The 144,179-nt window shown below is 46.7% G+C and overlaps 1 pseudogene; it reads left to right on the plus strand.

Annotated features, from left to right (window-relative positions):
- Nucleotides 1–17,380: 17,380 nt before the first annotated feature.
- On the plus strand, nucleotides 17,381–92,447 carry LOC142581935 (uncharacterized; annotated as a pseudogene).
- Nucleotides 92,448–144,179: the final 51,732 nt, after the last annotated feature.

A 144,179-nucleotide genomic window follows, 5' to 3' on the forward strand; every position in this document is an offset into this window, starting at 1 on the left:
TACTGTTTCTTTATTTCATTTATTAAGCACAAGTAATTTCCTCTATGTTGTCCTTGGCGTCAGTGGTTCTTGGTTTCTTATTACATTGCAAGGTGGGGCATTTATAATGCACTGTTCTGCTGCAAATTCTAAATTTGCGAAATCACAAATCCGTTTTGAAGCCATGAGAATGAAGTTTAGGCCAAGTCCGTGTTCTAAACTCTAGTACCTAATACATAAACTATAGTATTTCCCTCTAGTACTTTTTGTAGGAATAGCTACGGTCATATGAAGGCAAATACGCCATGTTTTTCCTCAATCAAGCTTATTATCAACGTATTAGGCAGAGGGTCGTAAACATCGCATATTGTGACATGGTTCGGTCAAACTATGAGCGACCTAAGTATTGAAGGAAAAGAGCGGTTACTGTAAGAGTTTTGCCCTGCTTTGTTGAACCTCCGTGTTTGAAAAACGTGTGCTGTCTTTTCTCTTGAGTCACAGAAATTGCAATCAGATGCAAACCACCCCTATCTAATAAATTGGCGGAACAGAGAAGAAATATAGCAAGCACCCTTTCCTTTTATTACGATAGCAAATATATGGACACTTCCGGCGCTTTTCTGCCGCCGACGTCGGCATCGCCGTGATGTTCCGTGAAAAGCCCAATGGCGATAACATCGTTGCTGCGCGCCGTATGCTATATGTGCGAGTGAAAGCGGGCGAGGGTAGTGCACCCTCTCCTGTCGCGCGCAAGGCACGGAGGTGTGGCGAGGGAAGGGAGAGGACGTACTTCTCTTGTGGCTGCTGCTTACGATGCGACCGTGTGGGCACCGTTACTTAAAAGCGATCTCCGACGTGAACAAGCGCGCACCCGCGCGGGCCTCATCCTCAAAGCGATCTCCAATGTTTGCATTGTGGCGTAGTGCCGGTAGCTCCGCATGCGCTGTGCTTGCGTCCTTTCCTTGGCGTTGAAGCGAGAGATGCACAAAGGTCAATTCGATCGCTGCTGCTGCCACGATTCCTCACTCCAGCATCTTGACGGCAAGTTCCCGCGCTCATCGAGCGAGGTGTGTTCATGCTTACCTGTGCGCGCGGGACACCCTGCTTGTTAATTTAGTTAAAACACGTTGGCGGGCTAGTCGGTTTGAATCCATAATGTAATGTGCAAGCGCGACTGAAAGAGGACGTAGAAAGAAACGGAGACGCAGAGACAGCGCTGTCTCTGCGTCTCTGTTTCTTTCTACGTCCTCGTTCAGTCGCTCTTACACATTATATCATTGGTAATTTAGTCAGTAAGCGAATGTTTACAAGTTTATACGGTCGATAAGGCTACTATCCTTACTTGGTATAGCTATCTACTCATTTGGTATCGCAATCGATGCTTCGCCTTCCAAGTTCTTCCCGCTTCTTTTTTTCTTTTTTTCTCGTTTAGTACCTCCTTATTCGGTCTCCGCTTATTCTGTTTTATCGTGTCGTGCACTGTTCTTCTTGGGCGAACAAATAGGCAGTCCCAGCTTCCCGGGACGATTTCCCGCCAATTCCGTTGTCAGGCGGTCGCCATGCTCAAAGCAACACTAATCTTTTTCCTGGCCTATCCACTTCTGGTCTCTCTAGTACGATGTTACAATATCTCCGTTCAGCTGCGGCTGCGGGGCTTGGCCTTCTTTCTTTTTTCATTTTCATTTATTAGTTTTTCTATTTTCCGTATTTCTTTCTAGAATGACATCATCTATCACATAGGCGAGCTCGAGGTTGCGCAGAACTGACCCAGTTCGCATCGCCACGACTATGGGCGGCCGTGAGCAACGGGTGGTGATTTGCTCTGCCATATAATCGACGGAGATGGAGACAGCGTTGATTAGAAGAACGACTGTCGTCCTTGCGAGGCGGTCGTGCATTTGTCAACCTGTCAACAAAAAAGGGAGCCGGGAACGACAGGAAATCCACACGTACGCGCCTGTGTGTGGCCTTCGGAAGGGCTCTGCCGCCTGGCTCTGCCGCGAGGACGAGAAACGGAAACGCACCTCGCAGGGCCAACAGCTTGAATTTAGTGTCTGGGCTGAACGGGAACTGTATCGGTGAGAGACCGTTGCGTGTGCTGTATCGATTCTGTCCGCTACTGGAGCGCTTGAACGCCGTAACAATTTTACGGCTGAGAGGGAGTCGTACAAAAGTACAATTCGTTGGGCGTGGTTGTGTGTGCGCATCCAGATGCGCAAGTTGCAGGGTCGTGCTCCCAAAAGCTCCGAAAGCCGGCACTTTATTACCAACTATGAGTATGGACCGTACTGCCCATTTTCATCGTCACTTCTCATAGCCTTCCTTTCCTCCTATTGTGCTTTCTCTTGAGAAGAGTAGCAGGGCAAACAAACTTTTTCCTCAAGTGGACCTCTTTGCGTTTCTGATGTCTTTCTCTTTCATTATTATACTCAGATGTGCCTTTTTATATGTTGCAGTTTGTTCTAAGCAGGCATGAAGCGCTTCCTTGCCTCACGTAACATTAGGAATTAATTAGTTGATTGATTGGTTGATATATTTGTTCTGTAATATAAGTGTTGACAGCAAATAAATTATGTCGCCGTCTTTTTCGCTAGCACTACGTCATCTATTTGTGCGTTTTTGAAAGAACACACATTCCAGCGAAAGCAATACAGAACCCCTTTTATAAGTCAGTGAGAATACGAGGAGAAGTTTCACAATAAAGTCAACAAAAATGTGACGCAATACGTCCGCCCACTCTACGGCCAAGTGAGAGAATCTTGCTTTCAGGCAACAGTGGGAATAGGACACAGTGCAGGGTTAGTTTTAAATCCAGAAAGATATTCACTTCGACGTAAGCACAGTAATCTCTTCAAAAAGTCTTGCTTTGAAAAGTTTCGAGGCTCGACCATTCGCAAGCCCAATGCGAATTCATTACACGCTTTAAACTCACATTGACTGTAACAAACATAAGGCATCGTTATATAGTAGCCTCAATTGCCTCAGCGGTGAAACATCTGCTACTCGAGTGCATAAACGTTCTCCATCGTCCTATTTCTGCCACAGCTGAAGTGGCCCCAGGTGACGAGTACTTCTTTTCATGGAAAGTGGTAATTATTATTTGCCGAATCACCTTTTCTGTCTCTGTTACGTTCTTGGCAGTCTATAGAATATGTCATCGTTTATTGTTTAAGAACGAGTACAAAAAATAACTAGTTTGATGGCTCGTGAAGAAAGGAGACGGAGAGTGCGCGTGTGTGCGTGTGTGTGCGTGTATGCGTGTGTGTGTGTGTACGTGCGTGCGTGCGTGCGTGTGTTTGTACGTGTGTGTGTGTGCGTGCGTGTGTGTGCGTGTGTGCGTGCGCGGGCGTGTGTGTGTGTGTGCGTGTGTGCGTGCGTGTGTGCGTGTGTGTGTGTGCGTGTGTGTGCGTGTGTGTGTGCGCGTGTGTGTGTGTGCGTGTGTGTGTGTGTGTGTGTGTGTGTGCGTGCGTGCGTGCGTGCGTGCGTGCGTGTGTGTGTGTGTGTGTGTGTGTGTGTGTGTGTGTGTGTGTGTGTGTGTGTGTGTGTGTGTGTGTGTGTGTGTGTGTGTGTGTGTGTGTGTGTGTGTGTGTGTGTGTTTGCTCGCACGCCTGCGTGTGTGCGCCAGCGTGTGCGCGTGCGTGTGCCTGTGTGTGTGAACATCTGGCTATGTCGCTTCCGCTCCCGATCACAGCGCTGCATGTTGGTGTTGAGGGAGTTGGGGAAGAACCACTTCACACGGAACTGACGCGCCATGACGCGGCCGAAAGAACCGGCGATGCGTCGTGAATATTTCAGCGCGCTTTTCACCGATCCCTCAAAGGCGACAACTGGGCAAAAGAAAAAAAGTTTTGCGCAGAAACAATGTGCTTCAACGACTGTGTCACAAAAATAAAGAATAGATGGGACCATCAGCTTTGCTTGCAGACCAAAGGGACGCGCTCGTGGAAGAGAACGAGAAGGAAAAAGGAAAGGATGAGAAACGATCGAAAAGGAAGAAAAAAAAGGAAAAGTACACACTTGTGATAAAAGCCAGTGCCATCCTTGGAGCGGCTGCCATCGATCGTGAGGTTTCTCTCGAGCTACAGCTTTTGTTTCCTGCGCTTCGTCTGCCGGTTGTGCGTTTTATGTGCCATCAGACTCTCCTCTCTGGGATTTCTTGCATTCGTTGCATTGTTCTCTTCCACGTCCTTGTTGTAGCGGTTGCTCCGCGATTACATATGTATTGTTATTGTTTGCTTTTCGTTTTTCCCGAGAAGACTCGAGCAGGCAGGCGGAGTCTTCGGGCAACCGTTCCTTCCAGTTACGGCTACTGGCTGTTCACGTTCGGTGGACCGCACATCGGGTGAGGAGGAAAGAATAACTGAGACGGGACGTATAAGCAGCAAGAGTCGGGCAGGGCCGAGTGTCTGTTTATACGGCCCGGCCTCGTTAGTTCCACTCTTGTTAGCACTCGGCTCTCTTCGTTTACTCCCTCTGCGAGGATTTCCTTTGATCAGTTACTTTGCTTTGTTCTCTCGCTGCGCTGCGCAATCGTATCCTCGCTTCTTCAGTGATACAGAAGCCGTCTGAGAGATGCCAGCAAGTCAGGGTGCAACTTTATATCGAAAGTTCAGGCCGATGGCAGCCTCTACGTACAACATAGTCGCACAGGCTTATCGTTCGCTGACTTATTTATGGCGCATTCTTTAACAAGAACTGTTCACGCTTGAGAGTCTTTGCATTTGGTCTTACCAAGTCCGGCAGTTTGTTGAAGTATAGTAAGGTAAGTAAATTGCTGGAACGCAGAAAAAATTTGAACTTTGTTAGAAGCGAGGGAGCAGCGAGTTACCACGACTTCTTCGGTACTAAGGGCCAAACAATGAAATCTTCCTTACCTCAGTAAGGAAGCCTTCATTGCGATGAGGCTACCTTATGTCACTGTGAAAGCTTCCTTACTGAGGGGCCCTCGGTGAAGGCTTCCTTAGTGCTTCCTCAGCATAAGGTAGCTGCTAAGCTACCTTCATGCGTCCTTACGCTGCTCCTGGCCCTGAACGAGCGCTTCACCTCACTGCTTAACCACGTGACCTTTGTTTGCGCATGCGCGCAGTCGCCCACCAGCGGAGAAGCGCGAGCACGGTACGTCTTGACAGGCATGTTCGTTTCAGTCACGCGTGCGGCATGAAAGCGTTGCTAGGCGTTGCTAGGCGTTGCACGACGCCGGCGTGCCGGCGTTGATGGCACACATAAAGTTTTGTACTGTTATGCGCTACCTATTTAAAGTTTAGTAAACAAAACTAGAAGAAAGCGTCCACGCTTCTCTATATTAGGTCTTCAATTTAAAGATCGTGCGACGATACAACATTTTTTATTGAATAATCGTGTTCGTGTAAAGCTTTTAAGAGATAATCTCGAACCCAGGCATGCGGCAACCGCTCCTTGCGTGAGGACGGGTGAAGGGAGCTTTCAGAGTACGCTTGCTTCCTCCATCGGTCTTTCGCTGTAAGGAGTCCTCACGTAAGGTTAGGAAGCGCTCGAAGGAAAGCAACGTTTCATTGTTTGGGCCTAAGTTTATTCTACATTAGTACCAAGAAAACAAAAGGTTGGCTGGCCGACTTATAAGAAAAGCTAGCGCGTCAGAGTTATTTTGAATTCATCTGAGCGAAAACCATTTGCACAGATCTGTTGCTTTGGCAGTGTGCTTTCTGAGCGTGGAATTAGAAATTCACACCAGACGCCTGAATGTTCGTTAGCGCATACTACCTTTGAAGACTGCATATTGGCAAAAAGTATATAAATCTTAAGTTATCGCACGGAAGCCCAGTAACCCTTCACTTCACGTCAAAATAAACTGTTGCATTTAGAGAGCGTACAGGTTTTATTTTGGAACAAGGGCGAATGGTCAACTTTAGAAAGACCCCAGGATGCGATCCTGTCAGCTCGTGCATCTACGATGCGGAAAGCCGCCAAAGCACAGCTGTGTTTCTTCAGATGCAACAGCCTACATGACTTCTTGTTACCAACTAAACGATGATTTTCGTCAGTTTGCACATGTTAACCGATGTGTAGTCAACGTTATCTGCGAACGAAAATTATCCCTCCGAGCAGACTATCCAGCTACGATTCAATTACTTCCTCAAGGAACAGTGAAAGTAGCCAGGTCGTCGTCTTTATTGGCCGTGAGCTTACTTACTTCGAGCAGCCTGTGCACCCTCATGATGACAATCAGCATTTCTGCCTAACCGTTAAAAATAAAACCTCATCTTTATACTCGTAGTTCCATTCATATCTCCTCTTACATCAAAAGACTAGAATACGTAATAAAAGCATATCCTGGTCCATGGATTATCGCTGGGTACTTCAATGCCCAGAATACGTAATAAAAGCATATCCTGGTCCATGGATTATCACTGGGTACTTCAGTGCCCGCCGCACCATTTGGGGAAACTGAAGAGTCAACGTAGTGGGACGACCACTCACTTCATTTATCTACTATCATGATCTCTTGCTGCTGAATGATGCTAGTCCTACATTTCTACGGAGAACATCGTACAGCAGCTGCCTGGACTTGATCTTTGTCCCACGCCGCTGTGCCATGCGCGTCAAGTGGCTTTTTCGCCATTGTTACACATGAGAGCGATCGCATCCCCACTTACTTTAAGATCAATGGGATGCTTAACACTCATCCGGCTAACACACTACGAAGAACAGACTGGAAGAAGTTTAAAAAACTACTGGAGGACGCTTGTCCGAAAAGGCTCTGCTTTTGACTGCAAGAATCTACTGACGAAGCGCATGTGCCCGCTCGCGTGCTCATCGAAGTACTCACAATTCGACCTGGAGTTGGAGCGACTTCGCGCGATCCGTAGTCGCGCCGAACTAAGATACCGACGCACGAAGTCCATTCACGACCAAAAGACAGCCCGGCGCACTCGAAAGAAGATACAACGTCGCATAGATAAACTGGTATCCAAGCAATAGGCAAAAGATTGTGGGGCCCTTGATCTCTATAAACCACCATCTCAAACATGGGGAACTGCGACATGGCTACGTTCTATTCCTCAACAGCTCTTTCCATTCAAGGCCCTACCAACACCGACAGGGCCTCAACGTAGCGGAAGATTTCTGTGCTATGTCTGCAGGACAGTCAAGAGGCACAAGTTCACTTACATTTAACTACATTCAGGACACACGGGATTCACGCATGGATCTGCCATTCCCCACTCAAGAGCTTCACGCGGCACTTGCCTTATGTGATCAGCCGTCATCACCTGGCAGAGATTGTATATCTTACCATATATTGTACCACCTCGATGAACAGGTCCGAAGTGCACTGCTGTACACTTTCAACGAGTCCTGGCAGGATGGAAACATTCCTCAAGATTGGAAGACCGGCCGCGTGGTACCGCTCCTCAAACCTGGCAAGTGTCCTGCAGAGATTATTTCATGCGGTCCAATCACGCTGGCTAGTTGCATTGTGAAGGTGATAGAACAAATGATCCTCGCCAGACTTGATGGAACGTCGAACGAGCGAAGTTAACCCAAACGCCATGGCTGGCTTTCAACGTCGCCGATGCTCCATTGATGACGTCATCAATCTGGTTACATACGTTCAACATCAAAAGGCGCGTAAGCGATTATCTGTCGCCATGTTCCAGGATATAGAAGAAGCATATGAAAATGTTCATTAGGCTGTATTTGAGGCTCTGGAAATGATTGACCTCCACGGTCGACTCTATCATTGGAGACGCAGTCATTTACACAGCGGTTTCTCTTTGTGAATAGCGAAGACTGCCCAAGTTCTCAATGCTACACACACCCTGGAATTCCCCTGCGTGGTGCCTTGAGCACCACACTCTTCAAATTTGTGCCCATTATTCTCGTAGAACGTCCTACCAAATACTGTGAAGTTGTCAATCTATGGGGGTAACATCTGCGTCTGAGAATCTGGCATGACACGTTCTCAGGTGCGTACTAGCTTCCAAAAATCTGCGGCTTTATCATCAACGTACCGTGGTGAACAAGGCCTTAAGATTTCCCCAGAAAAATCTATAATTCGCCATGTTTAGCTGGAAGCCAATGACTTCGTACTCCATCTATCCTTCCACTGACGAACAAAATATATCTAATGTCAGGATGTACAGGTTCTTAGAGGTAATTATCGATCATGACTTCTGTTGGTGTCCCCATGTGGCGTACCTAAAGAAGCGTCTGCCTGCCCTCTCTCACATATTCAAGTTTCTTGGACGAAAAACCTTGGGCACCGGAGTACACGTGATGATGCAACTGTGCTGGACGCTGTTTCTCGGGTACCTGAGGTTCAGCTTGGTAGTGCTGACCAATACCTGCAGAACTGACATCTGTATACTCGAAAGTGCTCCCACGCAGGCGTTTAGGGTTCGCCTAGGGCTGCCACGACTTACATCATGTCTGAAACCTTTGCAATTGGGCATGACTACCCAGCCAAGAGTGATATTGTTATGGAAGCACTCAGAGCACATGTCAGGCACCTTGCTCGCACCCCTTTCCATTATCTCGCCTCACTGCCAGAAGACCGACCGCGCGCCTCTTTTCGTTAGACGATATTGCCTTATCGCGTATAGCGTCCATCAAATTGTACATATGCAGCGAGAGTTTTGTTTCCCCCTTGGTTCTTGGCTAAGCCAGAAGTTCGACTGAATATACTCGTACAGGAATTTGAACGAAGGCGCAATTCTCATCACCAGCTCTCAATAAACTTTCACTTGTCCGTACGGAAAATACAACGATCATACCCGTCTGTACACTGATTGTTCAACCACCGTTGACGGGTCTGTAGGATGAGTTGTTTTTCTGCGAAAGTCACCACTGTGAGTTTCAAGACATCTATCCAGACGACATCGACAGCCGCGGAGCTTGCTGCTTTTCGTAGCGCAATTCGCATTATTTGTGAGGAATCACCTCAAAAAATGAAGTGTTTTCAGTGACTCTAAGGCAGTTCTACATGGCTTGCTTTCCGTTCTACACCGTGGACCCTACGAACAACTAGTTCTAGAAATCCGAGAGCTCCTTTATCCCCTCGTTGAACGAGGACACGACGTCATATTTCAGTTGCTCCCTAGCCACTGTTGAGTAATGGGCAACGCGCTCTCTACTGAAGCTGCTCTATCTGTTCGTGAAGACTGTGCACAAGAACCAATCCCGCTATCGAGGGCAGATGCAGCAGCGAAACTCCGAGAGCTTGCGAATGATGCCTGACAATCGTTGTGGAGCACACCTAGTCTCCAGAACACCCGTCTGTATCGACTGGACTCCTGTCTTCTACTTCGTCGTTGACTAGGACTGTCCTGACCCGAGACAACAGTATTTTTCATACTTGACTGAAGAGGACACAAAAAGCAAGACCAGAGAGAGTACTTTGCCGACTGTGGCTTGGTGTCGTTCTTGCAAAGTCCTTTGCTTTCCACATCAAAAGGGAAGATAGGGATTCCTGTGACCACTGCGGCAGCGAGGAAACCATTGAACACGTTATGTCCCCGGTACAACGCACACAGGCAGCCACTCGCGATCGTGCTGGCCCGTCCTGACGAGTGGTCGATTTTGGAGCACATATTCCTGTAACGCCGGCACAGCACAAATCGGTCAAGACACTCTTGAAGTTTTTGCTTTCAAGTGGCCTATTAGAGAGACTATAATTCTCACGGATTTTCCCCACCTCCTCCATTTATTTTTTTTTTGTGTGCCTTTGCTTTATCTCTCCGCAAGCGCTTCCGCCTTTCACTTCCTCTTATTCTTTCCCCAGGGCAGGAGAGCAAACTAGAATCTCTTCCGGTTAACTCCGTTTGTTTCTAAATGATGATCAGTTGATTTCGAGTGCGGGTCCGTGCAAAGTGTGAACTTCTCTTCTTCATCACATCTTATATTCCCCCTTCCCCAGTGCAGGCTAGCCAACAGGGCTCAATCCGGTTAACCTCCCTGCCTCTCACTTCTATGTTTATCTTTCGCTCTTAAGTAGCCATGTGGGTGGACAAACGCGTCTAAAGCGTCTAAAGTGACATTACGTTTAATTCGTTTTTACGGCGTATTTTTCGTTTGGAGGTAGGAGACTGAAATACTGGCACGTGCATTTCTTTATCTTTTTTCCCGGTGACCACTTCTCCCGGCTAACAAATACAAACGTTATCGCTTGGCGCAAGACGCGTCTGCGTGTATTAGAACGCTCTCGATTCTTGTTCTAGCCGATTCTAGCCGGTTCTAGCTCGCCTGTTCTTGAGTAATCAGAATGTATGCGCGACGTGAATAGTGCAGTACTTTCTGGAAGGCACTTTCAACGAGTCATGTATAAATAGCCGACGCGTCTCCCCTGAGAATCAGATTTTCTGCAATCGACGCGCGAGCTCGCCAGTATAATTCTAACCGAGTGCAACTTGCTTTAGTGAACACAGGCTCGCCCTATAAAGAGCTATTTTAGGGACTCGCCGTTGTCACACAGTTTAGTTCTTCGCCGTCACAACAACGTGACATTACACGCATTGTAAGCCCTCGAGCACTGTGAAAGAGAACATCGAAATGCCTTTCAAAAGCTTGTAGTGGCTAAACACGCCTCCCCCCACATTAGTGTTTAGTGAGAGTGAATGTTCAAGGGATTTTTTTTAAATGTGAACACATCGGATATAATCGGCACATCATGAGTAATGCTTAAGTTAGGGCGATTCGGATGTTTCCTTTTTTTTCCCTCAGGAGGGTTGCAATGTGGGCTTGTTGGCTGTTCATATTCAAGGGGTGTAGGGTAGCGCCAATAAAAGACGGGACAAAAGAAGACACACAGAGAAACACAGCGCTAACTTCCAACAATGTTTATTATCGAAAACCAGGTCGTACTTATATACTCAGCCAACATGCGTCACAGCCACGTGAATAGATAAACAATAAGAGCGAAACGTTTTTGTAAGCGATTAGTTAAGCCATGCGCAAAAATTTCAGTTAAATGTTTCGCTCGGATCGTTTATCTGTTCACGTGGCTGTGACTCATGTTGGCTGAGTGTATAAGTCTGTGACCTGGTTTTCAATAATAAACATTCTTAGAAGTTAGCGCTGTGTGTGTCCCTTTGTGTCTTTTTTTGTCCCGTCTTTTAATCGCGCTACCGTGCACCCCTTGATGTTGTTGCTCGGAACTATAGAATGCGCACAACCATTCTTTCAGCTTCTCACTCGTCCCATGGCCTCACCTTTGGGGCTACTGGGTGACACCAGGTCTCAATCCGCTTTTATTATTAGTATTATTTAGGGAAACATACAAGCACACAACGGAAACAGGCAGGGAGTTAGCTGACAACTGCAACCGAGACGGGCGCAACACTTGCCTACACTGTCGAGCGCACACAACGAAAAGAGAAGAGGAGAAGATAGGAAACAAAGAACTAGGAAAGAAAATACGAAATAAACAAATGACAGAGACGCGGAGAAAGGAAAATAGGATCACGGAAGAAATGTCTGTAAACTGGATGCTGAATCAGTTTTCTGCATGAAAGTTAGCAAGGCTCTATGGGCCTACACGTTGAATAGCACTCCCTCTCGGAAACAGGGAATCGTCCAGGGTCACACACTTGAGTCCAATCAGTCGATGTTCCATAATTAGCAGTGCGCCTTGCCTGACGAATGCGGAACACTCCAATATAGGGTGTTCAAGTGTTTCACAGGGCGTACACGACGGTCTGTCCACGTGTATTTTTCCGGCAAGCGAAATAAAAACATTTTGCTTCAAATGCTGCCGAACTCCTTGGGATGCTCCTTAGCTGCACAACGTTATTCCTGTGGATACTGGTTTAATGACAGCCGCCAAGTCAACAGCGACCAACAGAAGCAAGATAGTTTATGAAATATTGCACTTGGGCACCATAGCCAGCCAAGTAGTTCTGATGAGACATCAGCGTGCTGAACACCGCTGGCCTCTTTTAATTATAAAAAAATAAGGAACCCTTACGCTTGAACAGTTCGCAGAACCAGACGCCAACCAAATCTAATGAGAGTCAAACTATTAGCAAATGTGTCTGGCCAATGAAAAAGGTCATCAACGAAAATATTTGTGAATCCGGCCCCTAAGCTTTTTTTTTTCAGTATACCTTTGTAATCGCTTCGCGACTGTATTGGTTCTACCCATTGTTTGCCTCATCTCCCCCTCCTGTGTACCATGCTAGCTAGCTTTCCTATGGACTTGCACGCTGGTAGAACGGTAAGCGCTGCAATTCCTGCAATGCTTTTGCGGGGGCTCACGGATAATTACAGTTGTCAAGAGCTGATGCGGCGACGCCCAGGAAGGTCCACAGGACATTGTGTGCGTTCGACGCAGTGAAAAAAGTCTAGTCGAGTTTCTCCCGTCGCATACACACGCTCTGAAACACCCCCCGTCGTGGTGTGTCAGACAGCAGCAGCAGTGGGAAAGTCCAAAGGAGAGGGAAAGAAAGTTTATCTTTAAAAAAAAAATATTCAGCGGTTACAGCTATTTCACAGGGAGGAAACGCAAAGAATGCGCGAACTGTAAGAGGATAAATATTGGGCCCTCACGTTTCGCGCTTTCATAGTGGGAGCCCGTCAGCTTGGCGTAAGCGTTAAATACCGAACGAATTATCCCTATTTTAAGGTCTATTAGCATACAGTGTTCCTCCTCTAAAGCCTTCTTCTCACTTTCTTCTATACGCATAAAAGCCTTCATTCTCATGGCACTTCATTTAATTGCGTTCCCCCCCCCCCCCTGCCTTCAGCTGGCACTAAGCGTAAATCCTAACTAAATTTTCCACTTCTGCTGAAAGAAACACGACGAAAGCTAATGTACCACGCACCAAATAACCATTACTGACAGAATCGGTTTGCGCTTGTGAACGGTTGGTAACTAACTGCTATTCAGAAAGGATTCAACTTGCAATTTGCCTCTGAAACGCCAGCGACGACTTCGTTAGTGCGATTGGCGCCTCGGTTTGGGCGACGGTCCGCCGGCACGAGTCGTGGCTTTAATAAGGCGGAACAGTTTTCGACAATCACAACATCCAGGTGCAGCGCTATCAGTACCCGGAAGACGCAAGAGAAATGCATGTGAATGAATAGAATTTATTGATAGGAAAGACAGAGAGGTCGACCTGAGCTAGTGCGCTCTAGTCTGCTACTCTGCACTGGGGAAGAGGGAAGGGGAGTGAAAGTATTGGAATGGATGATGATGATAAGAGAAGTGGTGAGTGCTTATGTACATGAGATAGTTGCCTCGCTAGAGCCGCTCGTCGAGCTTGGTGTCCTGCAGGAACTTCAACAATACTTTTGTTGCACGCATTGAAATTGCAGTGTCAGGCCATGGGCCGAGGATAGCTTCCTCCGACAGTAGTTGCCTGCCAACGCTGGCTAAGAAACTGTCTAACGTCCTTCGCTCCAGCATATATGCATGTGAAGTAGGCAGCGGCGTATGGGGAAGCTACGGGCGATATAAGCATTCGTCAAATGGCAGTTTCGAGGACGTCGAGAAGCGAGATGAAGGTGGCGTGACATTGTGATTGTTCTTTGATTCTGCTGAGAGGGAGTACGTGGCCAAGTACCTCGGCTTTTGGAAGGAAGATGCGCAGCATTATGGGGGCGTTGTTCTCGAAGAGAAAACCTTATAAGGGAACGAGTGATAATGAATACATTGTTGCGCCAAAAGGAAAATAGAGACTTAGGAGGGCAAATAAGAAACAACAGGTCGAGCGCTGTAGTCGTTAGATCAAATCTATCACTATGTATTCATTAGATCTCAACCAACTCGCCCAGCAACAAGTTCTACTCAACTACATTGCTAGTACAGTGGGCCCCTTCTTTACCATCAACCATCATACATCAACCATTTTTGTCATCTTGTGCAGTCAGTGTGTCAGTAAAGGTGCATCAGTTTCTGCATGTATTCATTAGACCTCAACCAACTCGCCCAGCAACAAGTTCTACTCTAGAACGAGAGAGTTACACGCACTGAAGGAGGTATCCGAAAAACCAAAAAGGACTACTGAAGCCAGGTAATCCGGAAACACGGAAATAGAGAAAATATTCGTTGAATACCTCTTGCGAAGAAAGTGGCCACAGTACAGATGTGAAACGTGCGTACTGAGAAGTTGTGAACCTTTCGTTGCTCCTTCACAAATTTCGCACTAATGCACAATCACCGTATCTTCCGGGCTACAACCCACTGACGATACAGGTCTTAACGTGTATCGAACCACGTGTATTATTGCGATAGCAATTATATGGACGCTCCATGTGCATTTCTGCCGTTGGCATGGGCGTCGCCGTGAGGTTCCATATAAAGTCCATGGGCGATAAAATCGTCGTCGCGTGTCGCATGCTGTATGTGCGAGTGAAAGCGTGCGAGAGTGATCCGGCCATCGCGGCTCGATCACGTGCACGCAACGAAGCGCGCCGCCTTTCGCCGCGCGCAAGGCTTCGGGTGGAGGGTAGGGAGGGGCGGCGCGTTCTACTTTGGGTGGCCCGGGCGGCCGCGCGCGCCCAGCCGGGCCGCTGTATCTTGTGTAAGGGCTGGGGTCGGGCATGAATTAGGTGGTAGCTGGCCCATGCCGTCGTCCAGCTCATCCACGCTGAGGACGTTGTTGAAGTGAAGGACTGGTTCTCATCGAGAACGAGGAATATGACATTTATTTGTAGTATCTACATGAGAACGTTACAGTTCATCAGTCTAGCATGACTCAAAGAGACTGCACCCTGAAGAGCCGACAACAGCTGCTTATATACACTCTGTCCTCCCTAGATTGTCCTCCCTAGGGTTTTCACACTCACTTCCGCACAGGTTTCGCTGACCACACCGAGGTGAGAGGGTTTTTCACAGATACGGGACTTGCCCTGAGCAGGCGCCTCTTGATCCCACAGTTGACCCCGCACAGTGGCCGCCGCGACTGTCCATTGACTGACGACTTCTAAGGCCCGTGAGACGGCGCCGCAATATATCTTGTTCCAGGAGTTCCCCCGCTCCAAACAAGCCGTGACGGTGACGGCGAATCCACTAACAATACTTGGTTCGCCGAACGCATCTAGACATCCCGGCGCCGACGGGCTGTGGACGCGGCGCATCGACGTCTTTCCAAAGCGAGTCACCGCAGCGGGCTGAGAGAGTTCGGAGGTCGCTTCACCGTAGATCGCCAGCCCCCGCAGGGCGTTCGTAACACTTGTAAGCCATCTGTGACAGGTACAGTTTCCGCGCTGCGGTGTGTTTTCGCGGCGCACTTCTCATTGATGCGTGCGGCTGTACCATGGAGGTAATAAAAAGAAATGCTGGAGCGGCAGCAATCGCTGATTCCTACCAGCAGAGGTTAAGCCAGTGCTTGCCCCTACTTCACCTCTGAAAGCTTGTTGACTACGCGGAGAACAGCCGCTGTTAATATAAATTCTAGACTAATTGGAATATAGTAGAATGTTGTTTCAGGCTAAAACACTGCCATAGGCTGAGTATTGACACCCTGATCTCCCGTACAAGTTGCCAAGACTTTGAAGCTTGATCTTAAAACCAGCGACACAGACAGGCACATCGCGACGCATATGTACGGCGAAATTGGCCTTGGTTAAAGTCATTCGAAGTGAGAACAAAACGCTTCCTGTCCTCAGCCAAAGGCCAACTTTAATGGATTCCCCTGGTAAGATGGAAGTGGCCGGCTTCACCATTAGGACATCATTTCCACTCCGCAAGTTTGTTTGTTCGTTTGTTCGTTCGCTTGTTTGTTTGTTTTTTACAACGAAGCCATTTACGGCTAGGTTCTGGCAGATTTCCTCTCCGTGGACAAAGACCAACAATTCTTCATACGTGGGTCAATCCCGAAGATAGTGCAATACCGACCCATGGCGGTGGTGAATCAGGCGTTAAGCAGGCGTTAAGCACTTCCCATACGGGGACCGATTCCCAAGGTAGTGCAATACCGGGATCGACCAGCGGCGGAAGTACAGTTCGCCATTAAGTGGCGCACATTCACTGCTTCGCTGGTCACCCTTCTTCACAGAGTGGAATGGCACTGATTTTTTTAAAACTTCCTTTAGCGGCACGAAGGACAATTCGCTTGTGGCTGCTGCCGCGTTTCCTCACTGCAGCGTTTTGACAGCGAGTTTCCGCGGTCATGGAGTGAGATGTGTTCATGGTGACTTGTGTGCGCGTGACACCATGTTCTTCTTTTTAAAGTTAATTAGTATGCCTATGTTTACAAGTTTATACGGCCGATAAATTTACGACCCTTGCTGTATATGCCTGCCTACTAATAAAAAGCCTACTGCGACTTTTCGTTAACCAGATTAAATTTTTTTCCATTCGGACTGTACACAGGTGGGCGCAATGCATAAAACTTTTTTCCAAGAGTCATGCATTGCTTCCACCTGTATATAGACTTCTTGCCTTCTTGAAACTGAAATATGACGTCGTGTCCTCGTTCAACGAGGGGATAAAGGAGCTCTCGGATTTCTAGAACTAGTTGTTCGTAGGGTCCACGGTGTAGAACGGAAAGCAAGCCATGTAGAACTGCCTTAGAGTCACTGAAAACACTTCATTTTTTGAGGTGATTCCTCACAAATAATGCGAATCCCGCATAACAAACAAGGAAATTACTGAGCTATGCGTTACAGGCCATACTACGAAGTTATGGACAATACCAGCAGCAACTAGAGCGGGGGCAATAATTCTGCAGTACGATTTGGCCCCGCAAATAGAACACAGAGCAATAGATGACCAGCGCAAAATGCCACCAGCTCAAACAAACTCATTTCGTCCTTACGTCTGCAACACTCGCGTAGACATCCATTACAATAATGGTTCCACTATCGGCGGTCCAGCACAGAGCACTTCCCGTAGGAGTTCACAGCTTGAGGGAGAGTACGATCCACACAACGAGTCGCTGCAGATGCGGAAGGCAGCAAGCGGCGCCCAGAAGTTCAGCTAGACAAGTCGTAAAAACTAGGCCTCCATTGCCACTTGTACTTTAGGTGCGAGCCTGAAGAAAAACAAAGAGAACACCGATCTACAGAAAAACGAGCGATCGAGCTTTACTTGTCTCTACTCGGGGCACGGGGCGAACGTCGCGTCGTGTGTTGCTCGAGAGCAAGCTAGGCCACGGGAGGAAACGCGCGGGCATCCTGCAGGCCTGTTTCTCGGCCGTGCGTGAACAGCTAGCTTTGTTGTCCGAACGAAATCTAAAAAAAAAAGAAAGAACGGGAACAGGCTGCGAGTCGCAAACGAAACGACCCGAAATAAGAAAAATAGGGACAGAGCTCCCTACGGACCAGGCAGCAAAGAGCGCTCGGGGCGCAGCACCGTAGGCGCCTCGACACGCCTAAAAGCCGTGCGCCTCACTTTCTCCCGCGCTCGCGTCAGGAAGAGAGGGCGCCCGGAGCAACCCCGACTGGGCGTCTGCGCGCCGCCAGCGCCGCCCCGACGATGGCGATATGCTCACCCGGTGCCCGGACGCCTGTGCGGCGCGTGTGCGCGCGTTGTGCGTGAACGACCGCGGATCGAAGCCGCGGTCCCACGGCGTTTTGCCTGGGAGTGGGACCTCGACCCAGTTTCGCTGTGCTGTGATCTGGGAGGAAGTAGTTGACGGCCAGTGCTAGGAGTTCCTACACACTGTGAACCCGGCTGCCAGCCGCGCCCATGGAGGCAACGTGCCGGCCATGGAGTTATGCGTCGCGAGCCCCGCCTGTGCCACTTGCATCGGCAGCAACCAGCGTGGTGTTCGACGACGTCGCTGGGCCGCCCTGTTCCTGCTCCTGGTCGCTGCCGTGTCAGGTGAGGGGGGCAGGCCGCGAACGCCTACCGCGACGCGATGTTGCGGCATGCGTTCACGCGCACATCGCTTTGCCGCATGGCTCACGCGTTGGCGGGCGAAGTTACAGAGCATGTGCGTGTCTGCTTATGCGCGTGTGTGCGCGTGTGAGAATGCGCGCTCGTGAATGCCTTCGTTGTGCAATCGCGCATCTCCAGCTTTGCGAGAAGACGCCGACAAAGCTCCACTCTCTCCAACTGGAGTCGAATCATAAAGGTGCATCGCTAGTATACCGCTAAGGTCATCCTATGGCATACATACACGCATATACAATGTCGTTAGGCAGCTTCTTTACACCTCTTGCTTAGCTACAGAAAGTTACTTGCCCACGTTGGTACTGCATGCAGTACGAACCACTGCTTGGTAGGCTATGTTCGAGGAATGTGTCGGACTGGTGTTGGTAGCGGCATATATGTCGGCATGTTATATGTACGATTACTTTCCTGTACATTATTTAGGGGGACTCGACGTAGTTGCCAAGAACGGGGAGGGTCCCGTGTCACGCGCATTCTGTCGCTCAGGATACGGACAAATGAATTATTCCACGGTGTAGCAGCAGCCATTAAAATTCGGCAGTCCTAGTCATTCTTCTTGGGAAGGAATAACCGAATTCAGTGCTTCCCCTGATAGCTGGTTTAACGAATACCGATATATTCAGCATAAAGGGGCACTAGGGCGAACTCTTGTGACGTTTTCTGCTTCGCGACTCAATGGTCGACGAATAAATGTCTACGCTAAACGAAGCTGCAGCGCGATCGCCACACAGCGATATTTCTTTTATTAGTCTTGTGTGAGGGGCGTAATTCTCCGGCCGTAGACTGCTCATTGCTTACTTGAGAGTCTGGACTAGAGAGTAGTTAGACAACAAATGATGTATTGCTCGAAAATAAGAAAGTGCCAAATGGAGGATAATGTAGGAGGCGGATTAAGCGTGTACATGTTTGGGCGTCTTGTCCTATTGATTATCATTTTGTTATACGATACCCGCACTTTAGCGCTTTCCTAGCCATCGGGAGCGTTTCAGGAAGATACTACAGTCGGTGTGAACTAACCAAATAAAATTTATGAAGAGCCAACTGCGGCTCTTATCCAAAAATGCCTTTGGCATGCTTTGGTAAGTGGTTAGTTGTGGCACTATGTTGCAGTATTGTTCTTGCTCAATTCACCACCGTGCCTTACCCTTATGCTGGAGGAAACCGGTATTTCGAGTGCCAATTCCTCAAGGACCTCCCGTACAACGTCTGCAACCAGGCGTGCTGCAGCGCCTTGATGAGAGCGTCTCTAAACGCTACCTGCCACGGAGAGAAAATGCGAGAACGCTCCCTTTACCACAGGAACCACCGCGGTTTTCAGCGCGGTTTTCATAGCTGTGTTTTTACCGCGGTTTTTTACCGTGCGGTTTTACCTTGTTAGACTTACCTAACTTCGGTATCGGTGCCCCACGAAAACGATCAGACAGGAAAATACCGCGTTTAGTTCCTGAAGAAAGCTGAACGCTTTAATGATTACGAGTGCATTTGCTTCCTTATAATGTGGAATAAATTTCGAGGACTCGAAGAGACAGCTCTTCCTTCTCCTTCTCTTGTAACAGAAAAATGTGGCCGCTTTGAAACTGCAGCCGTTCATTGCTCCATAAGCTATGTCTTTTTATTGTTGTTTGGTATCGATTTCGCAGTTTGTGAAGTGCAATGTTTCACCTAACCGACCTACTTATGCCATACTACATTTCCTTGAGCGCCTCTGCCCCTTGTGCATGCGTGCAAGAGGTGAAGAGAGAAAACGTGTGCGTGTTTGCGTGTGTGCGTCTGTGTGGGGGAAGGGGGAGAGAGAGATAGCGAAAAATATATTAGGTATACTTGAGACGGTATCTATTTGTCGTGTCCAATATCAGCAAAATATTTTGAGCGCATATTTCACCTTCGCCTTTTTTTTCTTTTACCCAATACACGTAAGCCAATGTACTGGGCAATTTTGCTAGCTCTCTGTGTTTTCACAAATTCTGCCTGTATTTTTTTTTTACAGGTTACGCGTTTGGTCAGAGCGAGAATTCAGGATTCGTATGAGGAGGTTTGCGCTGAACGATCGCTGTAAGCGTAGTTGCAACAGGAGCAGTGCATGAACAAGTAAAGAAGGTTTAAAGAAAATTATAAACACGCGTGAGATTGCGCACAGTACACTTTTTAAGTGCATAAGGTGGCACGGTGATCAGACAGTTTGTCCTCACGCTCGACGGCAAAGAGCTCGTAAACTTTTTTTTTCGCCTAGCTAGTATTCACCGTCACGCTCTTTGTGTTGCGTCAGAGGCGTGCCGCCAACCATAACACGCCGGTTTGCCGGCAACGCGGAGGATCCGGTTGATAGCAAGCAAATATCTATCCTAACAGCTCGACACAGATTGCGTCTAACACAAGTGGCATACGAGTTTTACGGCGATAGCAGTTATATGGAAACTTCGAGCGAATTTTTGCCGTCGTCGTCGCCGTGAGGTCTCGTATATATTTAGGTATATGTGCTACATGTTATTCCATGCTATACGGCATGCGGTATATGCGGGTTGTTTCCTCAGCATTCCATCACTAAAGTTGCAAATATTCCTCCGAATTTTGAGAATGGCAGCCCACAAACAAATGTCATGAAACAAAAGACCCATAATGCATACCTTTCATCTTAAATCTTCTCCGACTTAAATAATAAAATTGCGAAACAATACCAGAGCTCCAACCTGAAAATGACTTAATGTTATCGGCGCGGCATTGCGCTACCTCCGAGATCGCGCCAAAACAGAGGTTTGAAGCATACCCGATACAGAAAAGTGGTGGTAAAGTCGCTGAGAAAGGCGTTGTTGGCTTTAATTATTAATATAAATAAAGTTGTCCGATGGCAATACTCAGAGGATCCGTAGTACAATAGCTCGTTCTTACTTAGTAAGCTTAGGCTTACTTTAATTCATACTGCCATTACAGCTACGAGTCTTACACTTCATGTAATATTTTAACATGTTGCTATCGCATTCATTGATTTGCCCTTATGGCGAAGCTGTGACATATACGAATAACACTTTTGGCATTGTATGGCCAGTCTTCCTTTTTCGGCTATTTAGCTGTGTAGCAATCACACCAAAAATTTGAGCCGGTCCCGAAGATTGTGCAGTCATTTACGTGGGAATGTGCCGCTGGGCATGTGCCGCTACGTATGTTCCACTCCTCAATGAACCTCTTTGAAGCTAATTTGGGTCACTGTGAGTGCGTCACTAGGGTTGTGCGGACTTCACGGCGGCGCCGCCAGATGGCGCAACGTGTCAGAGGAAAGCACGAAAGAGGAGTCCGGCTGCAGTACACGCCTCATACATGACGCGTTTCGGCTATTCGCATACTTGGATAGTCCTCACAGGTCAGTTCTGCCCGAATGTATATTTAAGTTAAGAACGATAGAAAAGCTTTTCTGGCTTTGAACTACTAATTCTCCTGTGTTTCTTTTTCTAAATAACTTTTATGTGGTGGTGCCCTGTGAAACACAGCGTCAGGAACAGTAGAAGATGTTTTATATTTGCACATTTTACACGCCTTCATTGGTGATTTGCATAAGTGATACCGACGTAACTGAGGGAGAAACAACAGTACATGAGTAGCCACAACACTTAGGTTCTCGCATTGTGCGTTGGTTGAAGAAACTGCCGTTTAACACTGGGATAGCAGGATAGAGACCGAACAATGCATTGTTTTTACCCTAATTATGTAGCCGTGCGCGGCGCAATACCGAAACGATAATTCAGGTGTCGTTGGCATGCGTGATCTTTCGTAGTGTGGAAATAAAACGAAGTTGCAGTTCACGAGGTTTTCTCTACTTACGTGTCGCATTGTTCGAACAAACTAAATTTAGTGAGTCTGGCGAGCACTTCGACAGTTGCATCGAGTAAGTTCTTTGGGTTATTTACGAAAGCCTCAAAACACTCAACAGTCGCACTTAATCTGTAGTGTGTGCCTGCTGCAATGGTTGCACACACGTTGATTCCCCGTGCATGTTTCCTCTTGCTTCGTCTAATTAACGAGGTCCCGGTGCTCTGCCAGAGAGGAGTTAGGCGAGGGCTGCTTGATTGTAGAAAAAAGCAAATATGGCATCTTCTCTTTTGTACCAATGTAGTACCGCGCGGACTTAAACCACGCTTACAAGCGCATCAACCTTCTGTAGGCCGTCTTAATCATTCATGGATTCGCTTTCACTCTCTCTCTATCTATCTCTCTTCCTTAATTCTGTGCATCTAACACAATCCTTCGGTCCTGTATTTCCTGTTTTTTTTTTCATTTTCATAGAGGATATCTATTCGTCGTTTCATTTCCCAATAGAAGTCCGATACTACCGACGACATGTGGCCGTTAAAATGGCCGTCAGAACCACAAGGTATATGTATGTCTCATGAACACAACCAGGCTGACGTCTTTTTCTTTCCTGTGTTCTTCTTTTCTTTTTTTGCCGATGCCGCCCAATAGTGGACTGTCCGACGCGTATCTTCTAAAAACGGCAACGAAAGAGCGGCAACCAGCGCTTGTTGACGACACGGAGACTGTCCATTTCTCTCAATTTTTGCTTGTTCCACAGCGTCACCGGCGCACTTTATTTTGACGGACGTTGCGTGGCCATGGCAACGGCAACTGATCCCTCTGCGAAACGCGAGAGCGGAGAGAATGTGTTAACAACCGCTTCTCACACATCAGCAGCCGCCAGCGACAGGCTGCAATAAGCTTTCGTTCGGGTCGAAACAACATGCGCTGGTCTGTCAGGTCTCCCCTTACGCTTCCAAAAAAAAAAACATGGAAAAAACGTTATGTTCTTTCTTTTACCTTCTTCATGTGACGGAGAGCGGTAAAGCGTTAAGCCTTTGAACAAGCAAGCATTTAAAACATCCATCGCCCGTCCTGAACTTGGCCTGCGCCAGCTTTATTGCAAGCGTGCTTTACCGCAGCCTTGCTGTGCTTGCAAAGAAGGATACGTTAGGGTGACGTCAAATGGGACTCTCGTAAATCACAAGAATGTAAAAGCAAGTGTTGTTGGCCATAAGTGGCGCCGGATACATCCTTTGCAGTGTTGCGTTGTGTTCCGCAGTGCTCCGCCACTCAGTGATTTATTATAAAGAAATGTTACTTAAAACGCACAGCACTCTTTCTTTTTAAGTGAGTCAGAAGAAGAAATCAGAAGAGTCTCACCTGTGTCGGCTGCAAACAATGACATTTAAAATTCCAGCTAAACTCCACGCCATTTGGCCCAAAGTCTTTTCGGCACTGATCACATTTTATGGCCAGAAGACAGACTTATACCACGGCCGCTGGATGAAAAAAAAGCGCTGCCTGCCGCGTCAGCCAGATTCAGCCGTGGTTCCATTTTAGGCCGCTGGCCTGGGCCGAGCGGCACAAGCCGTCAGGCATGGAACGCATCCGTTTTACCGTGCGACGGTGCTCCATGCGCGTTCTTGACGCATTTTCTATGTTGACCCCAGACAACTTGTGGGGCAGCGGTAGATTACAACGTTTTCTATGCACGCGGATGGCCGCGCCTTTCTTTTTCAAACGAAGCTTGTATTGCCTCACTCGTGTGGGCGTCGGTGTTGGTGTTGCCGTACGAAAAAGCCCAAGGCGCGCGAAAATAAAAATTTTTTGCCGGGCTGCGGATTCGAACCACCGAGCTCCGGCTTGCGAGACTACCCCGCTAGCCGTGTCAGAGACTGAGCTTTTTTTTCTGTCGGACAGCCGCTGCAGACAATGCATTGGACTTTGTCGGGACAGCAACGATAGGGCAGAATTAAGGAAACTATTGAACTCATGGCGCTTGACAAGGTGCGGGCACGAACGTATGACCACGCGAAGGTGAGGAACGCCACAGAACAAACCTGCGAAAGCCTGTGTTTACCTGTGAATACTCATAGTATCATGGCGCATCGACCTGTGAATCACGTCACAGTGTCACGACATATCGAGGACCGCCTTTTCAGGCAGGAATAGTTCGAAACTATTGATATATAGAGATTACCACCAAAGGCGGTGTTTGCGAGGCCTCTACCAGACGCACACCTCAGAAGCAAAGCAGGATGTCAGGCCAGGGTCCCGTCTCTACCCCTTTTCTTAACCGGTTGGGTCTCCGGCGGCGGGTTTTGAACTAACCACCACCCGCAGCCGAGGTGGACGCCCTTAGCGCTAGACCACGGCTGTGGTACGAATCAGCCACTGTCGGCTCATTACACGTGCCCTGTAAACCGGGTTTTATATGCATGAAGAAGTAGATGTAGCGCAAGGCGCGAGCCAATCGCAGGCGTCCCTTCTCTCCGGGGGAAGGGTAGGCTGTGATTGTGTGCTCGCTCGCCTCGCACCCGCCGTTTCCCGCCAGTTCAGGCCCGGCAGTCAGACAGGGAAGCCGCGTTTGGTTCGTTCTGCCGAAGAGCAGGCTGCGTTGAAGGAACGGTAGCGGGCCGCGCGTCATGATGCGTTCTGCCGAAGAATAGGTGGCGTTTGATGAAGGCCGCCGGGATCTCGCTCGAGAAAGGGCTCGTCATCGACGTGCCGACCTCGCCGTGAGGAAGCATGAAGTCGAAACGTTACGACAACGAAGAGTCACGGATCTCGAGCTTGACTTGCACCCCTTTTCACAGTAGTGGACGAGCGGTCTATACTTTATTTTGTCTGTCTGTATCCAGCGGTCGTGCTTATACAATATAGCATAGGCTTGTCAGCAAAATAGCAGTATTGGCATAATTATTCAGCCAACCTGGAAGGGCTGGGCGGCAACCCTGTCCGGCTCTAGGATCTTGAAGAGCAACGAGCCCTCGTCGAAACAGCATGGGAAGCGGCTTTTGCCAACGGTCTCCCGCACTAGGGACCTGATCAGTCTTCCCATAACACAAGCTCTTACTGGTTTTCAATAACAGCTTTTATCCTCATCATTGTCTACTTTCCCGGCTTTCCCGTGGCTGCCTGGCTGCTGTTGAGTAGGTCGTTATTTCGGCAAATATATTTGTAGATACATAGGCTCAGGGCCTACAGTTTGTAGTCGTTGTTGTTCCTGTTGTTTTAGTAGTTGTTGACCCCACAAAATAAATACCTTCGCGAACCCGTTTCACCTCAAACGGATTCCCTGAAGCACACAAAGAAGACAGATGTAAGATATGCAAGCACGACACGGCTACACTCAAACACACGCTATGGAAATGTAACGTCCAACGCAAAGGCGAGTTCAACTCCGAGACCCTGTCGCTGAGGTGGGCCGCTGCTTTGCACAGCTTCAACCTCGGCGACCAACTGTGAGTCGTGCAGCAAGCCCGCGAAGCGGCGATGAAACAAGATTTTCACGTCCTGTCGTGGGAGAGTTGCTTGTTGGGCTAGTTGGTTTGTGCTGACATTTGAGAAAGCCGACGAAAAAATCTAGACGCAAACACGGCAGCAAGAAGAGACAACACAACGCTGGACTAGCAACTGACATATAGTTGAAACGCGGATCACCTTCGAACATCAAACCACCAACGCATGCGCATCGCTCTTAGCAAGGTAGAAAATCTTTAAATTGATGAGGACACCATTTGCCCTAACTGATCTTTAAATTCAGCCTTTTAGAAAAGCTATCTCTTTATCGCTCAGAGAGATAGATGGAACACTGGTGCATTTTCCTTCCTCTTGTATACTGATATAAAACGCCTCAAGTATTTGTCTTTCGGATTTCATCCTGGCCCTGCCAAGAATCATCATATTTTCAAAAAGTGGTGCACAATACATGCTGACGACAGTGACGACAATGATGAAATGCCAGGTGACCAGCTCCTTGAGAGACCTAGCTTTTGTGGGCAATAATGTTTAACGGATTCCTGGATTTAATTTATTTTCGTTCATTTAGCCACAAAGTACGTGCCGCTCCCCATTCATGGCCAATCCTCCAGAATGCACACGTATCACTACGATCCCTTCATAAAACCGGAACATCTCATGTCGGATATCTCTGGGGCACACCGATTTGCTAATACAGTGGATAATTATATTTACACGGGTTCTTTGATTACTGTACTTGTTTTGCTTAACCATTTGGCGTGTGCCAATGGGCATGTTCCACTGTGACACAAGAGTTACACACTACCGAAATGTTGCTTGATAGGTGTCGTACTTTACTGTGCAGACACGCCTGTTGTCATCGCCGTTCTTCCCTCGGCAAGGATCGCATATCGCCTTCGTAATTGTGACATCGCTACGTGTACGTCTGACACATTGCATCCGCAAGGATTGAAGTTTGCGTTTCGGCATAGCTTGCAAGCGTTGCAGTGCATAAACGTAAAAACTGACTGAAAATAAAGCTGTGACATAAGTGGTGGATAAATAAAATATTCCACGAGATTACTCGTTAAATAGGATGATAGTGTACAAAATCGTGCGCATCGTCGTTCATTATAAAGCATCGATTCCAACATGTGCGTTGGATCTGCGTGATTTATTTTCGAGGAGGTATCGGAGAAAGAATAAACCTCCCATCGGCCAGATTTTGTTCTGGTTTTAATATCTTTATTTGCGTACAGCGTCGCCTGATTGCTCTGTGAGAATATCTAGAAGAATAATTCAACCACATGGATGAAAACGTCACTCATGGTCGCGATAAACTGCACGCGCGGCAAAATGTGCGGATAGCTGCCCCCCCCCCCTCTCACCCCCCAGTTTGTCCTCCCCAGGACACATTCAGACAGATGTGGCAAGTCACGAACTTTCAGTCATAATATCCTCTACCGGCTATCCCGGAATATTCAGCGATTACACCGTCCTCAGCAAGGGAAATTCTTCGTCGTTCCGCACGTGCATGTGTGTGAATAAGACCTCCCGCTACGTCTTTTCCCACTGCGAGGAGGTTGCGCTGAGGTGGATTCGCGCGGGGCTGCATCAATACCGGCTGCAACGTCTTTATGGCCCGCGGATTGTCGGTAAACGTTCAGCTCGACTTGTGCCTTCTGCCCTCGTCAAGCTGCTGTTTGACTCACCCTATCTCCTGCGGTGTATCTCTAGCGCCCGAGACTGCGCTAATTAAGGAGCTACTACCCGTGGAAATTATGGCAACAACCAAACCGCCCATAGAACAACCATCAATATACTTGTATTTGCTTTTGTTCTGTACTTTAGTGGATAGAGCCTGCTACGCATGTGTACATAAAACGCACTACCCGTTTTATGCCGCGGAGTAAACTACTGAATTAAAGAAAAACCTTGAGCATAGCGATTGCTCTAAATCTTCCGAATACCTACCACCGCATACTCTTATAGAAAGAACTACTGTATTGAGCCAAACTGATCGCTACCAAAAACTCTACGTTTCAGGAGAGGCAATTAGCTCTAATGAATGTGCTGAGATAGCTTCGCGAATTCACAATAAGAAATAGTGAGTTTGGGACGTCTATCTTTCAAGAATGGTTAAAGTCCAAGGCATTTCAAAAAATGTTCGAGACGTGGAACTGAGACTGTTTGGCCAAGTAAGAAGAAGATATGAGGCAAGATGAGGATGCAGATCGCACGCAAGAGGTTTTAAGGTTGCATCTCGGAAGTTATGAATGCGGATCATCAAAGTTGCTCGGCACTGGCAAAAGTTTTCGCCATCTTAATATTTGCTGATAGGGCATGCTGACTAACATAATACGTGCCCTCATTTTTTTTATGCGATACCATCCCAATTATTACTGCTACTGTAATGTCAAAGCACAAATTCAGTTTAATAAGAAAATACTTATTCAATGCGACGTTTTAGCTTCCTTCTTGATATTGGAAAGACACTTTGAGAGGCACTGTCACTTCGACGACGCTTTCGTTTTGGCTGTTTCCAGCGAGATTCAAGGCATATTCGAAAAAAAAATCACTCTCATGCAAACTAGATCGAAGCAGCTAGTGCTACATCCAACTATCGAATGAGACTTGTTGTGACAGTTGGGTTGATCTATCCACGTGCTGTAGCTGTACCAGCAAACAGCCTTGAACTGGACAGACCGGAGTGACTTGTGTGGCACTGAGAAGTACACACATGTAACAAAGAAACAAGGAAAACAAAATAAAGCAACAGAACAATACAATACAATACAATACAATACAATCTGTATTGTGCATAAAGAAAACAAAGTACATAAAGCAAAAGAGCACACAACAGAACATATTGCAGAACGAGCACACAAAATTGCGCCGCCTAAAACACAGCTCAGAAAACTCGATGTTTGGGCTTCTCGAGCGCCACTGGGAATCACACGGTTCGAAAAGCCCGCATATTGGTTCCTCACGACAGCGTCGATTGCTTTCTCAATCGATCGACGAGGGCACATTCCTCCGTTCCGCGTGCAATACGAAAACTAATATAGAAACGAGACGGCACAAGTGATCGGGTTGGAAATAAACAAACACAGCCAATGAACGCCACACAAACGCGCGCACGCACGCGCGTGCACTCGCATTGAAACGCGCCGCGCTCGCATTTGTCTACAGCGGGGCCTAGGAGAAATGCCGAAGATGCCGAGAGGGAAAGCTCGACGGCGAGATACTCATTTCGCTGCTCCTTCGACTGGCACGATCGTTCCTTCCTCCGCCTCCTGCCGCGGCCAGCACTAGCCCGAGGCCTGGTGCTGGCATCAAGCTAAAGGCTTTAGGTAGAAGGGCACCGTTATTCCAAGCCCCAGCTCTCTCTCTCTCTCTCTGTCCGTATTTGCAGCGCCGTGACCAGCTGTCTCGAATCATCATCTGTAATTCCCCTCCTCCGTAAACACGGTCAGGCCGCCGCTGCCCTCTGTGTAGCACGCCCATCGACATCCTCTTCCCCAGTACTCACTCACGGATGCCCGCTTCCTAACCTGCCTCCCTTCCCTATCACCGCACCAAGCAACGTGCCGCTCCCGCACAGGCCCACGCTTTTTCTTTCTCATCTGCAGCTTTTCTCGTTAGTAACGCAGACTGTACTGGCCGGCCTGGTCGGCCGTCCACGTGATGATACCCATTTCCTCGCTCATTTCTTTTCGCGTCCAAATTACTGCGGTGAATCTTCGCCGCGTTATTTTCCCTACCGGTCCCGTCGTCGTCGCTTGCCCTCAATCCGCTTCCCCGTGCGGCTCTCACCACGACGGTGTGTGCACGTGGTTTCCAGCTCCAGCGCTCGATTCGCGTTGGGCACCGCACTATCTTGCTTGCTTTCTCTTTTGCACGGGGCGAGCGAATGGTGTGAAGGCTGCGCAGACAGCGCGAGATGGAAGATCCTCATATATTATATCCGTGTCTCAGCGCGAGCGGCCGAACAGAAGTGTCAGCCCCTAATGCGAACCGGCGCCGTCTTTCGTTTCCTTCACGCCTGTTGCCTCTTCTTCCCTCTTTATGAAATTTTTTGTTCTGTTTATTAACTTTTTTATTTTTGATGGCGACACTGCCTAACGCACTTTGGTCACGTTCATGGTCGTTGCAATTTCTTTCGCGTCTCCGCACTGCGTCCTCCCGTTTCCTGCCGCATCTCTTTCGGACAGCAGTGCGTCGAAACGACAGGAGAAAGGGCTCGACCCGACGATGTTTGGGAACTGTGGTCGTTCCACCGGCGCTCGTTTTTTTTTTGACAAAATTTGTTGCTTTGACATCGAACACGTGGCGCACGGGCAATATTGGTGCTCAGCTAGGTAACCCAGCGTAATGTGCAGAGTTCAACGTAAAAGCTAACATACAGAACGGAAGGGCTAGACCTAGCTCGTGAGCCGTCATAAGATATCCGGTTATGTTAGTTTCATCTGGCCCTTGCACGGATTTAGGCAACCTGCGAGATGGAATAATAAGTTAGACTGTTTATTTGAGATGTTTATCAAGGGATCTTGTGTTTTATTATTTTCTTTCGTTACTGTGACGGCAGGAAATTGTGTCCATTTTTGTGAGGCAGCGGCGGAGAATGCCGGATCTTTTAGGAGGTCGGTATTGTTAACGTATTGTACGCACAATAAGCGTCCTTTTTAACGGACAATTCATGCCCTGAGAGGACAGACGCTCATGTTTGGGGGGGAGTCTTGTTTAAGAAGTGATAGAGCTAAAAATCAGGCGGTGCAAGAAAACTTTGTAAGCAAGCATAGTTGGTGAGACCGTCCGGCCGTTAGTGAAGAGAGATAGAAAAGGAGAAGGCAGGAAGCTTTGCTAGGAAATCATCCGGTTGGCTACCCTACTCTTGGAAAAGGCAAAAGAGGAACATAAAGATTAGACAGATAGGGAAGACGCAGTGAATGTCTCTACGCGCTTGGACAGCATTAATCAGAGGCGCTCGCACTAGTCAGTCGACTTCAAGAAGCACAAAAGTGTCTTCACAGCCACATCGGGCGATGATTGGTTGCGGCAGTGTTCAAGTAATCTGCACGGCCAGTGGACGACGGTCTAGTCCCCGCAAGGCGCTGGATATTGATTGTATTTGTATAGCAAATCGAGGACAGTGGCAGAGGAGGGCTCCATGTTCCATTCGCAGAAATAAACATCACATGTAGCACTGTCAGTCACTCTACTTAGTGTTTAATAAGCTGTTGTTAAAACAACTCCGAATGACAGCCGACATTGAAGAGGTACCTCGTGTCGGTGGTCTCCCGGTGCAAGTCTAAGGTGAAGTGAATGGTTTAGGTTGTGCATAGTGGTGCTGCCTTATATGTGTGGTACTGCGAAATTATATTGTCAGCTTAGGCAGCCGACCAGTGGAAAACGGCTCTAGCAAAAGACAGGGTAAGTGAATTCAGCCCCGGTATTGGTATTCTCTAGGATTATCTCACGCTAGAGCACTTCGAGATGCGAACGCAATGATAACTGTGGTACAACGTTATCCAATAGGATAGTAATGAGACGCAGCTCGTTGCAATTTATCATTGGAGTAAAGCTGTTTAAGGAAGTTCGACATCTTATTTTTCGATCCCTCAACTCAGATAACACGTTTACATCTTCTTTCAGTGTGTTACTAGGTCTGTGTGCCTGTCTGTCTCTGTCTATCTCTTTCGTTATGTTTAATCAACACACAGCCAAACAAATACGACAGTACTGTAGCGTCCGGCTAATATATCTTTCCGTGAAGTATACAGATTCTCTTAAGAGTTCTTTCGTTTTAGAAATGTGCGTCTTCTCAACTTCCCCATCTTTCATCTCTTCCTCCTGCTACGCAGCTGCCTTCGGTCTAAGCGCTCTAAAGAGGTGGTGATCTATAGTTTCAACGCAGCCATGGATATTGAAAACTTCAACCTCAATATCGATAGCAGCTCTTGCCGCCGGAAAAACAGAGCCCCACGCGATCGCCAGAAAACCTGCGTGCACCCATCAGCTAGTGAGATTATATTTTTTACCTCAACTTCTGATTAAAAAATGCCAAACAAGAAAATAAGAAAGTCGGGATCCCGATAGCATGGCCCATTGTCTTGTCCTTACTCACTTATAATTATTTCTTCTCGAGCTATTTGCGCCTTTGAAAGAAGACAAAAAGACGCAATTTCTCTTTTTCTTTCAGAAGGACTAATTAAAGGATCGGCTGACTGCAAGCTCCACCAATGTTAAACGAAAAATAAAGTAGTGCTACACCACGTCTTGCTGCTAATGGGCAAAAAAAAAAGTTTTCTTTATTTTCTTTTACTTTTTGAATGCCCCCCTACACTAGCCTTATTCGTCCATTCTGAACGAAGGAATCTGGGACAGAAGCTGCGGTCCGCGCGCCTTCATTGCATGCCTTTGTCGCTGTAATTCCTGCCGAAACTGCGAAGTCGACGAAAAAGAAATAAGAGAAAGATTCTCGTTTTCTCCGCTCCTTGCCTGGCGGTCCAGAACGTTTAATTTCGCGCAGGCGGGTACATCATGCCCTTCGTGAATACTGTCCGGCCAATCGCTGAAAGCTTTAGAGTAACATAGATTTAGCTTGCAAATTATTTTAGGCTCCGCACAAATATAAGAATTTTCTAGTGAGAGCGAATACAATTATACTTGAAAAAGCAAAGTTCGGAATCTTGAGTTGAATACGAAATATGTTTATATTTCTAATAAACGTACGAAAATAAGGTTTGATAAATACTGTAAGCTTAGTCCTATTTAAGTTTGAACAGACTGAGTGTTATCTTCAGTATATTCAGCAAGGCAGCTTCTGAGGGAGAAAATGAGCCTTTCCGAAAGCAGAATATTGAAATGGTCGAGCGAGAATCTAAAAAAAAAGAGAATGCCTTATGGCAAGTAGGCTTTAACCGTTCACTGCAAAGCCGCCATATGCGTAATCTTTTCTTTTTTTCCTTTCTTTTTTTTTTTCGAGCACGCACTCTTCGACAATCGGAAGAAGCATTCGCGTGCGGCCACAGCCAAACAATCCTAAAAGCAGAGTACATTTGATGTAACGCTTAGATAGAAAAAAAAATGTTTAATTCGTATTCGAGATCTTAGATTCTCGAAATTAGGAATCATTCTTGAGATATCGCAGACGTCTGCAACCATATAAACTTTCAAATTTAATATAAAATTAGTGGACGCCGTTCTGTATAGATATTTGGGGTAGGTAGGGTTGGGATACTGACGCATCCGCTGATGTTTTTTATGTGTTCTTACGTTGTAATAGCTTCTACCAGAGCTATGCATGTGCCATTTGAAGCGTCCACAAACGCTCATACATGAAAATTTCCTACACCAGTGGCGCACAAAGCGTTTCCCGCACTTGTGCACTGGCGTTGATGCCAACTGAGGTATTCACTAAGCTCCTCTTCTTGTCTCTCTGGTTCGGCCGCGTGTTCTCGCTTCCACGTCCACAAAGTCCGCACGTGCGTAAACAAAAAGAAAAAGAAACTGTCAAGTGAGGGCCTGAAACACGTTTAGCGCTTCAGGTCGAAAGAAACTAGAAGAACAGACAGGAGAAGACAGGACAGGAACTGAGCTCTCGTGATGTGACAGAGTAACCGTCCTTTTTTCCAATTCTCACCTAAGTGCGAACGACAACGTGGAGCAGAATAATGGAACGACGCAGCGCCCTCCCTTTGGCAGGCACCACGTGGGTTCAACCACGAGGCAGTGCCACCCTCGTTTCGACAGCAAAGAAAGCAACGCGAACGAGAAAAGGGCCGCGGAGGCGAACCACCTAATTGGCCGCGGAAAAGGAGCCCTTGCTTCATCGATCATTCAGTTAGCTTGGCTGGAAGAAAATTGAATTTCTCCGCCCCGGCGGGAGCTCTCCGGCTCGGGACTGAAACTCCAAGCAAACGGTTCCTCGCTTTCTTCTCTTTGTACCTGATATCGTAAGGTGTCTTCGAGCGGCCGACGCCTAATGAACCACTTGCCCAGAGAGAAAAACGCATTAACGCCAGAGTAACAGCATCGCTACGTGAGGAAGAGTAAAAAAAATGGTTCCTGATAACGTGGATTCAATACGGGAGCATTATTTGGGGGTGGGCTGTGAACCAGCTTTCAGACCAAAATTTATAAAGGAACTGACGTCACAGCTTGCAGACAGTGCAGTCGTCCTGCTCGTTTGGTATCGGTGCATTCGACTTAGGAGAAAGAGTGCGGATATATCGCATCAAGCGCATGGCGTCTGCGTTGCGCTGCTTTGATTGTGATGTAGAATACTCATTGTTTATTTGTTTGTTGGTTTTTTTGCATAAAAGAAGTTCTTTTATTGCGATAACAATTATATGGACACTCCAGGTACACTTCCGTCGTCGTCGTCGCCGTGGTGTTACATATAAAGTCCAAGTGTAATAACATAGTGGCCGCGCCGTAGGATCTGTGTGCGACTGAAAGCGTGCGAGGATGAGCCGAGGCTAGTGACTCGATCTCGCGTGCGCAAGCGAGGAAGGCGGGGAGGAAGCGCGCCGTCTTGCATCGCGTGCAGGGCACTATGGGGAGAGGGGGTGCGTTCTACTCCGAAGGCGGCTGCTTATGACGCGGCTGAGCACGGCAGCTTGTGCCCTACCTTGAAAGCGATCTGCAATTGAGACAGAGTCTAGCTACGCCGAGGGCTGATAACTTCGTGAGCGTTGTGTCCTCATCGCTTAGCTTGCGTTGAAGCGAGAGGCAGCGCAAAAGTGACTTCACTCGCGGCTGCTGCCTCTCCGCCTGGCTTCCTCATGCCAGTGTTTGACAGCGAGTGTCCGCGTTTATCGAGTGAGAGGTGTTCATGTTTGTCGGTGACTGCGTGACCTTATGCTTGTTAATTTAGTTAGTAAGCGAATGTTTACAAGTTTATATGGCCGATAAAGTAGTATCCTTACTTCGTATAGCTGTCTTATAATTTGTTATCGCAAGCTATGCTTCACCTTTCGGCCGAAAGTGTCTTTTTTAAGTACGAAACAATACCGTTGTGTGTGCGTGTATGTGTGTGTGCGTGTGTACGTGTGTGTGTGTGTGTGTGTGTGTGTGTGTGTGTGTGTGTGTGTGTGTGTGTGTGTGTGTGTGTGTGTGTGTGTGTGTGTGTGTGTGTGTGTGTGTGTGTGTGTGTGTGCGTGCGTGCGTGCGTGCGTGCGTGCGTGCGTGCGTGCGTGCGTGCGTGCGTGCGTGCGTGCGTGCGTGCGTGCGTGCGTGCGTGCGTGCGTGCGTGCGTGCGTGCGTGCGTGCGTGCGTGCGTGCGTGCGTGTGTGTGTGTGTGTGTGTGTGTGTGTGTGTGTGTGTGTGTGTGTGTGTGTGTGTGTGTGTGTGTGTGTGTGTGTGTGTGTGTGTGTGTGTGTGTGTGTGTGTTCGTACATTTTATCCCGCTTGCCATAATTGAGATTGAGCTTCTCATCATGGTATAGTTATTTGTATATTCAACAACTGGATGGTTTTTTGCGGAGAAGCCAGTGACAAAATCCCAACTACCTTAACTAGCTAAATCAATATTTCGACCAACTGAGCGTTCACCGCGCCGTTACCTCGCAGCACCGATATCAAAGGCCACTCACTTATAGTACTCGTCGCAGACACTCTTAGAATGAGAGCAATACAAACCTTTTGAGACATCCGAAATTATTGCATCCCGATCTCCAACGCGATTATCACATTGGCGACGCTGGCAGAGCCACTTAGAATGTAGCTCATCACGACGAAAGCTCCCGACACTGCCTTCTGCGAGCGATCCAACGGTTCGGAAAAAAAGTCGTCATAGTTGGGTGCGGTGCCGGTTACTGAGCTTCATTTGGTGACAAGGCATCACGAACAACGGGCCTGGAAACGACGATAATCACATCTCGACTGCGCAAAAGGTGTTGCGGGCTCCCTAACGCGTTCCCCGACACAACGGGATTGCCTCCAAAGAACCATTACCGCGATGGTTCCCTAGGTACTTTAGTTCTATGAACACGATGATGGCCAGAATCGGTATGTACTCTCCGCGAACGACTACCGGATACCTATTAGATCGCCTTCTGCAGTCTTGCTATCAGCGCATTGCCGTAATTATTACTCCGGATCGTTTGCTTCGTGGGCAGGCGTTTTACGGTGGCATAAAGTGTTTTCGGCAACGATAACAGAATTATTGATATTCCACCCCAGAGTTCAGGGAGCACTTTACCGCACATGAAGGGCTTTAGGTAGCGTGAAATGGCTTTTCGCGCTATAGACAGTATCGTCGTATAGTTTAACGCGTAAGTCGTTTTCACTGCGTACAACTTAGGATATTAACTGATACCAAGTCAACACGGCTTTCAACCCTCTGTAATATCGCCTTCCACGGCGCCTGCGCACGTATAACGTTGCATGGACAGGCAGCACTGATGCAAGTACTGATGCGTTCGTTTCTAAAAGGCCATTACCCGCCAAAAAAAAGGTTATCTTTGTATTTAGGCCATAAGTTATCACTCTGAAAAAACGGTGTTTTTATTCATCCGTGTAGTTTAGGCTCGCCTTTTCTGGATGTCGTCTTGGTTATTGTTTTCTTTCATGGTCGTCTATGGTTTTGATATGGTTCGTGCGCTCGTTTTTCTTGCATAGGAAAATTTTGACAATTATTTCTTAACTAGTCCATCACCAAGTCCACTTAGCTTTCTAATAGCGAACGACGCTCCAGTACACGGCTTTCTTCAACCATGTTTATTGACATCACAACGCACACAGTTTGTGGGTTTAATTAGAAGAAAGCAAAAGTCTAAATGCACACAGGAACCTCTTGCCAGAGCTAATCTAAATGTGTAGTACGGGTGGGATCAATCCATACATGCCTATGATAACAGCTAACGTGCACAAGCAAAAATGTGCGATTAACACTGCGTTCAGAACAACCTGTGCTCGGCCAACAATTAAGACTACTTTTTAATAAAGAGAATTATAATAATTGCAACCTAAACACTTTCTTAAACATACTGTAGACGAGGGGTGGTTCTAATTTAAGCTGAGAAGCTGTGTTTAATATATTATGAAAGAAAAGCAGACTCGTCAATTTTGAATAATCTGTGCGTTTCACGAGAAGTATAGCAAGTTGTTTAGTGCCGGCGCTAATAGCGACAAATTCTTCTGCACCAGACTGCACTCCCATTGCTGGATAAAATTGGGCCCTAAAACCACGTTTAACACCATTCTATACTCTATCGACGCTGCTCCTCCACGCTGTATACCTGGACACAGCCGATCCGACACAAGATACCGTGGGTGCCGGGACATGGAGGAATAGCGGGGAACGAAGGGGTGGACAGGGTAGCCCGAGGGCTTTCAATCCGAGCACCCGTAGAATCCACACACGAAAGTCTACCGTCTGTTCCGAATGAATAATCAACTTTATTGGCACACTACAGGCTAACCAGGGTACGACATCGTCCCCCACATAAGCCGCTAACGGAGGCGGAGATGGCTGATTGGAGCTCCAGAGAGCAACCTTCCCCAACATAAACTATACTCAGTAAAATGTACCTCACCAGATACGCAGCTAAATGCCCAGGGTGCGGTCAAAAGCCCAGCTTGTATCTCACCGCATGGGAATGCCAATTTATAAGAGCAGTCCCCAAAATCATAAATCCAAGTGCGGAGCAATGGGAGGCACTGCTGGCCAGCGACCGCTGCGAGGACCAAATCGGTCTTGTGCAGCAAGCACGCAAGGCAGCTGAGGCCGCTGGAGCCCTGGACAAAGGCCCCCACCCATGCTTAACCCAGTCAAGAGCGTTCAAGAAGACCCTGACGGACTACGACAAAAGAAATGGGGTAATTTAGTTTGAAGTTAGAGCCTGTCCATCGTGCATGTTCTTCTTTCAGTCCGCGTCTTTGTAGCGCTGTTTTTTTTTTTTCTTCAAGTAGAACAAAAGAACCTGCAGAGACCAATAAATGTTCTTGATGGTGATGATGATGACGACGACGACGGCGACGACGACGATTCGTCCACCTTTTCTTTCGGTATCACTTTCTTTTTCCTCGACGCGTGGTCAATTTAGATGCCGCCCAGACAACACAAGCTCCATAGCTCTGGATACGGCCGTGCTTTGGGAGAGCAACGGACGCCGTTAGTGCGTTCGTGGAATGGATGTTCCTGGAAAAAAAAAAATCCCGCAGGTGTCACCGGCGCTCACACCGTGGCCTCCGCCTCTTCGGTAAGCGAGCGGCACGATTGCTCCCCCGCCTGAAGGGTGGCGTGCTTGGCGGTCTTCATCTGGCGCATCGCCCTACGCGGTGCGCCGACGTAGGTGTGTATTGCCATCGAGCCATTGATCCGAGTGCGACCGGGGGAGAATCTCTCTCCCACGTTGCGGCAGACTTGACCTCGAGAGCGGCCGCGCGTCGCGACCCGTCGTGCCGCGGCTGCCCCCCTCTCGGTTACGCAGCTGCGCCTCTTATATCGGCGGCTCCTTTCCGCTCTGTACTCTTCGATTCAGCGATGACGGCGACGGCGGTGGTTGTCGCGGTCACGGTGATATGATAATGGTGATGAAGAAGAAGGAGAAAAAGGGAAGGAGGAGGAGGAGGACAACAAGGAAGATGACGACAATGATTGTGCCGCATATTCACTAAGAAGTATATTCACTAAGAAGTATATCGTCGGGCAGCATAGTCAAAAATGCGTTATTTAAATACGCCTTAAACGCTAAATAAGAGAGAAGCAGCGAAAAAAGTAAAGAGTATGATTGAGGCAGTTACATGCGGACGAAGTAACTTGTAGGTTTTGAAAAAAAAGGAATTAAGAAAACTCACAAGGAAGATGGAGAAAGAAACGAATAAAGCGACTGTTGTAGTTATTGGCCAAGAAATTTATAGTTCATACTTCTACTTTCGTAACAATGGCCAAACAGTTCAATGGGCTGCTCAAAGTGACAACTTTCCAGAACATACTAGTCGAGGGCAACCTTCCTACCTTCTCTATAACAACTTATTTCCTCTCTTTCTGTCACACGACAGCGATTAAAATTTTACGACTGATGAAATGGAAGAAATTCTAGTAAAGCAACCCCTCGCTTCAATATTCGAACAATAAACTGTTCTTCCAGACTTAAGCACCATCAGTGTGTTTGTCTTTGCCGTGGTTCTGCTCGAGCGCTTCCTATAAAGCCTTTACGCTACAGAACGTGTTTCCAGCAAAACCTTGGCGATAACCTCGAGGAACGTACTTTCGGTGCAGTTACGGCGTCGCGTCGCCCATCGAAAACGTGTTCTTTCCCATACATCTCCTCAACCACACTGTAATCAGCATCGAAATGCAAAGCAGTGTTACTTTGCTTAACCAGGAAGAACATGGAACCCGCCCTGGCTGGGATCACTGAGCGGTGAGCCCGCAGGTAAGGCAAATCACCGAAACCTAGGTGGTAGCATTGGACTTTAAGCCAAAATAACTTTCGGAGATTTATGCCAATTTGAGCAACTCAGCTAGTCAAAAACAGCTAAGCTGTATTAGCGAGTTACTACACCTTTCGTCGGAAGTATACTAGGGGCATTTTCGCTGGCTTTAGTTAGGTATTATTTTTCACCGACGCCCTGGTGATACTGTCACTTTTGGGCTCCCACGTAGGCTAACATTTATGTCATAATTATGGCTAATTACTCATGAAGCAAAATTTTAGAACTCGGAGGCAGACTGTATGGCTGGTTCTGCTTTGATTGAAATTTAATACCAAGCACGCCGCGCCCACCATCGCGGAACGAAAATGGTTGTGGTAGTTACTTTAAACAGCTTTGCTGTAAAAGCTGTTTAAGGGAACATTAGCTTGATCAGTAGTTTTGATCAGTAGTTTTGACACTTACTAGTGCACCATGCAGTTGACATAGACGCGAGGAGCAGCGCTTCTGGCGACATCTTGTGGAAATTATCACCATCATCCGCTGACGTAAATTCATCGGTAGCCGCTTCACCATCACGAAGTTGTCCTCGTGCGTTTTATTTTTTAAGAAGGGGGGGGGGGAGAGGAGGAGTTGTGAGAGACGCGAGCGTTTCTAGCATTCCGTACTTAATTACATCGCAACAAAATGTCACCACTCACACTGTTACTGTCGGATACAGTACGTCTTTCGTTATTTCTGTGCGTACGCCTGCGCTAACGCGTTCCCACTGCGTAAGAATTCTATGTCACCGCGAGAGTCTCAAGTAGCGCACGAGGCTGTGAGCTTGGGCCTCCTTTTTCAGGTTCGTACTCCCACTCACTCACGCATTATTGATAAACTGGTAGTAATCGTCGTCACGAAAGTGGTTAGAGCACATCGCTGTTGTTCTTGAGAGCTTGAAATTCTTTCGATTCACAGCAGCCTTCCACTCAGCTAAAAGGGTCTTGTCTTGCGGGAAGTAACGGAACGTCGGAACATCGTCGCGGCCGCTGGTGTTCGTGCAACCGTAGGCTGCACAGAACGCCGGCATGATCGGCCCACCACTTCAATTGATGCGGCGCACGTAAACTACCACACTACACACACACAAACAAAGGAATGCAGGATCGAGCCAAGCAGATTATGACGGCACGCACGCAGAAACGAAGCACGGTCAGGCGCGGTCGCGGACACTGCGAAGCAGCGGAACACCAGTGCTCACGTCACTACGCCGCGGTTTCCGGTCTCCGCTCGCATCGTCAGCGTCAGCAGCAGCGCGCGGCGCTCGACGAGGGGCGGAGCGACAGCGCAATTTCAAACGACGATTACGTCGCTCCAAAGTGAAAAATCCCCTCCACAATTTTACCTGCACGCTTTATAAGGTTCCCGCATCCGTATATGAGCGTCTTATTGAATTCGACAGTTCTTCAGTTACCCTTTAAGCTGAGAAACGCTTTATGCGGCATCCAGGCTCCTGTCTCGTGCTTCCTTCTGTACACACTGTGCCACCTAACGGCTCTGCCGAGAACTCCGCGCGTGGCCTCTGAGACGAGAACCGTGGCGCGCCAGTGCCTGCGAACGCTGAAAATTGTTTCCTCACCTGTCTCACACTAAGTGCCACATACTCAGCCACTCAAGTTGGCGAGACATTCACTGAAGAGCGGCACGTACCGGGTGCATTCGTGACGCAGCTCGCTGACGCGGTGGCGTTCATTGACTATAGTTGCACGCCCAGTGCACTTGTGACACAGCCCGAGTCGGGTTGATGTCCCTAAGGAACCCTTGTGACGTGGACTCGATTCCGCTCGGCATCGGAGGAATTTCGTCATTGTTGAGCGCCACATTCCCAGTGGCACATGTCCGCAATGACTCATGTTGGCATCAAGGAGCTTCATTGGACACCGGCACAGACCGAGTGGCGCAAGACCAGTGCTCCAAGTCGGCGTCAAAGAGCTTCTTCGAAAAGTGGTACCTGCCCAATCTCGCGTTTACAGTCGCCCTGTCGGCGGTAAAGAGGTTCGTTGAAGAGTGTGGCACGTATGTGCACATTGACCCAGGTTGAGTCGACGGTTGGTTTCGAACCCTGTTACCTCAGCACAGCAGCCCGATGGGCTACCCGTTCGACCCCGAACTACCCAGTGAACCAGGGGTGCGATCGGAGATGGTTGTTTGGCGCGTTCGTTCGGTTGCCGGAGCGCGCGATTGGCCTACTCCGCGCTGACGTCGCCAGCCGCGGGGCACCGCCCCGTTTTTGGTGACGTCAAAATGACGACACGCTCCTGTCAATCATCCGCTCACCGAGCATTTCGTCCGAACGCGACGGGAGTTGAGAAGTTTGGAGCGATCATACGGCTTCGCATGGCGCGTCTGGTGGATTGGATTGGATCCAACAGGCGGCCTTTTCGGCTGCGGAATGGCACGTTTGAATCCAATCCATAGTTTAATTCTACAAAATCGCGCTTCCGTTGGAAACTTAGGTTGTTGCGCTGGCGTTTCTAAAGAAAGGAGGAGAGCAGGTGACGGTGCGAAACGCGTTTGAAGAAATGGCAGAAAGTGAATTCCGGCGTCGTTCTTGTTTCTCGAAACAAATAATTCGTTGGTTGTACAGAGAAATCGACAACATCATCGGAGCCAGCGAGCCACTGGGATGTTGTCGCTGCCTCTTGAAAAGTGCGCCACTCTTCCCGTCGTTTTTTTTTGTTTCTTTTTCCTTGTCGCTGTGCGCGACACCACCTAGGGACGACGCAAAGAACCTAATAGTTATAAATTGCAGGAGTCACACGTACTACTATTTGAAAACGTGTTTGGGCTTGAGAAGAAAAAATACATTTTTTTAGATAAAGATTTCATTCAATTGGAAGACGAAAAACATTTGGCTTTGTAGTACACTGTTTGCAAGCAGACGACAAACGAGGGAGGTAAACTTCCGGGGAGGTCACCGCTTCCTGATTGGCGGCTCTCTCCGCCTCGCTGTCACAAATTTTGCATACTGCAACTTTGTGACGTTGCAGCAACTGAACAGAACGCGTATCGAACAAAATATCTCCGATGGCGCCCCAGGTAGGCGGAAAAACGGTAAAATAGAAGCAAACGAGCATAGATGAATACATATAAACATACATACATAGCCCCCTAAATGTGCACGAAGTACCCTAAGAAGTCTAACGCATTAATAACTACGCGATCACGGGAGCAGCAAAATACACAAGAACAAAAAAAACGTAGCAAGGTTCTGGGAGCCTTAAGTAATTAAATGAACGGAACTCTATTACACGCAAACGACCCGGTAACATATCCGAGAGACCGCAAATGCTGCACAGACACACCCAGCAACCTCCACCACAAGGTATGGGGGCACACAAACAACCCGAAGACACAAGCAGCATTCATCAGAAGACCAGTGGATGGCGCTGCTGACGTGCCAGGACCCTGAGGACCAGCTTCAGCTGGTGCGCAGTGCCAGCTTGTCGGCAGATAGCCATGGCTTCCTGAAATAAGGAGGCCACTCACTTAGGGCAGGACAAGCCTGGTCATCGCAACAAAGTTTATTCCATCCGTTCCGTCGTCTTTAATGAGACAGCTACAAGTGCCATCAAACGTTTCGCGCTCTGAGGCGACAGTATTGAGCCGCCTCTGGCTCGGGATCGCATTACGAAGGCCTACTCGTTTTGCATCGGAATGGGGGATACGCCCATGTGCGACTCTAGCGGAACCATAGGAACGCTTGAACACGTCCTTTGTATCTGTCCCCAACACGACGTCGAGCGTTAAGCTCTGCGGACAGCATTGAACCAGCTGGACTCTATACCATTTTCGGTAATGAACATCCTTGGACCATGGCCGTACGTGTCGATGGCACAGAAAGCCACGAAAGCGCTGTTGAAATACACAGGTCCACAGGTCTTGGCAACCATGTGTAGACTCGGTGCAAACCTTCAAATGTACGCGAAACTATTTTATTTCCTCTCTCTCTCTCTCTTCATCCCCATACCCCTTCCCCCAATGCTGGGTAGCAAACTGGACTTGCATCTGGTTAACATGTCTGCCTTTCCTGTCTTCTGTTTCTCTCTCTCTGCCTTTTCTCTGCCCTTTTTGGCATAAGTTTAGGACTACTTTACGGGACTGCGTTTGTATCATATTTTTGAAACTAAACTGCGTTAATAACTACATTTTTTATCTCACCAGCAACGTGAAGGGTGACAGCTTTTGGGCAAATCATCTGGTAGAGCTTTTGAGTAGGACCAGAGTACTTTAGTAGTTTTGGCAGGACCTGAGCGTCCAAAAAGTAAGATACAGCCAAAAAAGAAGGCTGACAATAATGTCGTGACAATTTACTAGGACATCTACATGTTTGGAGCGCACTTTCATCAACACGATTTGATATCACGTTTCCGGGGAGAGTCAACTATAGTGCGAACTTCTTTCATGTTACGTGTTCTACGAATTCGTAAAACTGACAATAATTGAATAGATATGTGCAGATCATTACCTATTATATGTGGCGCGCTTGCATTGTCATGGTTAAAAAGCTATTGTTGAATGAAAGTATTTCTTGCACTGATGAAGATGAATTTCGGCGTTTAAAGCAGCGCTTGCTTATTCCTCTGTGTCGCACAAACAAAATGTTCCACTTACAGAGCCTCGAGAAAATATTGAAACTGAGTTTAGACATCTAATTTTTTTATTCGTATTGAAATGAAAATTCGGGAAAGACATGTAGCCACCCTCCAATGTTGACAGCTGCTCTTTTCCTACTCATCCCCCAAAATGCGCTTATTTAAACCTCTAGTCGTTACCGGCGAAAACAACAGCATAAAAAATTGCAAGAGTCCGAATGTTCCCGGAATTACAATCCACAAGAAGAAGCAGTGCTCGGGACAGAGCGCGGCAGGAATCGGATTAGTCAAAATAATTTAGTGGTTAACGAAAGCCCGAAAGCAGCCGTTCGGTAAACGCGAGAGTTTCGCTTCATGCAAATCACGGTGCAATCCGCACGAAACGCAATCACCGAGTGAAACGCCGGCTTACGGCTAATCCTCTTGAACCCCAGGAGAACATAGGCGACTGCTGCCGTTGGCGTCACTCACAGGACTAGGAACGATAGCAGGATTCGAAGCCGCTTGCTCCGTCGATCCTTGGGCGACACGCAGAAACTGAGTGATTAGAGCCTAGCCGTAGCTTCGTAATGATTGATCGTTTGTTCACAGCAGACACGCTCCCGCGCGTCCTGTTGTGTCACATTGTGCTTAAAGGAGTCTAAAAGAAGGTACTGAGGACCCGGATTTCGGGCTTGAAGGAAATGGTCTATGTATATAATGGGACCACACCTAGGCCCAACTTTTCATCCCCTATACGTTACGTGTCCCAGCTTTCAGATTTAGGTTTTTGTGAAGCGTGCCTGATCAAGAATGGTCAAGAACGCACCTGTAATATATCGTTTTTTTGTTTTTTTTTACACAATGCCATTCGTATTGTTGCCATGTCCGTGAAAGAGTTTAGCGACAGTCACACCGAAAAGCAGAAGCAGAGACTCCGCGAATGCAGAACGATAATGGTCTGTGCATTCATCGCGGCATTAACTGGCTTGTGGCAGAGAAGAGTCAAAGGCTTCCACAACTCTTCGATTCGGTCATTAGATCTATACGTGCGTTTATTTCAGGAGTTATGCAGGGAAGCTCAAGCTACAAGTAAACCGCCTCTGCGCAGCAAATCTTATTTCCGTCGTGTCTCTAGCTGAAGCGGCGTTTCCTTTGTTATTGTCCTCGGGAAAAATAGAACAAAAAGATACGCCAGAATTGTGCTCGGTGTACAAGAAGCAGCCTTTTGTTTATAGGCTGCTAAAAGGCTTGCTGCTCCGTTTTCTTATAATAATGGCTCTCCCTTATCTTTTCTTCCGAGCACGGTCTTTGTCGTCTTTAACGTCTCTTTGTTAATATTGATTGCTTGCGTTGTTATACATGTGGTGTCTTTCGTGTTACGGTTGCGGGTAGTTCTTTTTTGTGTTCTTGTTTTTTTTTTACTTTCTTCGCGACAAGTATGCAATCTATCTCGTTGTTGTTTTCGTATATATATTTCCCTTGCGCAAGCACTCGGTTGGCTGGCTGTGCAAGACGAGAGATGGTAAGGACGCCGTTCCGGAGTCTGGCCTTTGTTCCACGCACCATGTAATGGTCGTGAAAGGGCACGCCACAATACCCTCTCCCCCCCCCCCCCCGCCCTCCTTCACTAAGACGGCTGCGTCGCAAAACAGAGCGTTATCTGGGAGCGTGCCTGCATCGAAACGATGTTCTCGTCCAGTGAACGTTGCTCGTTTACCTGTTTCTTTTCTAACGTCTTCCTTGTCACAGAAGAAGCCTACGAAACCATACGTCTGTAAACGCGATTTGAAATCTACAGGTTTTTTTTTTCTTTCCTTTTCTCTTACCATACACATTTTGAGGCAGTGAGTGCGGCGCTTTAACAGCGGAGTTTCTAGGCAAGGGGGATATAATTTATCAATAATACCATGATATTCGGAAGAATAATGAACAAACGCTTAATAATTAACTTTTAGTGCCTTGGGAACATTTCTCTAAATGGCAAATTTGGAGGCAACCACATTTTAAGTGCACCTAATTCTTTTTCGCATATTGAAAATGAGACTCAGATATTAATAAATCGAATATATCAAATGTAAGGACCTTCCTTCCAATTACACTGCTTTCCCGGCTACGTCACACTAAGCGGATCATTCAAGACCCACTAATTTAGACTCTAGCCTACCAGAAGCCATGGTAAACACGAAAAGGACGCCATAAAGGAGTCGTTGTATCCTTTCCTTTCTTTCATTTCATTTCTGCCTGGCTAGTTCACTGCTCATTCTACTAGAATTTACGTCGCCCCTCGTACCAGCTATTTCTTAACCCTTCTCATATATAGCTAGCTCGTCAACCAATTTTTGAGCTTGCAACTCAACTTGTCACCTCCAGCATAGGTTTTGATCGTCGTGCCTGTTCACCTCTCTGCTGTCAGATTACTTCAACACGTTCTAAAGACGCAATTTATTTAACTAAGTTGCGGCATTTACATTGCTTGATTAAAAGATCGGATAGCCATTTTAATTTCGTATCCTTATAGCTAGCTAAATTTACATGCCGTATGCCTGTCGCTAGCAGTCCCGCATTGTCGAGTATTGCGAGGGTGTTGAAAGGTTTCTAAAACCAGACGCACAAGAAATCGGACTCAGAGCGTAGTGGTGTATTGTGCTCACAGCGTAGAGAATTACCAAAAACGAGGAGGAAGTCCAACATAATATTTCATGGCACACATGACCTTGTCACAAGAAACACAGGTAACTTGTGTCTTCTACAAAAATAAAGCAATAAATTTAAAAAAGAAAACGCTCTATGCACGAAGAGAGAAGAGGGAGATCTTCGCTGCTATAGTATGAGCAGTCGTAGGTCGTTTTCTCTTCTTTATTTTCACAGTTCTGCCGGCAAGAAATCGTGACTTGTGCGCCAAATGCGGCTTCAATGGAGGCCGTTGCCTCGGGAGAAATATGAACGTGTGATGTCGATGGGAAGAAGTAAGAAAAGAAAGGTGCGTGAAAGAAGAGGAGAGTCGTCGGCACGAATACGTTTAATCTATAAGCGCAAGCATAGAAAACTAAATGGAGCAATCGCATTTTTTGCTTCTTTAGACAGGCGCAAGTGCGGAAGGCCCTGTTCTTCACGTGACCCACCCGCCAAACAATGAATAAATTTCACACAGACTCGGTAAATAAATCAAGAATCTGTCCGACCGACTGCGTAAAGAACAACTCGCGCGCTCCTCGAGATTGGCTATGCACTATATTTATGGCACGTTGCTCGACAGCGCCCCAGACGGGACGCATACTCTGTCTTGCTCGCGTGGCCTGCGTTTAAATATGTATATTGTGCTTGCGTGAACGCGAAGCGAGATAGCACTGGGAAAGATCTTCGGCGCTGTTACAGGGGCGACGCTAGTTTACCGCCTACCGCGTCCCACACTTCAGCGAATTCTTGTGGCATGCGAAACGCAGAATGGAACGTCGTAAATGGGGAACGTGTTGGGGGGCGAGGGGGGGGGGAGTACTACGACATCACCTAATCTGACCTTTAGTTTTGCACTTTTGTTTCACGTTTGTAGACCGTGATAAGGAAAACAGAGCAATAACTTCCGCATACTGTTAACGTATTTGCTTTACTTTTTTTATATTATCCATACATTGTTATGTGCGAACAAGCAACAGTAAACTATGTGCTACAGTCCTACCCTATCCTGCTGAAATCGCGGGGGGGAAGACGACGAAGTCGAAGATTGCGGACGTGCTTCGCATGGGCTCTCGCTTTGAGACCGTTTTTCGGTGGAACTCCCTGTGCTGTGGACTTGCTTTTGGTGGGATTGTCCACAGGAAGTTTCCCTCTCCCTGCGGACACCTAATTTCGGCAAGTTTTCCCCCTTTTTAGGGGTTTTTCCACGCTTTTCGTGCTCAACCACCGCGCGGCAAAGTTAGGCCTCATCATTAGGCCGAGCCGCCGCCGACGGCACCGGGCTCCGGGGCGGTGACTTGTGGTTGTGGGCCTCTGTGAGGCTGAAGACAATGGAGTACTCCGTTGAGGGAGAGACTATAACGCCCGAAGAGTTCGAGGCGGGAGAATGGGCCTGGGTTTTGCGGGCTCAAGATAGATTCAAGAAATCTGTATACGGGAACCGCCCCGAGAGTAGGCCTAGCGAGAAGCAGGCGGGCAGCGACGGGCGTCAGACGCACGGAGCAGAACAAGTCAAGCGCGAGAAAGCGCCGGTGTGGAAGAAACGGGGACCGTTTGGGAAGATGCCAGCCAAGGACTTCAAGGTTGTGTGCCGACCCAAGAATTGGGACTTGAGTATGGTGACGTCGAGGGAACTCGGATGTGCCTTGAGAGCGGCAGCGGAGCTGACGAATGCGACTGCGGCGGAGGAAGACCTGGTGCGGGTCAACGAGACAAATAACACGATGACGGTGAGCACGCCGTGTATGCATCGCTGTGGGGCATATGCGAATGTAAAGACGCTCAAGCTGAGCGGTCATGACCTTTAGATTTCGGCGTACGTGGCGGCGCCGGGGAACTCTGTGCGCGGAGTCATTTACAACGCGTACAACCGATGCCCACTGGCAGAAGTTCGGGCGGGATTCTTGAAGAGGAATGACGGCATAGAAATTTTGGATGCCAGACCTTTGGGAAAGTCGAAGGCGATTCAGATAACGTTCGGGGGGAAGCATGTTCCCTGGCAGGTTATTTACTGGAACTGTTTGTACGCGGTGATTCCGTACAGAGAGTTAGTCGAGACCTGCTATAACTGCAGACGAGTGGGACATCGGGCGGACATTTGTTATCGTCCGAAGACTAATCTGTGTCGCCGTTGCGGAAAGGATCATCCTGCGCCACCGGAAGGAGAGCCGCTGACCTGCACTCCGGACTGCATCGTGTGCCATGGGGCGCACAACACGGGGAGCCGGAACTGCAAGTTTCGTCTAGCCCGTAAGCAGCCGACGGGCCTGCAGCAGGGCAGTGAGGACAACGGCCAAACTGACAAGGAGGAGCGGCGCTCGAGGCCCAGGAAGCGGTCATCCAGCGGTGCGAGAGACGATAACAAGAGCATGGACCGGTCCACTTCCTTCCCACCACTTCCCAGACCCGAGCGTGGCAAAGGAGAACAGGGTTCCAGTCATGGAAGAAGTCCCAGTGCCACGAGAAAAAAGGTGAGCTGGCCCTACGTGGCCTCCCAGAGTGAGACTGCTCGAGAGAAGGAGCTACAAAGGCAGGTGCAGCAGCAGGCTGAGACGATTAAAAAGATGGAAGTCAGGATGGCAGAGATGGAACGCGCGCTTAAAAGCGACAAAGGACAAAGGGTACAGACGCCGGTGGCCTAGGCCCCACTGAAAGCGGCACAGGCGACTGCTTCTCGCGAGAGCGAGAGCACAGCTATGGAGGTGGAGAATCGGGGGAAGCTTAAGAGGCCGCCATCGACGGATGAGGGAGCTAATGCAAAGAGAGTGGCAGAAACTTCAACGGCGGACACGCCGCAGCCAGTTGTTAAAGTCACTAGTCTTAGGGGGGAAATGTCTGCCCTTGCGGACAGAATAGGAAAACTGGAGGAAAGACAGGATAGATTGGAAGCTCGGGTCGACAGGATCGAAGCCAGACTAGACAAGATTGAGGAGCGTCTTGACGCCTTCACCAATGACATGCGGGCTTTCCAAACACAGGTTATGGGCATGTTTCAACAGCTCAATGCTACGCTACAGGCTAGATTGCCTCCCGTAGTCGGCCAAGCGCCGATGTTAGTGAACCTAGTGCCTAATCATGGCCCCTCGAATTGAGGTTTGGCAGTGGAACTGCAGGGGCTTCCGTCGCAAGCGGGGTAACCTGCAATTGCACATACAAAATCTGGACAGTAAGCCTGACATTATAGCTTTGCAAGAGGCTAGTGGCTGGGTGAAATTACCGGGATTTAAGGCATTTACACCACCAGAGATTGATCGGGGGGGTGTATCGAGCGTCTTCACGGCCGTGCTAGTCCATGGCAACGCCACGGCGATTCAGCATACCATAGATAGCAGCAGAGAGGACTACGTCCTGCTAGAGATCTGCCCAAAAGAACGGACGACAAGAGTCTCTTTGTACTTAATGTATATTCTTCTCCTAAAGACAAAGGGCTGGGCTTGCCAGACCTCTTGATAAAGACGCAACGGCTAGCGGCTAGGGCTCAACTCATCGTGGTTGGAGATTTCAACGCGCCTCATCCGGAGTGGGGCTACATCCGAGCCACTCCAAAGGGAAATAGGCTTTGGCGGGTAGCTCAGGACCTACAATGGACAACCTTGAACAACCCGCTAGATCATACGAGGATAGGCAACAGCGTTAGCACAGACTCCTCTCCGGACCTCACATTTGTTAAAGGTATTAGGGATGCAAAGTGGGTAAACACGGGACAGCCACTGGGCAGTGATCACTATATCCTTTCCACGGTATTTAGTGCTGCTAAGGACAAAGACAGGGTAAAAGGAACTAGAGTGACGGATTGGGACAGATTTCGGAAAGTCAGGAAAGACACAGTGAGCGGGGAAATCGAGGACTTGGGAGCCTGGGTTGAGGCGCTCAAGCAGGACGTGAAGGGTACCACAGAAGAGGTTCCGACGGTGGAGGAAGGTTTTACGGCGGACTCTAGAGTGCTACACACGTGGGAACCGCATGCGAGTCTCCTTCGGAGGTGGAAGAAACAAAAGCATAATGGGGTCCTCCGTAGGAAGGTGGCCAAGCTAGAACGAGAAATCGAAACCTACACGTTGGACTTGCAGTGCAAACAATGGGGGCAGATTTGTGACAGGATGAATGGGCAATTCGGATGCAAAAAAACATGGCAGCTGTTGAGGCACCTTTTAGATCCGGCGTCAACCAAATCGGCGCAGAAGGGTCAAATGGCTAGGTTAGTTCATCAGTACAAAGGCACGACTGAGGAGTTCATTCAAGAACTCCGAAGTCGTTACATAAACGGCGAGGCGGGCGATTTCTTGCCGGATTACTCGGGAGAGGAAAACCTCGAATTAGATGCGGACTTTACGGTGGCGGAGGTGGAGTTTGCAATGGGGCAGCTTCGTACTACGTCGGCAGCGGGTCCGGACGGGGTTACTAATAAAATGCTGAGGAACCTGGATTTCAAGTCAGTGGGGGCGCTCACGGACTTGATGAACAAATATTGGGCGGCCGGGGAGATCCCAGCAGAGTGGAAGCATGCTAGGATTACATTTATTCCTAAACCAGGGAAGAAGATCTGTATTGAGAATCTTCGACCCATCTCGCTGACGTCCTGCTTGGCCAAATTGATGGAGCATGTGGTCCTCAACAGGCTTCAGGGTTATGTGGAGGACAAGGAGTTGCTACCTAAAACGATGATTGGCTTCAGGGCTAATTTATCAACGCAGGACGTCATGATACAGCTTAAGAAGGACGTGGTTGATCCTGGGTACGGCACGGGCACCAAGGCTATCTTGGGGCTCGACCTCACAAAGGCCTTTGACAATGTCACCCATGAGGCAATATTAAGGAACCTATCGGACATAGGACCGGGGGGTAGAACCTTCCGATACATCAGATCATTTCTGGAGGATAGGACTGCGGAGATTGTAGTCGGAGAATTTAAATCGGATCCTTTCCCGTTGGGGGGCAGGGGGACACCACAAGGGTCGGTTTTATCGCCGTTCTTGTTTAATCTCGCCTTGATCAAGATACCGCCCAGGCTGGCAATGATATCGGGACTTAAACATACATTTTATGCGGATGACATTACTCTATGGGTAACAAGGGGAAACGACGCACAATTGGAGGAAACTTTACAACAGGCAGTGGATATTGTGGAGGAGCTAGCGGGGGAGGCAGGACTCTCGTGCTCTCAGCCCAAGTCCGAGCTTCTTGTGCTTAGGCATAAACCAAGAGGGATACATGCGAGGCACTATGTGCCGCCACCACCGCTGAAGGTGAAAGTGGGGGGTGCACCGGTCGCTGAAGTTCAAACGATCAGGATCCTGGGGCTGTATCTGCAGACTAACAGGAAGAATAGGGAGGCCTTGGAAAGGCTGAAAAATACTGTCAATGCTGCCGTGAGACTTATCAGGAGAATCGCCAATCGTAAACAAGGCGTCAAGGAAAAAGACTTGTGTAAGCTGGTACAGGCGTTTGTGCTCAGTAGAATAGTGTATGCGACGCCTTATGTGAAGATGGACGCGGCGGAGAAAGGCAAGGTGGAGGCTATGATTAGACAGGCGTATAAGGCGGCCCTTGGGTTGCCTAACAATACTTCTACCGAAAGGCTGGTGGGATTAGGGGTGCACAACACCTTGGAAGAACTGCGGGAAGCACACTTGGCGATGCAACTCAGTAGACTTTCCAAAACGAAAGTAGGGAGGGATATATTGGAAGGGATCGGCATTGGAGTTGATCCTCCAGCTGGGGACATGAAAATTCAGGTGAAGCGAGAAATGCACAAGGGCTTGTACATGAAACCTTTACCTAAAAATATGCATCCGATTCATCACGAGAACCGTAGGAAGGCAAGAGCCAGAGCTTTACATGCTAAGTACGGGAAGTACAACGGGGCAGTCTACGTAGATGTCGCCGAGTATAAGAACAAGGACGCATTTGCAGTTGCGGTGGTGGACGGGCGGGGACGCTTAGTCACCTCTGGATCAGTCAAAACCCGCTCCTCAGAAACTGCAGAGGAGGCGGCGATAGCGCTAGCTATAGGTAATACTGAAGCTGACCTGATTTTCAGCGACTCTAAAACAGCCATCCGAAATTTGGCGAGGGGCAGAATCTCTGTCACAGCGGCAGGATTACTAGATCGGGCCACGGGGCGAGGGACTACGGAGGTGGAAATTGTCTGGGTACCGGCCCACTCTGGGAACCCTGGGAACGAGGCGGCTCACATGAATGCTCGAGGTTTCGTCAGCCGAGCAGGTGAGCCGGACGTTCCAGGGAGGTCCACGAGAGATGGGCTGGTGTCCTTTCACGACATGAGCTGATGGCCATCTAGCACGGAATCGTCCGCACATGCGTTCTGACGAAAATAAAGTTTTTCCATCCATCCATCCATGCTGAAATCGCAGCACTCACGTAGTGAATCGCTGCTGCCAATCATACTTATCTTAACGTGACCACAAGATTTATCCTCTAACTTTCACATGGAATAATGTCAATGACACTTTATAGCTAAGAAGTGTCTTAAAGCATCTTGTGCCAAGCGACATTGGGCATTTCATTTCCAAATGTTTTGTTCGTGTCTTCGCATCCCGTTTCATTTGAATTCCCCGCGCTTTAAATAAATATCTAAGCGCCAACTTAAACCTTTATCCATCTGTCATCTTGTCTACTTTCTAACCATTACATAAATCAAGAATGCACAGCACTCGCTGACCTCCTAAATTTATTTCTTTTTTTTTGCTTCGTTCATGTGTAGATTTGATTAAACGACGTTATTTACACTCTGACTTTTGTTGACTTCTCTCGTGTGAGAGCTGGATGTGGTGGCTATAGAAGCGTATGCCGGGCATGGCAAGGCAAGCCGACGCCATATCAGGCACATCACCACATTTAATACACAAAAATACCGCACAGTTTAAGCGCGTGGCTGTGCCGATAACCGGCAGTTATGAAGAGAACGAAATGCGCCTCAAACGTCCCTTAGGCCTGGCGTTCTAAGGCCGTCAGAGAGGAGCTGAAGTGGCGTAGTAATGTGCTGGACTCACATCTCAACCCCGCCTTTTTGACTAAGTCCGGTGGTCGGCTGAAATGTCATACGCAACACTTCACGATGTCCTGCATAATGAAATAAAATGAAATTGTTTTTTATTAGCCATCCTGTGCATTTACAGATGGAGGGACTGTAGATAAAAAGCTGTCCTTCAGCATCTTGACGTGTCTACAATTCCCGTTTCTGCAGGGAGGCAGCATAACATATGCGCACATACATATACATACATATACATAGCTGTATACATAACTTCAGTGACATGTTTCTCACTCACACTTTGCTTCATATCAACAAAGAAAAGCAAAAACACAGATGCATAACGCTACCAGTTATTACATCGAAACTGTATACATCAGTTTCAGTTCCTTGGATGATGACGTAAAAAGATCAGATCAGACCGAAATATAGTAATTTACCAGTGTTGGTATTATGTATTTAAGGCATTGTTTCCCATATTTTGAACGTGGTGTTGGTACTAACCAATCCTCAAAGTGTCTTGTAACGTAATTTGTAGATTTTCTCTGAAGTTGGGCTAGAGTACGCAGGTTGCTGATGTTTCGATGGATTTCCAGTTTATATGCATGACTCAGACGACATCTGTACAGATTGTGAGCTGGGATCACACCAGAATGATTAAAGAAGGTTATTCTCGATGCTGTGTAGGAAGCGTTATATGCGTGGCGGAGATACTTCTTTTGTAACAGGTGAATATGTTCTAGATTGGTGGATGTTGTATTACCCTATACTAATTGGCAATAGTTTAAATGTGATTGGAAAAGTGAATTGTACAGAAAGAGTTTAATACGTGTGGAAAGAATGTATCTCATACGGCCTACTACACCAGTTTTTCTACTTATTTTGCTTAGAACGTGTTTGACATGATTGTCCCAAGACATGTTCGCTGAAAAGAAGACACCCAGACATTTGAAAGTCTCGACTATTTCCACACTCCTTGAGTTTAATACAATGTCTTGATGGGGAGGTATTTGCTAGTTTTTCGGTCTGAATATAACTGCTTTTGTTTTGTTTGCATTTATCTTCATTAAATTCACTCTCGACCATTCCTCTAAGGATTTCATTGCATTGTTGCATTTTTCTATAAGAACATGAATATTATTACCCGTGAAGAAAATACTCGTGTCGTCCGCGTAGATAATAAACCTTGCCTGAGAGTTAGTATTGACGATATCGTTCAGATATATATTAAAAAGCAAAGGCCCTAAAATACTTCCCTGTGGCACTCCACAAGGGACAGCTCTAGCCTTAGAAGTAAAGCTGTCGATTTTCACAATTTATGTTCTGTCAGATAAGTAGGATTTCACAAGAAATAGTGCCTGTCCTCGTATTCCATAATAGTTTAATTTCTCCAATAAAATGTTATGATCAACTAAATCAAAGGCCTTAGAGAAGTCTGCGAAAATACCACCAACTATAGCTTTGTTTTCAAACTCTGTTAATATATATTCTTTTTGCTCTACTAATGCTAACTCGACTGACTTTTTCTTATGAAAACCAAACTGGTGTGGTGTTAACAGGTTATGTTTTTCAATAAAATTTGTCATCCTCGAATGCAAAATTTTTTCAAACGCCTTTGAAAAGATTGGTAAAATAGATACCGGCCTGTAATTTCCCAAATCATTACGATCTCCATATTTATATAGAACGGTTACTTTCGCAGACTGTATCTTTACTGGAAAAATTGACAATTCTAAACACATGTTAAAATTGTGGGTGAGTATTGGGGCAATGATTTGAGCTACATCTTTAATTGGGCACACTTGAAAACCGTCAATGTCACAACTACTGCTAGTGTTTAAGGTTTTTATAATTGACACAACTTCATTCGGTGTGACGGGCTGAAGGTATATTGTGTTCTCATTGTTAGTGATAATATATTTACTAGCATGACAGGTCGTATCGTGAGTACTAGCCATATCGCTGAAAAAAATATTAAATGCATCAGCTAGTTCATAACCTGATAATTCTTTGCCAGTAATTTGTAACTGCAATAAAGGCTTGTGGCAATCACTACGATTGAAAAGTCGGTTCTACCACGCCCATAGAAGACTGTGTTTACGGCTTTCGATGTAAAGATGAGTAGTATGCTGTGCGTGCATGCCGTAACTTCTTAGTTAACTTGTTTCGATACTTTTTAAATATGGCAAGGTCATCTGTTGATCGCCTGTGGAGGAAATGTTGATACAGCTTGTCCGTCATTTTCATTTCATCGCGTAACTCAGGTGTAATCCATGGTTTCCGGGTATTTCTACTTTTCCTACGTGTCCTGGAAGGAAAGCTGCGGTGGTATAGGCGGGACAATATATCAATGAACATGTTGTAAGCCTCATTGGCACCTGTTAGGTTAGTTATCACATCCCAATCTACTGTCAAAAGGGCATCACCGAAAGATTTCAGAGTTGTGTCTGTAATTAATTGGTGTGACAGTAGTGGGAACTTTTTTCGTCCTAATCCGCTTATTTCAAAACACACAAACACCGGCAAATGGTCACTGACAGAACAAGATAAGACTGAGGATTTAATGTTTGACTGTAAGGAATTAGTGATAAATAAATCCAGAGTTGACTGGCCTTGAGGCGTAACCCTAGTAGGCGTGGTGATTAATTTGGCAAAACCGTTCGATAATAAGACCATATTGAAAGAATTCGATGACTGACTATTCGAACCCATGTCAATGTTGAAATCTCCGCCAGCTATTGTTTTGGAATTATGATTTTGAACCACATATGCAAGAAATTGATCGAAGAACTTCATAAACGCCGGTATGTCACCAGTCAGTGGTCGATAGCACACAGAAAATACATGCTTACCAGTGCATAGTGACAATATTTCATAGTCAGATGAAATAACAGTATAAGAATCAAGGATTTGACCTTCAACATCATCTGCAATCAGCAACGCTACTCCACCCGCTCGAGAGTGTGACCTCTTTAAATAGTAAGTATTATAATTAGGCAACCTAAATATATCACTTTCAGATGTGCTCCATGTTTCGGTTAGCATGATAACCGAAAATTGAAAGGAAAATGTGGTAATCAGCTCCTCCAAGCCCGACATTTTGTTTCTCACAGATCGCATATTTAGGGGGGTACATTTTATGGAGGTTGTAGTAAATGTTGTTACAATTTCATTTACATCATTTGGTAAGTAAAACTCCACCTCATCATACATCCCTCAGGTATTGCAACCAACTCCACTGTTCATAGCTCCTCAAGTTCATCCTTATCCTTAATGTGAACTGTATGAGCTCCCTCGGTCTTCCGTACAAGGACCTTGCCATTGACGTGCCAGACAAACTTATAACCCTTTTGCCTTGCCGCTTCTTTCGTAGCCCGCAGAAGCTCCCTGCTGTGCCGAGTCATATTTTCTTGAAAGAAAATTCGAGGGTTGTCGCCAGTAAAGGTGTACTTCTTCTTTAGCCATGCGTCTCTGGTCTCTTGCTTTGTGAAGTGGATAATAAATTCCTGGTACCCTGTCTTGCTTAGCGAGCAGCAGATGCACGGATGCAATATCAGCCTTTGTAAGCTGAGGTACTCTAAGCTTATCAGCGACTTCATTTAGAGAGGTCATCAAGTTTTCACCCTCCACAACAGGTATTCCGTGAACTTCCAAGTTCAGTCGCCTACTTCAGTACTCAAGATCATTCACCTGTCGTATAAGGTCGCATTCTGCAGATGCATGTGATTTTTCTGTCTGTTCTAGTTCTGTCACTCTTTTTCTTAGTGCCTTGATTTCAGTGTCTTGCTTAGTTATCCTTTCTCGAAATTCATCGAATTTCTGGGATATAAACTGAACTGTTCCACGCTATTTACTTTTCCTATTAAAGCCGGCAAGCCCTCAAGTTTGTCGTTTATCGATGCAAGAACTAAATGTACGTCAACTTCATCGTCACTGCGACTACCCCTAGGGCCCATGCTCTGACATGTCACGCACTTCCAGGCCTTCCTTGCCGTTTCCGATTTGGATTTGTATGATTTGTCTAGCAGGCCAGCACACTTCCCGAAGTGCTACATGTGTAAACACTCGCTACATTTCACAGACCCTTCACCCTCTACCAGTAAGAGGCAACATAAGCAGGTGTCGGGCATAGTACAATAAAGGCACAAACAGACAAGAAAAAAGAACCAGGAGCTAGACAGTTCTGCAAAGCAACTACTGGTTAAGCATGTTGTATCATTCTATAGCAGCAATGGCAGCAGTGGCAGCAGCGACAGCTTAAATAAGCGAAAACTGCAGCTGTACAAGAGAATGCCAAGGATAACTAACCTGCAACAGCAGTGTACACAGAATCAGACGTGTTTCCAGATGCTGCCGCCGCTGCCAAAGCACCGCCAACTGGAGATGCCCCACAATATGAGGATGCGATGCGTCGAACTGCGCTTGCGCAAATAGAGTCCGTCAGAATTGCAAAGCCAGAAGCGGAGCACGGTAGAGCAGATTTCGTCGCCGAGAAACGCTGACGATAAGAGCGCCCGCAAGAAGGCAGTAGATCCCAAGATGCTCAGGTACGGTGGAAGTCAGCACGGCTCTGATGCGGCTCCAATGCGGCTACTGCAACAGCCTGCAACAACAGTGTACACAGAATCAGACGTGTTTCCAGATGCTGCCGCCGCTGCCCAACTGTTGTCAAGATTGCTACGTAGCCATAAAGTGCGTTGTAGTCACTGAGGCTGCGCCTGGTCTGGAAATGTGTCATAGTCCACATTCGTGTCACTAAGGGCCTTTGAGTTGGGCATGTGCACTTTAGGATTCACTGAAGAAATTGCAGGCGCGCATGGCTTTAGTGGGGACACGTGCACTGTGCCTCGTCGGTTAACGCTAGATCTCGAACACCAAACACGCACTCGCCTCAAGGTGGTTGGCGTTAGTTGCTCAGAGAGATGGTCGGCAAAACTGAAACGGGGCGTATTTCTCTGGTGGGCTACTGACGCTTGTCGCCTCGATCACACTCTGTCTTTTAGAGTAAATGTATGGGAATCATGAGTGCGATCGTCGAACACTTTTTAGCACCTTGGGCTGCTTCCACGTGGGCGGCTTCACCTGGAGGCTGCACAGCCGTATCGGGTATGTACTCGGCAACGGCCGAGTGGAGTACCGGGCGCTGCTGCTACTGCAAGCATATAAAATACTGAATGGCAATTTAGTGGCGAATTCGAGAAGGAATGCGACAGCATTATGTGGGACCTCTTTGAGGTACCGGATCCACGATTGTTACACCGTGTTGCTCCCCACATTGCAAGGTGTTACTCGGGGTGCTCATTCGGCACACGTACTGCCTATATATATATATATATATATATATATATATATATATATATATATATATATATATATATATATATATATATATATATATATATATATATATATATATATATATATATATATATATATATATATATATATATATATATATATATATATATATGTATATATAAGACTAGCAGGGGTGGCTGGTGCGGTGACTGCAAGAGATATGTTTCTAAGCCTTCTTTATAAATAGGTGAAGGTTGCGGGAGAAGGCTCGAACGAGTGGAGATGAGAGCACTAGCCATTCTTGGGGCTAGTTTTTGACTGGCTGTGATTGTGGGATTCGTAGCTGAATAATCCAGCTGGGTAGATATCGGTGGCTCAAAACTCAGCCGTTCTTGTGCTACCGAAAATCAGTCTTTACCAAGGATGACAGGAAGCGCACTAGCTTCAAGTATGGCAACATCAACAATTCTTATAGAGAGATCAATGGAAATTTTTAGAGAGGGAGTGCCAGAAGGAAGCACCGTACCTTTGGAAGCGGTGGACTGACGGCAGCAAGCGCCAGATCAGTCCACAGAATGATCATGCTAGCCGGGACAAGTGCCTTTGATATGAATGTCACCTTGGATCCTGAGTAAGGAAATGCTTCGCATCGCCGGCTCCAATGATGACTGCGTTTTAAATGGACGCTGGTGTTTGCGAGCCATCCAGTATAACAGGGAGACTGCAAGGATTGTCGATGTTGTGCACTGAGCGAGGTTGGATTACCTGACGATAGAGGCTGTGGTGGACAGCTGGACCGCGTAGGGCATTTGGATGCTAAATGTTCCAAGGCATGACATTTGTAGTAAGCAACTTGAACTAAGGCTTGGCTGTTACGGAACGCTGGGTCATGGTAATGCACAGAAATAGCTGCATATGTGGCTCTTGTTGATCGCTGGGCTGATTTAAAATGTGCATTCTTGGTGGTGCCCCTCGAAAGGGAAATGGAGTCGGTGGCTCTAAATTAGGCTGTTGGCGCTCTACGGACTTAGATCTGTGTAACAATTGTCGAAGCAGCTTCAGCAAAGAGACAAGAGGTGATGAGCTTACCTTAGTTTGCAAATGCCGTCATCTCTTCTTGAGGCTGATGTAAGTCGCAATAAAATCAGCTATTGTTGTAGGCCTGTTAGTTGCAATCGCGGCAGTGATCTGTGGTTCGCATAGGCAGTGCAGCACGTATTAAATTTTCTAGGAATCGGGGAGCGTGAGGGGGTAACTCTCAATTAATTTCAGCTTTAAATGTCATACTGGCGCAGGCTCTCGGAGTGCTCTTGAAACGCTCTCAACCTCTGGCCTTTTCATTTGGTGAGCGACTATTTCGAGCAAAATGCGTCTTTGAGATCAGCGGACCCTGTGACCCAGGTTGCGTACTAGCTTCCAAATGCGAGATGCCAGGTCCGTGCGGTACCTTCATATTTGATGGAAGCTCTGAGGCGTATGGCAGAGCACTCGTCCCAAGAACACTCGTTCACATCATAAGTCATCCATTAACGTTGTGATTGGGCGAACCTTCAAACCGCACGATGAAACCTTACAGGTCTAGCAGTGTAGTCACTGTGGCTTTTGGGCAAAAGTAAGTGCCAGAATAGCAAGGTGAGGCACTGGATTGTGCCTTGGTCGAGCGGCAGTGTTTATGTGCCGGTAGGAGGAGGCACGCTGACTTCCACTGTGGGCTTTGACTTCAGGTGCTGTTGAATGTCGGCTTGCAATCACTGCATCAGCTCTTCTTTCGAACCAGTGGTCCAGCCCGCAGCGTGCTAATTGATCTGTTACAAGATCTACGCCTTGGCGCAACACAGTCAAGGGGTCGAGATGCTCCCATAGAACTACCGACATTCTTGCCTACGAAGTACAGCAAGCGCTACGCAGTACAAGCGAGCGTAGCGTGTTCTCAGCACTAGACGACATTCAAGGTAAGAGAATCTCACGAAATAACGTCAGTTTTGCCTTTGGCGTAGCAGGAGGCTGCACGTGAAAACTGATGCTGACAATCACGTGACGGGAACTGTGACGGCCAGGAAGGAAGCAATGGCCGACGGAGTTACCAAGGCTTGGTTCGTTGGTCCGACGGCGTAGCTGAGAGTGTTCGGCAATTGCTCGGAAGTCGACTGCGCCATATGTGAGCGCTGGATCCAAAGGCAAGAGGCATAATCTGGGCGTGGAGAGGAAAGCTGACGCAGAACAGGAACATCACAATATTATGTATTCAAACGGTCAAACTACGTCGTTTGTTTCCCAGTGTTTCGTACTCATCCCCCCCCCCTCACCTAATTCTTCTTCTTGACCGCACTTATTCTTGTTCTTTCTATTTCTTTCTTTTTTTTTTTGAGCGCCACTCAGGTCGTTGAGACGCAACCTTTTCACAGGTCAAAACTGGTCTGCGCCACGCGTGCTTTAGGCACATGTAAAGTACGCAGCCACGTAGCGACGAGAAAACCCTTGGAAGTAGCTATTAGCAGCTATTTGTCGAAAAAAAAATGGAAACGCAGTACAGAAGCACTTGTGCCGACACTGACACTTGTACTAGCCAACTGAGAAATAACAAATTTGAGTACTTAAGGACTTAGAAACAACACAACACGTGTTTGCGTCAAATGCGTTTGTTCGCGTTGCTCCTGTTGAATATCAAATGACACTGATTGGCGAGAAGCGTCGTTTAATGTTTTGTGGCGACTTCTGGAGCAATTGATTATCACAGGGTGCAATGATAGATTACAAAACATGATCAGAGTCTTACGGACGTATTTAGTTACAGGCGTGTCACCGCGATGAACATCCTGTGAATTTTGGACTATCCTGATGTTTCAACTCGTACGGAGTCCGTTTCACCTATCTTCCAGGCAGGCATTAACGTTTGCAATGAGGCGTGTTGCATTTTTTGCACCGTGAGGGCTCAGTATATTCGGTAGTAGGCTCTTTTAAAAACTCATGAGTTTTTTTTTTTTTTTGCGTAGACGGATTCCCAATGTATGGCGACAGTGCTCATCATAGAAACGGTAGTTAATTGTTACGCCCATGTTACCAACTGCGTTCCAAGCAATTTCGTGCAGTTCACATGTGCACTACTTAAAGAAAATCGTACTAGCGTCAAGCATATCCCACATGTTAGCAATACATGCGCTGCTGTTTCAGGCGTGAAGCATTGCAGGAAAGCTGCTTTTTGGTTTATGAAAACAAAATTACGTAAATATGGCGCGGCTTTTCTTCTTCGGTCAAACCGAATGGAAGTCAGGGAAGCCGTGCTGAATGTCGCACTTGATAACACAACTATCAGCTGACCTCTGTCAGCTACCGCAGTCCGATCGTCTATTTAGAAAAATAAACCTCGCGCGTTAAGTCAGCACTTTGTACAAAGTGCGTCCTCAAGTAGTTTACTACGTCGTGGCTTTGCGAGTTTAACGATTGTACAGAAGTCATGACAAATCACACACCCGGATGCACCGATGAGGTGCTTCGCGTGAACGCCATGACATCTTAGCTGACACGTCGGGGGCATAAATGTTACTCCGAATGGAAAGGATGCGTAGTCGCAGTATTCATCGACGGTCAAAGGAGGCGGTGCCCTCTCCGTCCATTTTCCTTAAATGGAAGTAACTCCGAGAGACTCGTGACTCAACCCCGACTCACCCACATCCTCCCCCTCCCCCCCTTTCCCTCCCACCTCGATGGAACTCACTGTCCCACTCGCGCTTGCCCCGCGGACCCCTGGCACGCGACAAAGGCTCCTGCGTCCCGTATCCCCCAAAATGGAAGGAAACCACTCTCCGCTACCCCCCCCCCCACCCCACCACCCCCATTCCCCTCAGCGCTTCAGTACGAAAGTTGGAGCTTAGAGAAGTTAGGTGCAGAAGCGCCATGCTGGGGAGGAAGCGTCCCTAGTGTTGCGTGCTTGTCGTAATTCAGTTCTCACGCGACCGTTTTCCAGCATCGTCCATTAGCAGCGTCGCGTTAAAATACCGCGCGGCCGAGTTCACCGGAACATGAAAATAAAGCAGAATAAGATCACAAGAAGAAAATAGCTTGGAATATAAAAACCACTATTGATTGTTGCCACTATTTGGTTCAGCTATAAATTAGGAAAATTAAACTTATACGATAAAAATTCTTTGAAAAGTGGTTGTGGGGGAGACTGACAAACAACGCGCTCTTCTCTCCCGCACGCAGATTTCTTCTGTTATCAACCGTGGCGTTCACTTTAGTATTTTTTTTCGTCATTTTCGCGTTTAACAGGATATGAGACAGCACTCCTCCTCTGTCTTCTTTCTTTTGCTTTTTTGGCCCTGTGAACGAATTGACTGCACCGACTCTATTGGATAGAGAACGCGTAGCCACGATGGAAGACGAAAGCCAGCGGACACTCACTTGAAAAGCGGGCACAACAAATTTCATCGTGAAAAAAGCGCCTTCTTCTTTGCTTTCAATAGAGTTGCCTTCAAGCGGCGAGCAAAGAGTTCTCGTTATAAAAAAAGAGAAAGTTTAACGTTCGAACTGTAAACGCGGCACTCAAAGCGATGAAGCCTCGTACTTTGCGCGGCTGCACTTCTTTTTCTTTCCATTCCTTTTTCGCCCTCTCGTCTCTTCCTTACCCCCACCCCTTTTTTTTACCATTAGTAGAGCGCCCAAGGGCTCATACTGGCTTGTAGGGTGTACGAACGTGAATATCCGAATTAATATTTTTATTGGCTCGTCCCTTCCATGTTGACAGCCAGAAAGAAAGACATTTGCAGTAAAATATGAAAAGCTGGCTGTAACGCGTAATCTCCGGTTTGCAGGTGTTCCTAGCCCACCGAAATAGTGACTAGTAGCTTTATTTTTTAGGGTTCCTTTATTTATCCTCCTTTTTTATCCCCTCACTACAGAGCACCACCACGCACGGATTTTTGGAACTATGACGCAACGATATTTTTTTTTTCTTTCACCTTAGGCCAAGCGTCTCTGGCTGCACTTTTATTTCAATTTCCTTCATTTATTGTCGCTGTGGCCTGTGTCGGTCTCACGGCATTTACGTTAGTTTTCACTGCCTCGTGTTTCTTTGATCGGATTCCATCAAGCTAAATGGGCTTAGCGCTGCTGTGGCTGTCTGCAGAAAGATAAAAAAAACTGAAATAATAGAAGCTCAACAGAAGGCGCGGGTCCCTCCCCATCGAGCTTATGCAAGCAGAGCAAAGCACGAGCTAAACATCGTTGCCCTAATACCGTGCAGTGACGAGGAGGTTGAAGCCGGCATTCGCGCATTTGGGTCCCAATTCATTAGAAAGTTCTTATGCTTTAACCACTCGCAAGAACATGTGCCAGGAAACCGTGACGTTGAACACATCCTAATAGCGAAGGCGGCTGGTTAAGGGCGAAAATCTCTCACAAACGCAATGATTCGCAGCGTTTTTCGGCAATGAATTTAGAATGTTTCTCGTTCGTAAGACGTGTTTGTCATTGGTCAACGGCCTCTGCTAATGGCATGTTCGTTATCCTGATTGGCTTTAGCACCTGCTCCTACAAACCGCCTCATAGCTTAAAAATTGCTTCATAGATACGAGACTTTATGAATTCAGTCACTATAGGCCTGTGTTCACAAAACTTCTAGATAAGTGCCGTCTGTGATTGGCCATCTGCTATTGGCCATAACCTGGTATTCGTCTCACTATCCCGCCGATCATGCCTGGCAACCTCAAGATTTTCGGACGCTGAGAAAGCGCTCCTGCATAAGAGAAGTTTTGTGAAGACGTGAAGAGGTGAGCACTTGAGAAGTCTCGGTCAGCCAGGCCAAATGTGTTGGCCAGGCTCAGCAGGGAGCGGCGTCTCGGCGACCTCACACTCAGTCGGTGGCGTCTGTTTTATAATAAATGCATTTAGGATCTCAGCGGTGTGTTTACAACGTCATGCGCCATTGACCGCGAAGTGTAGCCCACTTACGACCGCGGCCAAAATGAGCGACAGGTCAGTTGTCCAGTGGTGACGTTTCCAACTCGGCAATGTCCTTGGATTATCGAAGTCTCCACAGGACTTTTCAGCTTTCACGTTGGCAGAATAAGTGAGGGCTACTAGCAGAAGCGAAGCTACAAGACCCGTCGAAACACGGAATGACGTTGTGGACTACACACTCATTTCTTCAAAAGACGTTTCCTGGTTACACAAAAGAAATCGCCAAAACATCCTGCTGTACATCTTCGCTTGATTCAACAAAGTCTCCTGTATGCCCTTTGTTCGATGCTACATTTCGTTTCGACGATTCTTGGTCGCCCTGTAACATGGCAAATGTCGTATATCATCCTCGAAGCCTGGCTATAATATCAAACTAGTTTATTGCTTGTACGTGTGCGATCTTTTGGTTGGTCCTTGTCTTTTTATTGCACTTGATATGGTTTACCATGAAGTGCCAACAATGCCGAACTCTTCGTGCACGTTCCCCTCAACACCCCGCTTGCGCTGAACTAGTAACAGTAACAGAAGCGTGCGGTAGACACGTGTTTCAACTAAAGTAAGCTAACGCAACCCGTCGTTAAGCGGTAACGGTTGCTGGCTCTGTCAGCTTCTATACCGCTGCACCGTACTGTCTCCGCCCGGCCTGAAATATGCTCGCCCGGGCATGACTCACTCTCGTGCGTGCCAGCGCAGAGGAATGCTGGATTCCTGTATGCGGAGCGCTTGCACCTCCCAGCCCTGTGTGAAGAACGTTCGTATGGAGCGACGTGCGTTAATGTTCCTTCATTGCACGTTTGTACTTATATCTATATTGCTTTAATTCCAGGAGATTCGGTCGCTGTCCTCGGTTTATAGAACTCTGCCACCTGTGTCCCTTGTATTTTGCGTGAAGCAATACTCTTTCAAAAATAAAGAAAGAATGAAGGAAGGAACGGCTTTCCCTGAAACAAATGGTTCAAGCGTTCGAACTTTCAAAGAAGAGAAAGAAAAGGAAAGTGAAGCCTCTAAACTGCGGGGAAATGCGGAGAAATACACTGCTTTCCTTAGGAGACGTCAACAGTTGTTTGCCTTGCGCATCGCGTCGGAAGTGTGGGAGCAAGGACCGAGGTGGATGAATTTTTTTTAAGAATGGTGTCTCACAGACGACGGTGTTTGCTCCTATGTGCTTTAAAACTTGTGGACATAATCAAAAGAATCGACATTTGAGCGAGTTGGTACTGGTTGGACATCTTGAAGGGGCAGCACAAGACGACAAAGACAAAAGGCAGGAAACATACAGGACAGCGTTAAACGCTCAACTAACATTATTAGAAGACATACACAGCCTAAGTATTACAACCTACGCCCACGTGCTCTCCTATTGATGGCGCCATTATCAGCGCACAGGCAAAACCCGAAACCGTGTAATCTAATGCTACACTATGAACGGTTTAGAAATGCAAATTCACTGTCATACAAATTTAATGAAGGCAAGCTTGTAGGCATGTGATCGCCGAAAATCATAACGCTGTTCTCGAAAGGACCTTCCCTTCTCGGTCGATCTTACGCTCCGCCACCCCGTCCTCATAATTTGCCATTTATATTCACAAGTTCCTTCAACCGCGTTGAAAAGAGGAGCAAACAAAATTAATTGGAAGGAAAAAAGAAAAATGCGATTCCTGAGGGCAAAAGGCGCTTGTGTGCATATTAGAACAATGAACTAAGAGGAAAAGGAAAGAGCGGAATAACAACACCGCCAACGCCCTGACCGCAGTGCTTGCCCTCTGGGCTGGCAGCGTTTTATTTGTAGCTTCTAATAAAAGTGCACGCGGCCTCTCTGATGGCGGCGCGGGTCGTAATTTGACGAAGAAAAAGAGAAGGGATAGAATGAAATAAAAGGCGTGGGGGTTAAGCATGTGATAAGATGGCTTCGCTGCCCTGCACAAAAGGAAAAAGAGGAAGAGCTGGAAAAAAAATATTCAAGAGTTTTTGCGTGCTGGAGTGGCCGATATATTTGCAGTTATGAGCGCTGCCACTTGTGGCCGCTTTGTATAATGTTGGCTTCGGGAATCGGAGCAGCGCTCTTGCAGCCTTCTGCAGCTGCGATCTGCGAGACTATAGTCACAAGGTGCTGTACAATGGGAAAAGCTGTGTACACGACTGAGTTAGTGCCCTGTTTGAGTTGTCGCATGGCCACTGAGATAGATTGCACTGCCTGTACGCTGCTTTCGATCTTGGAGGCCATGGTTGTCTATAGCGAGGAAAGAGTCCCCCTCTGACATGCGAGGATGGTGCTGCAAAATAGGCCGCAAAACTGCAGTGTACGCTAAAGCAAAAGTCGTTGTCGGGCTCCTTCGTACATAATATATATATATATATATATATATATACCAACCCTTATACAAAACTTTCATTTATTACGAAAAAGCGTTTGATTCAGTCTAAACCTCAGCAGTCATGGAGGCATTACGGAATCAGGGTGTAGACGAGCCGTATGTAAAAATACTGAAAGATATCTACAGCGGCTCCACAGCCACCGTAGTTCTCCATAAAGAAAGCAACAAAATCCCAATAAAGCAAGGCGTCAGGCATTGAGATACGATCTCTCCAATGCCATTCACAGCGTGCTTACAGGAGGTATTCAGAGACCTGGATTGGGAAGAATTTGGGATAAGAGTTAATGGAGAATACCTTAGTAACTTGCGATTCCCTGATGATATTGCCTTGCTTAGTAACTCAGGGGACCAATTGCAATGCATACTCACTGACCTGGAGAGGCAAAGCAGAAGGGTGAGTCTAAAAATTAAATCTGCAGAAAACTAAAGTAATGTTTAACAGTCTTGGAAGAGAACAGCAGTTTACGATAGGTAGCGAGGCACTGGAAGTGGTAAGGGAATACATTTACTTAGGGCAGGTAGTGACCGCGGATCCGGATCAAGAGACTGAAATAATCAGAAGAATAAGAATGGCCTGGGGTGCGTTTGGCAGGTATTCTCAGATCATGAACAGCAGGTTGTCGTTATCCCTCAAGAGAAAAGTGTATAATAGCTGTGTCTTACCAGTACTCACGTACGGGGCAGAAACCTGGAGGCTTACGACAAGGGTTCTACTTAAATTGAGGACGACACAACGAGCAATGAAAGGAAGAATGATGGGTGTAATGTTAAGGGTTAAAGAAATGGGCACGGGCAGGACATGTAATGCGGAGGGAAGATAGCCAATGGTCAATAATGGCTACGGACTGGATTCTAAGAGCAGGGAAGCATATATATACGTGTATATATATATATATATATATATATATATATATATATATATATATATATATATATATATATATATATATATATATATATTTGGGGGGGGGGCAAATACGGGGACTTGAAGTGGAAACGTATCGCATGCGTCGAAATAATTCTTGGTAAGAATATGTTAAAATAAATCAAGTTGGTGTCGGCGCTCACCGCCTCACGGCTGTCCTTCGATCATTTTGAAGGTTGGGTGGTACGTCAACTTGCCAAAGCTGCGTCCTTCTGGCTTCCAACGCCCTCTCAGATCCACTTACTAACCTTCTTTACTGTCGTCGCATATTCGTTGTACGGCAGTAAATTACCGAACGACGACATTCAGTTTATTCTAAAGCCTTTAGGCGATCGGCTACCAGCTTATCACGAATATTGTCGTTAGCAGCATCAGCCGGACTAAGCTCGCTGCAGCGCCAGCTCTAAATACACTATAGTAACAGCTGACATTTGCACACCGTGAAAAATATGTGAAGTCTATACATTTCCTAATCATGTCACTATACCCGATTCTGCGCTGCCACCTTCCGCGTTTCATTTTCTCATTACCCACAATTGTTTTTTGTTCTTTTCTTTTGTTTTTTGGCGTTCGCTGAGACGAAATCAAGAATTCGGCTAATAAAAAGCCCTCAAGGAGCCTCAGTGCGCTTAGGCAGTAGACTCGTGGCGGCAACCCGCAGCGGCCGCGGTATCTATGATACGTAACGGACTCCATCTACTGATAGCGGACGCGCATATGGACATCCGCTTTATTATGAAATAAAGCGTCCAGAAGAGAATGAGGAACAGGGTTCTGTTGAAGAGAGAGCGTTTGAGAGAGAGGCGACTTAGAGCTCCGCTTGCGAGTTCCACGTACCGCGTACGACATCAAAACTTGCCTGAAAAGTTCACAGCAGCGTATGCTACCCGCGGACTTACGTTATTTCATCAAGCCCGGGGGTCGGTTCAGTGCCCCTTTAAGGGAGCAACGACACGGGGAGGATAAGTGCAGGTTTGTGCCACTGAAGAATAGGTTTTTTAGGCAATGAGAACGGAGCAGGTTTCAAAGGAAAGGAAAATGGGCAGGTTTCCATGTGACCAGAAAGCGATCATTGCAATGCGTAAGATCGCAAGGTCACCGTACTGGTTGTGATCATGTGTGCGCACCCAATCAACTGTTGTTTTGCACATGTAATGAGTGGAAGCAGCAACATTTTAGGTTTTCTACGTAGTGACATTTTTTTAGTGGAAAAGGATAATAATAATATTTGGGGTTTTACGTGCCAAAACCACTTTCTGATTATGAGGCACGCCGTAGTGGAGGACTCCGGAAATTTTGACCACCTGGGGTTCTTTAACGTGCACCTAAATCTAAGCACACGGGTGTTTTCGCATTTCGCCGCCATCGAAATGCGGCCACCGTGGCCGGGATTCGATCCCGCGACCTCGTGCTCAGCAGCCCAACACCATAGCCGTGGTGGCTATGGTGTTGGGCTATGGTGTCTATGGCTACGGTGGATTTCAGTGGAAAAGGATGTTACTGTTAGTGTCAAGTTAGTGTCAATGGTAGTGTGCTGTTAGTGTGGATGTTAATGTTCAGTGTCGCGCGTTACTGTGCAACTTGGCTTCGACATGTCCTGCGACTATAGCACGTGACAAGTTGTTAGGTCAGCACTGCTTTTTCTACTTTTCTAGTCCTGGATCATTCAATGTGATCAAGACATCAGTTACCGTACCCTGCGATCATGCGGCCATACTCGATAAAACTATAACATTATTTGTTTCGGCTCGACGCAGGTGTGCTGGGCGTCGTGGTCACCGAGGTGCGGCTACTGTCGGACAGCAACAAGACGCAGTACGTGCTTCAGGGCGAGGTCGCCACGCTGCTCTGCTTTTTCGTGCTGCCGCCCGGCGAAGACCTGCGTCGTGTACTCTGGCTCAAGGACGGCGCCGAGGTCTACGTGTGGTGCAAGGGACGCCATCCACTGCGTGCAACCTGTTCGACAACCGCATCGACCTGAGCGACCGATCGCCGTCGTTCATCACCATCCTCAGCGCACACATTTCGATGCAGGGAAACTATACGTGCCAGGTCGAGACGGATCAGGGCACTTCGCAGAACGACTTCTTCCTCACCATCATTGTAGGTGGGTGTTGAAGCTGCCCGGATGTGGTGCCTTTTCCTTTAATATATTTAGGTGCATATTTCTTTCGCTGAAGATGGGAGGAAGACGAAGTGCTTCTCTTGTGGAACACATGTCGCCCGTCTCTGTGCTTTTCTGGACTTCTCACTGCACTTGTGGGTCTATCGCCCCCTACTTCGCGGTGATGGATGTACAGCACCCCGAGGACCCTCACGGTGCCCGTTCACTCGGGGAGTTATAGCGAGGACACAGAGTTGTACTCCACATCAGGTGACGAGTACTCAGAAGACCGCTTTTGACTTGTCCAGTACCGCTAGGTCAAACGAAGAATTATTAACGCATCTTCGGCGCCCAGCTCGAACACCGTGAAAACTGTGCCTCAACGATGGCCTCACTTCATCCTGTTTGTGCCACACAACGCTGCTGACAACCTACGGGTCCTCAACAGGCAAGCACTCTCCGTATATCTAAAAACTACCGTGCCGAACGAGATCAAGGATGTCAGGATAAACACTAGGCGAAACATCCTGGCAATCGCTGTGATGAACCCGAGCGCGCTGAACATACTACAACGTATAACGCAGCTGGGTAACATCAAGGTCCGCTCCATCATGCCAGCTAATGGTGCCACAATAACAATAGTCGTGTATGACATTGACAATGAAATAGCTAATGCAGACCGCCCGGTTCTCATAAAGCGAGCAAGTGAACACAACGTCGTTGTGCGTGTTGGTCGCCTTGGTAACACACGTTGTGTGAGGATAACCTTCAAAGGGGACTGCCTTCCTTCCTACGTGAAGGTTGGACACTTTCGCCACCAGGTTCGACCATTTATTCCAAGGCCAATGCAATACTTCAGCTGTCGGAAGATTGGCCATGTCAAGGGTGTTTGCAGAAATTCCGCCGAGTGCCCTCGATGCGCCGAACCCCACTCAGAAGACAACTGCAGTGCAACCACGTTAAAGTGTCCTAAATGTCAGGGTGAACACTGCGCCTCTTCCAAAGACTGTCCCCTGATCAAGAAAGAGATTGCCATTCTTAAACAAGTGGTGAGAACAACTCTACCCACAAAGAAGCTACTGTGAAAGTGCGGCGAAGACGTCGTTGCCATCGAAGGACTTCACGACGGAAAATATTATCTTTTCAAGAAAAGTCAACTCGTCAGGCAGCACCATCAGCGGAAATTTCCAGCACTGCAAACACCGATGTTGGAAGGGAGAAAACTGCCAGATCTCCCTCTACAAAGGAATGGCCGCCTCTTCCGCGTACACGGCCGGCAGAAGAACTGCAGAAGAAGCCGGCCCCAGTACAGGATGATGTTGTATACGAGGAGTCGCGGAAAACAGATGAGCAAGTGACAGCTCTTATTAGGCCTTTAATGAATGCCATTCGCGTGTTGCTAAACAACATGCACACACAATCTGCCAGAAGTGCGCTTCAAGTACTGGACGCTCTGAATCCGCTGCTGGCAACCCTTGAGTAGATCATGACTCCCAAGCCACTCTCTTTCAGGGGTGAGGTTCGGCAAGCAGCTATTCTTCAGTGGAATTGGTGCGGACTCAGAGCACGCATATCGGATTTCCGTCTCTTCGTGTATGCGAATATGTTTCGCATTATCGTTATTTGCGAGCCGAACGTATCGAACACGATCAGGCTTTCTGGATATCAATCAATTATGTCGTCAAGTGTTGATGAAAACAGTGAGGTTTTAGTGTTTATTCGCCGTGACCTCACTTACATTCATCAGCCTTTGGCACCTAATGACGGTAATCAATATATATGCCTTACAGTAAGGAAAAAGAATTTTACCTCTACTTATGTGGGCGCATACCTATTTACGTCAAGTCGATTTCGTCATAAAAGACTACAAGACATCCTTTTCTTAACTCCCGATCGCTGGGTCATTATTGGAGATTTCAACGCCCATCATACACTCTGGGGAAGTTCGAAGATCAACGCGAGAAGCAGAACTGTGGTATCTTTCGCCTCCAGTAATGAACTTTGGCTGCAGTACGATGGAAGTCCTGCGTTTCTACGTGGCTCCCCATACAGCAGCTGTCTTGACTTGGCTTTTGCCTCACGGAGCCTTGTCAGGCGTGCTTGGTTGTTTGCGGATCTAGAGACGCGCGGAAGCGACCATATCCTCACGTACGTTACGATCAAAGGATTGTCCCTTTCCAAAATACGGGATACGATCAAAAGAGTGGACTGGTCTAAATTTCAGTCTATCATGGAAGAACACTGCGACGCGAATCCATCTTTCGACTTGGAATGGGCAATGAAGAGCGCGGTGCAAGACACTATGCGCACTCTGACATGCTCTTCGAAACTGATGGAATTTGATGTGGAACTAGAACGACGTCGAGCAATCCGACGACGTGCTGAACGAAGATACCGACCTACGAAGACAATAGGCAATTTACGGATTGCCAGACGCACGCAAAAAGAAGCTCCACCGCCGGTCAGACAAGCTCGAATCGCAAAGTTGGAATGTATTCTGTGTGTCGCTAGATCCACGCAAGCCTTTATCGCAACTATGAAGAATGGTGCGCGGTCTCCGGACACTTCCTCCGGACACTCTGGTCTCCGCCCGTGCAGCGGTTCCCATTCAAGGCTCTTGTCCTCTCTCAAAATAAGGTCGGATATTGACGCGGCAGAGGATTTCTGCGCCATATTATCCGGCCACCTCACAGCTCCCAAGATTCGAGTAGTTTTCCGCCACCACGTGATCACCGTATGGATCTACCATTCTGAATCCACGAACTTAAGGCAGCATTAGCTTTGTGTGGCCGTACATCAGCGCCAGGACCTGATGGAATTTCCTACCGAGACCTATGTCACCTCGGGGAGCGTGCGAGAGGTGCTCTCTTTGAGTTGTACAATAAATCTTAGAGAGAGGGCGCGCTACCAAAAAGCTGGAAGACAAGTCGCCCTTGGAACTCTCATGATATCGCCCGATCGCTTTGGCAAGCTGTGTGGGCAAAGTAATGGAGAGGATGGTCCTAAGACGCCTGGAGTGGTACTTGGAGTACCACAACACCTACCCGGATGCCATGGCGGGCTTTCGAAGTCGTCGACCTGGTCACCTACATTCCGCATGAGAAATGCCGTAAGCGTCGCTGCGCTTCTTTGTTCCTAGACGTCAAAGAGGTGTATGACAACGCTACGCATGAAGCCATCCTCTCTGCTCTCGCAGGGGTAGGAGTGGGTGGTCGGATATTTCAATAAATACGGAGCTATCTCTCCATGCGATAATTTTTTGTCAGCACAGAGGAAGGCCATACTTGTCTAGATTATAGCTACCGCGGTGTCCCCCAGGACGGCGTACTTAGCCCTGTGTTATTTAATCTAACACTAATTGCTCTCCTTGAGCATGTGCCAACCACAGCCAGGCTGTCAATGTACGCGGATGACATCTGCATATGGACGTGTGCAGTAGCACGCCTAAAGTTGCGAGCGGGAATTCAGAGAGCCGCCACGCAAACTGCTATCTACCTCCGTAATCGAGCCCTGGAAATTTCCTCCGAGAAATGCGCACTAGTGCCATTAACGCGCAAACCCATGACAAACTACAGCATAATGATAAATAGCCAAATAATACTACATGTTCGATCGCACACGTTTGTAGGCGTCATAATCGACAGGGACTTGTCACAGAGCCCTCACGTATCCAACGTGAAAGAACGGTTTACAGGCATCTGCCACCTGTTCAAGTTTTTCACTGGCAAGACATGGGGAATGTCGACAAGTACCATGTTACAACTGTAAAGGGTGCTTTTTCTAGGCTTTCTGTGATACAGCTTGCCAGCAATAACCAACACAGGCAAAACGAATCTACGCACAATACGAAGTCTTCAGGCTCAAGCGCTCCGGATCTCTCTAGGCCTGCCTCGGAGTGCATCAACAGTGGCTACGATAGTAATCGCTAGAGACCACCTTGTCAAGACCCACATTGAAATGGAAGTGCTCAGGAACCATATAAGGCATCTAACCAGGACTCCTCGTCACCACTTCGCCGCTCTACCAGCGGACAGACCTCGCACACCTTTCAGCCAAACGATTACCGCATATGATGAATAATTGTAAACTTGTACGACTCCGGCTGCGAGACCTTTGATTCCTCCATGGTGTCTCGCTTAGCCAAAAATCAACCTCACAATTCCTGGCATCACGAAAAAACTGATCTATCATCACCAGCCCTTAAACAGCTCACGCTACAATTTTTGTACGAGAACTACCGTGACTCTACGCATATCTACACTGATGGATCTGTCCTGCCAAACAACTCACAGGTGGCGATCCTTATACCAGCGAAAGTTACTGCAATCAAATTTAAGCCGACTCACGCGACAACGTTGATGGCAGTAGAGCTCGCAGCGCTCTTTACTGCCCTTCATTACATTGGTGATGAACCGCCACACAAGTGGACAATACTCTGAGATTCAAACGCGGCGCTGCAGTCCGAACGGCTGCAGTGCCGTATGGGCTGAACGGGCCGATCAAGCTGCCCGTTCAGCCTATACTGAGGAGCCGCACATATCAATTCCACTTTCTAGAACTGGCGCAGCACGGAAGCTCCGCCGGCTTGCTCGGCAGTGCACCATGTCACAATGGAATGACCCCCTTTTAAGAAATTATCGACTGCACTCCCTTCATCCCACAATAAGTCTTCGAGCACAATCACAGCTTCGCCGTGGAAGACACCACGCTTTTGATTTCGACTGTGGTTGGGCGTTGCCTTTACCAAAGCCTATGCATTCCGCTTATGGTTGACCGACACCGCAGCCTGTGACCACTGCGGTGATGAAGTATCGATTGACCATATTTTGCGCGCCTGTCCGCAGTACAGTACACAGAGGGAATGCCTTCGCCATGAACTTGATCAACTGGACGACCAACCGCTATCGCAAAAAAAAAAAAGAATTATACACCATCGAAGGGACCTAACGTCACAGAAGAAGGCCGTGCAAGCGCTATAGCGCTTTTTGCGATCTACCGGCCTTTGTGAACGTATTTACCAGGAAAGCCTTTTCTCTCTGTGTGTATCCGTGTGTGCGTGTGTCTTCTGCTTTTTTTAGCGTTTTCCTCTCGGTCTTCTTTCTAACCCCTATCCCCCATCCCTAGTGTGGGGTAGCAAACCGGAGACTGATATCTGGTTAACCTCCCTGCCTTTTCTCTTCATCTCTCTCTTTCTCCGATTATGAATGCTGCACACGGTACAACCAAACGACCTTATTCATGTATGTCTGCACAACATATAGTACAGCGTAATACATTTGAGTTAGCACTTTTGGGAAAACTGTGTGTGTCGCTGAGAATCAGGCGGCATAAGGCGTGTGTAACGTGCGAGAGGGACCAAACAAACAGATGGGTACGCATTTGGGCTGGTTGGTTCATGATTACGAGCAGTAAAACACCGCTAAACAACAGGAGGAGGAGAGGGACACAGACACCAGCGCTGTTGTCTGTGTCCCTCTCCTCCTGTTGTTGTTTAGCGGTGTTTTACTGCTCGTAAACAGATGGAGTGTGAATCATTCATTCGTATTACAACACTGGGTGTCAAATGTGAATTCCATAAAACACACTCTCAAAGCCTACTCCCACAACGCATACTCTAACTGGCAGCTAAATAAAGAAGATGTAGCTAGGAGCCGAAGTATCCAGCCTTTTTTATTATTTCTGCTACTCTGCAATTAATCTTATCAGGTCCGAATCTGGAAATTATATTTCTACTGTCGCTTATTACGGTGCAGGATTCCTGACGATGGCAGCTACTTGTGCGGGGAATTTATTGTATACCTTAATCAGGAATGAGAAAGCGAAAGCTAGCTTGTTTGCAAAGTCGTTGGTTGTACGTTCTGCCGGAGGGAGCATAATTTTGAGCTCTAAGGTTCGAGTACCGTATTGTATAAAGACTGGACCAAGCTAAATGGCCACGCTAAAAATTCTGCTTTAGCTCATCGATAACGTACATCAATGGCACCTATCAAATGAGTAACGAGCAAATCAGTAGAAAGCAAACACCGCTACGGAGCGTTGAATTGCAACTTTGCTGCGAACTGTCATTCATTCTCAACATCGAGCCTGCGGCTGCATCACCATTGCTTAGGCACCTTAGCTTTTATGGTGCTTTGGCTATGAATGAATGAATGAATGAATGAATGAATGAATGAATGAATGAATGAATGAATGAATGAATGAATGAATGAATGAATGAGAGTTGGGATGAATGCCTGGCTGCTGGCATGTGATCGTTCTCTAGCCATTGGGAACAATATATTTTTGAGCGATGGCAGCAGTATTGCGTTGTTTGTGTGTCGTACAGCATTCGCATGTTTTCACAGCGGCCTCGTAATGTTAAGACGGGGAGGTCTGGAAGATCACAAGTACGCCTGACAAGAATGCACAGAATAGAACGATCCGTCAACGTCCGCTGAAAAATCCGACAACCCCCAAGCAGTTCTCAGGCGGTCACATAACCAACCACTTAGGCCTCTCCTATATTCACCAGAAGTAGACCTGGGCTCACGTTTATGAGAGCACAGATATATAAAATGATGTTTCTGTAGTCCCCATAAACGCAGTGTCAGCCGACATAACAAGCTTCTTTTATGACGCTTACACTAAGGGCTCCAGCGCCAATCTAGGGGACCGTTGTAGGCATCCGATGCCTCAGCTCGACATGCACGGCTCATGGAGGAATAAAGTAGCCAGGCAGGAAGTGAGCGTCCTGCTCGCTAGGCAGAACCCGGCCTAACATGATACCTTGATCTTTTGATACCTTGATACCTTGATAACTTGATACCTTGAAAATGATGAAAACAAAAACTGTTTGGAAGGGGCTTATTGAAGAGGAAAAAGGGGTCCATAACGGGGTTTGTAATCTGAGTGCTCAGTAGCCAATACGTAAACCGCTGGAAAAATTGTGACAATACGCACGGGACAACGAATGGCTAGCAAAATTTCGCTTTAAGGGCGTGCAAGCTTTTTATCCACTACTCGTTAGTGAGTAACGCGACCGATTGCCCGAACCAATAATGATTGTCTTCGTGGTCGCCTGATAAGAACCGTACATTTGTATATATATGAAGTCAGTTACCATTTAACGAAGTGGCGGATAATAATAATAATAATATTTGGGGTTTTACGTGCCAAAACCACTTTCTGATTATGAGGCACGCCGTAGTGGAGGACTCCGGAAATTTTGACCACCTGGGGTTCTTTAACGTGCACCTAAATCTAAGCACACCGGTGTTTTCGCATTTCGCCCCCATCGAAATGCGGCCGCCGTGGCCGGGATTCGATCCCGCGACCTCGTGCTCAGCAGCCCAACACCATAGCCACTGAGCAACCACGGCGGGTGAAGTGGCGGATGAACATAGTACTTGCGTCATAGGTTGTCGTGTCACCGGATCCTCATCTGCTGACGTGGCATGGTGATGCGTACATTGCGATCGAATAATTAAGAAAACCTTACGTGAAGGCTAATGAACATTCGAACTGGGAAGATTAAAGAGGGATTATACTACTTGCTCGAAGGGAATAATAATTAAACGTACATTTACAATGAGCACGTTACACTGTGCGGCGAGCATACTTGTGGTAGGTAGGCTTGAGACGAAGCTTCTGAGACCATCTGAAGGGCTGCGCTGATCGGCAATGAAAACAAAAAACAAATCATACTCTGTTAGGTTAAAATGCCGCACTGTTTCACATACTACATTTCCGTTCCTCTTCAGTTGATCCTAAAATTTTCTAGGAAAGCAAGAGAGAAAGCGAGAGAAGGAGGATAGGCGGGGAGACAAAGATAAACGACAGCGCTGTGCCTAAACCACATGTTGCTGCAGGTACCACCTTCACGCTGCTACTGCTGAAAAGTTACAAACCGATAAGCTCAAAATAAATGCTATCCAGAACAAAAGTCTGTATTTAACGCGACCCCGTTTCACCCTAAGTAGTGTATGACGGCTTATCTAGGCTCTAAAGCGAACCCAGAATTAAGTTATATCGCCAGACACTGAAGAAAGTGCCATCGACGGAGAGTTTCAACAAAATAGTTTTCTTTAGTTTTGTTCTCCTTCCACTCTTCTCGCCTTTTCTCTCTTTCGTTGATTCGGCAAGGAAGTTGAGAGGCATGCTTTCAGTGCTGTAGAAATTTCTTCCTATCACAGAAGCACGCGAGATCTCTAAGATTAGGTTCCTGGAGCGCACGCTAGTATGCGAGCGCATGATTCGGGGTTGCTTTGATTGCTTCCTTAGTAGTTCGAAGTAAGGATGACTTCTGCTCATAATGCAACCTCGAACTTTATTAAGAAACGTTGTAAAAAACTCCCTGAGTCAGCCAGCCTAAGAGCAACCCAGTGCACTCGAACTGCTGACAGTAGTCCAAATGAACATAGGCAGAAATTCATAATCGGCAGAAAAGTATGATGACACAAAAACAGCCACCAACAAAGAACGACCCGCTCTAATTGACATTACAAGTTTCTAATGCACACATTGGGAAAGTTAGCGGAAGCAGTCTTTTATTGATCAAAAGACTGCAATGGCAGTGTTCGCAGTATTTTGGGCCTGTTACGTTACGTTAATGCGTCTGACTTGCCCATATTTATCTCACAAACGATATTTTTCGAGCGAGACGCCGAGAACGGAATGTATAACACTCCAGGTAAAGCAATTAGATTTCTATGGCAATAAAGGCAGAAAAAATAAACATGCGTTATATCTGTCCAATAATTACAGGAATCATAGGGCATGAAATCTTTCCGTGAGAATTTAAAACATGAAAACGTTTATAGTAAGCCTTTATCAGAAAAATTACAATATGTTTTTATGACAAGTAAAGAACCTTTCAAGCGTGCAAAACCCGATATAATTTTTATATCGAAAACGCAAAACAAGCATCATTCACGATAGAACACGGCCGTAATTAAGGGCATAATCCGCAATGTGTTAAAATAACACTGTTTCAAAGACGAGTTCCCCCGGTCCACGTGCCCTGCTTAATCCTCACTAGATTACTTTGCTGATTAAAACACATCAGCTCACGAAAAGTGCTTTGGAACGGAGAGGAACACGCAGCCGCAGCGGGGGCTGCCAATGAGAGGCGATGCGCGATAGCCGGCCTAGAAACTATTTACCCCCCGGCAATTTGTCCAAGCGTGGCAGCCAAGGGGAGTTTTCCTAAGCTCAACTTCACGATGCTCCAGTGCACATGAAATGGGTCCCTTGTTCACTTATGCGCTCGTACCCTGGCGTCGCTTCTTGCTATATTCTGGAGGTCTCGCGTGCCGATATAGCTGCCATTTGGTTGCCGTTTGCCAGAGTGTGAAAGTTCTTGAACTACTAAAAAGTTCGTTGAGCGAAAAGTCGGGCCGGCACAGTTACGCGCCAGAACAAAAGCAAGCGCAGTCACGTAAGTTATCACGTAATTGCATTTCAGTGGATACCCTGGCACTGCAATACTCCATGTAATGATACAGCGGACACTGCTGCGAATCGGGCGCACAATAAGGCAGAGACCATCAATCTTCTCATTTTGCGTAGTGAGGTCCACCTGCTACTGAGACAGATATCCTGTCTTCTCAGCAAAAACACCTGGTTTGATGAGCAATCTAAGAACTCGGAGTTATACTTTATAGACCCATATGTAAACCTTCAAATCTGAGATAAAACAGACAATTCGAAACATTAGTGCACCGCCTGCGGCTTAGTACTGCATTTACGAGGCAGTTCTGATACAGGATTAAACGTGGCTGTAATCCTCAGTGTTCTTGTGGCCATCCATCTGCTTCTCGAGGGCACGAAATATATTCCACAACCAAGGCTATTTCCAAGCACATTTCTTGCTTTTAGAAAGAAGACCATTCACTCTTACAAATATATTTAGTCCATAGCCAACTGCGGGCCTTAAGAAAAAAGCACTTCTTGCTTTGCAAAAGTTGTTTGAGGACACCAACATTTTGGGGAGATATTAAATTTGAGTTTATCCTAATGAGCTAAACAAGTGATATAATTTTTTTGGCTTCAAAATTGATTTATGTGGTGATCGTAATTTTAACGCTTTGTGTAATTACTTTTGCTCTTTGCTTGCAGTTTACTTATATGTGTTCTGTGTTTGGCTATTCAAAATTGTGACTTTATATATGCGTATGTGAACTGAACCCACGCACAAAACTGCGATGCATGCACTGTTGGAATGTATAGTTTTATTCTCTGGTGTTCCCACTGAGGGCCACATTTCGTTACATTATTCTCCAGTTTTGCGCATATTTGTTTCCTTTGGCACGTCACAAGGAGTAGCCGGTGCCCTCATAAAGGCGCCAACCTCACCTATTATTCATTTCAATAATTAAAAAACAACAGTGGGAGCGTTAACTGGACACTTCTTCACGAACATGAACGCGATTGAAAAACTGGACAATCGCCCCTTTACATAGGAAAATCTCTAGGACACTGGTCCAGACAGGCTTCGGCACTCAAGGCCTTAAGGGCTTTGCTGAAGTTTTTAAGGACATGCGAATTGTGCGACCGCTTTTGAATGTTGTAACGCGTAGTATCGCGTTACTGCGTGATTTTTCTAGTTTCAACTTTTTTCCCTCTTCTTCTTCTTTCTCCTTTTATTCCCTTTACCCCTTTCCCCAGCACAGGGTAGCCAGCCGTTACTTACACTGGCTAACCTCCCTGTCTTTCCTCGCCTTTGTCTCCTCCTCCTCCTCTTCACGAAAATCAATTTTTTTTTTTTAAAGTCTGCCCGAAGCATAAATTTCTATTCGACCTGCAGAGGCTTAGGTGGTAAATCTGGGGAAATTCGGAGGTCTACTGGCGCAATACTGTCTGCAGCTGGACAAGAATGACGTTGACTCGTATGATTCCTTGAGTAAGAGGTGTGTACTGGAGAGGAGCCGTTGCGTTGATAGCAAGCGCACACATACGTTGTTACAGCGCACTGTCTTGGCATACAAACCTATATTTCCACCTGCGCCCCTTTAAAACCCGCTGACGCAGTGATAAAATAACTTTGTAGGCATTCTCGTGTAATACGACTTGCAAAAGACAGTGTGATTCATAATGAATGTCACTGCAGCAAACCGCAATAGAAGTTGAAGTTCTAAACCAGTAACTTCGCAGGTGTTATTCGGTACGTGACTTTCAGCGACTACTCGATATGTTTACCCGCCGCGGTGGCGTAGCGGCCTCAGCGTTGCGATGATAAGCCCACGAGCGCGGGTTGAAACCCCAGCCACGGGGGCCGCAATTCGGAGGGGGGGTGGGGGGGGGGGGTGAGCGATATGCAGAAAACGCTTATGTACAGTGCTCTAGGTGCACGTCAAAGAACCCGAGATGGTCAGAATTAATCCGAAGTCCCCTACTACGGCGTGCCTCATAATCGTGCTGTTGTTTTGGCACGTAAAACACAAACATTTAATGAATTCGTACATTTCTCCTCAAATATACTGTTAATGAAGCAAAGGAAACAATAGAGGGTAAAATTTACTGGTTCCGCGGATTTATTTTTTCGAGGTAACACAACGGAATTTTTCCTTCGATGTCTAAGACCTCACTTTACATTATACTTCGTTTTATGTTGTTATAGCATAGTATAAGGGTTCTGCTGACGCACAAACAAAAATGAATTGAGCTCCATATAACAAAGAACCGGTTCAACCTTGTTCTTTTGTTTTTCTGTCAGAAATGGTCAGAGAATTATGTAACTTCTCTCCTAGCTTATTGTCCGGACTTATTAGACGAATCGGTAATAATGCAACATAATACGCTCAATCATCCAAATTAGTGTTTGTTGCTCATTCAGGAGCAGCAAGAGTCATTTGGCCATACATTAGATTTATTGCGCTAATAGATATTGTGATTCACTAAGACGTGTTTTGACTCTTTTACGTTCCATAAAAAACATTGAACTCGCGGCACACAACATTCCAACTAGTTTCCTTCGTGGCACTTCCTCTGGATTGCTTCTACGTACGTTTGCAAGAGCACAGGTTTTCACAGCATATCCTTGTTTATTACTCTAGAGCTGTTTTGAAAAGCAGAGGAAGTTGACGTTCGCATTGGTGAAAACGGGAACACGTCGCGCTAAAACGTATACAGTGCCGCAGGTGCCCTTCAAGTTTCTTGATCTACTGCAACTTTATCACTTCCTTTCTGAAAGAGGCGCACTCTAGCCTTCCCCGTCCCCATAAGAAAGAAAGGTCATCATCAGCGCCCGTGCTCACAAAGAGCTCTTACCCTAAAATTGTTAGTGAGAGAGAATTCCAGGCAATCCTTCTGCTGGACACTAGCGAAGGACCTGTGGCAAAGAACATTTACGAAGAAATGAGTTCTGAAAATTTGGCCCCAAGTTCCTATCCACAGCGTTCATTATCATTTGCCCTTGGTTACTCGTAAGATGAGATTTTACTGCTTCCACACAGAATGACATGTACCGAGTGATTTACCGCTGTGCAGTCCGCGCGAGCGGCTGCCACCGGCGTACGCGGGTGACGGCTCCTTGACGCGAGACAGTGAGCGCAGACTCACGATCAGCCTGGCAGACATGCAAATGGCTTTCCACGAGCGACGTAGTTGATGGACGCGTTAGTTTAACTGCGTATGTACTCAATCACGTGGAGTACCAAGTGGCGGGATGTATACAGTGTGGACATGCACTGTTAAGCAGATGGAGCACGTTAGACGGATGCACATACTTAATAATCATTTTCGCTGCGCTTGTAACAGTTCGGCATGCTAAACCCCGTCATGCAGCAAGAGCTATCAGTGCGTCATATTGCTACGCGCGTGTGATATTTGATTATTTGAACGAGGCGCGTGGGCGCCATCACACGAGAAAAGAGGAGGAAGAAGGAACTGCGCTCGCGCTGTGAATCTAACCGCTCAGCGCTGCAAAAGCTGTAGTAAATATAACCTGTAAATAGTTGCTCGTCTTACTGACTCGTCCTTCGCGTAACAAGATGATAATTGATTTCGCACTTTAACCGAGAAAACACTTGTGAACACACTGATTTCGATCCACAGGGTTGAGGAAGAAGCGACAAGAATAAAAACAGTGGAGATGTCAATAGCTCTTGGTCGGCGGGATCAAGCTGATTGTTCCCTTCGCCTCCGAAGTGTTGGCTTCTCCACAACATGGGGCTGTTGGAACACGGTGGTGGTACAACGTGGTGAAACTCGATGAATAGCGGCGTTAGCATATATCACTGGAGGTCGCGCGGGCGTCGCGCCGAAAACAGTAGTGCAATTCTGACTCCCTAAAGGGAACCATATAGAGTAGTCCTAACCGGAGCCATATGAAGTAAGTGGGTGCGTTAAGTTAGCGCACTCCGAACTCCAAAGGAGCACGCTCGAGTGCGCTCGAGTGCGACGCCTTCGGAGCTTAACTTAACGGTCATTTTCGCCGACTGTTTTCGGGGGCACGAACGCGCCGTCTGGCGAATGTTATGTTGCTTCCGCATCCGCTATCGCACTTCGCGCGCTTTTCGAAAATGGCCCCGCCGACCGTACTCCTGCAGTTCTTGTTAGACGATGAAGAGGTAGAAGAACTTGACGCGCGGCGACGGAGGCAGCAGCAGCGGCTTACATATGCGATGCAAGCATGCATGCTCAACGCTCGCGCCAAGCTCAAAGCGCGCCAACACGTTCCCGATCTCGCCTGAGAGCAGCTTCAGACGCCCGGCTGCGCGGCGGCGGGAGGAATGAGTGGACAAGGAGAACGGACTTGCATCAGTGGAAAGAGTGGGAGGCGCCAACACGTTCCCGATCTCGCCTGAGAGCAGCTTCAGACGCCCGGCTGCGCGGCGGCGGGAGGAATAAGTGGGCAAGGAGAACGGACTTGCAACAGTGGAAAGAGTGGGAAACACGTCATCTTTCCGGAAGCCGTAGCAGGCGCGCGCTCTCGCGCACCGTTTCCAGGATGGGGCGCGTAGAGCGCGCTCTGCAATCACGCACCGGAAGTCGCTTTTTAGCCGTTAAGTGTAAAAGAGCGCACACTGCTGGCTAGAGCGCGCTCGAGTGCCTTAACTTAACGCGCCCAGTGCAACCGGAGGCAAATGGAGTAACTCTAAGCGGAGTCATATGGAGTCACTTTAACTGGAGTCATATGGAGTAACTCTAACCGGAGCCATTTGGAGTAACTCTAACCAGAGCTATATAGAGTAACTCTAACCGAAGCCATGTGGAGTAACTCTAACCGAAGCCATATGGAGTAACTCTAACAGGAGCCATATAGAGTAACCCTAACAGGAGCGGGCCGCAATAGCGCTCTACAGGGCCGTGAACCACATGGTATGCACTTCAGCGAGGACATACCAGCCGATTTCGGAGGCCAGCTTCTGTAAAGAGCAGCCGACCTTGTGTCGATGGCACCCGAGTACGAACTACTGCATATGTTCGCATGGTAGTGCGTGTATTCGCCGTTCGCAGTTGGTACACGGCCATTCTTTATTGCGTGAATGAAACAGCGGTAGCGCTTGAGTTTCGGTCTCGTTCAAACGATATGGTGACAAATTCATTGTATCAGAAAACAAGTGAGCACCGGGATTACACAGAAACAGCGAACGACCTTTCCTATAGACATCACTTCTCCAAGAGTGTTTTGGATCAAAATTAAAATTGTTTGGTTACCGAAATAGGGTATATCAAGCACGAACGACTCTTGTAAAGCAGTAGAGAAAGAGCATTAGCATTGTTCGCAGGGCAGGAAGAGAAGTTTCTTCACTTACCTCCGAACGATGCTTTCTTGTAATGGCGTCGGTTATCTAGGTCAGATAACACAACTAGTTCCTTCTGCGAGTTTGAGGTTTATAAGCCGCTAGAAATTTGAGTGCAACGTATTATTTACCGTGTAGCCTGTTTTGTCAAGCTCCAATGGCTCAGAGATTACAAATCCTCGCTTTGGTACTCCTTGGTGCCACGTAACGAAATGAAAAGAACTACAAACCAGTTTAAAACCACAGTAAATAACTGGAAAATTTTCAGTTTAATAAACACTTGGGGAGGAGTATGGCTACTTAGCACAGATTGACAAAAAAATAAGGGGAGCAAGGGACTAAGTTATGGACCACAGTTCTTATGATTCGTAATTCAGCACGAACCGACTAGCCCAGCAACAAATATTACTGAGGGAGGAGACGGCGATGCCTTATGCTGTGTGTATTGTTAGACACTCATTTATCTCCGCTATCAAAGTGACGGAACAACTGAGATGTGGTGTAGTGACTAATAACAGTTTCAGTGATACCAACGCGAACTCAGCAGAGAAAGAAGGTCCTCGGAAGTACGTAAAGAAGGCTCGTGTTCTTATGAAACGTAATTTATTTACCTAGGAAGCGGAACGCTAGGGGAAAATATTGCAATGAAAATATCTGACGGTTTTATCGCGGGCAACTAGGCAATGTCTCAAGTTCACATGACAAGAATACAAGCAGCTTAAAATAACCGTATTTCTACTTCGCTGACATCATTGTGGCGGGCTCTGGAGGCTCTAGGTATATTCTGCTCATTTCGTTACTTGCGTTTATATGTGTATATATCTTTATGTGGGATACCGCGCTTATATTAGATAAACCGTAACTGCTTTTGGCCTGTTTACGACCGACAGAACAGCACATCTCGTAGTCTAATTTGTACGAACTAGTGACTTTGGAGCTTCGATTTAATGAAGCGACTGTAACCTTCTTATAAGCATATAAGATTAATTGATATTTCAGTTTTCTTTTCTTTCTTTCAAAGTCACGTGCTCTGCAAAAACGTACTCTTTTTACTTACCTTATTTCACTTTTCAATTTCAGCCTTCTCTTCATACTAAGTGCTGCACTGCACAGGAAACTCATTCTGAAATGCTCTCGCGTTCAGAACATTCGAGCCACCGGCAGGCTGCATATGAAGCAACACTGACGCCGAGAACTTCAAAAGACTGAAAACGCACAAGGAAACACGCGAAAAATACGAAATATGCGCAACAATCAACTGTGCACGGAGGGTTACGCTAAAATTATAGTCCCAAAGGCAACTCCCTAATTACATCTACTTCGCCACGTTGCAGCAAGTTCAGCGCGTCACCCCGGCCGTGCACAAACTAAACACAGCAGACGGGAGCTAACCATTCTCCTTTGGTTCGTAAATAGTGTTACCGCTGTTTGCGAAAGAAACTTGGGCATTTCACGCTCCGCCGAGCTGTTGTCGCAATTCCCCATTTGCATTCACGAACTCCACGGGGAAAGCGCATGTGAAGCGCTGAGATAAAAAAAAAGAGTACGTGTCACATGCAGAAGCACGGTGCCTTGTCGAAAAAGCGTGTTGATATCCATACCAGTATGTAGGAATGACAGAGAATGGGAAAGAAAGAACAAAAAGGAGAAAGAGCAAGGCTGGCAGCCGACGGCGCTCTGAGACTTTTACTTTTTTTTATTTCTCTGTTACTTACTCTAAGTGCTTTCTCCACTCCTCTTGTGGGTTGGAGTCGTTTTCCTTCTCTCTTTCCAGTCTCCAGTGAAAATGCATGTGCAAGGTCAGGCGAAGAAATGGGCAGTTTTCGTTCCGTCGCCTAAGCAAAAGGAAAACTATTTATGGCCGCGCGAGCTTCCAAAACGCAGAACAATAAAAAAAATTACAGGCACTGGAATTGTCACTTAACATATAGAGCGACACGTGTCAGGCCTTCTTAGCAGCTAAACAGGATACCAATGTTGCAAACTTCTACATTCTCTTAGCCCTTATATAGTGTAGTGAGGAAATTAAAGAAAATCCGCGAGGCCCCTTCTTTTCTTCATCTGGCCACCTTCAATATGACGCATGCGTTCTAAAAGTGGGAATCTGCATTGCTGCGGAGTAGTCACTATTTTTGGATTTCTTAATACGTGGCCCGTTTTTGGTTTTGTAGTAATCTTCCTTCTTTTTGCTTTGTGTTGGGACACTTGTAGGCTGCCTTGACTTCATACTCGTCATGAAGTAAAAGATCAAAATTCGTATGTAGTTGATAAGGAATACCTGGTTTATAATATTGATATATATAACCTTTATTCTCTCGTACTTTTTTCTCTGTACTACCAACAACCTACGATATATGTGTGCCTAAATCAAAATAAACTTGCATACTTTTCCAAAGAAACGGCATGTCGCCCTGTATGACATCGGCCGGCAGTGAAAATGTGTTCCATTCATTTTTAACTTGTACATTGCAACAATAACTGGCCTCATGTTTAACAAATTCCTGTATGCCGAACCATTTTCTGCATCTTTCCTTTCTTCGAGGGGGGCAGGGGTGGGTGGACGTAGGTACGCTTACATTAATATCAGCAGCGCGAATATTTAGGTGCGCATATGCTGTCAACACTTTTCGTGGTGATGGACGTAATACGTACGTCATCCATAACGCCATTTGCATTTAAGCATTGCCGAACTTGGCGTTGAGGCCTTCTTTACTGTCTGTATTAAACCCATAATTAGTGCTCCTACTGACACCGCCATGAGAATACATGGAGACGACGTGTCGATCTGTCACAAAAATGCACCGATGGCGCCTTTGTCAATTGAGTATCGGAAGTATCGACGAGCGAAGAGTTTTCTTGAGTTGCCATGACAACAATGCGAGCTACATAATTTGTTGCACATCAAACAACGTAATTACAGGCGACGTAACGTCATTCCTACAACTCCGTCCCCAAAGTAATTTTTTTCCACCAGTATTTATCGATGCACACATAGGGCGATTGATTTATCAGTAAAGTTGGAAATGCCAGCAGTGCCTATCAGTGGCCTTTCCGACTTTTGAGTGAAATCGAGAGTGCGCATTGTGTAGTTGAGATGAACTAATGATACAAATTAAACGTGCTACATAAAAGGCGCTGTGTCTGACATGCTCGACGCAGGTGTGCTGGGCATCGTGGTCACCGAGGTGCGGCTCCTGTCGGACAGCAACAAGACGCAGTACGTGCTTCAGGGCGAGGGCGCCACGCTGCTGTGCTTCTTCGTGCTGTCGCCCGGCGAGGACCTGCGGCGCGTCCTCTGGTTCAAGGACGGCGCCGAGGTCTACGTGTGGCGCAAGGGGCGCCGTCCGCTGGCGCGCAACCTGTTCGACAAGCGCGTCGACCTGAGCAACCGCTCCCCTTCCTTCATCACCATCCTCAACGCCGACATGTCCATGCAAGGAAACTACACGTGCAGGGTGGAGACGGACGCGGGCGTGTCACAGAACGACCTCTTCGTCACAGTTATCGTCGGTGAGCCCTCAGTGGGAAGCTTCGAGCTACTTTGTTCATTTATCGAGTTTAATATGTTCAACAAGTCTGCAGAGAAATTTGGCGTTTTTATTTCCTAGTTTAATGAATGGCGTTGCTCGGAGGATCGCCTAATTGCGCTGCTTGAAGACATAAGCAAGCTTTAGCTTGTGTTAAAATGTGGGAGAGGAAATCACATTTTTTTCATACCTTCGTCTCTCGCGTAATTAAACATTTAAATATTCTGTAGCTGGCTTATGTCTCAAATGACGCTATTATGTGCTGATGGCACTATTTTGTGTGAGTCCTGTCACACAGCCTGCCACTTCACTACATAGCCACGCAGAGCATCAGTTTCACATGCACAGACATGTAAATCACGTAGTGCACTGAGCCATCCAGTGTGACACAGTCACAATTTGTTATTCCCAAGCAGTAAACGTCTTCAAACTGGGCCCAATCGCACGAGTTTTCACTAACTAGGCCTAGAAAGCCGAAAAGGGGAATAGTGTTGCAGAAATAATTAATAAATGTTTTGCGCAAGTCTACTGCCAGAGCTCTGAAGGTATCCGCCCAGTTAGGACACGCAAATGGGGCTTCTTCGCACTATATCCAAAAAGGAAGCGTCTGTTAACAACACCGCTAGCAGTAGCCTAAATAAGCCTACACTTTCGAAGTCACCCATTGCTGCGCTCAAATCTTCTATTTGCCGTCGGTTTTACCATACATAAATTATATTTGAGTTATTCAAAGCTTGAACAACATTTTAAAATTATATGTAGTAATTCAGCCGACGCAGTACAGCACAGGTTTAGCGGTGAATATGACATCTATGAAACTCACATTTTGTGTTATATTGTCAGTAGGTCGTTCCTACATCTAGATATTCGAAGTGTTTTCGTTTATTCGTTTAACTGCGTTCTTTTTTCTTTGCGGCCCGCATGACACTTCAACGTCGTGTCTCATAGTTGTTCTGTTCATCCATAGCAATGGGATACAAGAGGGCTGAGTATTTCGTTGAAGTAATTACGCATTCTCCGTCCATGGAACTAGTGGCCTTACAAACATCTTCATAATTCTTTAGTCAGTCACCTGGAATAGTATACTAGTGTGCGTTAAGCGTTACTTCATCACCGCTCATTTAATAAGCTATATGGCTTTACGTGCCAAAACTATTATATGAGTATGAGGCACGCCGTAGTGGGCGTGTCCGGATTAATATTTAACACCTTAAGTAACGCCTTCAGTAATATACTATCAGACATGACAACAGACACTCACTTGCTTTTGCGTATAGCTCAATAGCGTAAGCGCGCTATTATGAATATAATCCCGGATAATTACTCTGCTGTGCTGAGACAACATTTTTGTTTGTACACCATAGAAATCCTTATGTCATCTTTCGAAAAATGTTCGTACAGCCAAGTGCTGTGCCACTATATACACATATATATTCTTTCCACGAACATACAGACATACGCACATTTTTATTCCTGATATTGTCCGCACATCGCTTATACCGCAGACTCCTGCAAGGAAGACAGCTGGACTACGTTCTCGGACCGCGTGTCCTGCACCGAGACTGTGGAATTGGACTGCGGTGGCATGTTCCCCAAGCCTTCCCCAGCGTGCGGTGTCTACAATGATCAGACTGGAGTGTACTTGAACACAATGCCATTCGACCGCCTAAAGACAGCGGCCAACTCGACGTACGAAGTGCGACTGCATCGCGTGTTCCACGTGGAAGACTGGCTCGCCTTCCGTAACCTGACCTTCCGTTGCCACGTCATTGTGCTTGGGACAGACTGGCGAACTGGAATCTCGCATAAACTATTTGGAGGTTAGTTGCGCTTGCCTAGAGGTGCATCGCTTACTTTTTACTACAACGGAAAGCGTTCGGTGCAAAAATTTTCTGAGCGTTCTGGCACTCTTGTTCACTTTCGAACGTGTAATTCTTCATTACGTATGCGCGCTTCGGCTTCATTGCAGAACACAGGACAACTTGCGAAGCAGGTTGGATAGAGTTCTACATATTCACTGCAGATTGTAATATCTTTTCTATTCTTGTTCACATTCGCAGCCACAATGTCCTTGTAGCGTTCGCTATAGAACCGCGCACGTGCTCTCTAACGCACCAGGATCTCCATTTTCTCGTATACGCAGATTCAGGGTGCTCGCCCGAACCTCCGCAGATCGTGAATGGCTACTACAATGTCAGCGGCGAGGAGACTTGCTGGCGCACGCTTGCCGAAGGATCGGTGACGCGTTACTACTGCCTCGAAGGATTCGAACTGCGGGGACCTCGGGAGCTGGTCTGTCACAACGGCGCCTGGGTAGTTCCTGCGCCGCTGTTTACCTATTCAAGGAGACAGCAGACTCCAGCAGCTGGAAGGCTCTTAAAGAACATCATTTGCGGTAGGCTCCTCCACTGGAGTTAAACGTCTTGAATGCATACAGTAGCGGTCAGACTAACGTGTAACATCAGTTCAGGCCACGCGTGTTACAGTCTGACGTTGATCGAGAGAGGAGGTAGGTGGTGTCATGTGGTCGACATAAATATCGACGTGGCTGGACGACAGTCGACAAAAGACAGAGGGGGTTGCCTGAAGTGTTAAATTTATCTTGGACTGCGTATATGGCAACGCTTTACGCCAAACATAAACCATTACAGATCAAGTTGTTTGTACTGCTTGCCGCTGCTGAACGTGGATTATGTTTACGGTCGGTCTGAATGTAGATAGCAAATAGGCCAAACGCACATGCATGTGAGGTCACACGTGTACTAAAGCTGCATGCATTGAGCTTCCCCGAAAATCCCCACCCACTACAGAATAATGATATTCCTAGTGAATTTAAAAGAAGCTTGTATAATATCGCTCATTGTGCATTCCAGTTAAGTTTGTGAAGCTATGTGAAACGTACTCAGGCCGTAGCAGACGCAACTATAAGCGCCGGCGTACTCTAGATCGAGCAATAAATACGCTGTCAAGCTTTGACGATCCCTAAGCGCTGCTTTTTTCCCTGCCCTCGGGAACGTGATTTCGACGGGTCAAATTGGCTCCTATTTGGCAAATGAGCAATCTACCAACGTCTCCCTGTACAAAGAGCTCATAAAAATAGCTTTCTCTAGAAAAAACCCACTAGAAGGCATATTTTTGTTGTTGGTTTGTTTCCTTGCATTTGTTGAATTCATACAAACGAAAATTTCATTTCTGATCCCTCCTTTTCTTTTTTTCCAGAGAAGAGCTGCCAAGCCACCATTGCATTCAACCGCTTTTTCACTGCCTTGATGACAACACTGCCCGTGCTACTGTCTGTCCATCTTATCCTGTCTTCAGCATAGAACCACTGCTTTCAAACCTGCCCAGGACATACTGGATGCAGGCAGACAGAACAGGTGGGACATCAAAGCTAGGTTTCTTACAAATTGAAGGCGCTTATGAGTGAAGCGCGAAGTTTCTTTTGTACCGATTCTAATAAATGCTATCTTTTCAATTATCACCACATCAGTGATCTTAGTTCCTTACAAGCATCTTGCGTCTTTTTTTTTTTTTGTTGAATTGCCGTCCTTTGTATTCGGTGCTGTTCCTCTGCGGAGGATGCATACTGCAAAAAATAAGCACGTTTGTCTTATTTTTTCCCATTGCTTGAATCATCTTTCGACATTTTGCTTTGAGAAAGCTCTCTACTTTCTTTTTGTTATAGCATGTAACATTCCTGCTTTTGGCTGCCAAGATGCGGCTGCCAGTATAGTCAAATAAGTAATTAAAGAAATAAATGAATAAGTGAATGAACAAATAAATCATATAAATAAATGAAATCTCAAGTTACCTTATGATGAGTGGTAAAGTCTGACCAAGAAAGGTACATGTATGTTTTCATTTGTCTCCTACTCTTTCTACATTCCATTTGTCATTGCTTCATACTATTGCATATATTGCTGTATTTAACCATTGAAAAACAATTGGTAATCTAACCCCGGTGAAATGCTTTTTGGTTCTTTTAGACCATATAGAATAAGTAAAATAGATTAATTGATGCTAAGTTTTCGTTTGATGAAATATTTCAGTTTGTTCATGATTTTTCGAGAACCAGCGAGAAATATCGCTCCTGCTTATCATTACTCTTGAAATAATTGCCGCACTTGCTAAAAAAATTGTCTCCAGTTAATTGAGTTCTCGGCCACATGTGTGGCCTTCGTTTCTACATGCGCGTGTTTCCACCAAAGTATCCTGCGAAGTCGAGTGCTTATGGGCCGATGTTCAGAAAAGTTCAATTAGCTTTGCCGTTCTTTTCTTTTTTTCCAGTCGCCTGGTATCCGCTCGTGCCTTAGTTTACGTTTGGACCATCAGTTGACCCGTGGACTCGCATGGTTATATGCTGGCCCGTCCGCAAATCTTTATTATGGGCTCCGAAGCTGTTGTCAGCAAGGTGGGTGATTTAAGTTTAGCTTCTCGGATCATTCATGAAACGTGCCTGTCGCAGTGCGACTTGTCGGTGCGATTGACTTCTTTGCTCTCCACCGTTAGTGACATTACCTATTCGTGGCTGTTCTGAGATCATAATGTTGGTATGACTTCAATATGCTGAGGACATCCATTGAGAAAGTTATCTTACCTCTCTTCTTTTATTTTCAGATGGTGGTGCAAGTGGTATGGAGCTTTATCTAGACATCTGTGGAATTTGCGACATTGTAGACTTCGTCTGAAGGCGCTTTCCGCTGACTGTGAGCGCCCTCGTGTGCATAATGGGTGCGAAGGTACAAAATACGACGGCAACAACTTACAAGGCATTACGCGAAGCTGCAGCGTGGAGTTGAAGCTTTATGTAGCGCCACCTGCGCTACGTACGGAGAATAAAAACAATCACTTCAGTAGAACCGAGCGTCATTTTTGATTGTCGTGATTTTCTTTTGTCGTCTTATCATTTTTGCAAGAATTGCGTGTAGCTACAATGTCCCAACGTCATTCTTCTCCAGAACACATTCAGGAAGGAAGGTACAGTCTGACACCGTCCCTTCTTGCCGCTGCCCTTCTATTACTACTCTCGAAACGTCCATCTCAAATATGGCCTGCACGAAACGAAATCCTTTCCACCCCCCCCCCTCACCCCCTATACCTAATTATAACTGCACTAGGAGTGTACAGTACGCGGGACTTTTGTCGATTCGAGGACGTTGCGATTCGGTGAATCCGCGCGAATGTTGCAACAACACTGACTTGCAGCATTTTCACGATCATACAAACGGCAAACTAGATGCCTCGATTTGTCTCTCGTCACTTCTTTCAGATACGTTGGAATACGTTCAACACCATTCTGTCATGTTGCCGCGTACTTCACCGCTAATGTTGATTTCTGTGAGAGGTCCAATAGCCCGACTGTCATCAATGATTTCAGAATCTCACTATGGACGCTTCCACAAGTTCATTCATACAAACCAGCTTCATGTGTACATAGAGTTTTACGATCTAAAGCACAAGATATCAGGACATAGGATAGACCATTAAATGCGAAGAAACCTTAATGTGCTCGGAAATTGCTCTCAAGCAAGCCTCTGAGGATTGCCTAATGTCCTCTTGGTGTGCATATGCATGAGGTGACTGTAAACAACCGCGTTGTACGGTGATCATCCGCTCTCCCATGTTCTGTTCTGTTTTGTTATGCACCGGATGTTGCAGCGAGATTGAGGTAGAGAGCACCTCAGCTGCTCCAATTCTAAATTGTATATTGTAAAAACTAGAGAAAAGGAAGCATTATAAAGCATATAAATGAATGAAAAATGAGAACAAGTAGAGATAACGACGGCGCAGCGCAGAGCTCACTTCACGTTTGTCCATGACGCTAACTGAATGATAAACGGACTTTTCAATCCTAATCCATTGGTGAAAGGGTGCCCTACGTACCAAACGTGTGGTCCAAATACGCAAAAGTGCCATTTACACTAAAATCATTAGAGTTTATCTTCATGCATAACGGTAGAGGGCTACCTATTACAAGCTCTGATCTAACCATATGTCAACTTTTGAAATAGACACTTTTAAAAGTTTGTTCACATTCTGCTGCGCCCTCGATGACTTGCTCACCACGATCCAAGCAATTTCCTGTATTTTAAAGGGGCGATTTGAGGTTGAACCTTGTACAACGCTTGTGAAGTTGATTATCAACACTTTGACTACTTGACTTTGGCGGGAAAGTAATAGGGTGATTTGATTTTTTGAAACTAGGGAGTTTTAAAATAGGGGCCCCAAACGTTTTGGGGCCCCAAAGAAATAGCGTCGAAGCCACTGCGCATGCGTAAGACGCAAACTGCCTTTGGGTTTTGCGTTGGGAACGCTATTTCACCGATTTAGCGGGAGCCCAAATAGCGGCCCCAAAAGTTTTGCGTCGGCAAACATGGCGGCACCCATCGAAGCGACGGCTGTAACCTAGCATCAAACTGGGTTCGATTCGCGGTAACGCGCGAAGTTCGCTAGCTAGGAGAAGTGACTGCGGTTATCGCTTTCTCTCAACTAGCGTGTGTTATGAAGATTGACTCATTAGACGCCGCTGATTTTGAATTCGATTGTGGATTTTATGGCTCGTAGGCCTAACACGGCTAAGCTTGGCTGGTGAAGGCTAGTAAAGTTTTGTTTACTCAAAACTAAGCGCAACTAATTGTTTGCTGCTTACAGAATAGCCTCTAAATTGTAATTAAATGCGAATACACGCAAGTCAAAATTATTATTCCTATCATAAAATGGTATATTTTATTTAATTATTTCTAATAGCTTTTCTTTGACGCCGTAGTGGCGCTGTCAGCGCAAGACGCTATCCGCAAACGTAAAACCCTATTCTAAAACTCTTCACTCCTACGTGTCCCAACGCTAACACCCGCAAAGCTCTTTGGGGACCCAAACTATTGGGGCCCCTATTCTAAAACTCCCTACTAACTAAGCGAACGCGAGCGATGTGGCTTGCGAGAGCTACAGGAGCAACAGAAGCAACCATAAAGATGCACTCGAGAACACAGAATCGGGCGAATTGGATTACGTTCACCACGTAGCAATCTGAAGAACGGGCCCAAACAAGAAGAGACGACACAGCGCGAATGGGTTGTCTTCTGCTCTGCTATTTATGAATGATGGGGGGTGTGCCAGTCGGACGCACTTGCTATGGTCTTAGTGGGCACGAATAGCGCGTTCACAGCGTTCCTTGTTTGTTTCGTAGATCATCGGCCCGATGTTTCGTTTTAGCGGTGCTACCTAACTCGGTCCGTTCAGCTACTTGACGTCGATGCAGCGTTTTGTCACGACAGTTCCTTTGCGGGGTTGTCGTGAAGTACCGCTGAATTAGGTGCCTCGCTGCGGCTTAACAATTAGGAATCTAAACTGAAACTCTCAGGTTTACCTATAGCTCGCACGTTATCGGTGTGGATCGCCAAAAATACATTTGGAATTAGAGAAAATTTATGGATGCAATCTGATGTGTTTCTACGTTTGTGAACGCCAGGGAGCGCTTCAGTGGTGCCTAGACGTGAGCTCAGCGAGAAAAGGGGAGCCGGATGAGTCAGAAGCTTCCATTATTTTCCTGTCAGCGTCCTTAGGCATTTTTCGATATTACTGAATCTTCGCCTAGTAGTGGCTTATTTATGCCACAGGACTGGAGCACAATAACAAATAAGTGTACACCTCAAGCGTGTCTAACCCTCGTGGTGTACAATCTATCCGTTTTCCAGAAGATTCATAAAACTAGGGACATCTGTTTTTATGTCCTAGTTTATTTCGAGCCATTGCATTGATTGACGTTAAGCCTTCGACGTATTTGTGCGCTTCTGCAAGTCAGTGGGTGTTTCAACCTTTTCAAGGTGTGAGCTACCACCAAGGATGACGAGCGCATGCTCGGATACGCTACAGGAAGCAACGCCAACACAAGCCAGTAACGTGGCAAGCCGCCATTGTTCTCGTACTACCACAGACTTGGCCTTCATTCTCGATGTACAATATCAATCTCAAGGACACCGTCGAGATGACGTCCGAACATTGCTGTTGAGGTGAGATGAACGGCAGCAATGTCCTACAACATCATTCATTCTAACGTTGGAAAATGACTTTCAAAATTTTTAACAGGAGTACGCAACTTTTGCAAAAAATGGGTGCCCACTTTTTAAGTAGAAAATTGGCGAGAGAGAAAAAAACATGAGACGAAGGTTAACCGCAGTGACTGACCGGTGGGCTTCTCTGCAGTACATGATGGGAAAAAGGGAGGAACGGTGGAGAGACAAGAATTGAAGATATGAAGGAAACATGTACGCACAAACTGACGGCGGTTTTAGTTTTACAATCAGCCTGAATGCTTTTGAAAACACTGTAGCTCTTTTAAAGCAACTCTGGCTGATGTCGGCTGCCACCAAGGCCCAAGGAAGGAAACAGAGGAGAAGGAAGGCAGGAGGTTAACCAGTTTAGCTTAACCGGTTTGCTACCCTACACATGGGAGCGGGATGGGGGGATGAAAGATGGGGAGAAGAGATAGGCAGCACATAACACGGCACATACATCGTTAGTTACAGTCTGTCCAAGGGTTTTGTTTTTCTTAAGGGGATGGCTATCAAGCTTCTCGAGCGTGGTGCAGGGGACCTTTCTTTGTACACTGAAACCAGGACAATCGAACAGAAGGCGCAGGACCATCTCCTTTCACCTACAAGCTTCATAATCTAATGTAAAATTGCCTTTATTTCTTCAGCAGCCTTCAGGCCAACTTCTTAAGTTATCCTTAAAAGTTCTTAATAGTAATACTACATGAGCCGCAATATTGAAGGTACTAGTATAAATGATACTTGGTTGACTGGTGCACCTGGCTGGTGCTGACAATATTTGGCTCGTTATCAACAGGTGCTCAAACGACAAAAACTAATCGCAACGTTCCCTTCGCAGTATATCGTTCAGAGACACTAGACAAAAGTGTGTGGGTCCATAGAAAGGCTTAACTGTCATTCATTCAGGCACAGGCAGACAACCAAATAAAACAACTACACCTAAACAAAAAATTGCAATTCCAGAAAACAACAAAATATTGCACAAGATACCCTACAGCAGTTCTCTATCTGCTTTATTTGGCCCTTGTTCTCACATCTTGCACAACGAAGTTTCAGGTAAAGCTCACATTTTAGACTGCCCACTAGACATAATGCAAGCTTGCGTGTATGTGTGTTTTTTTAATTGTTGCACATAGTATCAACTGCCGTCCTACGAAATTATAGGAGTGCCAGCTGAGGCGGTCGGGCTCAGACAGACACGCCGATAAAGACGTTCCTCTCGAGGGACGCGTTGAGATACATTCTGTCTGAACAGCTGGGACGAGAAACGCGGTGTGAGGCTTATCCCGATTACTGGAGTGGTTTGAAGGATTAAGCACTACGGCGGGTGCGATGCGAGACAAATGGGTCTCAGGAAACCGAAAAGCCTTATGCGCCCACTATACGCTAGCCCTCTAAGTGTTGAAAAACTGCATTCGAAAACGGTTTACGAAAAAGTCATCGTCTGAAAAAAAAAAGAAGAACGGAATGACACCACTCCGGAGCTTAGGCGTTCCTTCAGTTGACGAGGATTATCCACCGTTCTATTGCTTTCTTATTCTGTTTCTTTTTATGGAGGATTTACGCTTAAAGGCACCTAATTTATTGAACTCAGGTCTCTAAAGCACATCAAAATTTGCTACGTTAACCCAATTACAGCCTCGATGGTGCTTTTGTGAAAGTTGCCTTTTCTAATAATAACTTTGAACAAAAACGGACACTCACACGTCCATCGCATTGGCTTGTTTCTGAAAATGAGAGTGAAAAACCAGAATAGGGTGCATTACGCTAGGCCACCGTCGCAGCTCGCTGCAGTTGCAGGCTCTCCGCAGTTAAAGCATACTCAGCTACAATATAAAAATGCAAGGACTCAGCGCTCCATCACTCATCTTGACTTCCGACGCAAGAGCAACCACCGTGGTGCTGCAGTGGCTATGTTGCTCTCCTGCTGAGCACGGGGGTCGCAGGTTCGATTTGCGGCCACGGCGGCTGTATTCTTATGGGTGGTGAAATGCGAAACACGCTCGTGCAGCGCGATTTGGGTGCACGTTGACGAAACGAAGGTGGCCAAGGTGAATTCGACGCTCTCGACTGCCCAGTGTTGCTTTGAGACGTTAAACCCACGAATCAACCAACCTAAACGTGACGCATGACTTGCAAAACAAACTACTGGGGCACCAGCTGACAAATGCGCCTATACGGCGTACTGCGGTGAGGGTAACGCAGTCATCCCCTCTATGGCGTATTCTACAAGCGGCATAATGCTTTCGCCTTCCCACACGTAAGTAGTGTTAAGTGTTCCTGCCTTACCTTTTCGTTTCGTTCCAAGTGTCTTGAGTAATGGGGGCTAGCGAACACAAGGCAGCGGGGTGGGTAGGTTCGGATCAAACTTGCAGTGATACGGAGCAGACCTTTACCAACAACTAGCCAAGTTGAAAATTTGCCACACTACTGCCGGCTCTTGCGTTTTTCGCAATGCGGGGAGCAGCTGCTGCAGATGGAAGTGATAACGCTTTCAGGTATCAATGACGCGCAATAATCTCAACTATTGCAGCACGTACAGAAGCTGTGGCAATGGACACTGTCATGACGATGAACAATGCGATCTTTGACGCAAAGGCGGAAGTGTGGTGAGGGTCTGATTTAGATTTCGTAGCGGCGGCGTTATCGCTGTCAGCCACCCACGAAGAGCTACCCGAGACGCGTCAGTGGCGGAAGTGCCACTCGATGAGCTGATCTGCCACGTATCTCGCCGAGTTAGGTTTGAGGCTATCGGAAACACTGTACTGTGGTTCTTCTGATAATTCACGGCAGCACATTACAGAGCTGCAAACCGGGGCTGAACATTTTCTGGCCGAGCTCGCCGATCGTGAACGGCGAAGAGCACAGAAACCTCGAGGTATTGTTGCCTTCTATTTTTTCTGCACGCCGCTTTTTCTTGCTTCGTTATTCAATGACAGAAGTCTGTCATTAGCGTTCTGAATCCCACCGCAGTTTCGACGCTTAGCTCAAGCCTCCCCTGTCCTTGAAGTAGAGATTTACCTATCATTTACATTCTTTAAGCACAAATTTTGGAATGATGCTTGCCGGCAATGCAATAGTTGCAGCCTCTTATTTACTTATTGAAAGCAATAGGTGCAGACGAAGCGAAAATGCGCGGAATAGCAGTCTATAGGTTATCATTTTTAAAAACACCTTGCGCGCTAAAGCACAAAAAAAAAAAGGCAAGTGATTGAAAGCTACCGCTGGCACTAAATCCTTTTCTAGGCGGTATGGATCTTCGACGGCGGGATTTCTTTCGTGTTTCGCCCTCCGACATTAAGTGACTGAACGGTGACAGGAGAGCTTTACAGTGGCCATTTAGAGTGCTGCGTGGGCAGACTGCTCCCCCGCGCGTTCGTCCTGGTTCACGTCGTCTCTCTTTCCGTGATTGCTTCCTCCGCGAAGGCCCACAGGGGATCGCCTCGTTTTCCAAGAAGCATCAGTGTCCACCAAAGCTCGCGATGTCTTTCAGGCGGGATTGAAACTTCGTGTAGTGATAGGACCTGGTTGCACTCTTGTCACTAAATCTCAATTTGTCGTCGGCAGGCCGTGAATAGGATCAAAGCAAGCAGGAATAAAGAACAGGTTTAGCTGATGTACAAACTAGGTTAGCGCGTTCGGCTCTCAGTGGCAGTTTAGTTTGGTCGCCACTGGTCCTTTCTCCCGCGAAGACCAGTTGGCGCGGGAGCTAGTGATGTCATTCTTTTCTTCTAGTTTTTGGCTTAGACATTCTGTTCGAACGTGAGCGAGTCTGCCCTCGTTTGCGCGGCAGAATACTGAGGTGGCGTTTCTCAAGTCGCGATAGTGCATTTCAGAATGCTGTTTTTTTTTTTCAGCAGACTTTCGATTACCCAAGTATTTCGAGTATCTAGCACATTTTACATGCGCGCCATATTTTTGTGTGCTCTGTTCGTAGAGGTTATACGCTCGTCAGACCAATAGATTTATATACAGTATATTGCTACTATGAAAACTTGGGCATAGGCGAGGCACTAAACGAAATGCGGGACATTCATGCGCCATTCTTATCTGCATTCCGAGTCTGTCTTCGTGGTCCAGATCACCCATAGAAAAACAGAGGCATATTCTAAAGTGTTATCTGTCTGCCCGACGCCTAGACGTAAAAGCGTAGTAAATGCTGAAGGCGCACGGATGACTACACTGAAAGCTATTTGTCGTTTAATTAGTGCTTCACTATCCTGTTCGTGTGTTCATAATGTCTTCATCTTAATTTTGATACAACAGCATCTATGTTCTCAAGAATATAAATTCAGTCATCAGTATTGTAGAGAAATGTTTTTTGATTACTATTTCCGTGGTAGGGCTACCATCGTATTTCTTTAGTTTTTGTTTTAGGTCTTTCGTGTGCACATCTTGGACAGTGAATATGTAGTAGGGAGTCTTTCTTGATGCGTAAAGGTGCTTTATTTTCTAAACAACTTCACGTTCGCAACATTGTTATTTATTATAAGAAAAGAACAATGTTTTGATTGATGATACTTCTGCATAACTTTGTTATAGCATTTATATTTTTTGACACAAATACACAGGTTGCCTATGCCACGTTCTGATCATCAACTAGCTTTTGGCTATTGGTCTGACGTGTGGTGGGATTTTTGTAACTATAGATTGACGAAATAAAATTAAGTGATTAAGCAAACTGCTTGCGCACGAATTCACGCTACTAAAGGTCAGGTAGCGTCGCACTAAAGCTTCTGACCTACACGAATACGCAGTAAAATTTGTGACGTCACAGTGACGACATCGGCGCTATCCAAAATTCGTCTTGCTTTATTTCCTTTGACAACAGTCATCAAATTTCAGCCAGAGAAATGCGAATACAGTGTCGTGTTATTAACAGCTTTAATTGTCTCGTTATCGTCTCGTGAAGATTTGTAATATAGAATTTATTATTTGCCATTCGCGTGCGGCTATGGCCTCCTTCAGTAGAACCCCCTGTGCAGTGGTCCGAAAGGCACGCGTTCTAGAAAGCAAGTATTTCTTGAAGTGCATTTGCAAACGAAGTGGAAAAGTACAGGTTTCGGCGTCACCGAATCGCGTGGTTCTTTGCCTTCAGTTTTCTGCCCCAGATGGCAAACACGTGACCATTGCACGCTTCCTCGGGTTGGGATTTCTTTGTTCGCAGGAAACCAGCGCTCTCTCTTTCTTGCTCCTCTCTATTGAAGCATAAATGGGTTCCCCTTGTGTTGCTGGAGCGCAAATGCAATGACGCCATTTTTCAGGTCTGTTTTCTTGCCCAGAGCATTGAGTGCACGCATGCAGAAAGTTTGCTTATTCCTTTGTTGTATAGCGAATAGGGCTTTTCGAAAGCATAAGTATATACAGGATCTCACGCTTGATTATCATTCTGAGCTTTCGAAGGCTGCATACGCAGGAGTAATCAATCATTCGTTTTTTCTTCAAATGTACTCTAGCCAGCTAAATTTTAAACAGTGTGGCTGCTTTCCCGACACCTCGAGCTTTGTTTCTGAAGAATCATTGCTTTGCGCTAGTAAATCCGCAAGCGCAAGGTAAATTATTTCCTTTCTCCGTTTCGTTCTTCAGATAATAATTTTATAGTTGCTGTAACGGACGTACACTTATTTGCCAAATGTGGGATGGTGCCATCTTTTTTACTCGGAATTTGTCGTCACGCACGAATACTTATGAAGGAAACATTAGAGAAAACGGCAACATGACAAAAGTGTAGGTGTATCAACGGTTTGTCAACGCCCCCGCAGATTGAATAAATATAGTTTCTCAAGCGCTAAAGTACAAAGGTGAGAATCTATGCCGGCAGCATGTCCGTGTGATTAAAATACTAAAATACATTTCTCGGTGTCAATGCTTCTTGGCTTCCTATACATAACTAATAAAGGTCGGGCCCCTCGGTTTCGTCTCTCCTCGTTCACAGCACACACACACACACACACACACACACATATATATATATATATATATATATATATATATATATATATATATATATATATATATATATATATATATATAGTCGGGATTTCAACTAAGTTAAGCTTACATCGCGCCCTTTTTTGTGCTACCATTGTTTCAATGCTATCCCTAATATTTCCAGTTACGGCGAAGCAAGTTGACCCCTACTATTTCTCTTTTCGACCGGCTGTCCGAGTAGAAATGAATGGTTGCTTCATACACCGTCTTTCTTTTTCTTTCGCATTAAAGTTATCGCGCTTCGCCGAAGCTTATTTTTAAGAAGTTTAACCTACGGCTGCTAATTTCGCAGTTTGTATAGAGGGCGAGCTCTATGCAATTACCCATGATTTATGGTCTAATTACCGAGACTTGCTTTGAACTCGGGGCAACGTAAGGCAGCAAGGCATTGCACCATGAGCACAAGAGAAACGAGCTTCACTCCGATGAAGCAGTTAACAGGGAAATATAGAGAAATGCGTGACACAGTCTTGCATATATAGCTGAAGCTGGTTTATTGGAGCCTCCGAAGCGTAATAGGCCGGTAGCACAGCAATATTAATCATGCTCGGCCATTGGAGGGTAATGGTTTCAGCATGGTGTCATGTATCTCCTGCAAAGCCTTTTGCTTATTTTGTAGATGGATAATTTGTCGATGGATACTCGCGGCTATAAAGACACTTGGAGAGCCTTAATCGGGAACTGCGTGACTGGCCTCTCTCATTTCCTCTTCACTGTAGAAGTATTTAACGCTGTGGATAGGTCACGTTCGTTTATATTGTGCTGCCAACATCGGTATAGGAGAAGGAGGAGGAAATAAAGACAGAAGGGATGGATGTTACGCATATGAGTAGTAAGGGCTCATTCATGCTGACGAGACCTAGAGGTCGCGCGACAGAGTTGGTCGCAATTGGTCGCTTTTCTCGAAAGCAACTGATTTCGGGTGAGCCGCTCGCTGCTCGATGTTTAAAAAAGCTGTTGAACCAATCAACGGTGCAGGAGCAGGATACGCTGGCGAATATTTCAAGCGGCAGTGACGGCGGAAGGCAGGTGTGAACGGCATTATCGCTACACATTTCGGCGTGGCAACGGGCAGGCCGCGTTTGCCGGTGTGAACATCGGTCGCCGCGAGCAGCTCGTTGGTCTCTAGTTGCGGTCGATCTTGTCAATCGCCGTTGTGAATGCATCTTCAATGTGAAAGCAGGGATATTAATCAGGTGGAAATGTCCGACTTGCTACCCTGCGCTGGGGGAGGATAAAGGCGAGAAGATGAAAGGTAGAGCAAGAGTGCATGCAACACCATCAGGGTCAATGTAATACGGGCGTGGAATCAAACAACCGAGGAAACCTAAGCACTTCATATGAGTTGTGAATGTGAACGCATTAGTGTTGAATTGAGTGCCGCTGAGTGGTTCTTCGAGGTTTGCGCTGCGTGTAATGTTTTCTAGTTTTGCTGCAGGGTATGTTATCGAGTTTCGCGATTAAATTGGTGCGCGTTATGTTTCTGTACAATTTCTACTATAGAATGTTTGCTGTAGACCGGCATTATTTGGACGATATTGCTGAGAAATCACGGACGCTGCATGCCACCGACGTCCTGCACGACGAAATACGGAGGAAGCAGCAGCTGCCACCAACGCGGCATCGACGCGACTCCCCGCGGCGTTCCTTCCGCCCTGTCTGCTCCGTCGATGCTCGCTGGTGACGTGGCGTCGCGGCGATGCCCTCTCCCCTCGCGCCACATGGGTAACGCTATCGGAGCATCAGGTGTTCCGTTTTGGCCGCTCTGCTTCGTCGAGGCGCGAGAGAGCAAGCTCGAGCCAGCGTCATGTGCATGTCGTTCCGCTGCTACAGACACCGCCTGCTTTTTCACTCAATATGCCATTTGGCTGTTTCGCACCAAAACACGTTAAAGTGTGAAGTAGTTCCCACAGCTGTGCGAAGAAAGTGCGCCATCTTCAGTGTGAACAATCGGTGACAAATGGGGTTTAAAAAATGCAGCTAAGTACTTTCTACAACTTAGGCGAACCACACTTATGGTATCAAGTTATGCTTCTCTGTATGTACGGAGATCAATCAACGTGTCCAAAAAGCGCATGCTCTGCTGGTGTGGCGATTCATTTTTTCCTGCAAACTAGCAAATTCTGAAAGTCTAATGTGGTAAATTCAGAGGAATATGTAACAAACCGCCTGCCCCTCTCCTCCTCCTCAATGAAACGCGTAAATAACGGGCCCGTTTGCCATGCATTTGCCTCACTTTTCCTCAACAATTCCGATTTTGTTGCACTTAAAAAAAAGCTATATAAGAGAGCTTTAGCCACGTATAATGGTGATGGCTACGGAAATTGTAATATATTAAAAAAGAATTCCAAGATTAGAAGAAACGTCACAGGTTCGATATATGTAGAAAGGAATTTGCTAAATAATGCAGATTAAGCTCATGAGGTCTAATACAAACTGTAGCATACACTGATAAAAGGCGAGGGAAAGTTACACCCCGCAATCTACTTAGTCTCAACGTACACCCTGGGCACATATGCTGAGTTCCAAACACGTACACGAGGCTGCGAAGTTGTCTGCTATGAAGAGGCCTACAGATGAATAAAATATGCATGTTACGTACGTAATGCACGCACAGACACACTAGAATCAAAAGCGAGCTGCGTCGCCCAACACGCGGAAAGCTTACCATAGCGCACATTTTAGACAACAAGCGTACATAAACGCGAAACGTGAAAGTGGGTTCCGCCTACGTAACTCACGTTCGCTGAATTATGCAGGCATGGACGACTTCTTTTTCCCGATTACACATACCACTTCAAGTTCACCCGCAAGTGGTCGACATTAAATGAGTTCCGTGTTCAGAAATGCAAGTACTAAATATCGCTACAAGTTGGGGCCATCGATAGTTCGCGGTTTTTTTCCTTTCGTTATGTGTGCGCATGCGCTAACTGATCGAGGACAGGCTCCAGGCTACACGTAATCGCTGCAGCCCTTCGCCCGTCGGGCGCGGCGTGCAAATAATGGACCGAGCGACAAAGTGCCGGCGTTCGACGCTTGAACGGCGTCTGTGTTCTCACCGCTCGATAATACGTCACGATTTTCGCTTGTCAGAACGGAGCTCCTGCGAGTTCGATGTCGTCCTGCGTTTGCAGTTTCGTCCATTTGTAAAGACATAGCTTTTGATGACTTAGCAATGAGCTGCGATGCAGCTATGGTAGAGCTTCACATGCGTGTTCTTGGCAAGATTTAGTAGTACGCTTCGCGCCGCCAGCGCATGGCCAACGCGAAATGCTGTGGCGTCACCTCGTAGATAGAAATCAAGGCGCTTTCATGGCATCCGTGGTGTCTTTTGTCAGGCTTAGCGACGGGGAAACAGGCAGCTGGTATCAACAACACCAACAATACTTCACTACCATTTTGTCAACAAGAGAGAGAGAAGGGAAGAAGGAAAGGCAGGGAGGTTAACTAGACTGAGTCCAGTTTGCTACGTATCCTACACGTGGGGAGGTGAATGGGGGGTGAAAGAGAAAGAGATAAAGTGGGACGACTAGTCTAAGCGGAGGCTGTCTTTACAATTTATTTCTGCTTGTTGATACGAAGTGCCGTAACGAAGAGTCAGTAAGTAGCAAGGCGAATTTGGATCGATGCGTTCCTGGGCGCCGCCGTGTTACACTAATTAGCCATTCCACGCGAAGCCTGCAAAGCTCAATCTGAACTCGACGTGTGTGGCAAACGAAAAAGCGCCTCATTGATATGCTCAATTTTTCCTATTTATTCTTGTTTATGTTTCTTTTTTTTACAGCATATATACATACCCTATGCTAAATCGCTAAAATTATGGGGTTTTGCGTGTGAAAACCACGATCTCATTGTGAGGCACGTCGTTGTGGGTGAATCCGGAATAATTTGGACCACTTGGGATTATTTAACGTGCACCTAAATCTAAGTACACGGGTGTTTTCGCATTTTTTTGCAGCTACATGGGCGTTTTAAACTTTGTTGTCACGTGAGTGTAATGGTGGAATTAAAACCATAAATGAACTGCACGTTCACCATTATGTCGCTTAATAAGGCTTTACACCAGCCGCTAAGCAGAATGTGGCGGGTCGCTGCAGAAGTATATTCATGTGCTCTCTAGTTAGGCTCTGCGTCACAAGGTGTCGCTACTAGTATTCTGTTTGCCATACACCTCTCCAAAAAACCGGAACGCGATCCGACGCACCTCTCGTCTGACTTCAGAAGGCGGTTGTGCACAGCAAGCTCAGAGCACTGATCTGAAAGACGTAACAATCGGTAAACATTGGGTAATAACATTAGGTAACATTGAGTAATAGGTAAACATTGTTTAAGAAGATGGTTTCAATTTAAGCGCTGCTCCGTGGTTTTCTCCTTGTTACTACTTGAGAGAACTGGCAAAAACAAATCGCGTACGCAAATGGGTACCCCGAGAATAAAGGATATCAAAGGGTTCCGTGCCCTAACCACTACTTGAAATGAAAAAAAAAAAATCATTGCTAACTTTCTGTGGTTTTGCAGGAATCATTTGCGTATAATATATTTCTCGTACTTGTAATGTATTAAGTCGTGAAAAAGTACATCCAGTACGCTGGTTGGCTGTAACGGTATACGGCAACTGCGTTGGAAAGACGGAGGTCCCAGGAAAGGTCTACGAAGTCTGCTTTACAAGTATAAGCTGAAAGGCCTGCTTTTTCCAATACCGAGGCGGAAGCCTCAATTCAGCGAAACTGTAACAATTTCTCCAAAAATGTTAATTGCTTAATGATACTGGCATGGACAAACAAATGTGCACGGACAAATGGCAGAAACAGGCAAAAGGCGAGAACGAAAATTCCGCGGACAGAGAAAACTGAACAAAGATACCATAACGGCGCGAGAAGGATTCCGCCAGAAAAAGAATAACCATTTTGCTGTATGCGTATTGACTCGTCAGGAGAACCGATAAATCTGTGTGCATTCCTGAAGCATCGCCAGTGCGCAAGAACGCTGAATTATCAGAGCTGAGAGAAATGAATACTAGCATCCTTACACTGCCTAAGACTGAATTCGTAACTTGTTTTTATCGCTACAGAAAGAAGGCAAGAATAATTCTCGGAACGCAGGAAGTTCGATCAAAAAAATTTTCAAACAGCTTTGAAAGTACATCTCAAGATTCCCCATGAGCGTAGAAACAAAGAAAGATTTCTTATATACGATGAGCTCGGCATACGATACTTTTCCACAGCGCTGTAGCTTGCACAAATAGCCAAACAAGCGCGCTTGTAGCCTGCGCGCTTGGCTAGCGCTCGAATCCCAGGGAAAGACGAAACTCATTTCACAATTGAATTCTGCCCCGAACTTCTTCCGCCATCCTCTCCTTCCTCCAGTATGTGTTGTTCTCCGTTTTATCCTTTTACATCCCTTCATCGGACGCCTAAGGACTGTAACGTTTCGGATGAGAAGTGTAAACCTGGTATAAAGGATCCTCGTGCTACTTACCATCGGTCATTTATCGGTTCCCTACTTTGCAGGAATTTCTCTGCTCCGCTTATCTGTTCCTTTATACACCGTCCCTCACTCTTGCTTTCTTTCTTCATTCGTTTCCTCTGCTGCTGCGCGCTTTTCTTTAGTTTGTCTTTCCTCCAGCCGGAAGTGTGGTGACTCTTTTGCTCTTGATCTTCTGGAAGAAGCTCCTTTCTCCCAGAGGAACTCAACAGCAAGCTTGAGCCCCACGCAATGATAAGGGCGGTATTTAGAAGATAAAAACAACAGAAACGTAGCCTCCCCCTTAGAAAAGTACCGTATACGCATCTTGCCTATTTTCTTTTTAGTTCTTCCTTCCGTGCAACGTAAGCCAGATAACAATAAGGGGAACTAGTGCACAAAGGCAAACAGGAAGTAGATAAGTATTTGAGTGCGCTGAGACATCACGTGGTTAGACATATATATCGATTTCGTGTGTACGCTCAATTTTCGCGGCATCCTATCTCCACCTCTTCTTGGTTATTGTTATCGTAAAATTTCATTCTTTATCGACTCTCCGGCATATTCGTACTCCTAGCGTCCGTAGATCAATGCGGCATTCAGGTTGGTGTAAGTTAGTCGAAAATAAAAATAAAACTGGGCCAAGTGCGCTTGTTCAGCTGGAAGTATTGGTAAAAGGAATCGGCAGTGAACTTAATGAAACGTATAACACGACACGGACTGCATTTACAAGCGCTACTAAATGTCACTAAATCAGCCACCTCATATAACACCTGGAACACGCATATCTCACCGCACCAGTCATCCATTTCAGGTTGCTCGCGCATCACAGCGTACTACTACTTTTTCGGCCTCGTTCCTTTATCGAGCAGCTACAGACTGGAACGGCCTTCCCCGTGATGCATCGCCATCATCGCTTCAAAATCTATTTTTCAAGATTGTGTTAGTAATCATCTTAAATGTTAATTAATCTTCCTTGCGTGTTCGTTATATAAATTAAAAAAAGCCACCCCTTATGTAATGTCCCCCAGAAAGGGGCCTGTAAGGTAATAAAACTGAACTGGACTGAACTGCCAGTTTCACTACGACAAGGGCGTCCACTAGTATAAAAGACTGATACCCAATTCATGAGGCTTTTTTTATTCAATCCTTCCGGATCATTATTCCATATTGCAAAAGAATTTTGAAGCAAGAGTCGGCAAATAGAGGTATTCTTTCTATACACTAAGGAGAATTTCTCACTATGCCGTAACTCCATTGCGGAAAATAATTTGTCACTAATAGTATACAAGCGTGTTCAAAAGTAATTTACAGAACCTGCGTCAGCAAAAAAAAAAGACAAGGCAATGCGCTCAAAGCAATCGTAAGGTGACACCGAAAACAACCATAAGGTGAAATTAGACTTGCATTTCTAGACAATTTATTATTACCCACCGTGGTTGCTCAATGGCTATGGTGTTGGGCTGCTGAGCACAAGGTCGCGGGATCGAATCCCGCCCACGGCGGCTGCATTTCAATGGGGGCGAAATGTGAAAACACCCGTGTACTTAGATTTAGGTGTCCGTTAAAGAACCCAAGCTGGTCGAAATTTCCGGAGTCCTTTACTACGACGTGCCTCATGATCAGAAAATGGTTTTGGCATGCAAAACCCCCTAATTTAACAATTTAATATGGCAGGCATGTTGTTCAGCTCTATTCTTCATTCTACACAGACTTCCTCCGCGAATGTTAACGAAGCTATCGCGGCATGGCGGCATGTCTTCCCATTAAGCAATCGCACGAACGCTTTTGTAAATACAGCCTCTCTCTGCCATAGCAAACTCGCCCAGCAAAAACATTTGTTGCCTGAAGCTCATTAACGAGTGAAGCGTGCACATTATTTTAGAATCTCAGTCACGATGATGGCCGCATGATGGGTACAGCTTACAGAGAAGTTGCCGCCTGTCGAAGCGTATGACGAAGAAAGGTGCGAGGTGACGGGTTGTTGTGCGCACAGTAAAACAGCGCTAAAAAGAAAGACGCGCATTAAAACTGACAAATTTCACATTTATGGATGGGAAAATTCTGTTATCTCGTCAATTAAAGAAAAAAAATAGTCTTATATTTATCAACTCGCCCAGGACTCTATCCTTCTTAATTATAATTACTTCTTCGGCACGCGATCTGTGCAAGTGTTGGAAAGGGATGTACTTATGTTGGGACAGTATTAAATATACAGTAATACACACGTTTTAGAAACACGAAGCATTCCTGAACCTGTCTTTTATGTAATTTCAGGCAGGCGTTAATCTTGTACAGCTTACCCGTGGCAGTAAAGAAAAAAAAATCACTGCCCAAGCAATCCGTACAGATCGTTCACCAGCGAAGCCGAAACGTGCGGCCCCGGTGTTTATCACTCGCTTAACCCCGACGGCGCATTAAAGTCTTTCTCAATTATCAGTTACGTCTTTGTGTTTCTTGATGAGGCTACGCACACGTTCGGCTGCGACGGAGGGAATAATGTCAGTGGCAATATGCCCGCAGTCCGCCGTTGTCGCTTGCGTTCGATGTCTCGCGTTTGCTCGGTGGCGTGGTTAGCAGCGACCGCCCGCCATTGCCGCTTGCGATTCTTCAATATTGAGTTGCTTAAAAATTAAATCTGTCCGTAACCTTAGACAGCGAATGGCTCATACCTCCTTGAGAAATGGCTCATACCCACGTACACGCGGTCTCCCCATTACGACAACGGAAGGCAAGTTAAATACTACGCTGGCATGTTGAGCGGCAACGGAGCCAGCTGTGGAAGACGACGACGAACGCGACGCAGTTGCACTAGTGCGTTCCAGCCGTTGCACCGAGTGGAGCCAAAGGGCTATAACTGTGGAAGAAGACGGCGACGCTCGAGCCATCGCTGATGATGATAGTTTTCCGTACACCGGCGTTGTCAGAGGAATTTCTGTTTCGCCTAGCGATATAAAAATCCGCTTTAATAAAACAGGCTAGAAAACGCTGCTTTTGAGGAAAGCAAAAGTATGGCGCAGTGACCAAAGCCCTCACGTCCCGAAGAACAAAGTTTCAGCCTTAAAGGTCGGTGGGACGTATTGACTGGCCTTTCTGTCATTCTGTCAGCAAGGGCATCGGAAGGCGACGTGATCGACAAAAACTACAAAGCTCGTCCAGTCTGAGGATGCCGGTGAAATGTCACCATTGGCATCTTGTATGCATGCCACGCTTGCGCCCGGCCCTTTATGTTTGACCTGGTCCCCCAACGCCATGAGGACGAACACCAACAAAAGCCTGACCTTGCTTCCTAATTGCCCCTCCCTTCCTTCCACGACATATGCTGAGCGCAAGCATTAACGGTGGCGCTTTGATTTGTAAGTTCACCGTTGCTGTGCAAACGTGACTGTCGTACGCGGTAAAACGCGGTTGCTTAGCAACGGAACCGGGAACAATGCGACTCTGTATGCACACTCGCCAGCGTTATCTCTGGAGACCGGAAAGCTTTCCCAGACATTTCATGAATTATGATTATGAGTTATGATTTCGTTTGTTGAAATGTTCGGCGACGGATTTGGGAAGCTTTTTAGCGGTGTCTGCGCGATTTCCGTTTACCCTGACGTTCATTCATTGTCCCGTTTCACCGATATATTGTTTCTTAGATAAGGAACATTCAAGCATATAAATCACAACCGAACTAGTACAAGTAAAGCTCGTTTTAAGTTCGTGCGTATAACGATTTGCGGTGCTTTTAATGGTAATGTCACTTTGAAGACGCCTGAAGGTTTTGCACCTGAGCCCACAACATGCTTTTATTATGAGGCAATCGTGTTGCCTGACTTTTGCGTGTAGTAACATGTCCTTAAGGTTTCTGTTGCGGCGACGGGTAGCCCTTCGTACATCCGGGAACACTTTCGTCAGACGCTCGTTACTTGATAATATTGGCTGGTATTTTCGTAGGATGCTGTTTATGTTTGGGAGGGCATTGGAATATTTTGTTACAAAGCTGGCGATCTCTGAGATTCTTGCGCAGGCTGTTTGTTACATAATTCTGACTGCCTCTCCAATCTTGACGTGACGTCATAAGCTCTATGGAGAGGAACTTGTGGAAGAAAAGAAAACTAATTGGTTTCAGCACACATATGAAAGACATGAATCATGAGTCGTTATGTTGCATATAGATTTTAGTCTAGTCCTCTATCAGTCATCTTAAATGCACACGTTTAAACTACATAAGATCTGAATTTGTAGCCCTGGTTAACACCACAAATTTTGATGTTCAGAGAAGTAAACACTTTCCGTTGTAAGCCCCGTACTTAAGAATTTAATCCGCTTGTTTTCTTCTCCGCGCTCTTCCGACGCGACACTGAGATAAATAAATGTCGGCGTCCTCCAGAATTTTCCCTATAAATTTGGCGCCTGAAGTTGTTTTTCTTCTTTCTTTATTTCTTTTTTGAAAGCTCCAACGTCGCATTAACTTGTTATAAACAAGCCGACCGGCCATCTGTCCTTGCTGCTCTTTTCTTTTTTTTTATTAGTGAAACTACTGCTTCAGGGAAAGTACAAGGAACCCACAAGCCAGAGTTACATAAATCGATGACAGCGACAGGATCTGGTTCATTAACAGCAATGCAAAGACAAACGCGAAGGGCTACGAAGCAACGTCAACTCGCGTCGCTGCATGGGAGCATTCGTCGCAAGGAATGGGAGGAGGTAGCGCCCCGCATACCCCCGGAAACCTACGCTACTCTGCTCTGGCATGCAGTGAGTGAGCAATGCGCGGGCCAGCGTACTGCATGCAATCTTGCGGGGATATACGGTGCAGTGCTGTCGAAGCTTATCGAGTTAGCAACCGTTAACGCTTAACGACGGGCTGGGTTAGGGTATCTGCGTTGAAACGCTTGTTTACTGAACGCGTATATTACTCTTGACGCGTTTCAGGCGGAACGTGCGCAGTGGTTCGGCCGTTGTTGGTACCACATGTGAAACCATTCAAGCGCAACATTAGACAAGTACCAAGGGAGAGCACACAGACAAGCAATGCACCAGTTCGACATTCTGACGAGGCGCCGAGGGTGGTAGTAAAGGCATTAGTTGTGCAGCAGAGCGACCATCACTCAATGTTGAATAGAAATAAACTATTGAACAAAAACCATACCGGTGATTTCATTAAGCTAAGCAATAGGGATACGGGAGTATGTTTGCTGGTTATTTGTTTTATGTAACCGCGAAACCTAAGTTGAATAAAAGCAGATATAGAGACGGACAGACAAAGAACTTTAATTACAAGGTCCTGAGAAGCTTTGCCCTAGGGCAGAGCTGCGGGCCGCTCCCACGTGGGGACTGGTAGGCCGAGCCTAACCACCACATCGTGGGCTCTCTGGACAGCCCAAGTTTGACGTGCATATTCTAAGCTCCGGATGGCAGAGCTCCATTCTTGTTCTGTGATGCGATTGGGTCCCTGTAACGAGGGGCATCGCCAGAGCATGTGTGCGACATTGCTAACAGCCCCACAGTGGGGGCAAGTAAAGCTAAAAGCCTCTGGAGTGACCGTGTGGAAAAGGGCCAGGTTTGGATGGCACTTAGTCTGAAGCATGCGGAAAGTGGACGCCAGAGGTCTAGCCAGTTATAGAGAGAAGAAATGAAATATGCAGTATAAGAAGTGGTGTAGGATACAACGGCTGAGACCTTGTGGTTGAGCTACTTGTACTGGTCCTAAACTACTCTGGTAATGTTGAAGCTGAAAAGACCTACTGATGCATCTGCAAACATGAAACACTGCAGCGTCGGAACTTCTAGCAGGCTCCTTGTTCGCTTCTTGTGCGGTTGCGGTTGGCTGCACTTCCTGTGAACGTGCAGCACATAACTCCGCGAGGATACCATTGAGATTCTGCGGAGGTTGTGTGATGGTGGTTCGTGGCGATAGCAGTAATTTTGGCGGTTGTTTGTATTGCAACAGGCGCGGTTAGCCTGGCGATTGCGTCCGGTTACTGCTCCGCCTGAACGTCTCTTGCATTGTCACGGTGGTCTGTCGCCAGAAGACCAGCAAACCAGCCTCTTTTAGGAACGCAAGACCCGAAGGCTCCTTGCAGACTATAACAGACCCTTCTGGAAACACACACGGAATTGCGGGCATGCCTTCGGAAAGTCATTCCGTCACGGTTCTCAAAAACGCTCCTATAGAAACAATTCCAGGGAAAGAACAATTCAATGCATACGGGCTGCAGATATGCGGATGTGATCTCCATGCCACTGCACAGTATTGGTGCGACGATGTATTGCTCATGATATTCTCTGTTTGCGTAAACTTCATCGCGAGGGGCCATCGTCATGAGCTTATTTCTTTATTCTTCATTTATCTTTTCATGTAGCTAACATAGCCAACGCAACAGTACATGCATTTCATTTAATACAATGAAAGACAATAAAGAGAATGGCGCGAAAACTAACGTAAGTTTCGCAAGACCAACACTTGGCGAAAGTGAAAACGAATGAACTAAATTATAAGATTGCTGTGGCAGACGCGGCTTCGCGTAAAGAAAGAGAATGTAATTATGTCATAACTCCAAGAACCCGTGGCTGGCGTTAATCAGTGTGGTGGTCAGAAATATATAGAAAAATAAATAAACAAGAAAGTTATAATGCGCTATGTAGGGCACATGCAGCAGGAACCCCAGCGAAAATGAGACTACGCAGCAACATCATCTTTCTTTACTTTACAGCAAACATTTGTCTTTCCGACTTGGGATCTATAGGATGAAAGTGGCAAATCAATGAGAATTCGAATGTGGAAACTCATTTTCATGCATCTGGCAACGTAAATGCAAGCACTGCGCGCGCATAAGAATTGTATAGTGGAGATTAGAGGGCGAAAATAAATAGAAGCTAAAGAACGCGGCATGGACAAACCGTAAGACTTTATTACTCTGAGTGCCGCATTTATATTTCAAACATAAAACGTGCTTTTTCATTATTTTTTTTTCTGATGAGCAACCTATATTTTCCACCTGATGGCACTTTCTCTTCTTTTTCTTTTTGAGCCCAAGGACCCCTTCGCATTCCATTAGGAATTCGAAGGAATCCACACGTGCACCTTCCAGAAGCGCTTGAATTTAAAGTGAACGGAAGCATCAATCGGTGCGCAATCAAAATAAGCAAGAGACTTTAGAGTATTGGTGGAAGAAAAGCATGAAAGAGATTGATATGACCGGACCCCTTACAAGCATAGGTATAGCGGTACAAGGTAGGTAGAGAAGGTTTGAGGAAAAGAAAAAAATAGACAAAAAATAGATGTATACAAGAATGCTAGAAAGAAAAGCGTGCATAGCATATGTGAGTAACTTAATCAGGCTATGTGACTATTTGTCATCGCCCCGTTCCAAAGGGAATGCCAATGAGTGATCATCATCATCTAGAGGCAGGCGCTCCTTCAAAGGTGAAATTTCGCCGTCGCACTTTTGAAGAGTGTGTTCCCTGGCTTTGTACTTCCGTCGTATATACGATTTCTTTATCCGATAGAGTCGGGTCAGTCGACGCAATCAATTCCCTCGCAGGGGAAAAAAATGTATATATAACTGCGGGACAGGAGTGCTGTCTCATGTCCTCTTAAACGCAGACATAGTAACAAAAGCAAAATCAAAAGGAATAACACGAAAGGAACAGCTGAGTACTTCTAGGTCGATAACGGAACAAATCTGCACGCTGGAGCGCCTGGCGCATTGTTTGTCACACCACTTCGCAGCCGTTTCCTAGTATGTGTATCAAGCTTCCCTCTTGATTTTCCTGTGAGCTCAACAGTGGCAACAATCAATAGTGGCTTTGACACTCAAAGCGCTTTCTTTCTATACTTTGGCTTTCTTCTTCCTTTTTCTTTTTTTTTCCAAGTTCCAGTGAGTACTCGGCCACGCCGCACTTTAACTCAAGTCTAATAGCGGGTAATGCTGGAATATGGCCTTGTGAGAACTGAATAAGGAGAAGCACGCCGCACCAGGGAGGCTTGCTTCCCTGCATGACGCTTCTTACTCTAACTCCTCTAACTTTTGTGCTGAAGCGTTGAAGGAAGAAAGGAAAGGGGGGAGAGGAGAATTGAAGAGTGCTTGCGTGCCTTTTGTGATGAAATACGGGAGGAAGCAGACTTTGTCGCATGCGAGGGTTCGCGGAGGAAGTTGCTGTGGGACAGCGAGTTGTGATCGTGGTGATGGTTGGGAGGGGGGAGGGTTGGAAACTGTATGAGTGAGTTGGGGTTGAGTCATCAGTCTATCGGTGTGGCTGTCATTTAGGGAAAATGGACGTAGACCGACACTTCGACCTTCGATGAATGCAACAATTGCGCGTTTTTTTTTTTTTTTTTTTTTTTTATGAGAAGTAACTGTTATGCCACTGAACGTGTTAGCTAAAGTGTCGTGGCGTTCGTGCGAAACGTCCGATCTGTGAATCAGGGTGTAGATTTGCCCTGAATCATGAACAGTCATTGTACCTTTAATGTTACGAGAGAGGAGGGAGAAAACCACTTGAGAACACGCTTGACCTTATTATAACATGAGATTTATGTTGCTAGACGTCTGACTGTTGTAGTTTAAAGAGTTCGTCTGACACTTACGTTATCACGCATGGCAGTTGCATTTGCTTGCTTCTTTTTTTCACTCGAAAAGAGTGAAGTAGCATTACCTTAACCTCATTGCTAACAGTGTCCACATTTGTAGAGACCTTTTATAAAGCCAATTACTACTGAGCGAAAACTAGTCGGGAAATAAAATCAAGCGCCTTTAAAAAAAAAAATGCCTGGACCATGGTTCACTCAGCTTCCAAAGGAGAATAGGAAATCTCGGCTCAGGTGGCCTTTGAAGAAAATAACGTGGCTGCGAGCGATTTCCCAAGTCTTACTGTTCGCTACCAGTATCCACGATTGTGGACACGCTTTCTAATGCCAAGTGCAATTCCGCGAAGTGCTTCGAGGCGTTAAATCGCGCGATTCATCCGCCTGCATCATGGTTTTCCCTGCTTCCAAAGTAGGGCGGAATATGTCTTCTACTGAGGTTGCCGTTAAATAGAGAAAATGGCTGCGTGCAGCTCACGAGGCTTCTTCGCAACTTGGGTCCACACTTGTGGACACGGCTTCATGGCTTCAAAATGCCTTTTTTCACCACTATATTCTTTTACGAGCTCCTGCAATTGCGCTACAAAATGTAAAAGCACTTACTCATTTCTTTGCATACATTCTTTTCGGCAGGAAAGATGTTAACAAAATATACTCTGTTCATAAGCTTCTAGGTATCTTTATTTCCAACGCTTCATACTCAAAGCATGGTAGCACACGCATTCTGAATCTGGCTAACATGTGTGCTGCTTGCACCATTTTCTTTGCGCAGTGTACATGTGAAGTGCACGAAATTATTTGGCATGTGGTTAGTAACACTGGCCTAACAATTATCTGCCCTTCTAATTATGGTCATCATGGTCATATTTCGGGCTTCCAGCTATACGCAAGAAACACAATTTACAAGTGCTCAAAAAAAAAAAAAGAGCGGTTGCTATGAAATATACTCAAGTGGCGCTATGTAACCGTGCTACAGGCCTCGTTGCTAAAGTTAACGCCTGCCGATTACGTGAAACAAATCCAGTACGACACAGAATATCAGGATATTCCGGCGAAGTGTGTTCGCTGTTGTCTCTTCAACGAACGGCGCTCTTAACTTGAACGTCATCTTATTTAGTGTACAACTGCAGCGGGCGTTGTAATAAAATGCCTTCGAGATGTCATCGCGAAGTTTAAAATGCCGTTCTTCATCCGGTAGTAGGCGAAGCTTCTTCATTTGATATTAACCACAAGCAACGCGACCCGGACCTCTACCCCCCCTATGCGTTCCCATCGCGCGGGGACACGGCGACACTGCCAAACGTGCTCTGGGAGGGCAGAAACGCTCCGCCCGACTCTACCCTCGGCAAGTGAGAGAGGACCCCACGAAGCCCGCCCCTACAAGACCAGCAATGGGCCGTCCAGCAGGCTCACGTAGCGGCTGCCAGGTACTCCCTGTCGGTCCTAGCGTGGGAGACGCTGTTGCGTTTCGCCTGCGACACGCGGTTTTGCCGGCGCGACTGCGGCGGGGCGGCAGACATTTTGGCCCGTTCGGCGTCGCCGCAACGCTCCCCGCCAGGCGTTTCCAGGCGTTTCCAGGCGCGACTGCGGCGGGGCGGCAGACATTTTGGCCCGATTCGGCGTCGCCGCAACGCTCCCCGCCAGGCGTTTCCAGGCATGTTCCGATGCCACGTGTCTTCATGTGCGTGTGTGAGTGTATGTGCCATTGTGCCCGAACGGCGGCGATGCGACAGCAGGGGGTCACCCTCTCCTTCCAGTCATTGTGCCCGACTAGAGGCGCTACGAGAGCCGAAGTTACCTCCTCCTCCCAGTCTTTGTGCCCGACCGGCGGCGCTACGACAGTGTGCGTCACCATTAGCCCATTGTACAATCACGTGCTCGTCTATTGAGGGGTTCCTTCTTGCCCTCAACTGCGAGAGTATAAAAACAGCTGCCCCCGGACGCCAAAAGGAGGGCTCCGATTTCTTCTGTTGAGTAAAGTGCTCTCCCGTCTCTCTACTTCGGTCAACCTGACCGCCAACTCTTTGCGATGTTAAAATAAACAAGTTGTTTTGTTGTTACCAGTCGACTCATGCTTTGCCGGGACCTTCGGATGCTTCCAGTTGTACCCCAGGCCGCCAGGCCAACGCTACCCTTGGGGCTTGCGACCCAGGTACAACCACGGGCGTCAGCGCCGAGTTCCCAACAACCGATGCCATCGGTGGGATCTAAACATCTGGTTGGCAGCGGTGAGATCGCCTCCGACTCCAAACAACTGTCTGCCAGCGGTGAGATCGCGACAACGGAGGCCAGCAGCGAAGATATGCAGTTGACTGTATGCTGAGCAGCTCAACGACGATCCGGGAGCAGTGCAACGAGCCCTGTGTGATGACTGGTTGCCTGCAGCGGAACGACTGCGCGGAATTCCTGCCTGCGAGGTTTGGTGAGTGCGGGACTTTCTTCTTCTGAGCTTTGCCAGGCTTTTGTTAGTGTCAGAAACAGAGCTGGTAATTGTGGTTGTCGTTGCTGCCGGGTTAGTTTGCGGCAAGACAGTAGTAAGCAGTAGAGAAAGCAGCATTCAGAGCAGCCATGGATTTGAAGTCGTTGCGCAAACCGAAATTGCTGGAGCTTGCAAGAGAGTTGGGTCTGGATGTCTCGGACAAACTCAGAAAACCTGAACTGCTAAAGGCTATTCTTGAGTTAGAGGCTGAGGATGACGAGCTGTCGGAATGCCTTGAGACTATTGAGGAGAGGTCAAAAAGACAGGAGCGCGAACTTAAAGAGCAAAAAGAGAAACAGGAGCGCGAACTTAAAGAGCAGAAAGAAAAAGAAGAGCGCGAACATGCTTTGGAAATGAAGCGTCTCGAGGTAGAGATGGAACGCGCTCGTAATGGAAGTCAGGCACACGGTGCAGGAGAACGCGTATTGTTCAAAATGACTGACCTGATGCGGCCGTTTAAGCTTGGAGAGGACATTGGTTTGTTCCTGGTTAACTTTGAGCGAACGTGCGAGAAGCAGGGGTTCTCTCGGGAAACGTGGCCACAGCGCTTGCTCACTTTGTTACCCGGCGAGGCGGCCGACGTAGTCGCTCGCTTGGATAGAGAGGAGGCAGAGGATTTCGACAAAGTAAAATCGAGTCTGCTAAAAAAGTACCGGCTGTCTGCGGAGGCGTTCCGTCGGAAGTTTCGGGAAAATGAGAAAGGCAAAAGTGAGTCATACACAGAGTTTGCGTACAGGCTTATGTCAAACATGCAGGAGTGGCTCAAAGAAGAGAAAGCGTTTGGTGACCACGAGAAAGTTCTGCAGTGTTTCGGGCTAGAACAGTTTTATAGTCGGTTACCGGAGAACGTGCGATACTGGGTCTTGGATAGGCCAGACGTTTGTACGGTGGCTAAAGCCGCTGAGCTAGCCGAGGAGTTTGTGACGCGTCGGGCTCGCGGAGCTAAGGACGGTCAAAAGGGTGAATTTGGCTCGAAGTTTGAGAGGCCGAAGTTCACACCCATGAGAGCAAAGGGGGACACGCGTAGGGAGGATGCGAGTGAAAGCAGTCCGACCAAACGTAAAGAGACGGCGGCAGCCAAACGCAGAAAGCGGTTCGAGATGAGGCGAGCGCGCGTGTGTTATACGTGCCAGAAGCCGGGTCACTTTTCGGCGCAGTGTCCGGAAACAACACCAAAAGTTGTGTTTTTTTCAATAGGTAGCACTGACGAGAACATGAAGCTTCTCGAGCCTTACATGCGAGATCTCCTCGTGAACGGGAAAGAGTGCCGGGTGCTTCGCGATTCCGCAGCTACGATGGATGTAGTTCACCCGTCTTACGTAGAACCCCATATGTTCACGGGCGAGTGCGCATGGATCAAGCAAGCCGTGGAAGCTCATAGCGTGTGTCTGCCAGTAGCAAAGGTGCTTATTGAAGGACCTTTCGGAGCGCTTGAGACGGAGGCGGCAGTGTCATCTATGCTGCCACCCCAGTACCCGTACCTATTTTCAAACAGGTCCGATCACCTCCTGCGCGAGAAGGGGCTTTTGTTTGGTGAAGCTAGTGTTCAGGCCTTAACCAGATCGAAGGTTCAGGAGCTCGCTGCAAAGGCGGTAGTTGCGGGGCCGACGTTATCAAACAACGAAAAAGGGTCACAGGCGCAGCAAGCTGATATTCAGAGCACGCCCGAACTGAATAAACTTGAGTCTGTAACGTTAAAGGCACCAGATACCGGAGAGGAAAATCCCGATGCGGGAAAGTTAGAAGAGCTATCTACTGATTTGCTCATCGCGCCTACGTCAGACGGACTTAATAGGTTGCTAAAAGTCAGCCGGTCGGCTTTGATAGCCGAGCAAAAAAAGGATGGCAGCCTGGAAAACGTGCGCTGCAATGTCAAAGAAGGTATCGCCAGGAAAACTGCGCGTTTTGTGGAAAGAGGTGGAGTCCTGTACCGGAAGTATCTAGACCGCCGAGGAGTGGAGTTCGATCAGCTGATCGTGCCTCAATGCTATCGTCAGGATCTGTTGCGCTTGTCACACGGGGGTTCGTGGTCCGGACACCTAGGAGTTAAGAAAACTAAGGGCCGTCTCTTGCAAGAGCACTATTGGCCAGGGTGTTTTCGGGACGCAGACCATTTCGTAAGGTCATGTGACACCTGTCAGCGGGTGGGCAAACCAGGGGACAAATCGAGGGCACCGTTGAAATTGGTACCTATCATTACGGAGCCTTTTAGACGGCTCGTTATTGATACAGTGGGACCTCTGCCGGTAACAGCCACGGGGTACAGACACATTTTGACTGTGATCTGCCCAGCGACAAAGTTCCCTGAAGCAGTGCCGCTTAAAGAACTCAGCTCAGTTGAGATAGTTAATGCACTACTGTCCATATTTGCGCGAGTTGGTTTCCCTGCGGAAATCCAATCAGATCAGGGCACAGTGTTTACTAGCGCTTTGACGACAACTTTTCTCGAAAGGTGTGGGGTAAAGCTGTTACACAGCTCAGTGTACCACCCACAGTCGAATTCCGTTGAGAAGCTCCACTCCGTCATGAAGCGCGTGTTGAGAGCGTTGTGTTTTGAACATCGAACTGACTGGGAGCTGTGTCTGCCTGGGGTGATGTTTGCTTTAAGGACCGCGCCGCATGCGGCTACGGGGTTTTCGCCATCTGAACTGGTGTACGGTCGCTCGCTTCGATCTCCGCTTCGCATGCTTCGAGAATCGTGGGAAGGTAGGGGCGACGACCCAGTCGTGGTGGAGTACGTACTTAAGCTCCTCGAACGCTTAAGAAGGGCACAGGAGTTGTCAGGTGAAGCAATGACAAAGGCCCAGCAGAGGGCCAAGGTTTATTATGATCGGACAGCCAGGGCCCGTCGTTTTGAGGTGGGCGATGAGGTCATGATATTACGCACATCGCTAAACAACAAACTAGACGTGCAGTGGGAGGGCCCAGCACTAATTGTTCAGAAACTGTCGGACGTTAACTACGTGGTAAGTCTGCCAGGAAAGCGGAAAGCACAGCAAGTTTACCACTGTAATCTGCTCAAACCTTATAGACAAAGGGAAGCAGTGGTGTGCATGATGGTAAACGTTCCTGAAGAGCTTCCGGTCGAGCTTCCGGGACTAGGCTCAGTGACGAACAGGGAAGACACCGGTCAAGTCATTAGTGACCTTATCAGTAAAGCACCGCTGTCGCCTGAGCAGAAAACCGAACTACACCAGCTCTTACAAGAGTTTCAAGGTCTGTTCTCTGAGAGGCCTGGTAGGACTTCTGTACTTACTCATGATATAGAACTTACCTCCCCAGAGCCAGTACGATCCAAGGCGTATCGGGTGTCACCCCGCCAGAACGATATTATGGAGGCTGAGGTAAAGAAAATGCTACAGCTCGGTGTTATTGAGGCAGGCGAGAGTGATTATACCTCCCCTTTGATTTTAGTTGAGGTACCGGGCAAGGAACCTCGTCCTTGCGTCGACTACCGCAGGCTTAATTCCATCACTAAGGATCAAATTTATCCGATCCCTAACATCGAGGAGCGCCTTGAGAAAGTTAGTAGCGCTCAGTTTATTTCCACCCTAGATCTTGTCAGGGGTTATTGGCAGGTTCCACTTACAGAAGAGGCTAGTAGGTATGCGGCGTTCATTTCACCAATGGGAACATTCCGTCCTAAAGTGTTGAGTTTTGGTTTGAAGAACGCGCCATACTGTTTTTCAAGCCTCATGGATAAAGTGTTGCGGGGACAGCAAGAATTCGCTTTGCCGTATCTAGACGACGTAGCGATATTCTCCGCATCCTGGTCTGAGCATATGGCACACTTGCGGGCAGTGCTAACCCGCCTGCGCGAAGCGGGTTTGACAGTAAAGGCTCCTAAGTGCCAGTTAGCACAGGCCGAGGTTGTCTACCTCGGTCACGTGATTGGTCAGCGTCGTCGCCGCCCCTCTGAAATAAAAGTGGCCGCTGTGCGAGACTTTCCGCAACCGCGCACAAAGACCGATATTCGGTCGTTCTTAGGTGTCGCCGGCTACTATCAGAGGTACATCCCCAGGTACTCTGATATCGCGGCTCCCCTGACGGATGCTCTAAGAAAGTCAGAGCCTCAAACAGTCGTCTGGGTCGAGACAAAGGAAAGAGCTTTTAGCGCCCTAAAGAGTGCCCTAACAAGCCAGCCTGTGCTACGATCGCCAGACTATACAAAAGGGTTCATTGTTCAGTGCGATGCTAGTGAGCGAGGCATGGGCGTTGTACTGTGCCAACGGGAAAAGGGAGAAGTAGAACACCCCGTCCTGTATGCTAGTCGTAAGCTGACCAGTCGTGAGCAGGCGTATAGCGCCACCGAGAAAGAGTGTGCATGTCTCGTGTGGGCCGTTCAGAAATTGTCATGCTATCTAGCCGGCTCGAGGTTTATCATTGAGACGGATCACTGCCCTCTCCAATGGCTGCAGACCATCTCTCCCAAAAATGGCCGCCTCCTGCGCTGGAGCCTCGCTTTACAACAATATTCCTTTGAGGTGCGTTACAAAAAGGGGAGTCTCAACGGTAACGCCGATGGCTTAAGTCGAAGCCCCTAACGTAGGAATCAGCCTCAAAATTGTTTGTTACTGATGTTTTTCTTCCTGAGGCAGGATTTTTTTTAACATATTGCTTTTGTTTAGTGTTTCAAAGTGATGATATGCTTTCTAGTGCAATTTTCCAATTTGTGGACGCGTTCTGAGTGATGCTAGACTACTGCAAGGAACTAGGCAGTGGTATAAAAAGGGGAAAGAGCCTGGCAGGGCTTAGTGAGGGTTGTGCCGTGCTTGCTGACTGAGCGGTTGAGTTTCAGCGTAGTTCTAACGCATGCCGGGAACGAGAACAAAAATGTGAACTCTCCCGAAGTCACTTTGCAGTGTCCCGTGCGAACCTGAACGAGAGAACGAGGCCTTCTCTGTGCGCTGCGCTCAAGAAACGTCGAGGGACGCCCGACTTCGGTTATGAGCATCATCGAGCGACATCCCTCCGGACAGCGGATGCAGTCCCCTGTCCATCGGGATCTCCTTCCCCCGGCGGGGCGGTCTGTTGCGTTTCGCCTGCGACACGCGGTTTTGCCGGCGCGACTGCGGCGGGGCGGCAGACATTTTGGCCCGTTCGGCGTCGCCGCAACGCTCCCCGCCAGGCGTTTCCAGGCGTTTCCAGGCGCGACTGCGGCGGGGCGGCAGACATTTTGGCCCGATTCGGCGTCGCCGCAACGCTCCCCGCCAGGCGTTTCCAGGCATGTTCCGATGCCACGTGTCTTCATGTGCGTGTGTGAGTGTATGTGCCATTGTGCCCGAACGGCGGCGATGCGACAGCAGGGGGTCACCCTCTCCTTCCAATCATTGTGCCCGACCAGAGGCGCTACGAGAGCCGAAGTTACCTCCTCCTCCCAGTCTTTGTGCCCGACCGGCGGCGCTACGACAGTGTGCGTCACCATTAGCCCATTGTACAATCACGTGCTCGTCTATTGAGGGGTTCCTTCTTGCCCTCAACTGCGAGAGTATAAAAACAGCTGCCCCCGGACGCCAAAAGGAGGGCTCCGATTTCTTCTGTTGAGTAAAGTGCTCTCCCATCTCTCTACTTCGGTCAACCTGACCGCCAACTCTTTGCGATGTTAAAATAAACAAGTTGTTTTGTTGTTACCAGTCGACTCATGCTTTGCCGGGACCTTCGGATGCTTCCAGTTGTACCCCAGGCCGCCAGGCCAACGCTACCCTTGGGGCTTGCGACCCAGGTACAACCACGGGCGTCAGCGCCGAGTTCCCAACAACCGATGCCATCGGTGGGATCTAAACAACGCCCACTACGCACGCGCGTCCTGTAGGACCTTTAATAAAGTTTGTACAATCCAATGCGAACAAACGCAAATGACGCAAACGGGTGCTGTGTTGTTTTCTTTCTAGGCCCTCAATATTCCCTATTGGCGAGGTTTTGCTGACTAGTACAACAAGGCGTTGCCTGCGTAAGAGCTACTGAGAAGTGGCTTTAAGGGATAGAAACAGCACAGTCATTATTTTTTCTTTTTTATCAGCACACAGGTGGTAATAGCTCGTGCCAAGGGCTTGGTGGGCAATACGTGATCGGGTGCTCTATGTATCCGTTCGTTGTAACCGCGGTTAGAGCCGTTTCTACAAGTAAAAAAAAAGGTGTGTCGCGTTGACAGCCTGACTGGTGTTTCAAGAAAAACAATACTAGAGTCAAGAAGTAATAGAAGGAGGGAGAAGGCAAGGACTGAGAATTCAAAAAAAGTTATAACACGTCGACAGTGCAAAACATCGAAACGCAAAACGAGAGTTTATTTTGTTCTCGAGACAATCTTATTGACAACGGAAAAATGACGCCCTTCGAAGAACTCAACATCCTCACAACAGTCCAGCGCTCTTCTTCATCGACAGTTAAGAAGTGGAACAGGTTGAGGTGTGCGCAGATGAGTCAACAAAACACTCAGTGTGAATAAAGGAGAAGAAAGGGGGTTAACCGAGGGAACTGAATTTCTTAGTCATATCATGAGAAGCCAACAAACATTGATACCAAGGACTTATGTTGTACTATGTTGTCCTTGGTATCAGTGTTTGTTGGCTTCTCGGGATATGAATGCGAATCAAATCGTTTATTGCAAAAAGTACACGAAAAAGCGACAACACGTTCGTTTAATGTAAGAGCGATAACAATACTTGGGGCCGTACGACGTATAACTATTACAGTATGCTTTCATTCCAATCTCCTGACGCCAATTTGCGTAGCCGCCAACGTATGCATCGGCAGGTAACTTCCAGCGTTGTCAGAACAGGCCAACGGAACTCTCTGCTCTTTAACAGGAGGTCACTTTTGTTTGCTTTAAAACGGATAGCATTGCCTCAATTGGCAGATTTTTCTAATCTAATTGTCTGGCCTGAGGCGAGGAGCATGCAGAACAGGAGAGGGTTTCGGTGGGGCCGGGCTGTGCAGTCAAAGTAGATAACCGGATGAGTAGGGTAATGCCAGCGTATGCGATTGGCCCGTTTCTTCTTGCTTCGTTTTTGGTGTCTGGCAGAAAATCACAGCGGCGTATAACGGCGAAAATGCAGCTTAAGCTTATCCTCAGTGATGAAAATTGAGCAGAGCGATTTCGTGTACGCGCTAAAAGGGTTTGGCAGCTTATACTGCCACGCAAAAAAAAATTATTATTATACGCAAATAAGTCCATTCACCCCGGCAACGCCGAGCAACCACTGTTAGAGTGATCGGCGGGCAGCCATCTTCTATTCATATCGCAACGGGGTAGTCTTTGACTATTCCGATAAAAATTCAGTTTTTTTTTTCGGCATATTAATGAATTTTTGCTGCATACACTTCACTTTGACGGGGTGAGTGCTCGCGGTTTTGTGACCTCGCGTGAAAGACATGTGAAGTGGGAGCAGCCTGAAAATTTTTGACAAATTGCGGAGCCTCGATGGTGAGAAAGGCGTAGGATTGGAGAGAATTACTTTTAGTTTGTTCGTTCTAATCATGCATAATCAGAGTGATACGTCACATTTTCTGAGGAGCATTGGCGGTTTTCCTGTCACCGAGTGACCGACAAGCGAAGGGGGAGGGGGTGGCCCGGAAAAATGTTTAAAAATCGTGGAAGGGGATTTGAGAAACGAAATAGGAAAGTTTGGAATAGCTTTACATACTTACGCCCCTGTATCCAAGTTAAGCAAGCGTGGATGGCTAACAGCCACTTTCCGTGTAAGTGCAGCGATTTCTGGCAGATTTAGTAGGACTGAAATGCACTTCAGATAACATAAAACAAAGAAAACAAATGTGTTAACAGTATGCAGAAATTAGTCTTGTTTCGTTTATCGCTTACTACAAACAAGCAGCAGCAGCAACAACAACAAAAAAAAAACGCCGCGAAATGAGAAGAACCTATTGCTGGAGTACCCCTGTACATGTACCACATTTACGGCATACCCGTCTTGTTACTGCATGCCGCGTGACTTCTGTAAAGTTTTAAATTCGGTAGCTAGATAACTAGTGTGGCCACCCGCGTATGAACGCCGAATAACTTTCGCCGCACCATCTCGCTTCGCATTTACACGGGCAGAACATAAATATTTATGGGGGTAGGCCATATTCAAGTCTTTCAATTTTTTTTGACAAGAATGAGCTTTTATTTTTTACATTCTTGTGTATGCCCAAATATTCAGTAACGTGTTCCAAAACATTATCTTCCTATCGTCATTAGTTTGGCAGTTACAGCGAGTTTTCGAACCCTTACTCTTGTATTGTGAAACCGAAGATCAGTGCTATCTCTTATATATATATTATTCAAAATAGTTCTTTTCCTTGTATGTCGTCGCCGCGTGGCGCCACCAACAAAAGGAAACTCTAGTGGATCTCTTGGGGGCTTCAGCTATAGTATCACATCTTAGTTTTTCACGTCTTTCGCATGGCTTGAAGGTTTGTTAACATTTTTCCCAAACAAAATTTCACTCCACCTTGTGTTACGCAAACTTTCATAAGTTTTGTGAATGAACATTATGACGTTAAATTTTTCACACTCATTCCTCACATAGAAATGCGTGCCACGAACTAGAACAAAAAAAAAATTATGCAATATTTTGGCATTCACAGCTCACTTTGCAAATAAATTTGGTTCAAATGCTATTTTTTCTCTTACCTTAGATTTTTGAACATTACCTAACACTTATGACATTGCACTTATACTGGTTCATTGCATAGGTCCAACACTTAAATACATAAATGCGCTTGATTAGTTTCCTTGCTTGCGTGACTAGCAATTATATCTAATTGCATTACTAAAATTACCTGCTAAAAATAAAATGGACCATTTTGTGTAGTTTAAGTAGTTGAAAAAGGTAAATAAGACGTGCTCATTCAAAGAAAAAAAATGTCATTTATATCCTGGCTTTCGATTTGAAAGCAATTTTTTTTGTGTAGCCTTTCACCAGGTGAAGCCAGAAAGACAGACAATGCCTCTCGTCTGAGCGCTGTCGACTGATGTGCCAGGAATAGCGCGTTTCCAATCTCGAGGAGTGCACGAATGGTTCTTTTCACGCACTTGGACGAATAGGCCTTGACTGATAGTTTTTCTTTATTTATGTACTCATGAAGATAGGCGGACCCTCCTCCTTTGTTTCGAAGGTCCTGTGAAGAAGAGAATCTTCCGCGCTTACGAATGTCCTAAAAAAAAAAAAGAGGGATTGCGCCGTCGATTTTTGTACGTTTCTGCTTTGATGAAAAATCTTCGTGCCTACAACTATTTTCTTCTTTTCCGCCGCTTCTCTCTTCTTACGTCTTTGCACAACGACTTTCGTACGCTCATATTTCTCCCGAGGCAACGGCGTCCATTGAAACCGCATTTCTTGCACAAGTCACGATTTCTTGCCGGCAGAATTGTGAACAGAAAGAAGCAAAAACGAGCGGCGAATGCCTGCTGAAAGGCAACGAACGCCCATCTATGATTGTAGAAGGATCCCTTTCTTCCTCTTCTTTTCTGGGGACCTAAAGGAGCGGTGTTTTTGTGAGAAGGCCAGGTAAGGCATGGAATATCATATCTGATTTTCGCCTCGTTTTTGCTAATTCTTAATTCCGCAAACCGGAATAAAGCACTAGGCAGTGAGGCTTAATATTTGTGGGCAAAGTTCTGGCGCTCTTTCTTCACCTTTATAATCCTTCGCAATGCGCGGTTGCTAGCAGTGAATACCCGGCACATAATAATTATTCTCTAAGGACGCAACAATGGTCGCATGATTGGTGAAAGTATTGAATTGAGTTATTGAATTTTTTTCAATTAGGTGAAGTAAATGCGGTAACTATGCATAAAAGTTGGCGTCTTTGGGACGTCTTGAAGTAATCTGAGAGGTACAGCGCTAAACATGCAAGTGGATTAAAGGGTATGCTAGAGCTGCCAAATTCGGTTTCAGCTTTTGTAACCGGGATTACCTAGCTATGTGAAAAAAAGGGTCAAATGAATGTCAAGTACACGGATGGGCATAATGAATTTTACCAGAGGGAGTAGTCAAGTAACGCGACAAAGACGGAATAAATGTAACGAAAAGATACAAAGGGTGAACGGTTGCCATGTTCGCGTTGTCTTTTACGTGTTTACCTGGTGCTATTCGTAGGTTACATGAGATGCGTGTCTATATCTGCTCAGGCCAAGTTGACACGGGTGACTTCTTGCTTCTATCTGACATCGGTTTCGAAACGAATAGCTTTATTTAGCTGTTTCGCGTATTTTCGTGGTGGTCAGTGTCCTGGGCTTTTCACCGCCAATACAAGGTGCCAATAAAGAGGGCGTGGTTTCACGCACAACCGAGTTGCGGGGGCGCGTTCCTTGCCTATGCCGACTGTTATGGCTCTTTGAGGCGTTCATGGCCAACTTCATGGCCATGGCCAGCTTTGCCACAAAGAGGTTAGTGAAACTGGGACACTTATCCAGTTACCCAAGTTGGGGTGAAAAAGATTCATTGAGGAGGAGCACCTAATAATACAGTTTTACGTGAAACGGAACTCTGATGGGCAGGCGGTCATTTCGAATTCGTTTGGCGCAAGGGTGGTTGATGTGTGAACTTGCGTAAAACGGTTTAGCTGATGTCATTGGTGTGCGCTACGTAGTCCGTAGTACAACCTTGCTACCTCGGTTACCTAAGTTAGCCTCAAAGCGACGCATTGAAGTGCGGCACATACGTAGTGGACTAACACGCCGTCAGGTTTACTCAAGAGCGGCACAGATCAAATGAGGCATACCCAGTGCCCAAAGTTAGCATCAAAGAGGTTCATCGAACAGGGGCCCATACCCAGCGCCTTTTATCCAGGGACCCAAGTTGGCGGTAAAATGGTTAGCGATATATAGATCCGCAGATATTCTCTGCAAAGTGCGTGAAGTACGTTAAGAATGCTAATCACAATAATAATGTGGCGAAGAAGCCCTGAACACGATGACAACGTATAGCCTATACATGTCGGAAACATTTGTTTGCTGTGAAGCGGTAGCTGCAACAAAATGGGCACGTGTGTAGGACAAGAGTCTTTTGTAACTGTCATTTTCTTCTTCAAAATTTTGTAGCTGACTGAACCGTCTACCAGCACAGGTCTCAAACGTGAGGAGGAAGTCGGCTGTCGAAGTCGATAAGCCACTTTGGCTCAGCAGCTGATTGCCATGCCCAGGACGTACGAACAAACATTTCATCATCGCGTGCCCATCCCGACACAGAAAAAAAGATGACACTGCCGATCTTGAAAGCATCCCACAGAACGAGTATTCAATAAACTACCTGCTTTTAGCACCGTTTCCGCGACTACGTTCGATATAGATTTCTAATCACGCTTGTAGCCGTGTAAAGATTTGTCGGCTTCTTCTATAAAAACGAAAACGTCAGAAAATAAACAATAAGGTTTGACCTTCACTAGAGCAGAACGTCGTTTCGATGCAGGCCCGCGCTCAGATAACACTCTGCCTTGTGACGGCGTCCTGTTTGTATAGAGGGGCATTGTGGAGTTCCCTTTTACGACCATTACATGGCTCGAGGAACAAAGAGCAGACTCCGGAACGGCGTCCTGCCCATTTCTCATCTTGCCCAGCCAGCCAACAAAGCGCTTGTATCAGGGTAACGTATGACAAACAGCAACCTAGATTGCGTACTTGTGGTAAATAAAGGGCAAAGAAAGAAAAGAAACTCTCGCACGGTAACACGAAAAATACCGGGCGTATCAAAAGAAATAATGCAGAGTAACAGAAAAATGGTTAGTAACCTGAAGCATTGCTGCGAACAAAAGATTAACGAGGGGTGTTTGTTATAACAAATATAGTAGCAAGCCTCTCAGCTCATTATGAACAAAACGCTGTTTTCTGTACACTGAGTAGAATCATGCGACTTAGTTTTCGTGACTGAGATAACAAAGGGGCTGCCGAACTGACGGCAAAAGATTTGCTTCGCTACAATGCTCTACTTCCATCTTGAGTGCCCCTGTATAATTCCGGAGATAGACATGGACATAAATCGATTGACGGAAACGAAAAGCTCTCGAAGCCTTATGGCGTCTGCTCTGCTGTGGACTAGTCATCACTGCGATGAATATAGAGACAATTATCGTTCTCCATTAAGCGGCGTTACCGCGTCTACTTTGTGTGGTGTTTACGAGGAAGAGCAAATTCGGTGTGACTGTCGCTTAACAAGAGAGAGAGCGAGAGAAAACAATACCGAGAAAGGCAGGGAGGTTAACCAGACGTAGTTCCGGTTGGCTACCCTGCAGGGGGGAAGGGTTAAGGTGGATAAAAAGAGAAAGGGAGTGGAAGGGGGAGGTCGAGAGAAACAGAGACGAGCACGAAGAAAGCGTGTGCACTATAGAGCGGTAGGGGGCGGCATTCTTAGTCTATTGTTAAGCTCCGTAGATCGCAGGAGCCTTAATAACGCGAGTAAGACCTTGAACGCAGATGTTCTTTCGGAGCACTGACCTAAAGCTTTGAGTTCTGATAGTGGGCGATTGTCGAACTGGTCCAGTACTCTGCACATCACTTCTCTCTGGGCACTATATTGCGGGCAGACATAGAAAATATGTGCGAGCGTCTCATCGCTGTTGCATGTGTCGCACGTGGGGCTTTTGGTCATTTCAATAAGGAAAGCGTATCAGTTCGTAAAGGCAATACCTAGCCACAGACGGTACAGCATGGCCTGTTCACGTCGTGGTCACCCAGGCGGGAGGTGCATCCGTATGTCTATTTGATGACTATGACAAGGTGGATTAGATTATCGCTAAAAAGCGTTATGCTTGTGTGTTTTTTGTTTTGTGTCAGATGGCGGACTGTATAGCGTTGCTAATTACCTAGGCAACTTTATCAAGCGGGACAAACGCGTCTGCGTAGCGTGCTTCGATACCTCGTCGTTGTCCTCTAACAAGATTAGAAGCAGCCTGCACACAACTGTACATGCAGCAAACGCGTGTCTTGCATTTTACAAGACCTTTTATTGCGAGTTGTTTTCTTGGAATATTTCACGCAGTTATTGCTCTGTAAGCATCCGAGTGTCTTAACCGTTGTTTCCGACACCTTCAATAAAAAAAAAAGAAATGTAGCCGATCTAACGAGTTGGAATCCGTATACAGCACATCTTTGTATATGGCATAAAAGCTTTGTGTGAGTTTTTGTTTATCGAATGTTCACACAAAGTGAAATGGAAGGCTTTATTCAGATATTGTAGAGAGGCTAACGCCATGCCGCGCCCTGTGCCGCGCATACGCGAAGGCGAGCTTTCTGGTTCTTTTTTTCGGTCGCCTGCACGTCCAGCGCCGCCGATGGATGGATGGATGGATGGATGAATGGATGTTATGAGCGTCCCCTTTGAAAGGGACTGGTCTTTTGCGCTACCAAGCTCGTGTCCTTAATTTGCCTAATGTCCTCCCTATCTTTTTTGGTTAAAAAAAATAAGCATTTCCACTTTGTGGAACCTGTGGCGTATTTCGCCTCAATCGACGCATCTATCTATATATAGGTATTGTTGTTGTTGTTGTTGTTGTTGATGTTGTTGTTGTTGAAGAACGCAGACAACGAACACATCTCCTGACTGTGGAGTGATTTATCCTTATGCTTTTATGAACTAGTGACGTGGGCAAGTACCGTCACATCACAGACGGGAATTCCACAATATTTACAACTTCACTGTGAACTAAGAAATTAAAGAAAGTAGTTGAAATCCCGCGTAATGTTAGGGTGGTTTTAGTGGATAATTGTAATATAATTTGTTTGCGGATAGTTTCGATAAAGCAATAGCTGTTACAGCCGTTTTTTGTAACCATAATTCCTCGGTAGACGGCCGTGTATTGACAGCCGACGGGAATTCGTTAAAGTTTACAACTTAACTACGAACTAACTAATCATGACAAGTAAATGAAACTCGGTGTAATAATATAGTCGTCGTAGCGGCCAATTTCAGTATACTTTTCTGCAAGATACCTACATTAGATTGAGAGCTACAGAGCATTCGCGAGATACTGGCGAGGAAAATTTTTTTCAACTAGATGCGACGCGCCTATGGACGGACATCGACCACCGTGGTACAGTAGCTATATGCAGCTTCGCTGTAAAAAGAAGCACACCATGAATTTCCAGCATCAACCTTGCTGAATCACTAATAGGATGTTTGTTTTTGCATGCCCCTGTCGTTTATGGTCTCCCTACTTTTCTGCCACCAATGGTCAAGCGGATGCAGCTGTTCAATCTGCCCATGACGGCGTGAACTGCGCTGTGATATTCCTCTTTCGAGAGTCGAGGCCACAAAAAAGCTTTCCGCGCTTGCGCGTAACCTAACGTTGCTTCAGTGCAATTCATCCGCCTTCACAAGTACTCGCCTTCATAACCTGGACCCCTATTTAAAGCTCCGCATTCCGCCCAATATACCACGACGTAACTGCACTCTTCCAGTGCGTGTAAGGCTCGGAGTAGCATTTTCAAATGCGTACTCTCTTCTGTTCGGAATGGTCTATAGCCCACTTTGTGACTTCTGTGGGTGCACCGAAACGATAGCGCGCCTTTTCCTGGGTGCCCTCTTTTCAACATGCAAAGAGCAGCCCTCTCAGTTACGTTAGACCAACTGGAGAACCGCCCACTAACGGAACACAACGTTCTTAGAAATTGGCCTACACAAACATCGGCTCTAGCCCCTATAAAGTCATTGTTGCGTTATTTAAGACATAGGACCTTGTGACAAATTGAAACTGTACACGGCTGTACAAATGAAGCCTTCACGGCTTCATTTGTAGTATTCCCGTCCCACTGACCTTTGGTAGCCATTGTGTCCTCAATATACCCCTGACTTTAAACAAACAAGCACATTTCCAAATGTAAGTCATGGAATCATTACACATTTCCACATACCCTGGAGCACCTTGTACCTATTCCCGTTTGCGATTACAGTTCTTTCCTGTGTTTTCATAAGGATATTGCCTTCGTTTATCCATACACTAAAGTATTCGTATTCTTATTTAGGAGGTATATATTTCCTGGCCCTGTATTGACACTGATGTTCACTGTTTGCATTGAATACGGTAAAACCTGATTTAATGCTACATTGTAGGTCTGAATTGTCACATTCCTATCCACAGATATTAGCCTGTCGTTGCACATCACTTCGCCGCAAGCAACAGAATGTCGTTAGCACAAAACAAACCCGGAACCTGCTGCTCTGCTATTGTGGCGGCCTGTTTTCATGAGAGACTAAACCCGATATTGATTGCTTCTAGGATCCTTTTCATACTTAATTACCCTGTACATCATAAACAGCAGGGCGATAAAGGGCACCCCTGTCTCAATCCTTTCATGATATCAACTTTCTCCTTGGTCCTCAAATCTTTCTCATTCAAGACATACGGTATTTTCCAAGTAAAGCTCCCTCAAAAGCTGTATACAGTCGTTGCTCACGCCTTACCCTTCCAGAATATCCGACGAAATCACACGTTGTCATACGCACCTGTAATGTATAAAAAGCCACATGTAATGGATGGCTTTTTGCTGTGGATATTTAAATACACTTAGCAATAACGAATAGGTTATCATCCAGACGTCTACCGATACTGAAGCGATTCTGAAGTTCTCCCACTATGCCATTATGTTCTTCTACCCATGCTTGCAGTTTCAGCTTAATCACCTGCATTGTTAACCTCTAAGTTACCGATGTAATGGTTAACGGCCTATATGAGTGAATTCTGTTTTTCAACTTTACCTTTATAAATTAAATTTCTACTACTTTCTCGGTAACTGTCTGGAATACACCTATCTTGTAAACTTTTATCAACTGGTTTCAACAGAGGTTCCTTACTTTTTGGTCCTAGTTCATTAAACAGCCTAACGGGAACCTCGTCTGACCCTGTTTCTGTGCGCTTAGGAATTCTCTCTTCAGTTTTCTTCCATGAAAATGTCTGAGCACCAGCTCCTTTTTCATCTGGTTCTCGTTCATGTTCTCTTTTTTTTTTTCTCAGGAACCATCTCGCCATTGCCTTGAACTGATTCGGTTGTTGTTCTTCGGCTGTAATATACTGCCGCGTCGCCTTCCAGTTCTTTTTATAATCTTCGCCTAGGATATGTTGTATTGTTCCAGAGTTCCCGCCTAACAAGTTAATGTGGCTATAAGATATTGTAGGTGCAGCCTTCTTTCTCTCACGTATTTCTAACAACCAACGCTCACTTTCACCTCTAACCTTCGCTTGAACCAGAATTTGAAGAATTGTTTTTTTTTTTCGGTATCTTTCTCATTTTCTGTCTACTTCATCCTGCTGCAACGGTGTTTCTTTTTTTACTGCCTATGCTCTTGTTGGGAATCTCAGCGCTGACGCCCGTTGTTGCACCTGGGTCGCAAGCCCCAAGGGTAGCGTTGGCCTGGCGGCCTGGGGCACAACTGGAAGCATCCGAAGGTCCCGGCAAAGCATGAGTCGACTGGTAACAGAACAACTTGTTTGTTCAAGCATAGCATAAGAGCGGGCGGTCAGGTCGACCGAAGTAGAGAGACGGGAGTGCACGTTACTCAACAGAAGAAATCGGAGCCTCTCCCTTGGCGTCCGGGGGCAGCTGCTTTTATACTCTCGCAATTGAGGGCAAGAAGGAACGCCTCTATAGACGCGCACGTGACTTCGCCGCTCGGGCACGTTGGGATGAGTAGGTGGCGCATCCGCCGGGCCGGCGCCGCTCGGGCACGTTGGGATGAGTAGGTGGCGCATCCGCCGGGCCGGCGCCGCTCGGGCACGTTGGGACGCGTAGGTGACGCATCCGCCGGGCCGGCGCCGCTCGGGCACGTTGGGATGAGTAGGTGGCGCATCCACCGGGCCGGCGCCGCTCGGGCACGTTGGGACGCGTAGGTGACGCATCCGCCGGGCCGGCGCCGCTCGGGTACGTTGGGATGAGTAGGTGGCGCATCCACCGGGCCGGCGCCGCTCGGGCACGTTGGGACGCGTAGGTGACGCATCCGCCGGGCCGGCGCCGGTCAGACCTCCTCGCTTCACCGTTGGGCGAGCTCCTCTCCCCGGCTGCCGCGCTTCGACAAGCGTGGGCACCAACATGCACACACACACACACACACGCACACGAAGACACGTGGCATTGGAACATGCCTGGACGCGCTTGGCGGGGAGGCGTAGCGGCGGCGCCGAACGGGCCAAAATGTCTGCCGCTTTGAACGAAGCCCCAGCGTCCGTTGCATCCGCGCCGGCTATACCGCGCGTCGTAGGCGAAACGTAACACTCTCTTGATGCTTTTTGACATTTGTCGATCGCTTCCCCTATCTTCCTGTTCCACCAGTTTTTCATTTTCTGTTTTCTTTTCCAATAAGCGTTTTGCTTCTCTTTCCCCATTTCTCTCATCCCGCCGCGCAGGGTAGCCAACCGGACTCTTGACTGGTTAACATCCCTGCGTTACTTTTATTTCTCTTTCTCTCTGTGTCCAGCGTTCAAATTCCTTTCCTTTCAAGACATAAATGTAAATCATCCGTGGCTCTACTAAGTCTCTAAGATGCGTTTCTGCAACCGTATACACGCATAGTTGTTCTCTATTTAACCGCTGCTCAATCTCTAACCACCCTACCTTTCTTTTTTTTTTGCCACCATGTGTGCTTATGTAGCCTATTAAACGGTGAGCTCTATTCATTTTTCTTTTCTTCGTTTTTTCGTTATTGACGGTGATGGTATTCGGAGGTCTTCTGGGGGGCCTTCTTAATTGCTACTTACTTTGGCCTCCTCAGTGCCCGTGGGCCTCCCCCACCCTCTCCCAAAAAAAAAAAGCAATTGCGCGTCCAGCAAGCTGCCAGCCCCGTTCTCGAAGCCTTTGACTGAAGTGGATTCCATCTCGTTGAAAACCACCATACCTTCTCACTTGCCTGTTTACTTCCACAACCTCTGAGCCTTTCTGCTCACTCTGCATAACACCTCATTACTGGCTGGTAGCGCCCTTTGTATTTTAGTGTCACGTACAAGTACCTCCGGCACCGTCTCCGACTTGCGCGAGCCGATGCTCCGGCTCGCGCTAGTCGTCGGCACCCTTCGCCAAACGCTGGGCTAGTCTTGCCCTTTTCCTCTTTAGCAAGTCATATAGGCCGCCCACTAATACTAGAACCTTGCGTACTTGGGTATTCTCCGTGAGCTCTTCTCTCGCTCGCCCCATGAGATAGCGCAAGGTCTGCACCGCAAACGTCCCCATCGCCACTCTTTTTTCGCCTTCCACCCCCTCCACAATCACCTCTGAACATCCACCCACATCTGAGTCACCCACGAGTCAACAACTCAGTTTTCTTAGTTACTGCCACTGCAAGCGAAACATTAGGCCGCATGTAAGGATTGCTGATGCATGTTGAAGCTGCGCTCCGTAGGAGACAAGGTGCCACAAGCTAATCGGACGCGAAAGACAAACCATGTGCGCAAACTGCGCCGTCACCGCTGCCGAAGGCCTACACCGTCTACACCAGGCTACACCGCGTTGGAGCCTCCGCTGCGCTGAGGCTACCGAAGCGCTCACTCTCGGCGCTCGTTAGTGTCATGATGTAGTGCTTCGCTTCATTGATCCTAGATGGCGGCACCGTCCCTGTCAAGAGAGAGCATATTTCTACTCGTTCGCGTCGACGTCACATCTGTTACAGGAAGTTAATGGCGGACCCTGGCATAAAACACTTTCGTGTGGACACTGCCAATACTCACTGTCATAGTTATTTTTTCTTGAAACCCACTTGCTGGTAAATACACGACGGGAATGGTGAGGAGCGAGTGAAGAATAATCACTTTAAAAACAGTATCAGCCCCCTCCTCCCTTTCTTCCGTTCATGTAATCACAAACAATGTTCAATTCAACAAATTGTGCGAATAAAAACAATTTTTATACCAACGTAAAGGACGAAAGAGGAACGAAGTAACAATAAAATACATAACCGGCTGCGTGATTGTCGTTCTTGCTTCATTTTGGTATGAAGAAGCTTGCTAAATTTTGTAACCTTTCTACAGTTTACTATATTCTATTGATCTCGTGTACATAGGAAAGAAAAATTAAAAAATTCCTGTTTCTTATTTACGCTCCTTCGATATTTTCTCCAATTCGCGGTGAAACCAAGTGCGACACGGGTAAGACAACGCCACATTAGCTTTCAGATAAGCAATGTTCTTCACGCGAAAGCGTTTATGTAGCGTAATATATTTGTCTAGATCCTACCCCGCCCCCCTCTTGTCTCCGGACCTACAGCAAAATGAATGCCTCTCTCTCTTCGTCCCTCAGCTATTCTACCTTTCTGTTTCTCCCTCTCGCTACCAATGTCTCTTTTCTCTTACCCGCTCTGCCATAGATAATGACCTCGTATATCAGTTTCCTTATAGTAAACACACCTGCTTCTCATACCAAGGAAGGATTAGAGTACCTGCAAATTTATTTTCTACATAGCTCTTTTATGAGTCTTATGTTCTCGAGCTGAGTATACCATAAACTTCTTCGTGCACCATGGAGGCACCGCACTGATCTTGAAGCGTCGAGCAAACAAGTACGCCGAAGAAAACAGGGGAAAAAAGAAAAAGAAAGTGGGGTGGCTTTTCGTGTCGGCATTGCGTTTACGATACCGGGAAACGCTATTCTGGGTTCCCTCCTTCTTTCAGTAAGTGCATGCCTCAGCTCGCGTTTCCATTTGATGCCGGTAGGAAGGAATTTGGTTAAGGAGCGGAAGGTGCGCTTGGTAGGCCTTGCTGGAGTACTCGTTTTATAGGGCTCTAGCTGCGCGCAAGTGAACGGGAGCTGCGCAGACTTGCGCCCATTGTATAGACCGGCGCAAGGCAAGAGCAACCTAAATGGTCTCACGAGTCGTCACCGAAGACCAGCATTTGAGGGTAAATTAACCTTATACGGAGACTGGTTAGCAGCTCTTCCGCGCTGTTTTGTTTAGTATAGTACTAGGTGCTCTCCCTGACACTTTAATAACTATGGGACCACCGAATATAATAACGTCACTAATGCTGTTATCATGTACGCAAGAAAATATGAATAAACTTGAACTTGAACAACGTAGTTGAGTTTACGCATGACATTTTTCTTAACCTTGATGTTGGCAACCAGGTTGACATTATATTTATAAATCTCGCTAAAACATTTGGCACAGAATCGCATTCTTACCTGCTTCCTAAACTTAACACTATACTAAATAATTCTCAACTAGTTAACTGGATTTCAAGCTTTATATCACTTCACTCCCAGTTCGTCTCTTACGTTGAGGTGATATCTGTAGCGTCCCAAGGCTCCGTTCTTGGGCCACTGCTTTTTATAATCTACATAAATTATTTGCCTGTGAACATCTCTTCTAACATTCGTCTTTATGCCTGGTATTGTATTTTGTATGAAGTGGTTAACTGTTCTAGTGATCGGGACCGCCTCCAAGAGACATTTTGTAGGTTTTACACTTGGTGCAACAAATGAGCAAATAAGCTTTAACTTTGATAAAACCGTCATTATGCCCTTTAAAAAATCTTCAATTTTTCATGACGCTTCAATAACCGCGCTGTGGGTATATATACATAGGGTATCTGAGTGCAATTATATCAGCGTCGTTCTCCCGCATAACATGCCATGGTCTAATCATATTGATTACATTTGTAGCAATGCAATAAAAAATTAGGTTACCTACTTCATACACTACCCAACTTTCCCAAACATACGAAGCTACTATTATACAAAGCGCTAATCCGTCAAGTTGTTCACTACGCATCTGTGGTTTGGAGTCTGAGATTAAAAGGAAAAAAGCAACAGAGAAAAAAAGGTGTAAGAGTTATGCGTCACCGTTATGATCGTGAGTTGTCACCCTCTTCAGCACTTCTTCGTTCCTTGAATTTAACTTCGCTCTTCATGTCGCCGCATGGCGTCATTAGATTTCTTGCACAGCGTCATCAATTCTTCCGTTAGACTTTCGAAAAACATCTATACTGACCTCGCGCCAAAGTCACCGACGAGACATCACTGCTTAAACTTGATACCCTACTTTGCATCAACTAATATGTGTAAATCCATCTTTTTCCCTCATCCCATAGAAGACTGGAATTCCTTACTTTGGGGGGGGGGGGGGGGTCTATTCGCTCATGCCCATTCTGAACTTTTGTTGCTGCTATCCAAGGTTTATGGTCTTTGCACATAACCTTTATCGCTCTATGATATTTTGGTTTGTGTAATTTTCCCTGGTGGTGGTGGTGGTGAGTTGGAAAAATAGGTGGCTTTAGCCTGGAGACCAAGGCTGTCAATTGCTCCGCCCGAGCGTCCGTTATAAAATCACTGTGGTGTTTAACCACACGTCCATCAGACCAGTCTCTCTTAATAATCCTATAAGGAGGCGGGAAGTTTCTTTGCGGGCTATAACTGGTCCTTCGGGGAACATAAGGCGTTGCAAGCACGTATGTGGAAGGTCCTTTCCTTGAAGGTTTTTCAGGAGAACGTCTCGTTCGTCTCGGTATTTCTGGCACGACCACATGAAGTGTTGAATGTGTCCCATCTCGTCGCATGCCGTACAGTTCTGAGAATTGATGCGCCCCGTCTTAAATAACTATGTTGGTGTATATATAGTAGCAGCTCCTGTCCTTATTCGACGTAAAAGTGAGGCTTCCTCTCGACGAATCTCTTATTTACGCATAGTTTGTGTGGTGGAAGCCAAACTGACACGAAGTGATTTCGAATGTCAGATTTCTAGACTCGATTGCTCTTCAGGCCCTTGACCTTGGGAGGAGGATGGAGCGCTGCGTATGCAAGAGCATCAGCTTTTTCGTTGCGAGGAATGCCGATGTGGAAGGGAATCCACTGAAACTTTACTGTGACGCCTTTGTTACCGCGTTCTTTCATGAGGGCTAGAGATTTGCCTGGGAATTTGATGGACGGCAGGCCATGGTATAGTTGTTGTTGCAATGCGGCCTTTGAGTCCGCAAGGAGGACCACCTTTTTTGACGGCAATGTCTTTAGTTTCCCGTCTCTCAGCCCACCTTTGCTATAGCACTTATTGCGCTGTCGTATGTAGAAATAAAGGAAGCAATAAAATTCCTGTCGGCTAGTGGCTTTAAGAATGACCGCATTATGCGTCACCACCATGCTATACTTGCGTATATTTCACGGAACGCAAAAAAAAAAAGGCTGTGCATCTTTCATTCGGGGATGATTGGCGGCTTTAATGCGAGTAGCAACCTATCTTATGGTGAGTGCGTTATTGCGGAGCATACGTATTTTGTGGCCGTTATGAAAAGCAGCCCATAGCGAGTGACGCATACCATTAATCCCAGGTTGGCGTCGAAAGAGATTTATTGAGGAGCGGCACGTAGCGAGGGGCACAAACCCGGTAACTCAGGTTCGCATAAAACACGTTCATTAAAGAGCGGTCCATACCCTTTGCTTAACATCCAGCAACTCATGTTGCTTTGAACCCGGTTCCCTCTTTTAGAGCCGACAAATTCTCTGTCCAGGTTTCCACGAACTACCCAGTGGCACAAGTTGGTGCGAAAGAGGTTAAGCGCGGATATAGATAGCGCAAACTGGGTGCCGTTCCTAAAGGATGCTCGATTACATCAAAAATGTGTTTGCTTAGCATAAGCGAACGGGCATATTAGTGGAGAAATGATTGACTCACGATGGAACCTATTTTACGGTACCACCTACAATGCGGTGGTCGATTTCCTGGGCCCTTATTTGCTACTTAAAGCCTTCTATGCGCGGTAACCTGATGCACGGACTGTGCGATGCAATATAGTTAATTTTGTTATCGTATGACGAATGTACATTATACTACCGTAAAACGCTATTCCACGAAGCAAATGATCCGCGATAATTTGGGCCATGCGCTGAACGCAGACGATGTAGAAGGCGACAGAACAGCCGGCCGCACTTCGCACACGTTGAGTACCTCCCGAGTTTGGCCATCATCATCGTCTTAGAACTAACGTGCCTAGAGAATCATCACGGCAATGGTTCTTTGGAGGTGAATCGCTTTGCATCGCACAAAGTGTTAGGAACCGGACTGCTTTTGTGCGATGGAGACGTGATTGTAGTCGTTTTCACGCCCGTTCTTCGTGACGCCATGTCACCAAATGACGCTGCGTAATCGGCACTACCCCCAACTACGAAGTTTCTTCCGAATCGGGGGGATCACTCACAGAACGCAGTATCGAGCACTTTCGTCGCGATTATCTCCCTACTAAGTGGCCATCACAACGCGGCGATTGTGTCAAGTCGGATTGGAGAGCTAGACACAATCGTTTCTGAATACACGAGAAGTCTGCGTTGCGTTCATTCTACGAGTGTCTCTTGCGTGCTCTATAAATAGGCAGTCCATAAAAACAGCACCGCGAGGCAACCACGTGGTAAAAAAGTTAAGTGTGTTGAATTATTGATCAAAATAGATAAAGCTGGACGTGTTGGCTACCGGGCTTTCACAAATTACAAATTCAATGATTGAAAAATGAGAACATTATTTGAAGGGAGGGTATAACATTAACAAAGTTATTTCTTGGTAAAAGTATGGGTAATATATTCATAGGCGGATTCACCAAAAGCGGGTAGGGTCTTAGTGCGCCATTTACCCCTTCCCTCTCTTTCACACTTTCGAAAGCCGGCACTACTGTCAACTGTAGACAGGGAAACCCTACGAAACAACAGCTAAGGCCAGTAATGATTTTTGTTATATTTTACCTCAATCTGCAACGAGATTGACTTTCGTGCTTCGCAGCGACATCATTTGCTCTGTATTTAAATAGGATGGAGGTACCTGGGTGTACTTGTTGCACTTGTGAGTTCCTTGGGGTCGGCTAATCAGCTTTGTTATTAAAAAAACGCATCATCCTTTCAATTATGACCTTTCGGCAACCGAAGATACTCACTACCTTCAAGTCATTATATGTACATATGTAAGTTGAGTGCTAGTTGGTACATCGCTAAACATATTGTATGAGGAAACAGAAAACAAGAAAGAAACGGACTCAGCAGCTTGAGATTGCACTGGAAATAGTGGCAATTATGTTTATGTCGGCAATGTTTTTCTCAGTTTATTTGCCAGCAAAAAATTTTGAAACCGTCTGTGTTGTACAGGGCGTCAGTGGCGTAACTTTGTATTCGAATGAAATATTTAAAAAATATATCTGCTTTTAAACACAAGAAACATTCGTTGCTTTTCTGCAATGCACTCTGAAAACACACACACACACACACACACACACACACACACACATATATACATATATATATATATATATATATATATATATATATATATATATATATATATATATATATATATATATATATATATATATATATATATATATATATATATATATATATATATATATATATATATATATATATATATATATATATATATATATATATATATTCTGGTACCCATTATCTTGACGATAAACGGTATATTATTTCTACACTTATTTCAAGACATACCTCTTGTTTGGTTTTACGTAAACCTTGTAAATGTAGAACAAGGGCCACTTTCTGCGACAATCATTTTATTATCCTCGATTTTGTTTTCCCTTCGCCATTAGCTTGCACGTGACCGGTATCGGCCACTCGGCAGGACGGTTAATAAAGAATGAATAGGAGTGGAATAAAAGACTACATGCAAAATAAATTGCTAAACGTCCCATAAAGTTATTTTTAAATGATCATCTTCACTGTTTCCGAAGCAGCAATGCTACTTCTGTTTAAAAACTATGCATTATTTCGTTACAGTTTGGTGTCTGTCCTTGGAAAAAGAGAAATTGTGCGAGTATTCGACATCACAATCAAAGGGAATTCAGACGCCTCGTTCTTGATAACAATACTCGGCACAGTTTGCTGTAACTCGCATGTACCAAAAATAAACGAGCAGAACAAATAAATTGTTTACACTTTTTCGTTAGCAAGTTAGTAGGCCCAACGACAAAACTTTTCTGCTTAAAAAGCCGGCTCTGAGAGGCCCTCTTTACTTACCCTCAGGCAGCGACATTACTTGCGTCTTTAGTGCCCTTTCCTGTCCTGGCGAATGGTTCATTCAGTGTTTGCTCATCAAAGGCACCTCATGGCTTCCAACACAAAGAGAAGCGAATGAGAATCCGTTTGCTCGGAGATTGAGGCCTGTGCCGGAGAGGTCTTGGCGAGGCGAAATTAAATTCCTTCCAGACAAGTAATTGAATTATCAATGATACAAAGACCTTTTCCGCGCTTAATTAGGTCGTTCGCCTCAGCGACCTCTTTCTCGTTTGCATCTCCTTCTTTCCAGTCCAGGCGAGGATAGCGCAGCTCCATGGTCGAAACCGTGCGGGGCCTGACAGGCATATGGTGCTGGATTCTATTAATTCGCTACATTGTTATTCGAGATGACATCATAATTGAAGAATGGTGGTTATTTTATTGCATCATGACAGCTCCATTCGAAAAACATTGTTTCCCTTACCTGGGGGCTTTGAACACGTGGGAGCGAGAGCGCGTCTCATATTTCAAAAGTTATGACGCCAGCTTAAACCAAAGTCCTAATGGTGTCCACACCAGTGCACGAATGTGATATACGTATTGCAGTATTTAGCATCTGGTGACGGAGTCCTCCACGCAATAAAATGGATGGGAGCTCCTGAAGAACGGCTCAGGAGTCCGTCCACATTGTCTGAATGAATGACTGACTCACTAATTGATTGATTGATTGATTGATTGATTTTCTGATTGACTGTGTGATTGATTGGTTGATTGATTTATTGACTGATTAATTGACTGATTCACTGAATGACTGACTGATTGATTCATTCATTGAGTTTAAGGAAGGAAGGAAAAAGTGGAGAAGGAAGGCAGGGAGGTTAACCAGTGTAGCCTAACCGGTTTGCTACCCTACACATGGGAGCGGGATGGGGGGATGAAAGATGGGAGGAGAGAGAGAGAGCACGTAACAAAGCAAACACATCGTCAATTACAGTCCGTCAATCTTGCGCGGTACGCGACGTCACTGTCACAGCCGCTTGTCCAAGCCCGTATCCTTCATAAACCGAAGTAGTTCCTTCGTCGCCTTGAGCT

This window comes from Dermacentor variabilis, chromosome 5, assembly GCF_050947875.1.
Source record: "Dermacentor variabilis isolate Ectoservices chromosome 5, ASM5094787v1, whole genome shotgun sequence".
NCBI lineage: Eukaryota > Metazoa > Arthropoda > Arachnida > Ixodida > Ixodidae > Dermacentor > Dermacentor variabilis.